The sequence below is a fragment of the Paroedura picta genome, chromosome 10, assembly GCF_049243985.1.
Source record: "Paroedura picta isolate Pp20150507F chromosome 10, Ppicta_v3.0, whole genome shotgun sequence".
NCBI lineage: Eukaryota > Metazoa > Chordata > Lepidosauria > Squamata > Gekkonidae > Paroedura > Paroedura picta.
Window position 1 is genome coordinate 50681504 of NC_135378.1, and position 124713 is coordinate 50806216.

General features: G+C 41.2%; 1 protein-coding gene and 1 long non-coding RNA gene across 3 annotated transcripts; one reads left to right on the forward strand and one right to left on the reverse strand.

Moving 5' to 3' along the window:
• Positions 1-28929: 28929 nt before the first annotated feature.
• Positions 28930-36197, reverse strand: LOC143819717 (uncharacterized). Its single transcript, XR_013225058.1, has 3 exons — positions 36122-36197; positions 35724-35891; positions 28930-28974 (listed from the first exon to the last, which is right to left on the reverse strand). It is a non-coding gene; the product is annotated as an uncharacterized LOC143819717 (long non-coding RNA).
• Positions 36198-63914: 27717 nt separating this feature from the next.
• GATB (glutamyl-tRNA amidotransferase subunit B) lies at positions 63915-120516 on the forward strand. 2 transcript variants are annotated; one of them, XM_077300100.1, is made up of 13 exons: positions 63916-64100; positions 65699-65849; positions 85170-85283; positions 88613-88805; positions 90576-90698; positions 96534-96647; positions 97235-97319; positions 99592-99636; positions 101177-101366; positions 107141-107274; positions 108082-108160; positions 115731-115862; positions 117970-120516. In XM_077300100.1, the coding sequence occupies exons 1-13, from the start codon at positions 63949-63951 to the stop codon at positions 118117-118119; spliced, it is 1662 nt and encodes a 553-aa protein (XP_077156215.1). In that variant the 5' UTR covers positions 63916-63948; the 3' UTR covers positions 118120-120516. The 2 variants fall into 2 exon arrangements, with proteins under 2 accessions (XP_077156216.1, XP_077156215.1); XM_077300101.1 differs by lacking the exon at positions 90576-90698 and having other exon boundaries at positions 63915-64100.
• Positions 120517-124713: the final 4197 nt, after the last annotated feature.

Genomic DNA, 124713 nt, shown 5'->3' on the forward strand with positions numbered 1-124713 from the left:
TGGGAGGAGAAATTTGCTTTCACTTTGCTCAAAGACAAGCAGCCTACGGAGAGGGCAAGTCATGCAGAGAAGGCAGGCTTGGAGATGGCGAGCCACGCCTTCTCCTGCCACTAGGAACTGCCTGCGGGGGCTACCCTCCCTCCAACAAATGCCAACCCTCACCCCTGCTCGAAGAAAACATGCCACCTCCTCTCCAACTCTCCCTGCTTGGGTCACTGGGGGTGGGGGGCATTGCTCTCTCTCTCTCTCCCTCTCTCCATTTCTCTCTTTCCATGTCATTCTCTTCCTGCCTTTCTCCTCCTCTCTTTCTCCCCATATTTCACTCTCTCTCCTGTCTTCCTCCCATTCTTGCTTCCTTTTTATCTTAACTACTTTCCTTTCTCTCACTCATTTCTCTGACCTCCCCCAATGCTAGCGCCCGTTGTATTTCAGACTACAACGGGCTATTAATCTAGTGTTACTATAATTTGAAGACTGATCCTGATGTCGTTCATGTAGAACAACATTTTTTAGTACAGTAGGACCTTTAAAACCAACAAAGTTTTCTTCATGGTGTAAGCTTTTGTGTGCATGCACATTTACTCAGAAGTTATGTGCATGCAAACAAAAGCTTATACACTGAAGCTTACACTTTGAATAAAACTTTGTTGGTCTTAGGTGCCCCTGGACTCTAACTTTGCTCTGCTACTTTAAACCAACATGGCTACCCTACGGAATCATCCTTCAGGTAATTACTCATAAAGAAGTCCCACTGGAATCATCTCAGTATGATTATCAGAGCATTAATGTTGATTATTTAGTCATCAAGTATCATTACTGGCACCTGTATATTTCAATCCAGTTGAATTCTAATGTCCTGTAATCATTTTATGTACCAACTCCTTTTGACTCTGCTGGCCTAATAGCACTGATCTGTAATTGCTCATCTGAATTATTACAAGGCACACGGCTGCCCTTGAAAATATCCTAGAAACTTCGGCTTATGAACAATGCAGTAATCTATGGCAGCCTCAAAATACATTCACAGCCGCCATCTTGGTGCAGTGGTTAGGGCGCTAGAGGAAGATCTAGAAGATTCAGGTTCACATCCCCACTATGCCATGAAGGACTGGGTCAGTCACTCTCTCAGGATAACTATCTCACAGAATTGTTATGAGGGTAAAATAGAAGAAGAGTTGTTTTTTATACCCCGCTTATCACTACTAAAAGGAGTCTCAGAGTGGTTTACAATTGCCTTCATTCCTTCTTCATACAAAAGACACCCTTTGAAGTAGGTGGGGCCGAGAGAGCTCTGAGAGGACTGGTCAGTGAGAACAGCTCTACCAGGACTGTGATGAGTCCAAAGTCACCCAGCTGGCTGCGTGTGGAGGAGTGGGGAATCAAACCCAGCTCATCAAATTAGAAGCTGCCACTCTTAACCCCTACACCAAGCTGGCTCTCTGGCTAGAGGAAGGGAGACCAATGCCTGCTGCCTTAAGATGCTTGCAGAGGGGAGGAGGGGTTAAAAAAAACACAGAAGACAGATTATATACTAGTGTGAGAAGAGCTTTTCTGTTTGCCAGCATGTTTTTAAGCTAAATTAAATGTGCTGAGTTTTAGCCTACAACCCATCACAGTCTTGGATTCACTGCTTGTCCCTGTATATGCCTGACAGCCAACTTTGATTGGCAGATAAAATGCTCTGATTTACTTCAGTTTGCCATCAAATTTGGGTGGCCTCTGTGAGGATCATATATTTTATAGTGATGGAACCCAGATTGTGGACTAGTTTGCCAGAGAAGTTCAACATGTTCCTTCTTTTTTAACTTTCTGGTGAGCTCATAAATTTGTTCTTTTTTGGGGGGAGGGCTTTTGTCTGGATATCTGAACATAAAGGAAGGAAGTTGTTCTGTTTCTAGTCAGTTTCTCTTTCTGAAATCTCCTTGAGTGTTTTTGAGTGGGGGTTAATCTTGCTTCTGCATGTGGTTGTTTCCTTGACCTGTATTAAATATCATGTTCTTGTTGAGCTATTTTTATTGTTAGCCAATTTGAAGAGACTTGGAGAACTGGGATATGAGTTTTTAAACAGATAGATTAGATGACTGTGTTGGTCACCCAGACAGATAACTTCCATAGCCAGTTGGATCAGGGTGGTTCTGCCATGCTAGTTCTGTTAGATTTGTCGGCTGCGTTTGACATGGTCGATCATGAACTGCTGGGATACGGGGCACAGCCTTGAGCTGGATACACTCCTTTCTACTTTCTCCTAAACCGGACCCAGAGGGTGGCAGTGAGGGCAGAGCTATTGAGTCCATTTAGGCTTCCTTGTGGAGCCCCTGAGGGCTCAGTTCTCTCCCCCACATTATTTAACATCTTCATGCACCTTCTGACCCAGCTGGTGCAGAGTAATGGCATGGGTTGTCATCAGTATGCAGATGATACCCAGCTGTATCTCCTGATGGATAGCCGCCCAGACTCCCCCCCAGAACCATTTGCCAGATGTTTGAAAGCCGTGGCTGGGTGGCTTGAGCAGAGTTGCCTGAAACTCAACCCCTCCAAGATGGAGATCCTATGGCTAGATGGTAGGGGGTGGCTCAGGAAGCGCATTTACCAACCTTGGCAGGGACACAACTGGTCATCACGTCCCCGGCCAGGAATTTGGGAGTGACCTTTGATGCTTCATTAACTCTGGAGGCTCAGATCAGCCTGGCATTTTTCCATCTTCATCAGGCCTAGCTACTAGTACCCTACCTGTCTCCTGAACATCTGGCAACAGTGATCCATGCGACGGTCACCTCCAGAATAGATTTCTGTAACTCGCTCTATGCAGGCCTGCCCTTGAGATTGGTCCAGAGGTTACAGCTGGTGCAAAATGCAGCTACTAAGGTCCTCACAGGGACATCTTGGAGGGGCCACATCCAGCCTGTGCTGAGGCAGCTGCATTGGCTACCGGTTGCTGCTCGGATTTGGTTCAAGGACCTTTAAGGCCCTGCGCGGTCTGGGACCCACATACTTGAGGGACCACCTCTCGACCTATGCCCACCACAGGGTTTTACGCTCTGCAGGTTCAGATACTTTGGTCATATCCGGCCCCCGAGAAGCATGTCTGGCCTCCACCAGGGTCAGGGCCTTTTCGGTCCTGGCCCCTACCTGGTGGAATGAGCTCCTGGAAGAACTGCAGGCCATGCGGGAGCTTTCGACATTCTGCAGGGCCTGTAAGACAGAGCTCTTCCACCAGGTTGAGGCCAGCACACTAGGGAAGAGCTGGACACCCCCCACGGGTTACTCTTAGGTGGGTTTATGGTCAATTACCCCATGCCTCCCCTTGGTGGATAGTGGACGAGTTTAGTGATATTTGGTCCACCGCTTCTGGACATCTTGGGAATTGTTGTAGTTTTGGTTTTAGGAGTATTTTATTGGGGTATTGTATATGTTGCAACTCGCCACAAGCCATTGGGAGTGATAGGCTACAAATCTAAATATAATAATAATAAAGTGAGAAAGAACAATGAGTAAATGTAGCAGGGATGTTTAACATACAGAAAACTAGAACATGAAAAAAATGTTTTTGTAAGAGGAGACATCATATCAAAATTGCAAGATGTCAGAGTTCCACTGTATATGGCATTGGTCATATGGCACCTGGAGTCCTGTGTGCAGTTCTGGAAGCCACACATCAGAAGGGACATGGACAAAATTGAGAGAGTGCAGAAGAGAGCAATGAGGATGGTCCGGTACCTGGGGACCAATCCCTGTGAGAAAAGGCTAAGTTAATTGGGAATATTCAGCCTGGAGAAGAGGAGGTTGAAGAGGTCATGATTGCTCTTACGTATTGAAAGGTTGTCACTTAGAGGAGGGCGGGGAATGGTTACGGTTGACAATAAATGATGGGGCCCGCAGTAATAGATTTAAACTACGTGGAGAACAGTATCGGCGGGGAGGGGAATCACAGAGTGAAACATACTCGCTAAGGAGATGGTGAGTGCTCCCTCACTGGCAGTTGTGAAGCAGCAGCTGAAGATATACGTATCCTGGATGCTTTTGGCTGATCCTGCATTGAGCTGGGAGTTAGACTAGATGGCCTGTGTGGACCCTTCCAACTCTCTGATTCTATGGTTCTACTATATGAATATATGCATACTTCAGTTCAATTCACAGTGGACCTGCTTAGGATTGCATTGAATGTTTTGGTTAACTTTATGTAAAAGGAGTTCTTATTGGTGGTGGAAAGTGCATTCAAAATTTGTGACCGTCATAGTAAGTAAGAGATGAATTGCCTGCCTTTGCATAGCAACCCTGGACTACCTTGATGGACTCCTATCCTAGTACGATACGATAACATTTAATGTATGTAGCCAAAGGCCGTTACAAAACAATTAAAACAATATGGCACAAATATAAATAAATAAAACAATATTTCTCCAATATTGTGTACCTAAAAATGTAAACATGGACTACTAAGTTACAATAAAAAGGGATAAAATGGTGCAAAGGTGGAGGCTCCTGTAAAAAATGCATTAACGCAAATCTTCCTGGATCCTATCCTAGTACTAACTAGGGCCAGCTCTGCTCAACTTCCAAAATCTGACACGATTGGGCTAGCCTGGGCCAGCCAGGCCTGGTTATATTCTCACCAGCCATGACTAAACCCAAGGCAAATAAATTCTGACCTACTGGAGAGGGGGTATCAGTAAAGTACTCTGTTGAATCTTATTGCTAGCCATCTACTAAGGATGCATTCATGCAAACAGGAACAGCAGATTATAATGTGGACTGCTATCAGAAACAAAACACACATGTTCATTTTAAAATATAATAAATAAATAAATAAATAAAAGCTACATTGTACCTGATCACAAGAGATATTATCTTTCAACTAGAGACCATAGTGCTTTCTCTTCATGCCATTTGTAGAACTTGATATTTAGAAAGTTTTATAATCTTATGGGACTCTCCTCCCTGTGTTAGTATAGTTACATTGGCTGTCATCTACCTGAGAAACAGTATGCAAAATTAAGACCTTTTGCAGGCATTGAGAAAACAAGTGCTTGTTCAATCACTGTAACAAGGAGGGGGGAAATCACACATCAAACAAATCAAATTACCAAGCTTTCAGGTCTGCCAGCCAGAAGCGAAGGATATTATAATGACAATTATGTCTGTCCTTATTCTGTTATAGTAGGATTATGATTTTTCTCTGTCTCTGCATGGATCCAGTTGGATTGACACTTCAATATGCTGCTAGATGAAAAATTTGCTTTGGCACTTGTCACTACATCTTAAGCCTGAAAACAAGTGTAGTTCCTAATCAGAACAGACAAAAAGTAGTGTACCATCTGATGAAAATTGTAGTTTCCAACAGGCTCCACATAGGCCCATTCTAATAACTGAAGTGTCAGGTCCTTGTTGGCAGGGAGAGCTGATAGGAAACATTGCTCTGCAGCCCCCATGCAAGCAGTTAATTATGACTTCACTGGAAAACAGTTCATGAAATTATTACAGTTACAATACAATTAACTCTCCTGTGCTCTGTTTCAAATTTATCTACAACAATGGGCCATCTCTGGACACCACAGGATTCTCTCAGCATCATCCAGTTTTACATTCTACTGTGGAAAGGGACTAGACACTCAATTGTGTGTGTCAACTGATTATATTTTAAAACTGAGGGATGGTAAACTCTACCCCCCCCTTTGTTGGTATGGTACAGAAGTAGATTCATGTATTAAAAAATTACATCTCTTTATTTTACAGCAACTGACTGAAACATCTGCATCCTCTATGAACCTATAATTGGTAACATGAATGGAGTAATTCTGAAATTGTAGCACAGTATACCCAATGCAAAGGCAGTAGAAAGCTACTATACCAGCAACTTCTGCATAAAGATTTTGTCCTATGTGGTCAGCTGAAAGTCACTGCTTTTAGCAGAAGCTAACATAGAATATAGTGATGATTTGAAGCATTATTTATGGAACTCTTCATCTTTAAGCTTAGGCCAAATGAGGTGGAGGTAGGTGCAGCTAATCCAGGAAGGGGGCGGAGCTAAGATTGGCTTTCTGTCCCCACTTTTGAGCCATTTAACAGGCTTGTTTTTCCAGCTAGGTCAAAGTGCTCAGGGGTGGGATGGAGGCAAGAACATCAGCAAGTGGTGCAGATATGCAACATGTGGACACAAGGGTGACTTTTCCCACCTCTATGTGGCAGTGGCTACCATTGTTATATGGCTGCTACTAGACATAAGTCGGCAGGAAACTAGTTCCCACAGTTGCAGATGCCTGTTGTAGAGGGAGGAAGGGAAGATAAGCCATTTTGAGATTATTTAGGGTAGAGAAAAGTGGGGTATAAACCCGACTCCTGTTCTTCTTGAGAATTACTGCATCTTAAATCAACATATCCACATAATGTATGAGCCAAGTGATTTTCTTTTTCAAAAGCACTCTTAGCCACCATTAATTATTAGTTTTTCAAGCAGAAGAGCTGGATCCAATAGCGTATCCAAGCTTTAAAAAGCCTACCACAGAAAGAGGTTACCCAATCAAGGAGAGTATCACAATTGCTTCCAATATATCAGCTTCACCAGCCATCATCTCCATCTTACCTAAATATATCTAATCTGTCTTCTCAGCCACTTGACCAGGCACCAGCTGGACCAGAGACAGAAGAATCTTAGGGGCCATTGCGCACCTGAGAAATAAAGTGAAATGCTTACCTTATGCAGACACCATATTTTTGCCATTTTACATGACATCACCAACATCCATTGTCCAAGCAGCAAACCAGTAGTTACATCCTCCTTTTCAAAGCACTAACTGGGGAATCATATAAAGTGGATTCCCCAAACTATGCCATGCTAGCCAGAGGATAGCAACCAGCAAGCTACACACCAAGGAAATGTGTGGAGATGAAGAAGCACTATCTCTGCCTCCAGTGCCCGCCCTTGCACGCACCTGCCTCTCCCTTCTCCTGGGGATGGGGTGTTTTGGGTTTTTTTAAGTAAACTGCCTGGAGCAATTAATAGGTGTTAAATTGTGCAGGCAAAGCAACCCCTCCCCCAGTTAAAACACAAAGCATGCCTCTCTAAAGCTCCCCACCAAAAAAATCAGGAACAAGATTAATTTTTAAAAGCTTCAAGGATCATGATTCCAAATGAGGTCACATTTTTAAAAGCATTATGCATCCATGATTAGATGCATAGGTGTCTCAAGGGAGAAGTTTTACTTTAAAAAATTAACTGGCATTGCAGGCCTTGAAACGTGGAGAAAGGTGATTGGCTGCCTGGCTTGATTGACAGGCGGAAGAGAGTCATGTGTAAGACACATTGCTCTTTTCCACCATTTCAAGCAGGTGTGCAGAGTGTTAAGAAGCGTGAGAAAGCGGCAGAGGAAAGCAAGAGAGCCAGAAAGTGAGGAATGGCCGGAGACACATTATTTTTTAGCATTACACCATTGCACCAGCGTAATGCTATTTTGTTCAATGTGTGGAACTGCCCTAAGAGTTACTGAAGGAAATATATAGCTGGATGTATTTAGGATATTATTGCCACCTTAGCCACTGATTGCTATGACGCAACGAGCAAGCCTAAACTCATCCATTTATAAATAAATGACATTTTTTTCAATAGAACTTATAGGAAAGTGTCTTCAGGATTGTAGCTTCAAGCTAGCCTATGAGGAAAAAGCAATGGTAATGCTGCTTAAAGCCTCAGAATATCTCCTTAGTGGACCTTGTTAGGAAATGCTTGAGGTATGGCTGGCTAGCCTGGGGGGTACTTCCAAAGATGTTGGCTCAGACCCTTAGCTGGGTGAGGGCACTAGAGAGTGCCACAGAGGGAGGGGATCCTAGGACCGAATGATGATGCCAAAGCAGGGCCATAAGAATTTCACCTGATGTTGGATGGGACAGGATCTTAAGAGTGTCACGTGATCAGAGATGAGGCTAGATCATGCAGAGATAATATGAACAACGGTTCCCAGACCATCTGAGAGGAGTGATGAACTGGTACTGTCCTTTATTGAGATAAACAAAGGGAAAAAAGTGTTTTAAACACTTTTTAAATTAAATTCTGGGAAAGGCAGAACAGAAGCTCCAGGTAGTTATGAGCCTCTGGGATTTTAAATGCCACCAACATAATTTCCATGGATCTCCATGGTGCAGTTTGCTATCTACACTGAAAGTAAATAAACCCCAGTGATTCTGCAGCACTTCTAGCTTAATGACTGTTTGTGTTTGAAGTCTCCACATTACCATGGACTGGAAACTTTTTACTGAGCCATCGGAGGACAGTGGCCCTGACACCCACCATTTTAGAACAAGTCCAAGCTATAATTTCATAACGTTCCATTTGCCTATGTTATTATTATGCTCACTTCATCCCTACTATGAAATTATGCTGAACTGTCTTCTGCCAATCCCCCCCAATATTTCAGTTGATACATTTCTGATTAGAAATATAGATGTATTTATATGTACTTCAAAATAAATAATTGACTCCGTAGTCCAGAGATCTGTGTGATTTTTTTATAAAAAGAAAACAATTAGAATTTTTTTTTAAAAAAACCTCTTCTATATATTTTCCTTCTGTTGCCTCACAAAGCTATCCCTACAATAGATCGTTCTCTGTAGAAAATCAAAAGATTAAATGAGAAGGCCACCCATAAAGCTGTGAGAAGAAACAGGCTTCTCTGGAGAGAGTTCAGAGACATCAACTAGAGAGCACTGTGGTAAAACCAAATGCATTCTTTTCATTTTAAGCTTTACTACTACTCGACAATACATTTTATATATTATGTTTAATTAGTCCCAGTGTTACTAAAAGGTCAGAGCGGTTGGATTTTAATGAACCAGTATTGTGAGGGGCATAAATTCCTCAGAAGCCCCTTATGTTCCTTGAAACCATAGGAAAGCAAAGCATTTTCGAGCAATCTCAGGCAGCTGCTGTGGCATTGTACACACAAGGACCATTTATGCACTGGAGGTTTCATGCCAGGCTGGAGTTTTAGTCATGGCAGGTTGCACCACCTTTTTCTGCACCCATCTGGTCTGGTGTACCTTATCCGCCCCTGTTTTGTACTCCTGCATGAGAGCTAAAGCAGTGAAGTTTCCAGTGCATAAATGGTCAGTGGGAAGCAGTTTCTGAAGTAATCATATTAGGTTTTGTAAGCACCCTTGAATATCCTGCTGGTGCAGTAATGGTTGCAACCATCTTAAACATTTATTTGCTAGCACTGCAATTCAAGGGGTTGGGACATTGTTTTAACAAATTGAACATAATAGACTTCCTTCAGTGTTCATGTCATCATTTCCAACTATCAGAATTTGCATTTTAAGTGAATTAGCAAATGTACTCTAGGACAGTGGTCCCCAACCTTTTTATCACTGGGGACCGGTCAACACCTGACAATTTTACAGAGGCCTGGGGGGGGTAGTCTTTTGCCGAGGGACGCCACCACCTGAGCCCTGCTCCACTTGCTTTCCCAACGGTACCCCTGACTTCCCACTGCCCGCTGGGGGGTGCTGGCAGCAGCAGCTGCGCAATGCCACGCCAAAGGGGAGCCCCAGCCATGGCGGCTGCCAGAGAGCACCAAAAGTAAGCCAGCAGCAGAGCGGCAGGGCAGCCCCTGAGGCAGCAGCCGGGAAGGAGGACGAAGAGGAGCTGCGGCCCGGTACCGACTGATCTACGGAACGATACCGGTCTCCAGACCGGGGGTTGGCGACCGCTGCTCTAGGAAATATGATTATAGTGTCTCTGCCATGATATAAAAATCAGTTGTAAAGTTGCCTGGACTTGTCTGTAGCATCTACCCAAGTGGCAAGCAGAATTGTACTGCTCTTCTCCCCAGGGCCAGCATATTCAGATGTGAGGCAGCTGCTGGGGCCCAAGGATTCTGACAAGGCCCGCTGTTGCCACTCCTTCCCATTCTTGCTGCCCACATGCCCTTTCCCTGACTGCTCACTTGCTAGTGTTCTGCCAGTCATCAGCTGCCCACCACTGCTAAGGAAGGACATGTGAGTGACACATTGTGATGGCAGTCCTGGAAGCCATACCAGCAGCATGAACTACCAGAAGGATAAAAAACCTAACTCTTCTTCTTCTTCTTCTTCTGCCTATTGATGGCAGAGATAGGAGGGGTACAAACCAGTTAATTACTTCAAATTCAGCTTGAATTTAGTTGATTCATGCATCCCCAAGCACAGGTTCATAGGAGAGGCCCCCTCCCCCCCCCAAATTTCCCAGAATTTTTGTCTGGTTGGGTTCAGAATTTGGGTTATTTAAACCTAGCAGCTGTGCAGGGTTGTCCTCCCTCATTTAAATGGCCCATTTCATTCCCCATAAGTTGACCTGCCTGGGACCACCAAGGCTCTCCAGGGTCCAAAACTCTGCTACTGACCACTCCTGCTGTCACCAGTGGGGCAAGGGACTGAAACCAGGCCCATTCAGTTCACTTCACAGGGCGTCTGCCACTGAGCCCTGCTCTCCCTCCCTCTCAGAGCTTCTGAAAAGGCTCCTTGTCAACCTCTGTCCTTAATCTTTTTGACTAGCACTCAAAGTTTAGCAATAAACTCATTTCACTAGACTTATTACGCTTGTAAGAAATTACATGATGGGTAAAGTAAGCAATAGTAGAGCTTGTATATTGATGAAGGGGGGAGAATCACTAATTATCTGATAAGACACCTAACTGAGAGTAAATACAGCTTGAAGAAACTATCCAATTGCTAAAGACACACCCAGCATGAAATTGACCAATAAGGAGGGACCAACCACACCACACCAGGAATAAAGGGTATGTTGGCACCACAATACAATGTCCAGTTTTCCTCATGGATATGCACAATATATACTTTGTGATTCCAAAGAGAAAAGGTGCAGAATGCAGCACAGCATTTGAAGTAAAGCCTTACCAAGTCGGCTTCAGTGAAAATCAAAAGTAAGCTGTGCATGCATAATAGGCCAAGGAATAAAGGGAGACCCAGAGGGAATATTTTTTCCAGAGGCCAATGGTAGCTTGCAATGACTTGTATAAATCTCTTAACGAAAATGGGATATGCAGCTTTTTAAACATTGTCCAGCATTTGAATAACAAGCGTAAGGACAGAATTTCTAAAAAACAAACAAATGTAAGAAAATGGATTCCTGCTCTTCTTTTCTATTCCTGACAGCTGTTTAGTGTTGCTTTGTTGTTGTTTTCAGCCTTAGCTCTGTTTGTCATGTACATTTGCTGCTTCACTGGCAGAAGTGCTGTGGCCAAGGGATAGATAGGCAAATAAACAAATAAGGGGGAGGGGGAAGTTTATGAACCGTTCGTCTTCTGAAATGCCAGCTTTGGTTTGCCTGGAGCCAGATTGCAAATACACATTTCACATGCTCTTAGCCTGAAAAGGAAGAATAATAAGAACTGAGAAAACAAGAAACAAAAGACATACACAAATACACAAAATTAAGATCCTGTGCTTTCAAATTCAGAAACAGAGTAAGAAAGGAAAACTTATTTAAACCAGTTATTCCCAGACACACATGCACACACATGCCTCCCAGCACTCAGACTGACTTAGATTTTAAAACATAATGAAACATATGGCTAACATCTTTTTCAAATGCAATAATTACATTACAGCGTGGAATAGTAAACCATTCACAAAGCATTCAGCATCCCATCAACACATCTAAGAACCTACCCAAATGTTTGGGAGTGGGTGGGTTGTTAGCATAGTTTAACTCTAATGGCCAGGAAAGATATGCATTGTTGTACTGCATCTTGGCAACCATTGCATTATAACCATCAAGGCCTTCCTTGCTATTCTTGTAAAAGCAATACTTGAGAAGCTACCTCTTACTGAGTCAACACATTGGACTATCAAGGTTAGTAGTGCCTGCACTGACAAATAGTAGGTCTCTTTGGTCTCAGTCAAAGGTCATATCACCTGCTACCTGATCCTGGGGATGCCAGGGATTGATCCTAGGGCTTTCTGGATGCAAAGCAGATGTTTTACCAATAATCCTAAATCTAGATACTGACCTCAACAAATGTAGGGCTTATATGGTAGGGAACATTGCTGATAAGAGAGGTTCCAGGCCACAGAAGACTTAAATTTTCAAACCAGGATGTAGAGTTGGGCCAGGATTAATTGGGCCAGGATTAATATACTACTGCAACCCTCTATTTATCTGGAGGAAGAATGCAGAATTCTACATAAAGAGAAGTAGTTTTCAAGGTCCCCTCAATAGAAAGTCAATTGCAGAACTAAATCCTTGATGCTACAAAGATGTGGGTGTGTAGCAAGATCCTTCAGAAACGGTTGCAAATAAAATACATCAATAATATTGTTCCTGATAAAAGAAAACCTGGCCAGCACAATCTCTTGTTTTACCAGGGTTGAAGCAGTGCCTCGGTGTGTATTTAGGCAATAAATCTGATCCAATTGGATATCAGTTCCTGGGCAACTGTTCATATATCTGTCATTCCTGCAGCACCAGGCACTCCCAGGAACATCACTTTCATTCTGCCTGCCTTAAGCATCAGCTTTTTAATGTATTTTTATTTACAAAATTTGTATTCTGCCTTTCTGTACTTAGAAGGTGGCTAGCAATTTAAAGCATGCATAACAAAGCCACATTTTAAAAACACTAAAGTCACACACTCCTAAAAAGACACACATTTAAACAATTAAAACCAGAGTTAAAATACATGCAAAACCTAAGAGCAGCAATTAAACAATTGGTTAGGGTGGAGGGATCATTGAAGGAATACAAAATGAAACAAACAAAAAAGGCTTCACCCACTAGCTGACAACAACAGAATGAGATAGATGTATCTCCCTGGAGAGACAGTTCCAGAGCTTTGAGACCATGATCAAGAAAGTCCCCTCTCAGGTTGACACCCACCTAATCTCAGAAGATGAAACAGGACCTCCTAAAACTGGTGTAGAGGTCAGACAATCATCAGGGAGTAGGTAGTCCTCCAGTTAGGACTGCCAGCTTCCTAATGGGGACTCAAGTGGAATTAGAATTGAACTCCAGGGGACAGATATCAGTTCCCCTGGAGAAACCGCTGCTTCAGAGGTAGACTCTGGCATTGTACCCCACAGGTGTCCTGCTCCTTCCCAAACTTCTCCCTCCCTGGTTTCCTCCCCCCAACATCTACAGGTACTACCCAACCCCGAAATAGTTACCTTCAGGTGTGTTTGTTCTCTAACCATGTAGAGCACCCTGAATTGAGTCAAGAAACAAACTGGGAGGCTGTGCTGCTGAGCCAAGACTAGAACAATATGCTCCTTATCACCCACTTCAGTCAACATCCTGGCTGCAGCATGCTATACCAACTGGAGTTTCCTATTTTTTTTTTACTCTTTGCTTGACCCCTGTTTCCAGATACTGGGTAAGAACTGAGGTGGCTGATTCCAGCTGCTTGATTTCAAGAGGCTTACATGTCATCCAGCACTCCTTTCCGGAATTCTACATGATCCTTTTCAGTACTTTTTGAGATTAAATAATGTAGGTGATAACATTGACCATTGTGATTTCCCACATTGTAACTTTTAAGAAGCACAGCAGATCTTCCCAGTTACTATTTCCAGTGCCATAATAGTGTGCATTGGGGGAGGGAATGAAACATTCAAGGACAACTCACCTTACCATTGACTGCGGATGCAAGAAGATTTCAACCGCTGATTGGGAAGGAAAATATTTGGTACTTTAATAGATAAAATGCAAGGATGATCAGTCAACTGGATGACAAATTGATTTAATGTTCTGTGGCATTCTAGACTGACACCTGGAATGTTGACTTTGGCTGATGTACAAACAAACTAGTTTAACTGGAATGTCTGCATACATTGGGGAGTTCAGGCCAGCTGCTCTTGAGCTGTATTGCAGTTTCCCTTGGTGGCCATTGTAGAGGATCTCATTTTTACACACATTTCTTCTTTTTTAACATTTCCAAAGTCCAGTTCACATGTCCCATATTTTGCCATATTTCAGGAGATTTATTTCTTTTAAAATGTATACCTGCCTTCTCCATAGATTTGAAACAGCTTACAAATACCAAGCATTAAAAATGTAATGATCATAATCATAAGGGCCCTCTTCACATTTATCAGCTTTCCACAGGGCCAGCAAGATGGAGCTCTTCCGCCAGGCATATGGTTGAGGCCAGGGTGAGGTCCCGGAGTTACTATCAGTGGATCCCCAAAAATCAGCTAGGTATGTCCCTCACTCCTAACGAAAGAGGCCATGACTACAACTGGACAGGGGAGGGGAGATGGGGAGTTGACTCTGACGAATTTATGTATAGCCATCTTTTAATGTAATGGGGTTTTATGGGACAGGTTACTTTTACTTTTTATTGGAAACCGCCACAAGTCTCTGAGAGTGGCGGTATACAAGTTTAAATATAAATAAATATAATACTAATAGTATAAATGTAAATTGGTGTGAAGTGACTAGTCATGGGAATAGCTTCAACAACATCAGATATACAACCAACATGTGTGTGAGGTTAGTCAGGGGTTTGCATCTAGTGGAGGAATTGAGATGAACAGAAGGGCAGATAAGTTTTGTCAATTCCCCTCTCACCTTGCATCCCTCCATCAGGCACATACCTAGAGTGTGGCAAGCAGGGCACATGCCCTGGCTGTCCCATGGGGGAGAAGTCCTGGGCCATTCCCAGCCTCCAAAACCTGTGCTTAGCGAGCAATCCTGGCAAGCCCTCTTCATCTCACCAGGCAATCTCACCACTGCTGGAACTAAACCCCCACTTGACTTGGCATGCCAGAGAATGTTGGTGTATCCCTGTAAGTCCTGGAGCAAATGCTGACTAACATGGGCTGATTCAACTCATCCTGGATAAGGCAGCTTATTGTGTTGCTTTGCACGTTTTTGTTTTTTGTTTTTTTGCAAGCAAAAGGCAGTGGCTTCGGTTCCTGGCCTCCCTCCGCTAAAACAAAGGATCAGTTGAAACCCAATGAAAATTATAGGAATTATTTCATTTGTGTATGAAAGGAGGCTACCCTGCCCGACAGGTCACAAAGCTCTACCACCTGCACTAGGCAAACCCACCCACCCACCTGCCCCAGGCTCCAAATAGGCTAGATATGCCATTGGGTGGATGGGGAATATTTTCCATCCACAGAAATCTCGAGCAGACCTAACTTAAATGCAGCAATTTAGAATATGGTGTACTGCACTGTTCCATATGGTCCTATCCATACTCTTAGATCTTCTACTTAAGTGGTTCTCAACCCAGGGGTCGTGACCCCCCAAGGGGTTGTTTGGCCTTTCCCAGGGGGTTGCGGTGGCACCATGGGACTGGCCTCCTCCATGCCACCTCAGAGCTGACCGAGGAGGCCAGTGCTATGCTGCCGCCGCCTCTCCAACTGCTCCCGCCACCTCTCCTGTGCACACCGTCGTGTCTGTGCATGTGAGTGCACACACATACCCACATGCAAGCGCACACATGAGCACGCATGCTGCCACCCCTGCTGTAGGGTTGCAAGGTGGTGGCGATTGAGAACCGCTGTTCTACTTGGTTCTGTTTAGCATACCTTTACAAATGAAAGCAAGGAGAGTGATTGCTTAGACTAGAGCAAGGTTTCCCCAGCATTTGCACCCAGAATATGGTCTACTCTCCTTCAAAATTTTCCTTTGGCCCCTTTGCTTCCCCTCTTCATTTGGCTGCTTAGGCCAATTTTGCCTCACAAGTAATTTGGGATCTGCCCTTCTGCTACTGCTCTAATCAACAGATTGTTTCAGTAATGATTCCAGTGTTTTCTAGACCTTTCGATACTACTGCTGCTTGCTGGTTTTAGGTGTTATTTTATATAACTAGTTTTATGATTTATTGTTTTAATGCTTTTGAATAAGCCCCTTCATGTGCCAATATATTTTGGCAGAAACATGGAATATGCCTCTTAAATGAATAAATTAAATGTCAGCATCCTTAATAATATGTTTACCTCTCCTATTTATATGTATGCACAAAGCAAAACATGGCAACACAAAAGAAAACTTGATCCCCTGAAAATGAATATCTCAGTACCAAGCTGTATTTTTATATTAAGTTCAAAAGTTCTGCAGTCCACCATGCATCAGTAAACAAAGTATGACAAATGTTCATTCAAAAGTAATCTCAAATTAAATTCCAATCAGATAAAGGTCATTTGTCTTCCCTGTGACTCATATCCTGGAATGAAAGGAATATAATATACATTATCTTTGTCATGAACCTTTCTCATTTCTCATTGGGGAATGCACATCAGATTACTGAACACTGGGACATGACAGGAAGAAAGTTTGGCAAATGCATCACCCCAATCTGCTATCAGAGCTAGCTTTATATAAAATTGAAATTTTAATTAAGCCACTTCTGCCACAGAAACCTAAACAAAAGAAAACACAAACCTAATCTAACTTCTGGTTCTTTTCCTTTTCACCCCCTCCAGATCCATGGTATTAATTTGTCATGTTTCATATTTTGTCTGAAATGATTGTGGTAATACTATTGTGCTTTTTTTAACCTCATTTATTTGAGAGAATAGCTAAGACGTGCACTACAGAAAATACAGACATTAAAATGTCTGCTGCTTAAATTTTCACATCACACGAATACTGTACATTTTGTACAAACCGATTTTTTGAGCTTCCTTACAACTACCTCGACAAATTAGGGAGTGCATCATGAATGTGGGGTCACAGTTACATAATTATCAGTATATCTAATAACAAGCTGATTGTTCCCTGGGTGTATGAAATCAGCAAAACCAAGCCACCCAGAGACCAAGGGAGACTTTCCATCTATATGACTATGTAAATTAACCAAGAGAAAGGGAGGGTGCTCAAATGGTTTTATGAGGACTGAATATTATGCTAGAGGGGAAGAACACTGAGGATAGCTGAATATCAGTTAAGGAACAAGAGAAATCAGCCCAGGAAGCTTAGCAAACCATGGTAAGGGAAATGGGGGGGGGGGGGTGAAATGCAGTCCCTCTAATAGAAAACTTACTGAGTACTCTTTTTACCTCCCTAGCTCTGCCCCCTACTCTGCCCCCTACTCCCCTCCACACTGTTTATTGTCCCCTATAGCCTCTCTGAGCTATTCTTCATCTTTGGTCTGCCTTGCTTAGGGTCATATGGGATTGTCTTATCTCCTTCACCAGCCCAGCCCCTATCCTTAGACAATGGCCAGGACAAGCAGGTAGCCATCCAGGTAGTCTCTCATGTTGCCATGGCAGGTATGAAAGGCTCCTCCAGAGGCCCATCCTCCTGCCCAGGGCCCTCAAACTCATCTCCATCTGCTAGATAAAATTCCTCTTGGGGCTACTTCTCCTCTGGTTCCTGACATCATCTTTCCGCAATAGCAAACTTCTGGGATACAATTTAAACTGCCTTATAAAAATCATTAAAAGCAGCAACACTCCATACCAGAAACAGTGTCCTTAATAATCCAGTTGCTGACACTGAACCCGTTTCAGAAAGCTTAGTCAGCAATCCAAAAAGACCAACCAAATTTTGTTGCTATATGTTGATGCTCCTTTCCATTGCCTGCAGATCTCTCATTCTTTTCACTAGTCTAGCTAACTAACAAAACTGTACACTTTCTAAAAATGGATATCATCACACTAGGCTTCCCCCCCCCCCCACCCTTTCCTAAACAACACTAAACTGGTGCTACAGAAAGTTAAAAAGGAGTTATTCATTTGCTTTAATCATTTATACCCCACCTGTCTCCCCATGAGGGCTCAAAGCAGCTTAAATCTTAGTCTTCTCCTGTGAGGTAAGTTAGGCTTAGAGTTAGGTGTGACTGGCCCAAGGTCACCCAGCAAACTTCATGAGAAGAGTGGCAATTCAAATTCAAATCCAGGACTTCCAAATCCTAGTCTAACTAATTGCTACAGTACATTGGCTTTTATTGTTGTTATATTAGTAAAAACAGTAACAGATAAATAGCAGGAGCTGCTAGTGAGGAAACCAGAAGTTCTGTTAAACTCTATTCACATTTGAAATCAGTATATGATGCTTTGTGTTGAAAAGGACTATGTTGATGTCAGTTTAGCCAGATCAGGCCCCAGACGAACTATACATTCCCCAGCTCAAACTGTGCCATTGGACCTTTGATAGTTCCTAGAAAATGAATGGCTGCAAGAGTACAGGGGAAAGGTAAAGGCTCCAGATAATTGAGATAAAATAAACAATGACTATTGAGGTAAACAGATACTGGAATATTTAGCTAATATACAACTAACACTGTGATCCTATGCAGAGTTATCCACTCTACAGCCATCCATTTCAATGAGCTTACATGGGAGTAACTCTGATAGGGTTGTACTGGATGCCAACAGATGGCTAGGGCAGTTTTGAGTAAAACAGTGTTAAATAATTGGCTTGGAAAATCATATCAGATGGATCAAACATATCGTACCATGATTAGCAGGGAAATCGATCATTGAATGAAGAAGCTAAAACTCATGTCACACAAAAATAGCTACGAAGATTTACTATCTAAATCACAAACTCTCAAATCAAGATAATGTGGCCAGCTAGATCTATATTCTGTGTGCTCATTTGTGTATATAGACTAGATATTAGACTGCAGAAGACGACTATACAATCCAGATTAAAAATCACCCAGCAAATGAAGAATGTGAGCGGTTTAATCATTAACCATTTTTCTTATGTGCCTAAGAACAGTATGAAAGCAGAGATACCTTACCAGAGTTACAAATCCTATTCTAACAGTGAGTTGGCTTTGTGGTGCCCTTCTTTTTGGAGTTGCATACTTGACTCACACAACATGATTTACTAATCTTATTCTTAATCGCTTTATTAAGTCATGTTCCGTTATTTCTCAGCAAATTCCTTTCTTCAGCAGACCTTTCTGTATAGAATAATGCAGCTGGTTTATTAGCCCTGATGGAGAATTCCTGTCATTTTCAACATTGTAAACTGTATTTTAACACATTGGCAGCATCTACAAGTAGAGCATGTCCTTACTTTTGAACTTGAGCTGACCATATGTAGTGCTCTGGAAATGCTCTTGGGAGAACTTAGTGACTTGCCTCACTTGCACAAGTCTCACTATCTTCCTTTCCATGGACATGCCCAAGGTACTAGGGGGACATAACATATCTCTGAAAGGAATTGAACAGACAACTAGAATGCTTGGCACGACACCAGTAGCAGAAAAATGCATTCACCTCCATTCAAATGTCATTCTGTTAGTTCTACTCATTGAGAATAAATATATATATGAAGACCTCAAAGACTGTTTAAAAACAACTAGCTTATTCTTCCAAATGCTCTAGGGGCTTACAGGATTCTGCCTCCTTAACATATGTCTGTGAGAATTTCATTCAGAGTATGTGTGTGCATAGTGGGGGAGTACAATTCTAAGCACTGTTCAACCCTTATAAGCCCATTGACTACAAAGGACTTTGAAAGGGGCAACTGCCTAGGATGTTATTTTTGGTCTTAAAAATCAGACACAAGTTCATAAACATTATTATACTACTGTGTAAGATTTATCCCTGGATAGTGGAAATAGACATTGCATGGCATACTTATGGCCAGATAATAAATAAATAATAAATATTTATTTTTGTAATTTGCTTTTTCTGGAAACCTAGGGAGAGTGACAACATAAACCAAACTATCGGCTGGAATATAATAACACAGTTGGAATATAAATGAGTAAAACATGTTATATTTCAGTAGCTCCAAACTAGGCAGTGTTATGCAGTGGTAAAAAAGGCAAATGCCATTTTGGGCTGTATCAACAGGGGCATCACATCAAAATCACAAGATGTCATAGTCCCATTGTATACGGCATTGATCAGACCATACCTGGCATGCTGTGTACGTAGATAAAATTGAAAGGGTACAGAGGAGAGTGACAAGGATGATCTGGGGCCAAGGGACCAAGCCCTTTGAAGATAGGTTGAGGGTCTTCGGAATGTTCAGCCTGGAGAAAAGGAGGTTGAGAGGGGACATGATAGCCCTCTTTAAGTATTTGAAAGGTTGTTACTTAGAGGAGTGCAGGATGCTGTTTCCATTGGCTGCAGAGGAGAGGACACGCAGTAATGGGTTTAAACTACAAGTACAATGATATAGGCTAGATATCAGGAAGAAAAAATTCACAGTCAGAGTAATTCAGCAGTGGAATAGGCTGCCTAAGGAGGTGGTGAGCTCCCCCTCACTGGCAGTCTTCAAGCAAAGGTTGGATACAGACTTTTCTTGGATGCTTTAGGATGCTTTGGGCTGATCCTGCGTTGACCAGGGGGTTGGACTAGATGGCCTGTATGGCCCCTTCCAACTCTATGATTCTGTGATTCTGTGAGTTTAAACTGGGCAGGGTCAAATTCATGGAGGACAGATATACTCTCTATTTCAGCAGTGAGACCAGGACTTCTTGATGGTCCATCCGGGCCTCGAGCACATATCTAGTGGAACAGTTCTGCCTTGCAGGCCATGTGGAACTGGATATGCCCAGAGAAAGATGTTTTTAGGCCCCTAGACTAGCAAGCAGTTGATTATGAAGACTGCTATTTGCTGGTCAAAGGACTGTAAATAAACTGAACTGAACTGAACTGAACTGAACTGAAGACTGCTATCAATACTACTATCTGCCAGGCTTGATGGTTCTGCTCTTTCTCTCCATATAGGAATTTTACCACCCTACAATCCCAAAATACTTGCCTAACCTTACAATTCAAAAATACAGGCAAGTAATGATGCTTATGAGATTAAATGAGTTGCCATCTTCAATCTCTGAAGGCTGTATACCAGGTACATTGTTTTCAGCTAGATTTCAGCTGTGGATTAGGAGTCAAAGTATCTGTGAAGTATGTTTTATTTGAATGTCCATGGTATAAGGAAGTTAAAGGGAAATGGATCGAGCCATTTATGCCCCCCAAAAAACACCAGTCCCTCCCAGACATTTTATTTTCTAAAATTTTAATGCTTCCTAGGACAGCAAATAAAACCCCATTTACACTTACAATCCTTGTTCAGGCCATGAGAGGTTAGGCAACTCATGACAAGACACCTTTTCTAACATAGTATGGTCTGCTTTCTCTGGCTTGAATCCTTCCTTTCTTCTTTTTATTCTTAGCTAGGTAGATCAATACTACTCATGGACTATAGGTCAAAGGAGTAGAGGAACAAAAACACAAGGGAGAAAACATAAGGGAGAAAGTTAAAAGATCCAGGGCTAAAGGAAGTAAACGGATTCATTACTAAGTCTGGAAAGCTTGTGTTTATAATAAAGTATTTTACAGTCAGCTTGGAATTTTTCATGCATTTTTAAAGTATTTAATCATTAATTATGCAATATCTGGCTGGATTCACATACTATAAGACATTATATTACAATTGACTAAAATGTGGTTGAAAAGTCAAAGTCAGACTTGGAGGGGAGAACTTTAGGTGAGAAGAATCTGGCCTTCTGAAATGTTAAAGAATCCTAACAGAACTGAAAATTGACAGATTTGAAAATCCCTATTGCTGAGAAAGGTCTATAGGCTTCAAGCACAATATTGTGGGTTCTGTAGCTCTGGAGATGTGGGGGAGGGAGGTATCTTATAGACCGTTTATGCACTGGAGGTTTCATGACAGGCTGCAGGCTGGAGTTTTAGTCATGGCAGGTTGCCCCACCTCTTCCTGCACCCACATAGGGGAGCATTTGGCCTGGTGCACCTCATCCGGCCCAGATTTGTGCTCCAGCATGGGAGCTAGGGCAGTGAAGTTCCCAGTGCATAAACGGTCATACTGGTGCAAAAGTCAACATGTTGAGAATGTTGGTTTTAATCTCAAAGAAAAGCAAGTTTCTAGCACATATAACTGCATGGAGACAACAACTGATGGAATATCTAAGCCAGATCAATGAATGGATAAGATTTCCAGTAGTAAGAGGACCTAAGATACTGTATCTCACAGATCAAAAATAGCTGAATAAATTATGCAAATCAAATATTTTAAAATGTGCATAACATATATCTTGGAGAAATCAGGTTAACTTGATACAAAATCTGGAACACTTTGTTCCAGATTTTTTTCTGAACACAGAATACATGCAGCTCTAACTACAGTTGATACAATAGAGAACATGATTCTGTAAGGTGCTACCGTGTCCTATGAAGCCATCATCACTTTGGTGGTGGTGGTGAAAAGTATCATCAAGTTGCAGCCCACAGGACAACCTCATATGATTTTCAAGGCAAGAGACATCAGAGGTCATTTGTCATTGCCTGCTTGTGCCTCACAATCCTGGATTTCCTTAGTTGGGTCTCCCATCTGGATAATAACTAGGGCTAACTCTGCTTAACTTCTGAAGTCTGACAAGATTGGGCTAGTCTGAGCCAGCCAGGTCAGGACTTCAGTATTTTAGGGTCTTTTCAGTGTTTTATCCAAGACTTGGGAAATAATATCAACACTTACAAAGAAAAATTCCTTACTCTGAGGGCAAGTTCTGTGATTTTGCACATTTAATGTTATGGCTTATAAACAATTCAGCTAGCAGGATGTCCCAGCAGGGGATGGAGTAGCTATCTAATATTGAAGGAACTATTTTTTTAGAAATAGAATGAGACACAAGGCACAGAATAAAACATACAAAGATGTTATGCCATCATGTAGCATATGCATGAAATTTTATATATATATTTTATATATATATATATATATATATATATATATATTTTAAAGAAATACATGAAAATGAGTTATCCCTTATGTGAAAAATTAAACTGATTAATGGTATAGTGAAAGCGGGAAGGTGAGATTACAAGAATAATATTGAAATAAAAGAGTTGTGTTACTGATAGTATCATAGCATCCTAAGTAGATCACCTCAGAATTCCAACAAGGTCTATTAATTGGGGCTGACTCTCATAACATTGTTACAATTGCACCATAAATATCTTTGGTTATCTGAATTCACCAGTGGAGATCTGCCCCAGAACCATTAATACTCCTTTCATTCTACCTCAGTAATCATATTTTTCACCAGGAGTTACCATTTGTAAGTACTTAATGCTTTTTTCTGCTTATGCTGGAGCAGTTACATGAACCATTACCTAACATTATCTTTATTTTAAATTGTCAGTTCTTTTTTCTTTCTTTTCATTCTTTTCTATTTTTTTAGCTAGCCTTCTGAGAAAGATGGCAGGAAGAAAGGAGGAAGAGTCATGGTCTCTATCAGAAAATAAAATCTTCCTGTTAAAAACGAGCTGAAAGAAATGTGAGCAAGAAAGGGGAAAAAAGAAGATGCGAATCTTGATAAATCATCTTTGTTCAAAGGTCATTCTAGTCTGCTGTTATTTTAAAAAAAAACCACCAAAACGTGCACAGCAAGAGTGAAGATAGTATTGTCAGTAGCCCCTTGCTCTTCTTTGAGTTTACGAAGTCCTCAAAACTGATTAAATAATATATAGCAATATATAACATTGTTTGTCCCAGAAGAGGCAAGGGAAAAAACAACCAGGAGTTTCAAAACAAGAGATGGATACATTTATGAAGGGCATAATGAAGGAAAACATATGTAAGTCACTTGTGAAAAGCCAAATGGCAAGGCATGCAAATGTAAAATAAAAAAATATATTTGAATTTAGTCAAGATACACATGCCCAAGTCCAGGTTACATCTTGCTTGCCAATAATAAGCAGAAAGCTAATCATTCAATGAGATGTTTGGATGTATCTGTTTTTCATAACTATGCCTCTTTCTTGAACAATTATAGTGTTCATCCACAGCAACCTCTCTCCCTTCCCCCACTGCCACCATTATCAGGCCCTGTCTCTAGTTAAAAGGCATATATATATATATTTTTTTAATCTAAATCTATTTGAATTGAGGCTTTCTACTTGGGTGTCCCTGGAGAGGTTATCAAGATTACCGATGCATTAGTTCATGCTGGAAAGTCAACCTGCCAAATTACTATTGTAATCACTATTTTTTGAAACTGCTGTTATTATACCATTTGTATCTTTGTGATATAAGAAACCTGAGGATTGTACACATTTCATATATAGAGAGAGTGAATGTAGGTATTACAGAGAACAGGATTGCACTCAGTGGCCCTATCCCTTATCAACATGCAGCCAGTAAAACTTCTGAAAGAAATGAGATTCATATTCACAATTTGTATGTATGTGGGTTCAGTCTGTGTACACAGTTTGTACATATGCTGAATCTGAATGCATATAGTAAGAGCAGCAGAAGGTAGATTCCATTGCCTTACCAGCAGTTAGTTAACACTGAACATATGGGTTGTGGTTACTCTATCCACAGAAGCAATGCCTGTTCTGTGGATTGGTTTGTTATCTTGATCAAGGAATAAGAGCCTCTTCACAAAATTAATACTGACATAATGATACCATCCAGATTTTTAAAAGGTTTGTTTATAAATTTCAATTAATGTGCAGGGACTGCCTGAAATACCTTTTCATGGTCAACATAGTAAACTGAAATAATTCTTACTTTACTGTTGTTCAGCACAACTTCCTCTCACACCATTAAGGTAGTAAGAAGAGCCCATGCTGCCGCTGTTTCCCATACCAGCATCCCCCTGTTTCCCCCTGTTTCCACAGAGCTGAAGCTGGCATGGGGAACAGCCATGGATCCTTCCACACAGTTTGAATCTTCTCAGATGTTTGTGCCTGCATAGGGAAGAATGAAATGGCTATGGATTTTCTATAACCAACCGAAGAAACTTCTCTTTAACATGTAGAGGAACCAACTACATGATTAGAATGCCAGAGAAAGTTTCCTCACATATATAAAGCATGATTCAAGTGGGGAGCCACATTGGTTTGAAGCAACAGAACAATAACACCTTGTAAGATCAACAAAATTTTATTCTACGTAGAAGCTTATACCCAGAATTAAACTTTGATGGTTTTAACGGTGCCACCAGACTAAAAATAATATTACAAGCTATTCTACACAGTCCATAAAATATATCACCCTGAAGTTTCATTTTTCAAAAAGACAGTGCATGCTGGTAGAATGTATCTGATTGATCCTCGATTAGCCATTGAATGAGCTGTGACTGTGAACAGTTGATGTTAATTGAATGGCCTCTTCTAGTTGCACTTTGGCAAAGGACACTTCAATGACCTCATAACGAACTTGGATTTTTTTTCAGGGTGTGTGCCAGGCTGCCAAAACTATGTCGATGTCTGGCATTCTTCAGCTGCTACTGCACATACATGGCATGCCATTCAAATTTGCTGAAATTTGCACTTAGTAGTTGAACTATGTGGGAAATTAACAGTTAGGAAGAGCAATGCAGAAATAGACTAGAGACTGAAACATGTCCATAGCCCCAGTTGGGCTGTCTGACACCGCCAAGGAAGCTAACAGTGACCACAAATTGATAGTACTGACAGACAGATGATCATGAAGGGAACTAAGTTAACACAGCAGAAATATGTGCTCCAGAGACTGCTTGACATACATAATGGCCAGGGTTAGAATGTCCGTTCTGGAGAAGAAAGACTGGAAACTCCATTTGTGTAACGGTACAGGAGTTATATTTAGAATGCCTTTGTCCTATTCATCCTCTCAATTAAGTATGGGACACACATAGATCCACGCAAACATCCACGCATGTCATGTCCTATTTTTGATTTAATTAAGCATATGTCAGTTAATTAGTAACCTGGCTGAACTTTGAGTGTTGGGAACTTTTCCTATTCCAGTTCCTCAACCTCTTTCTAAGATGTCATTCTTCACATTCAAACAAGTAATGTCCTGTACAAATATCTGAGGTGGATAAAGTTCCATAAGGAATGCATCACATACACTTTTCCAATGGTCTTATTAAGGCTCCAGATAGGAAAGTTCTGCATGTGAATTCTCCTCAGACTTACCTCAGCAAGGGGATTTCAAATGCTGAAGTATAATTTTACCACCTGTTCTGTTGTTCTGGTATGGTGCCAGCATGTTCTTGCCCTTTTAGAGTATCCTAATCTGATATAATCTCATGAAATGGGACCCCAAGTCCATGAAGGTAATAGTGCTATAAACGTGAGAAAATATAAAAAGCAGAGCCCAGAAATAGAACCTTTACTATGGAACTGAGTCATTTCAGTGTACCTATCTCCTCATATGGGCATCATGCTGGAAAAAATGGAAATTATAAAATGGGATAGCAGCTACCAAGAGGCACCTCTATGCTTATTCACATTCTAACTTTAATTGGTCTGTTAATAACTGGCCATTCAAGCCCCTCTAAAAATTTCTCAATCCAAAAACTGAAACACTTCAGACAGGTAAAAGATCTCCCCATTTGGGGCAAAATATTCAACTGGACAATTGGTGCCAGGGCAAGTCAAATCTGGTGGGGGGATGCTTACCAGGGGTCATTGCAATCTTGCTAGACACAGCTTTGGAACAGAAGCCCCTTGACAGGTAAACTTCAACAGCAGTGTGAAAAGGACATTGTGGCCTTACTGATCACCCAGGACATCTTGGTGGTTTTCAACACTCAACCTCCTGGGCTGGTTGACTTAAAATGTGTTTTAGGATTATCATATTCTGAAATTTCAAGCTTCTTTGACAGACCAATTCCAGATGTTAAACTGCTGGTCCCTCCTCCCTGTGGCACTAGTGCTTTGAGGTCCTGCCAAGTTCTGCCTTATCTCTTGTGCTGTTTAATAAGCACATGAAACATAAAACCACTGTAAGAGACTGTCTGAAAAGTTTCAGTGAAGCTATACTAATGATGCACAACTCTCCTCTTCTTCCTCATAGCCCTCAGTTGGTGATTTTGGTTGATTATAGGACCAGTTCAGCAATGGGATTGGGTTGAATGCCCCTAGCCAGCTTGACTTGGAAATACTGCTTTAGGATGCTTTGGGCTGATCCTGCGTTGAGCAGGGGGTTGGACTAGATGGCCTGTATGGCCCCTTCCAACTCTATGATTCTATGATTCTATTGTTAAATCAAGATCTCTGGGTGGATTTTCAAATTTCATCTGTTGAATGCAACATAGTTAACCAACTGTGGTTGGTGTACAAGCTGTGGCTCTTTCTTGAGGAGCAGATTTTCCTGTGATTATTGTTTCACTGATCACATCCATATTATAGTATTGTAACGAGCTCTGCATAAAGATAGCTCTGCAGATGGTTAGGATGCTCCCAATGGTACAGCATGTGCCTGTTAAGCTATGAACTAGCATAAGAGATAGAGGATATATTAGACTAAAAATAACTACATTGTCTGCAAATCTGTTTCTACTTTTCAAGCCTGAAACCATGTTATCTAAGGAACAGTCTACCTGTCTGTTTTTGATAGCAGCCTACCTGTCAGTTATATATCATAGATCTTTTTCCTTAGTGTGTCCTTTATCCTTGAGAAAAAGTGAGAGAGCCAGCTTGATGTAGTGGTGTGGACTTCTAATCTGGCGAGCCATGTTTGATTCCCTGCTCCCCCACATGGAACCAGCTAGGTGACCTTGGGCTTGCCACGGCACTGATAAGGCTGTTCCGACTGAGGAGTAATATCAGAGTTCTCTCGGCCTCACCTACCTCACAAGATGTCTGTTGTGGGGAGAGGAAAGGGAAGGCAATTGTAAACTGCTTCGAGACTCCTTCGAGGAGAGAAAAGCAGCATACAAGAACCAACTCTTCTTCTTCTTCTCCAATAAGTATAGAGTCTTTTTTTGTGTGTGTGTGGGGCCTTATTTGTGGGATACATTATTTGAACTATCTGCCTGGTACCAAATCTGTTAACCTTCCAGAATCATTAAAGCTTTTCTTTTTGCTCATGCAGTCGCTGGTTGTTAACATTTATTTAGTTGGCCAGTTTTTTTCTCTTCAGTTTTATTGTTACTTTAAAAAAAATCATAATCTGCAAAAAAGGTAGTTTTATTGCTGCTAAATCATTATTATATCAAGAACAATTGTATTCAACTGTAACTTTTAGTATGCTGTTTTTGTAAATGGGCGAGATCCAACCAGCTTTTTGATGCCACTGAGGTGAATGAGGAATCCTTTGGGAACTCAGAGTAGATTGAAGGATTCTGGATTTGGCATTAAGCAAAGCGAATAGGTGATGAGGAGGCCAAGTAAACTGCACTCTGAATAAAGCAAAATATGCAGTACTTTGTAGAGGCCAGCACTGCAGCATTGACTGCAGCCTGTAGCCTCCTGCAAAATCACTGGATGTTCAGTCTGAAGACTGCTGGAAGCCTCCACTTGAGAAATACTCCCATCTTTCCCCTATGGTTTCACTCCCATGCACCAATATGTTCAGCCTTGGCTATATTGCTCTCTTTGTACTACAAAAAGCCTGGATAGATTGCTGAAGTCATTTTTAAAAAATATAATCTGTTACTAATGGCAGGATACGAAAGTAATCAGTGAATGTTGCAGAGAGAAATACGCCCACACAGCAAGTCAAAGGAAAATGGCTTGGAGAAACGAGAGCTGAGAATGTCAGTGAAAGGCAAGAGGAAAGGAAGGCTTGTACAGTTTGTAGTTAATGATACTGTGCATTTGCCATAATTATACAAAACACACAGGGCACAAGCATCATTTCCCTGGACTCAATGAAAATTGATAAAACAGATCTATAGTGTGTGCGCATACACACAATTTCTATTTTATTTCTAAAATGCAATCGACATTATGGTAACGGACTTGACACAGAGGACATGAACTGCCTCCCCAGGACTCTAGGCACAGTATCCCATCCCCCCCCCTGCCCCGTGTGTGAACCCTTGACACAGCTCTTATACAAAGTAATGTTATTTGAAAATCAAATTATTTCTATAGGATCAGGATGCACATTCCAAGGTTATTTCATAAACTTAAACAGATTTGTTTTAAAATTTATTCTCACTTCAGTGATCAAGAATTTTAAAAATCTACAAAAACTGCATCCAGGTAATCATTCAGTATTCCTCTTCTTCACTGCATACATTTATGAAAACAGTGACTACAACAATTCCATGTGGAGCCAAAGAAAGGAGCAGACATAATTTCCTCCATAGCCATTCCCTATAATAAAATATAATATAAGAATGTTTTACCAATATTTAAAGCAATTAATTATTATAACCCTTGAAAAGTCATCTTACCAACTCAAAGTTGTAGAATAAACTCTATTGATATATATGTTATGAAATATTGGGAAATTGCTAGGATAAGTTTCACAATCATAGGAGGTATGCTTCTTATGCAAACTGGGTTTGTTAATTTATGTACCATGATGAAATTTACACTGACTGTAACTTTACTGTAATTTTCTGCACATAGGAAACAACCACTGATGAAAATTCAACACTGAAAACAGCACAATTCCAGAGTCCGTTTTGGTTACTTCATTAATCATTAAAATAGAGACAAGACACCTTTTGATGTTGGATTCAATTTCTTATTAAGGAATATTGTATAAATATTATGCTGTATACATAATTTGATAGCCTGGGACAGGTTCTTTCTTTTTTTTTTTTGTTATTCTTATTTACCAGCATTAGAAATATAAAAGACTAGCAAGAAAGCCCATTGCAAGCAGGAATGCAATGGGCGCTAGGACCCAGGGGACACTGGAAGGTGCCGATCTCTCTCTCTGTGTCTCTCTCTTCCCCTTCCCCTCTCGCAGCAGAAGTCATAGCAGGTAATTAGGGCTAGTTCCTAGGAGGGAAGGAGGGCTGGTGTGCAGTTTGGGGCAGCTCTCTCTTTCTGTCTCTTTCTTCCTTCGTTGCAGCAGGGGCGGCTCTCTCCGTGTCTGTCAGCAGCTTGGGGCAGCTCTCTCTGTGTCTCTCTCTGCCTCCCTCGCAGCAGGAGCGATAGGAGGGAATGAGGGCTCGTGTTCAGTCTGGCAGGGCTCTGTGTCTCTCTCTCTCTCTCTGGCACGTCTGAGAGGAATATGGTTAGAGTCCAGGAATGGAGAGCGGGAGCTATAAGGGCAGGGCCAATCAGGGTGCAGCCAGCATTAGTTCCTCTATATATTTGTGAAACAGCCTGGGGGGTGGAACATGTCCAGCTGTCCAAGTTGGAATAGGACCGATCAGGGTGCAGCCAGAGTTGCTGGCTGTACCCTGATTGGTCTTGTTCCAACTTGGACAGCCGGACACGTTCCAACCCCAGGCTGTTTCATAAATATATAGAGGAACCATGAATAAGGATTTGAGCACAGAGGAAAGTTTGCCACTTTTTCTTTGATCCTTGCTGAGTCTGTTGTGTTCACTTATACCAGACGTTTTCAAACTTTTGACCATGAAGGGACCCTTAAAATATTTTTCAGGCTTCAAGAAAGCCTGGAAGTGGTGCCAGTACGTTGCTGGATCCAGCCAATCAATCAATCATGGGCTCCAGTGACAACTAGTGATGTCAACAGCCATCTGAACTTCTGGGAAAGGCCATATAATCCCTGGGGTGCTCTCACATAACCTCAGGGTTTCCTAGAACCCTGCTTGGGAATCCATGACTTAAACAGTGTACGATTTTTATTTTCTCATTAAATTTCTTTACTTTTTATTTTATTTATTTATTATATTTATATACCACCCTCCCCGAGGGCTCAGGGCGGTTTACAGAAAACAGGAAAGGATACAATTAACCTATGGTAACAGGTAACAGTAACAGTAATAACATTATAACAATAATAACTTAACAAGATCATAATAATAACATTATAAAATAGAAATTGTGAGAGCCTCAGCTCAATTCTTACTGGACCCAGTAAAGCCGATTAGTATCAGTCGTAGTGGGGGGGGGGGCTTGGGGGCCAACTGGAAACGGCGGCTTGGTCGACCTCAACCAAATGCCTGTCGGAGGAGCTCCCTTTTGCAGGCCCTGTGGAACTGTCTAGGTTTTGTCAGGGCCCTGTTCTCCTCTGGGAGCTCATTCCACCAGGTGGGGTTCAGAATGGAGAAAGCTCTGGCCCTGGTTGAGGTAAAGCAGGCTTCCTTGGGGCCAGGGACCACCAGGAGGTTGGATGTAGTAGAGCGCAAGGCTCTTTCAGGAGTGTAGGTGGAGAGGCGGTCCCTCAGGTTTTAATGCAACTAATCTGATCTCTGTGACCCACATTAAAGCCCTGTTTATCCATGCATACCCAGAGCAAGAGGAGGAGAGGACAGATATTAACCCTAATCCCCTGAAATACATAGGCATATTAGTCCCCACTGCAGCAAGTTTAAAAGAGGTAGACTCAAACTTTGAGTTAATCAGCAAAGTGGAAGAAGATGTCTGAACACTAACCCTCAGGCAGGATCCCTAAAAGAAAATTTTAACCATTAGTGGCTCTAATATTTCCCCAGAGCCAGTATGGGAGGAGTGGGGTCTGGGACATGTCTGGGTGTCCAGACACCGCTTCCAGCTGCATGGGCTAGTCCAGGCATGGGCCAATCCAGGCATGCCCAGCAATCCAGGCATGCCCAGATTTGGCCAGCCCCTAGAGTGCCTGCCCCCAGAAGCCAGCCGCAAGGCACGCTCACAGCCTCTCAGCCAGATGCTCCCTGGCCACAGAGGAGACTGGTCCCATGGTACCCTGCCTGGCCTCCCACCAGTTCACACAGCAGCCTGGCAGCCTGCCAGGACCATCGCCCACGCTGCCATTGCTGCAGCCAGGTAGAGCGATGGCGCGGCTCCCACCGCTAACGCCTGGTGCAACAGGCTTTCAGCCTAGTCTTACTATAATACAATGTAAATGTTAATCAACAAAGACAGAGCTCTGTGAGACCCTCTAACAACTGCACTAAATCATCAAAAGCATCAGGTTATATTGCTCTGAAATCAATTTCAGACACCTTCTCTGCAAATAACATGTTTGATAGCGCTGAAAGCTATTGAGAATAGCTCTCCAACTCTCTCTTCTGGGAAAATGAGACCATTTTAGTTCCAAATTCAGATCAGAAGCCAGATAATGTGTCTACCATTAGCACCCTCACCCAAACAAACCTGGTGCTGCCACTCAAACCTGCAGCCACTCAGTCACTCGCCTAGCTGCAAAACTGGGGCATTTGCAAATGCTGATAATGGTTAATATAATTTGGGTTCACAGATGGCTTCTTCAAGAAGGGCCCACAACTGTCTCTTCCAATGTTATTGGAATCATGCCCTTGTTTAAGAAATACCCCTGGAAACAAATGGGAATTTCTGCTTGCGGTGTTATAAGCTGGGGTGTGCACAGGATGCTACAGTCCCTCCAAACAATTTGTCAACTTCCTCAGGCTGCAAAACCTGAAATTCATCCAAGCAAGCATAACTAAGCTATGTTTCAAATTATATTCTGTCGTTGTCCTGCAGAAATATTGGCATCCAAATTGGATTGGATGCAAGTCATTTTATCCATCAAGTGTTCTGCAAATAAATCACAGTTAGCCTCTAAGCTATCTATATTATTATGGAGGTTTTGATGGAGAAGAATCTTCACAAATTTGGAACAGCTCTGCTCAGTGGCTTTGTTGGGGCAGAGAACTAACAATGCTCCACGGCCATTATCATTATACATCAAGCTGTGTTTGTTTGCACTTTCTCCCAGGTTTCCTCCACCTGCATTCAAGAAATCTTTTTATTTATTTCAGATATATCCAACATTTACCCCTAGTAGAGACCCAAACCTATTCACATCATTTTCTACTGCTCTTATCTTCACAACACCCCTGTGAGGTAGGTTAGGCTAAGAGGTTGCAACTGGCCCAAGATCACCTATCAAACTTCCATGGCAGAGGGTCTGATCCTCTAACCCAGGGGTAGTCACTGGCAGGGGCTCCTGGGAATTGTAGTCCATGGACATCTGGGGGTCTGCAGTTTGACTATCCCTGCTCTAACCACTACACCATACTAGTTCTCAGCCAATCACTCAGCAATCCAAGGAACAAAACAGGCTCTCCTAAGTGAAAGAAGGCAGGAGTAGTTGTTTCAAGCACCTAGGTCATGTCCAAATTTAAAAGCTGGTTCAGGACATCATTGAGGAAGTGAACCATATCTACAGGAAATTTCCCAATGAACATCAAAAATCCACACTAAATGGCTCTGAAACTCTGTAAAATATCTTAGAAATAAAATGTCTACTAAATTCAAGTTAACTGAGTTATAAGGTAATTATCAGACATTTAATCTGTACAAGAGACTACATTGAAATATATATGATCTGTCTCAGTTGTTATGAAGTCCTGACCACACCAAATTGTATATTCAGTCCCCCGTCCCACACAGATTAAAAATCTTGGGGTCTCAACACCAGATCCATCTTCAGCAGTTCACACAGGGAGGGAACTTGAGGAAGAGTGCTTACATTCGAAAGCTCACACCTTGAATAAATCTTTGTTGGTCTTAAAGATGCCACTGGACTCTGATTTTGTTTTATTGTGCTGAGTTTATGGCTATTTGATGTTCTCCCACATTCGTTGGATTCCCATGGGAGGGGAGAGCAGGGTTTGGGATATATGTGAAGGCAGGGTTTGGGATATATGTGATATATCTTTGGCCTCAGTTTCAACAATGTTTTGATAAGAGTACATTCTTGCTCGATAAATGAAATCTTTTGCTCCATATCAAGAGTTTGCTTTTCTGAGTAATTGAAGATCCTCACAGTGGCAACATATTTCAGGGCAGTATTCAATTGCTGGTTATGTTGTCTATTATTATTATATGCTTTTACTATTATAAGGGAAAGGTAATATTTCCGTTTTCTGCCTCAGGTACCATCTAGGGCTAGTTCTGCCAGGAAAAATACAATTCTTTCCCAAGATAGTATATCCACTTATGCAGCAATTGGTGCGTGGAATAACCTTAGATAATCTAGTTTATATCATAATGAAGAACTCACATTGCCAATATTTGAGCCATGGAGTAACTGTTCCTATTGTAATCCAGAAGGAAATATTTTTAGAAAACAAATACAAGAGGCTCCCAGGAATTTAAAATTTACTTCACTTTTTCACTTAAATTAAATTTGGCATATTACTCCTAGCAAAGTATTGTCACTGAGCAACCCAGACATTGTAAGAAGGTAAAAATATGCTACTTTAAAAATAGATGAAAGGCAACATAAAGAAAAATACATGTTTTCCATGAGGACCATTTCAAATATCTTTAATAAACATGCTTTAATGGAGTAATTCAGCCTTGGATCATCATATACAATGACTGTATGGGAGCATACTCTGATGTGTGTATGCCTTCTGAGAATCCCTGATTTCCCACATAATTATACGTTTAGTAAATCAATGCCCATTTGTTGCAGGTGATCTACATGGATGTTGCATGCTAATTTCCACTTGGAAGTGCCTTTCATGCAGAAAACCTGTGTCATTTGAAGGATTTGCAGGGAAAAGGCAATAGCAAGTCAAGTCTGTTGATATGGTCTGCTGCTAAGTATACTGCCAATTGCACACAGCCCTTATCAGATTGAAGGCAGCACTATTGCTAGAAGATTTATGTGTGTCTTAGCTGGAATGAAAGAACTCTCTGGGGATCAACAAGGTATTTTAAACATTGTGAATGTGTATATCCTATGATGTTTCTTTAAACCCATCCACAATAAAAGTCTACACACAGCTCTGGAACCCACAACCCATTAGCACAAACACATCTAAAAATCACCTTGGAAACGGTAAAGATATTTGAATACAATTTGAAAATATCCATAAGAAGAAGGAATAGAGAATGTAGGTCGCTGAAGGGGGGAAAAGTGCACATAATGCCACTAAAAGCAGCAAGAAGCACATTTAATTTTAAAGGAGGAAAACAGATCTAGTCCAACAGAGCTTCAAGAAATAAAGAAAATGAAATTAACCACTGAATCATCATATATTTCTAAGCTATAGCCAATCAATTTTGCTTTAATTTGCAATGAGGAGTCATAGATAGATTTGGCATCATTAAATAGTTCTGAAGTTGTACTTTCTGTTCTATAACCAGAAAAATAAATGGTGCATTTATGTATGCAGATGGCAAAGTAACCGTTTGTGAAGATACGTTTGTTTTTTGCTCCTCTCAGCATTTTTTCAAAATCATACAATTTTACGAAACCCTTTTTGTTATCTCCTTAACATGTTATTCTCCATATGAAAGGCTACAGGAAGAAAATAGCAGCAGATTTATAAAGATAACCATATGTAACATTTTGCATAGCACCTCCATTCAAAGCTCTTTACACAATTGTCCCACTGTGATTCTTACAACAATCCTGAATCACGGATCAGCTTTACTCTTTCCTATCGAAAACAAAAGTTGGGGGGAGGGTTGGAGAGACTAAATGAGAATGACTTGAATCAGGGGCTTCCTGATCTATAATTCTTCTTTCTTTGCTACTCTACTATGCCAGCTCTCCCCATCTTTTGAGCCATGTTTTAAGGCATGGTTAAAAATCATGGCAGTGCTTGGGCATGTCATTCCCATATCTGAAGTGTAATCTGTACACACAGCATTCCTCAAAGAAACACATGGTAACAATCTGGAGTGATTCAGCACAACCATCTGAAAAGGTTATGTGTAGTTGTGTTATCTATTGATGAATATATGAAACACATTTTATAGGTTGTTCATAAACACAGAGTTGCTTAGCCATTTCTTAAGAGACTGTCCATAAAAATGTTCTTCTATAGAAATCAGGGGCAGATATTCTAAAGACCTTGCTTTTTTTCATCCCATGAAAATATAGAGAGGTGTTGCCTACATGTGGCTTACTAACAGACACTCTGGAAAAGATCTAAGGCACAGCTATACTTTCAATCTCAGTGAGTGGTGAGGTCTTTTCATGTTGATTGGCTGTCCCAGACACCAACCATTCTGCTTACCATTGTTCATCTCAGCAGCCTTTGTTCTACATCTCCTTCATGGTTCATCAGACACCAGCACTGTTCAGAAGGATTATGAACATGGAAGACTTCGGAGAAGCTCAGCAGATGGTTGGAATCGCACTGTGAATGGAGTTGATCCTTTCCCCTTACCCTGTTAAGGGCTTCCTAGAAAGAGTAAAAGAGAGACATGGACAGTACTGAGTTATAAACATCAGTGGCAACAAACTCCGGGGAGCTCAAGCACTCCTGAGTAGTAGCCTGAGATTCAGAAGTATGTGATATGAATTAAGAGAATAACATCACCAAGGTATTCTTCCTATTTCTGTAATCCCCTCTCCCATTTGGTGTTTCCAACATAGTGGGAATCACTTTTTTTTTTTGGTCCCAAACCTTACCTCTTTGTTGCAGGGAGATGTGTTTGAACTGTCTGAAGTTAATGTTTGGACAGCTTCATAGACCTCAGATCCTACAGGGCAAAAGACAACAGTAACAATGGTTGGAATGGAGCAGCTGGCAGTTACCCAGAAACGTAATTATGCTTCCTGTATTTGAATGTAGGATTGCATTGGCCTGACATCTTGTTGACATCTCAGTAATAGTTTGCTATCATATCAGAGTAGCATTTCTTCACTGTCCATACTTGACCCTGTGTGTAGGCTGCAGCTTACTGCTGGGAGAACATGTTGCTGAGAGGAAGACATTTGCTTAAATCAAAAATTGAGACAAGGGATCCTTGTGGAATGCCTTATCTTTGCAATCCTAGCAACATTTAATGAAGTATTTGATAATTACTTGATATATTCAACCCCCAAAGACCAAGAATGCCTTTCTATTTAATGTTAATATTTTTTCATCCAGGTACAGTCACATTATTTTCACCTAAACAATGTTTAGTTCCCTCGGAAAAAGAGATAGAACAGAAGCTTTTTACCTGCTGGAAGTAGTATTCTTTGAAAGTTAGTTTAAATCCCCTTGACATCACTCTTCTTTGAAGAGAAAATAATGGCAAATCCTAGGATAATGGGAGCCTACTGCTTCTCCCTTTTGTGCTTTATCCTAGAATGTCACTGTTGGCATGGTAAAGGTACCCCATCAAAAAGAGAGAGAGAGACGTAAATCTACTACTTCAAGGTTCTCTTCACATGTATCATTTACCATATTGCTCACAGGGAACTGAAATCCCAGGGTCACTAGGGAAATAGTACCCTACACAGCACCAAAGCTGCTCAGTTGCTGTTTCAGAGTACTTCTGAACAGCATGCATGTACAATTACTTAGGGTCACTAATACAAACACATATTTTGGTTAACACACCTATGCAAATTGTTCATATAGAGTCTTTTTTGGATTGGAAGAACTGAAGGCATATTTATGTTTATAGAACACTGAATTACCTTTCAACCTGGCTTAAACAAACCATGTGATATTTTGTTTCAAAGTCTGCCTTTGGTATGTAACAATGAAGAATATTCTATATATATACATTTGAATTATTATTATTATTATTATTATTATTATTATTATTAGATTTATTTCCTGCCACTCCCTGAGTAGGCTCGTGGCAGGTAACAGTTGTCTTAAAAAACCCAGTTAAAACCCCATTAAAAGACATTAAAAATCATAACATGACATGGCGGCAGCCAATCACAATCTACTCCCACTTATCAAGGCTATAGAGAATGGGGGGAGATGATGTATACTTCAGACCCCCCTGGGAGGCAACGCTCTACCTCGCAGACCCCATCCTCAACCATAAGCCTGGTGAAAGAGCTCCGTTTTACAGGCCCTGCGGAAAGCTGACAAATCCTGCAGGGCCCGTAGCTCACCCAGGAGCTCATTCCACCAGGTGGTGGCCAGGACTGAAAAAGCCCTGGCCCTGGTTGAGACTAGGCGTGCTTCTCTAGGGCCAGGAACACATACACATTTAAATTGAGTCTAATAGCCCCTTGAAGACCAACACAGATTTATTCAAGGCATGAGCTCACACGTTGAATAAATCTTCGTTGTTCTTAGAGGTGCTACTGGACACAGTTTTTGTTGTGCTACTTCGGACCAGCACAGCTACCCACTTTAATCACATACATATTTGTGAGCAATGCCAAGAGAATACTGAAACCAGAAAACAGCAGCAGGCAGCAATGTAGGACCATTATCAGAAGTACAAGGAAACTGGTGGCCAAGGGGACAACATTGACAGGACCCTTCCTTTAGAACAGCCAATAATATTAAGCTGCAATAAAAAAATGTATTGGAAAGGGCCATCAGATCACAGTTGACTTATAATGACTCAGTGGAGTTTCCAAGGTAAGAGATGTTCAATGGTGATTTTCCATTGCATACCTCTGCATCACAACCCTGGTATTCCTTGGAGTTCTCCCATCCAAATACCAACCAGGCCCAACCCTGCTCAATTTCCAAGATCTGATGAGACTGGGCTAGCCCGGTCTATCTAGTGGTCAGGGTAGCAAACTGTTACTGAAGTCTAAATTATGATGGAGAACAGATGTCTACAGATGCAAGGTCAGCAAGAAGAGGAATAGAGCCAGGGTGATATTGTGTGGATAGTAGCCTGAGATTCAGAAGTAGGAGCTGCAAGATCACTGTAATGAATGACAGAGAAGGGTAAATAAGTAAAGAGGGAGAGAGAGGACAATAAATAGAATGCTAGTGGATGGCCCTTCTGGGTTACCAAATGTTGGATGTCCAAGAGAGCGGAAGGTAATGTAACCCTAACCCCGGCTTTCTCAACAGGTGTTTTCATGTAACCCTGGAGTTCTTGACAGCTCTGGAAGGGTTTCCTGCATGGGAGGGAGTTAATTAAATTTATATAGGTTTTACATTTGTTAAACATTTATTGAGTGTTATGTCAACCTGCCCCCCCCTCCTAAAATGGCTAGTGATGGGCCTGCAGGAGATAGAAAGAGGAGGGTTCCCATGTAGGCATGTACACAGCTATGCTTCCCAACCATATTCTACATGATCAAGCCACTTCTGGAGTCTCTCAAAGCTTGAAGAATGTTTCAGTGGTTTCTCAATGGTAAAAAGGTTGAGAAAGGCCATCCTAACCTTTTGTCTGTCTCCCAACAGTCCCATTTTCTTTGTTTGTTCACTATCAAAAGATTTTGAGGTGGATACCAAGGTAGAAATAAAAGTGGAAGAAATCACTATGTATTTTAGCCTCTTTCCCAACATTTTAATTTGCAGGAAAAGATTTCTAAAAACAACTGTCTGCTGTACTCTTGGCATTTATCGCCTTTTATACCAAATACCAGTCCAGGAAAATTGCTAAGTTTTTGAGCTCCCCAGAAGCTTGTGGCTAGTAGCTCTCAGAAACAGAATGCCAAATTAGATGGGCCCTTACTCTGATCTAGACACTTATATTCTTAACCAAACTCCCCTGAAGATCAAAAGTGATTTAGTTGAGCTCTTCACATATGCAGCTGGCACTAGAAGCTCATTTACCTCCTCCTGTGATGTTTTCCCTGCAAAACTGACACATATAACAGGCACTGTGCCTCAAAGTGATTTCAGGCAGCTGAAAGGGGTTAGTAGAAGGAGGAGGAGTAGGTTCTTATATGCTGCTTTTCTCTACCAGAATGAATCTCAAAGCAGCTTATAACCACCTTTCCTTTCCTCTCCCCGCAACAGACACCCTGGGGGGTGGGTGAAGCTGAGAGAGCCCTGATATTACTGTTTGGTCAGAACAGCTTTATCAGTGTTGTGGCAAGCCCAAGGTCACCCAGCTGGCTGCATGTGGAGGAGGAGCGGTGAATCAAACCCAGCTCACCAGATTAGAAGTCTGCACTCCTAATCAACACCAAGCTGGCTGGTTAAAAAACTAATGAGCTGCATATTGTTGAATCCGGATTCTCTAGTACAGTCTTATTGCTGACCAGAGATTAAGCAGCAAGCAAGCAGATAGCACTGTAGGAATTAGGACAAAGTGGACAAAGCATGAGTTAACTCTGAAAAGAAGTGAATTCAGTGGGGTCTTCTTTACTACTCAGTTTCTGGTGCAAAGTCGACTGGCAGTTCTCTTGTTATTACAACTGCCACACTATACATCAACTGGCTGGTTTCAGTTATGTTTATTATTATGGGAAATATTTTAATTGCTGCATTGGTATTTTCAATTAATTGGACGAGGTATTTCTTTGTTGTTCTCACCTCAGGTAATCATTGTCTCTCTTCTTTGCTGTTAATATAATCTTAGATTTTTTGTCTTTCGATTCTTCCAGTACAGATGTGAGTTGATGATATATTGTTAATATTTAGCTCTTAATTAGTAGACTTTCAAGAGCAACTTCATTTCTATGTCCTATTTCTTGCTTGGTTTCATTTATTTCTTATTCTTCATGTTGTTCCTTTGTGTGGCTGTTGCTCCTTATTTCATTAAGCTCTATTGCTGTGAAAAAGCTGTTTGGTATGATAAAATGGTGCTGCTCCACTAGTCACTGTTCAGTGATGATACTCAGGATACTTTTCTTTCCATATTCCAGACATTCATTTCAAATATCCACACTGTTCAGGCCTTGATTCAAAATAATATTGTATGTTGATTCTGTTTTGTTTTCGAAACCATTTTTTCCAATGTTGCTGGTTTTTCAGAAGCTGATCGGGTCCCTGTTCTGATTGCTTTAAAGAAGATCCTGTTTCCAGTAGCACATTAGGCCTCTGCCCAGTTGCCCAACAGAAGAGTCTCTGTCCTGTAGTCCTGGGGTAGTCAACCTGTGGTCCTCCAGATGTTCATGGACTACAATTCCCATGAGCCCCTGCCAGCAAATGCTGGCAGGGGCTCATGGGAATTGTAGTCCATGGACATCTGGAGGACCACAGGTTGACTACTCCTGCTGTAGTCAGTATCCCATACTTGCTTCAGGAGCATCCCTTAACTATATTATTTCAAACAGATTACTTCTAACAGTAAATGCTAGTTTTATGATTGCTGCAGAAATATGTTTCACTTTTTACCATATAAGTACAATAGCGAATATAGCCAGTTTTCCCACTCTTTAAAATAGGTTACTATGTATAGCAGTGGACAATGGAATCAGTGGATGGTACAAAGATTTTTTTTTCTCCTTCTTTTTTACAACATGGCTGTTAAAAGGAAGAGAAACTGCAGCACATCATTCGAAATACCAGAGGACTGTTGTAGGAGTGTAGCTGCTGCACCGTGGCTTAACCCTTCACCATTCCAAAGTTATTTATTTTTTTCACTTCAGTAATAATTTCACTCACAATGTTGCCTGCAGGACCTATTAAGGATGATGATAATGAGATCTGATGTTTTTAAATTGGACCTATATAAACTAGGGTATGTTCATCAATACAATGCATTACTTAGACTGGGGGGAAATAAAAATAAAACAGGGTATCTGTTTTAAAATAGCATGTAACGCTTCTTAGTGTTGAACTGAGCTAATTATAATAGAAGTCAGTACCTGAAAGTACCTGAAAGATATGTGAAAATGAATCCTATAATCTTATACATACCCTAAAATCTTAACTTTAAAAAGCCTTTAAAAAACTAAGGTCAGGAAAGGCTTTTAAAGCAAAATATAGTAATCCCCATATTGTTATGACCTTTATACAGGCACCCCTAGCAAGCACATAAACATTTCATAGACATTCATCTGATATTAGGAAAGCTGGTGTATAAATTTAATGTTAGCCCATCCCTTATACTTCTGATTTGTATCATGTTAGTGGAGGAAGAGAATCATGCTAGTGGAGGGACTCCTCATTAATTCTGCAGATGACACCAAATTGGGAGGAGTAGCGAACACAGAATATCTGGAGTTGAACAAGATCTGGATATGCTGGAAAAGTGGGCAAATGAGAACAAGATGCAATTCAATAAGTGCAGAGTTCTACATCTGGGTCACAAAATGAAAAGCAAGCCTACTGGATGAGAGATACACTTCTGGACAGTACTGTTGTGAATGAGATCTTGGGATACCTGTGGACTATAGTGATGCAGCAGTGTAATGCAGTGGTAAAGAAGGCAAGTGGAGTCTTGGACTGTAGCAATATAGGCATCACATCACAATCACAAGATGTCATAGTCCCAACTGTATGCCATATTGGTCAGACCCCACCTGGAGTACTGTGTGAAGTTCTGGCAGCCTCACGTCCAAAAGGACACGGACAAAATTGAGAAGCTACAGAGGAATACACACAGCCTTTGGGACAGGCTGTGCAGGATTTTCAGGTCTCTGGATGTTGTTGTTATGTGCGAAGTCGTGTCCGACCCATCGCGACCCCATGTCTCTGGATACCAACTGCAATAAGCATAATGGTTAGGTTTGAGTTTATGGCACCATGCCATGATATCGTAATGCACAAAAAGCCAGCCACAGGGACAGTGTGAGCTATGTTAGACTTATCAGCTATGGACACTGTATGGTTTGGATGTGCTGGGAAATCAAGTGTTAAAAATTATATTGTTTTGAAGTCTCACTTCATACTAATAAATGGAGTTAACTGCCCAAGGGTTTTCCTTTTAAGTTGTAAGAAGCCTATAACCTCCTATGGTTACTGAGAATTAGCTGTTCTTCCAGGCCCCAAATATGCTTATGTTTTAGATTTTTACCTTGCCACTACCAGCAAAGCTGGCTCATGATGGTTTACAACAAGCTTAAAATAATATACAGTATTAAAACCATAACATTTTAAAACACCCTAATACAATCCAATAGGAGCATCATTTACAGATTTTAATAACAATTAGCCATTCTGTGCTGCTGGCTCAGTGGTTTTTTTCCTAGCCAGCAGAAGGGCATCTTCACTCAAAAGAGGGGCTTGCATGATATTGATGTCCTCATCCCGGTCTCAACCAAATGCCTGGCTCTTCCATAAGGGCCCTCAGTTCTTCCAGAAGCTCATTCCACTAGGTAGGTGCTAGGACCGAAAAGACCCTGGCCCTGGTCGAGGCCAGGTGAACTTCCCTTGGGCCAGGGACAACAAACCTATTGGTATTTGAAGAGGGAGCATAGGCAAACAGGGGGGCATAGGCAGACAGGCAGTCTCTCTGATAAGCTGGCCCCAGACCACAAATGGCCTTAAAGGTTAAAACCAATTCCTTGAACTGGATCTGAAATTCAACTGGTAACCAGCGCAGCTGCCTCAGCACTGGCTGGATATGGGCTCTCCAGCGTGTTCTAATGAGAACCCTAGAAGCCACATTTTGCACCAGTTGCAATTTCCAGGTCAGAGACAAGGGCAGGCCCACATAGAGCGAGTTACAGACGTCTATTCTGGAGGTGACTGTTGCATGGACCACTGTGGCTAAGTGTTCTGGGGCCAGATAGGAAGCTAGTAGCCGAAGGTGGCAAAAATGGGGAAATGCTGTTTGTGTTACTCTAGTCACCTGCACTTCCATTGAAAGGGAAGCATCGACGATCATGGCCAGATTCCTGGAGGATTGAGCAGCCTGAAGCCACACGCACCATCCAGGCTGGACAAAGATGTTTCCAAATCTGGTTCCTTACATAGCCACAGGACCTCCATCCTGGAAGGGTTGCATTTTAGGCAACTCTGCTTGAGCCAAACTGTCATCACTTTCAAACATCTGGCAAATGTTTCAGTGGGGAGGCAGAGTCAGGTCAGCTGTCTATCAGGAGATAGAGCTGTTTGTCATACGGATGGCAACTCAGGCCATACCTCTAGACCAGCTGGGCCAAAGGGTGCATGAAGATATTAAACAATGTTGGGCAGAGTATTGCATCCTGTGGAACTCCAAAGGGGAGTTGGTAACTCTGTGATTGTTTCTCCCCCCACTGCAAACCTCTGTCTGTGGTTCTGGAAGAAGGAGATAAGCCAGTGTAAGGCTGTCCCTTGAATTCCAGCCCCACCTGGGCCCCAATTATACAGATAGCTTTAACTTAGATATCATTAAACTAATTTCCAATGCAAATTCCTGAGTATATTGTGTTTTAATGTATATAATTCAAGTATTTCTTCCTTGCCTGAACTTCTGCTCACATTCCCGATCCTCATGGTGAATTCCCCTTAAACAAATACAAATAGAGAAGAGGTGAAAATTCTACATTGTGATCCCTTAAATACCCCCTGGAATTATTTTACTCACGTCCCAATGATTACCCCGTTCATTACATGGACAACAAATCCAGCCTCGGATATTTATATATGCTAACGATTATTTAACTAACAAATTGCTGATTAATTAGTTAAATGCTTGCACTGTGCTTTGAAGCTGCGAAGTGCCATCAAAGTGCTAAATATTATTATTGTATATAAGGAATGTGTGACTAAACTGTGAAAGCTGGGACTGAAGGGGAGGGGGGGGAAACATGATGGAAAGGAGGGTGCAATCTTTCCCTTTGGTGGCAACTAATGCCTTTGCTGGGCTGCAGCTGTGTTAGCAGGGTCACAGCTCCACAATCCAGCAGGGTGTGACCTGAACTTTAAAGGAACCAGCTGTTGCCTAGTTGGCACCAGATTCTATAGCAGGTGGAGATGGAATTCCTTATCCAGCGACTTCATTCCTTGGGCCTGCCTGAGGTTGAATTGAACACATTTCATATGGGCGCGATTCCATTGACTTTGCCGGAGGCTCTCCTAAATTACACAAACTTCACTCAAGCCAAAACCTGTAGGTTAAATCCTAAGATGCTTCAGGGCATCAAACCACTTTCCACTCTCAGGGGTGCCAAAGGGCAGGCAGAGGTTCAACATCACTCAAAGCAGCCCAAGGGCTGTTCTAAATTTTGTCTTCCTGTCATGACTGTTAAAATGATAGCCCACACTCGGCGCTGCGTATTGTGTGATAGGATTATAGATGTATAACAATGATGCGCTGCCCCCCAAAAAACCACAGAGCTTTCCGATATACATGTTCCTCTCAATTGTATTCATGTATATAGAGACTTCGGATGATCGTGTGCCATTGAATCAGAATGAAGCAAAGGGCCATCGTCAGTCCCAGCCTCTCTGTGTGATGAAGCGGTGAATAACACATTAAAAGGTTATTGCTCCGTGCTTGGGCAAGAAGATGACAATCCTACAGGACATGGCTAGAGTGTGACAACTATTTTAGCTTTTGATGGTGCTTTAACTTTAACTGGATGGTGCTTAAAATATTACCTTAAATGCACATGATAAATCAGACTTGTTTGGGTTTGATTTGCAGCATTTACATTATGGAAATGATGCTGTATACGGTGGGAATTTGGACTGCACACTATATCTGAGAGAGCTGTTAATTTTCCAAGTTGCAGATGAATATAGATTACATGACATTTATATGGAGATCTAATTTTTCTTCTTGCATTATGTCTCCTTTAAATGGCTAATGGTTTGGCTGCCTGAAAGAAACTAGAGTAAGACATTATTTGTTCAGCTTGGTGCAGACTGTCAAGGAAGATGACATGGCCTTCCATGGTTTTTTTCCAGGGTGGATTTGTTTTTGTTTATTCTGAAAATGATTTTTTTTTCAGGCTATTTGGAAACAATGAAGTCAAAAGCAGTAATATTTCAGTGTGACCTACAAATATTTTCCTTCCCAACATCCTCTGAAGTCAACTCATCCAGTAGAGCAGTGGTCCCCAACCTTTTTATCACCGGGGACCGGTCAACGCTTGACAATTTTACTGTGGCCCGGGGGGGGGGGTAGTCTTTTGCCGAAGGACATCATCACTGCTGCCTGAGCCCCTGCTCCACTTGCTTTCCTACCCATTACTTACCGCTGCCTGCTGGGGGAGTGCTGCCAGTAGCAGCTGCACAGTGACACGTTGAGGGGAAGCCCTAGCCATGGCGGCCGCTGGAGAACACCAAAGATGAGCCAGCAGCAGAGTGGCAGGGCAGCCCCCGAGGCACCAGAAGGGGAGGAGGATGAGGAGGAGCTACAGCACGGTACTGACTGATCTATGAACTGGTACCGGTCTCTGGACCAGAGGTTGGGGACCACTGCAGTAGAGCATTTTTACTATGAATACTAGCATTCTATTGTCACTGCATAGAATTCTATCTTCAAAAAAGCTAATCATGAAGTAAAGTCCTAAAAATTCTTAAAGACTTGGCATTAATTTCATCATAGGGACAAACACTTTCCAAAGGTTATATACAGTTCCATTTTCCACAACTAAATGGTTTTTATTCATGTTTGAAATCTGTTCCCTTTATGGTCTATGTGGAATTGAAGCATGAAAACATTCGAACACAGAGAAGGATCTCAAACCATTCCAGCAAATTTCAAGGATAAGGCTCATTCAGTTGTCGGTGTTTAGTTGAAAGCACTTAGTGAGAGGTGTCAAGGTTCTTGCTTTTGTGTATTTTGCAATTCAAACCTGGACATTTTTCTGTCTTATCCAGATGCATGTGGGCTGCTTATGGTTTCTCTGCACAAAAGTGATTTTTTTTTCTTCAAATTTTGTTAGTAAGTGAACCAGAGTTTTGTGATTTTGCCTTCCTGCAACACATTATGGGACATTTAATGGTTAGCGCATTAACAGTCAACTCCAACACACTCACAGCTGCCAAACCAGCAAGGAAGAGAAATACAACATCAATAATTTAGCCAGGTATTGGGAGAGGGGAGAAGGCTGCAGGACAGCTCAAGATTCCCCTGAAGTCTCATAAGGCTGCCAGTTCTTGCAAGACTTCAGGGGAACTGACTGAGCATGTGCAGCTGGCTGTATTAGCTTCTTAAGGCAGGGGTAGTCAACCTGTGGTCCTCCAGATGTCCATGGACTACAATTCCCATGAGCCCCTGACAGAATTTGCTGGCAGGGTCTCATGGTAGTCCATCTGGAGTACCACAGGCTGACTACCCCTGTCTTAAGGGGGTGGTGGCCAGCTTATCCGTCTGGCTGTGCAAGAGAGCCCCAGTGAAGAGGAGGATGAGGAACCCTTCCCCTTTCGAATTCTGGGGGTCTTCAAGCCCAAACAGGACATAAAATGGCACAATGGAGATCCCAAACCAGTGTATCTCTTACCCCAATGTCTAATCACTACTTCATATGCTATAAGGGGGTGCCCAAAATGCAGACATTGTCGACAACCATGAGTTTCCTTGGCCAGTTCTCAACATACCTACTGAATCTCCAATATTCTAGTGAATGTCCACAGTGATCATTTTGCTATTATCCATGTTCATAGATCTATTTCTGTATTTTCAGACATTCTCAAGATTCATGAAGATATTCTCCTGTGGCTGACAACACCCTTTTCATTTTAGATGTTTTTTTTAGCATGCATATAGCCCATAAAAATGCATCTGTTTTTCATGTTTACTGTTCATGGGTGGAAGGTATTACACCATACTGAGATCAAAGCTCCTGAAAAGTTTGGCTGATTCACATACACAAACAACAATATGGATGGTCATTTCAAATGCAAACATGTGGCAGCCATTAATAAGAAATGGCTCACCTCAAAGTTTTGGCAAATTTTGCTATGCCATTAGAAACAATAAAATACTAAGTTTTCACTGGTGTGTTCAAGAACACTTAGAAAGTATGCCCTCCCTTGCTTACCCAATGGAGTACACTTGGTAGGATTGTATTATAAGGAGTTAAGAGTCTAGTGTCTGTGTGTATGAACTGAGCCCTTGAATAAAGCAGCATATAACAGCATATTTACTTATTGTATATCAGCATGTTTTTTTTCTGTCACTTGGAAGAAAATAAAGGACAGCTACAATCAGTCTTATTTTAATGTGAATTCTCATCCTTAAATCTCTTGTTATGGGTCCCTGATTCCTTGTGCAGAAAATTTTATTTATGTGTCAATCAAAGATGGTGTGGAATTTCTTTCAGCATCACTATCTGGTTAGTCTATATCCAAACATTTAAAAGCTCCCTACCAGTTTTGTATATGCCAAAACCCTAGATCATAACATTGTAATCTTATATAATAAAATGTGCAGAGTACTTCTCACAATGTGTTGGCCCTCTGACTGGCCTTCGAGGGCCACTCAGAGAAGTTGGCACATGGTCAGACTGAGGACCAAACAGAGGCTTTTTCAGCCCTCGGGGGGCCACAAATCCTGCAGAAGCCCACTTTACAAGCAACCTGCAAGCCACCAGCAGCCTACCCCACCACACATTTCTTACCACAAATAGCTGGAGGAGCCAGCAAGAGTGCCTTGGCATGGAGGTAGCAAGCAGCCCCTTCGTGCTCTCTTGGGTCACAGTGCACGGCCTCTGGGTCACACATCAGGCCAGGGCCATGAGAGGCCTCTGTGCCAGCTGCCTGTCTGCTTCCCGATGGGGCAAGGAATGGTTCTGCCATCGCATGTGGGCCATTGCTACCTCCCAGCCTGTTGGGGTAAGACAGTAAGAGCTGCCACGCAGGGGCCAGGGAGAGGCTTCTGCATGGCCTCCCGGTCCTGCGTGGGGTCAGGGTCACAAGAGGCCTCTGACACAGTTGCCCAGCAATCTCCCTGAGACACCAGAAGCTGAGGCCAGAGTGTGGGGACACTGGAGGCTTCTGTGCAGGCTCCCAGTCCTGCACGGCACTGGGACCATATGAAGCATCCTCGCTGGCTGCCCAACCACCTCCTTGCAAGTTGAGGGGTGCTGCTGCCAGGGCACCATCTCCCCCAAAGCCCTCACCTCCAATCTGCAGAGTTAGGAGTTAGGAGGGAGATACTGTGACTGTCGCCATGTGGTGGCAGTACCTGCCTTCCTGCACCAAGAGCTGGTAGGAGGGGGGCGCCACATGCTTCCTGTCCACTTTTAAAGCAGGCCTCACAACTAGTAATTGTATAGTCCATGAAATTCAGATTTGCTCCTTCTTTTTTGTTACACTGCAGCGTGTATAAGGAATTCAATATGAGAAGCAGACACCACACCAACTGCTGACATACTTTTGTGCAGTTAACTTGCTATATTTTTCATGTTGATGCCATATTTCAAGTCAGTGATATCATTTACTGCTGGTAGAGACAAGGTGATTGTGAGGTCCAGAACAGCAGCAAGAATCAGTTTGAAGCAACAAATGGTTCCAAATCTAAGATGGGCCACCCTGCTTTGCTATATCAATGACTTCTGGTGGTGGTGGCAGACTATGTGATCCTTTGTCACATTTATGGGAAAATAGAGGTCGGTATCCTCAGAATGATCAGGGCATAGCTGGATCACACTGCTTCATTGACCACATAGATCAAAATATCTTTCCTGGGACAGAAATTCCAACCAATATAATACCATCCATATGATGCTTTCAAGCATTGAAAGCAACTCACAGACATTATCTATTATAATCTTTATAACAGCCCTGTAAAATAAGACAGTGTTATTGATTCATGAATTCTCAGAAAACTGCACCTGGATTTGATAGAAATTAGGTAAGCAGCGAGGAGGAGGACAAGGGGGGGGGAGACAATAGCCTTGAGAACACTCAAAAGTACTATTACTTCCACACTTGTGCTGCAATTGTTTTAAAAGTTTTTGGTTTTTAACAAACATAGAAAACAATACACACACTAGAACTTAATGGGTTGCCTGCCAGCTAGGGTTGCCGTCCCCCAGGCAACACCTGTAAATCTCCCACTGTTAACAACTGACTTCCATTCATTTCCCCTGGAGAAAATGGCTTCTTTGGAAGGTGAACTCTATGGCATTATGCCCTGATGAGGTCCCTCCTTCCCCAGGCTCCACCCCCAAAATCCTGAGCTAGCAACCCTACCGCCAGCAAGGGCATTTAAAATTAGTGGACTCTGAACAGTAAATTCCAGACCGAATGGCTAGAATGACTGAACAGTGAATAGCTGAAGAAACAGAGCAGATCTGTCACCAGTATTCTACATTAAACAAATATTGTAAAGGTTTGTATATAGTGCTTATCCACATGGGCAGCATTCATTACAAAATGTTTTAAACACCTGGGTCCGAAGCAATTTGATGAATTTAATTTCGATATCTTCAAGATACTGGAGCAACAACAAAATAAGAGGTTCAGTGCCTCTTTGTGATTGCTTTGACATTACCTTGCATTTCTCAAGTACTAGGAGGAAAACCTTTTCTTGTGCACAGACACCCAAATAACACAATCACTGAACCTAACAATGTCCACTACACCATCTCAGGCTTATTCACATGCCTATCTTCTAGCATTGTATATGCCATTAAATGCCAACAATGCATTGGTGTTCTATGTAGGACAAATAGGTCAAACCCTATACCAAAGGATAAATGGACACAAATCTGACATCAAATCGCAAGACTGAGAAATCTGTAAGAGAACACTTCAACCTACTAAAATAGTCAATTGCTGACCTCAAAGTAGCCAATCAAATCAGGTTTATTTATATGGTCACAGATCAGTTCTAAGTAGCTATTTTATTGCAAAGAAACTTCAGTAACAAACTAGAAAGGGAAATTGCTGAGTTGCATTATTATCATAACAATGGAATATCCAGGAATTAATAGGGATATTGTCTTCTTATCTCATTATATATGCTAACCTCATTCAGTCTTTACATCTGTTCTCACCAATCCCCTAAAAGGGCCATACATTCTCTTTATTTTAATGTAGTTTAAGTTTGTTATCCCTGTTTGGTCCTTGAATCTGTTAAACATCTTCATTGTACTGTATGCTAATTTACTGCTCACCCTCTACCTTTATGTAAGAACTGGTAACTTCCATTTCATGTTGTTTGATGATGTTTGTGTGCATTCAAAAGCTTATACCTTGAATAATACTTTGTATTAAGGGTGCCACTGCACTCAAACTGTGTTCTGCTGCCAACAAGGCTACCCATATGAATCTATCTTGTATTTATCAGTCAATCTGTTCCTCTGGAACAGAATGCCCTGTTTGACCTTGTTTTGTAATTTGGTATCGTTTAATTTAGAGCATCCTGGGAATTGTTTGGCTTAGGGTGCTATTTATAACAAGTTGCAAACTGACTGAGAAAGATATATTTGGTACCTTCTTTGTGTGTTCTGTAAGAGAAATGCTTACAGAATATTTTGATCAGTTATTTTTCCCTTAAGCCTTTGAAGATAAATGAAATTAAACAATAGATTGGAAAGAGGGAAGATCCACTTTACACCATACACTTTGAAAACAAGGGGGGAAATTACACCTTGGATTTCTAAGGTACTAAATGTCTTATGATGGTTAAGGGTACGGATGAAACTCTTCAGAGACTTTCTTCTGTCACTTATCAAATTAAATACAACCTTTTTCAGCACAAAAAGACCAAACTCTAAGAGCTCAGGAGCCGAGTGAAATAAGGTTATTGTGATGTTATATGTGATGATAGGGAACCACAATCGGATCCCCCAATGTGTAATTTAAGTTCAAAAAGCAGCTGAGAGGAACCTGATTAGGATCAGAGGAGGGGAAGGCTAATTCTTTCCATTGTCATTTATCTGAATTCTATGTCTCTGTCTCTCTTTCACACACACACACACACATACCCATACTTGCTGTAGGACCGTTCATGTATGCTCAAGCATACTTTAGTTTACACATTAGAGAATTCAGTCATGGATTGTCAACATCAGAAAACCAATCTGGCTGCAAATCCAGGGGCTTTTATCAAATTCGACACAAAATGAATTTGGTGAGGATTCAGCATGGTGCCTCAGCTGAACTGGATCTTAATTGTATAGAAGGATGCAACATAATTTGATACGTTTTACAACCTCCCCACCCCTGACCTTCTTATGTTAGCAGCCAGACCCCTCCTCACATTGAGGGGTAGTTTATAGGCAGCATTTCTTTAACATCACAACAAATATTAATTTGTAGCATACTATTTGGCCAAAATTGACATTGGAATAGCTGTCAGTTGCGTTCCAAACACAAAGGTACACAGTCTGCTCCCAAGCAGATATTAGAACGTGGATGCCAGCCAGAAGTCAATCTCCAGGACATGCTTTGATACTTAGATGAGATTTTGTGGGAAGGAGCTGAGTCAATAATGGGGTCCTCCCACCTCAAAAGAGATGCATACCAGCTGGGACAATAGACTCTCTGAGAATGGTAACTAATCTTGTCAGTTCCTTAATTTCTCCTTCCCTTCACACCTATGGACCTCAATTAGCAATTCCTAACAGCTGCATGATGACAGCCTCCTGTCCAGTACACAAGGGATCATCAAGAATTAATTTTTATTTATATTTGAATCAAGATGTTTACTGTACTATATTGCTTTATGAGAGTTAAAATTTAAAGCACCCTGAGCCAAAAGGGAGGGCGGGATATAAATATAATATAAAGAAATAAATAAAATAAAGAAATATTAACACCTTGAGTTCTACTCAGGTAGAGCAATCACTGCTATTGCCTACCTCCTGGGAACCCATTGAGGCTCATTCCAGAAACAATGTCCACACCTGGACACATGTCACACGTAAGAAATTTCATCAGTATGTTGTTTTAGGGACTAGTCTGAGGTATAGGGTATTTTACCCTATAAGATAGAACACCCATCACCAATCTGTGTGTGCATGCTTGTTCTGGGACTCTTTGCACATCCCCACTTGCATGTGGGCCTACCTTTATCTTGTGTGTGTGTGTTCTTGGATCGGATACCTATTCTGCCTACTTCTGTGTAGGTGCTCGTCTTCCTCCACTGAGCACTAGCTATCTTGCTGAATCCATGAACTTCCCTCTTCATGTCATTGCCTCTTTCACCCCAAATACTTGCCCTCTTCCCCTCATTTTACTTAGACTTCTTGAATGAATGTTTTACATGCTTTTTGTGTGCTTATACAGCTTTAATTCTTTCTAATAAAGACCTTTTCCAGTTTACACCTGACAGGTTTGTTCAAAATTTCTTAAGGGAATATCCTTGTATACATAGGCGATGATCCTGTAGTTACTGCCTCTCGCTAAGTAGCTAATTTCCCCAGTTAAATTCAGGAGACCTCCAATCTGGGTAACCCTTGAGCATTTCAACTGGTTCAAAATGCAGCTGCATAGATCCTCTATGGGACCCAGTGGAGGGCAATATATGACTTGTGCTCTCTCAGCTATACTGGCTCCAGTTTGAAGACCAATTCAGATTCAAAGTTTTGGTCATTACTTTCAAAGTCTTAAAAAGTCTGGGACCATCGTGGAACCGCTTCTCCTAGTACATTCTCCAAGATGTCTTAAGAGCCAGTAAACAAAACTTGCTCAGAACTAGGAGCTGCCCAAGGTCACCCAGCCGGCTTCATGTGAAGGAGGAGTGGGGAATCAAACCCATTTCTCCAGATTAGACTCTACCACTCTAAACCACACACACAACTACAGCCTTTCCAGGAAACTTACCTGAAATACTGCCATATGGAATGTTCTTCATTCTGTTCACTGGGCTGATCTTTCTTCTTTACCCTCAGCAGACTTCTATTGTTTTATCTAAATTAAACTCATTTTTTGCATCAGCACATATCCAACCATCTGTGCACACAAACAGGATTTTTTAAAAAAATATGCACAGTCCAGGCCACATTTGTACTACAACCATACTTTCGTCGGAGCTGTCTGAAAGTTCAGTTACTAGACTTGAAAGTTGCTAGTAGCCTGGAATCTTATCTTTATTCTCCTTCATGCATTTTAGTTGCACTAAAGCTCAACAAAAACAATTGAAACATTCTATCAGACCAGACCTTTAATTCACATCTCTTGTCGCTTCAGAAGATTAAAAGCAATCTGCAGTGCAGGAGCACAGCAAAAGCAGCCTCAAGCCGCATGGCACTAAAAGCTCTGGAGTATCATTTTCTTTTATAATGTAACCTCATTAAATGGCTTGTAACCTATAAATAATACTGCATTTCACCAAAATCTTGCTATGGAAAACAGCACCCTGCTGGAATTTAACACTTGAGACTATTTTAAAATGTGTTTGATTAAAAACTTAATTTTAGACTAACATTATAATGGCCTTGCTATGAGCTTTACGTTGCTTAACACCGTTCTCAATCAGTGCCTCTCACTGCCTTTCTTCATATGATTGTCAACTTCAACTGTAAAATGTTGCTGATTATTAACATTGTGGCATTCCTGACAACCTCTGAAGTTTATTTTGGTGCTCAGACTATTCTTTCTCCCTCCTTTAAGCAGTCTTTTCTTTTTTGAGGGGGGTAGAAGAAAGCTGGACTCTTGAAACTGCAATTAATTCACAAAAAGGAAGATCAAGTCAACACAAGGGATTGTGACATGGAGCCACCTCTGCTTCGGATGCACCCTAGGCTGTATACTTCTTCAAAGCATATGGCACATTCACTTTGAAACAATGAAAGAGCTATGTTCACATAGTGCTTAGCATATCTCCTTGTACTCAGGAGTCACAGGAATTATGTTCTGGATTGGGGGCCTTATTACAAGAAACCAGATGCTAGAGAAACCTGATCGCTTTGACCTTCTACGCATAGTCATGGATAGTTTGAAGCAAGGGTTGTAACAAGAGGTGATCATCTTAACTTTGGAAATATTAGATCTCAGCTACAGAGTTGGTTCAGACGTAATGTCTTATGTCAATAGCATGACTTTTGGAATAATTCTTGTGGATGGATGGTGCATGAACATAATCACACACACAACTCTAAAATGGATTTAATAGGCCTGGACAGTTAGAGGTGGGAAGTGTAGTGCACTCAATAGCACAGATACATACACCTCAAATCTGCAGCACCATTTATCTGTAAGGATGGCAACTCAAAATCAACTAATTAAAACCCAAACCAAATACCTCCTATTCTATGGTACAATTAATCTGATCACAAACCATAACGAGCCTTAGAAATGACCAAGAATTACTGTGGTACCTCGCTGTCAGCTATTCACAGGCAAGGGCAGCAATGAGACAGTATTTCTAAGTGCGAGCCTAAGAAAACACTGTATGCTCTTCTAAGTCCATGGACTTCAATGGGCTCTGAAGGACGAAACTGTTTTTAGTCACTGCACTATTAAAGAAGAGTCTTTTTAAAATGTATTTAGCCTCCTTTCGAATGTTAATTAAAACAAAATAGATACCCTACTTCAAATAGCAAAGCCAGGCCCTCTTCCTTCCCTGTGTAGCCCCAAAGCAAACTGAGGCGGCCCAAGTCTGCAGTTTACATTTCCCAGATGGAATGAGGGGCATGATCACAAGCACCGCTCCTTGCCCTCTCAGTGCTCACCCTATCCCGGCATGCACACATTTCATCACAGAGGTTTGCCATTTTTGTTCTTCAAATCGACAGTGTCTATGATAGCCTTCATACAAACATCTGCCTAATTGGTAAGGAACATTTGTTGACACCTTCTGAATTATTTTGTTGATGTTGTTATTACCTTTCTGTCGTTTAGTTGCCCATGGAACTCACGGCAGCATGCATGTTTCCCAGGCAGTTTCTCATTCAGATATTCAAGGAACCTAAGCCACTTTGAACTTAAGCAGGTTTGACTTCAGACCATCTGTGCCCAGGGAATGTTTGGGTAAGGCTGATACCATAAAGACAGTGCAGTCAGCAGGTATTTTGTCTTCTCTGGTGTGTGATTGACTTGCCTTACTTACCTTCTCCTCTTCAGATAACATTTTTGAAGTATTCTACTCTTTTTGACCTGGAATGCATAGCTTGATAAGTTGTGGAATGTGTTTGAATCAGAGGCTTATATCATGGATATTGCTTTTAACAAGTGAAGGTAAATTAGTCATGTCCCGTTCTCTGATTTGATAGAAAAGTCATTTGTATTGAAAGCACGTTAGTCTGCTAGTGGTTTAATTTGGTGTGTTGTTTTTGCTACCAATTAAAAATCAAAGAATGGGCATGACATTTTTCATCATAACAAATATCCCAATGTGAATCAGTGTTTATTAAGAGACCCAAAAGTTTTGAGGCAGCCCTGTCTTTTCCTAGTTTCCAAATACCGTTCTCCATTATTCCAATTAAAAAAATAACACTGCTGTTTTAATAGGCTTGGAATTGACTGACCCACAGCTATACTTTTCCTTTACAATCTGAAAGAGGTCCCAGACTATCCTTTATTCCACATGCTGAAATACAACACTCTAAGCAGCCTGGAAGTTATCCAGGAAACACCCAGGCTGAATACCCTACACTTGGGCTGCACAGATAGCTCTACCAGTCCACAAAAGGGATAAGCATGTGTGCTAAACATAGCTTACAAGAAAGGAGAAATTGGAGGCCTCTACTACCATAAAGTGAAAACCAGGACTATCTTCTTTCATACCAGTGGGAATGTATAGTTTCTGCTGATACATTCCGTTGTACTTTTGTCCTACCTCAGATCCCAATATGCCTCTTAGGCATTTATGAAATCTTATACGAAGGAGCTCAAATTCACAATAACTGACACCTTGGGTTTTACCAACTAGGTATGTCCACAGTTTTTAAATTTTTCCTCCATGACATTCCTTGTACAATATTGGAAACAACCTGCTGTTCCAAGGAAGAACTCCAGTTATGCCAATCTTTGTTGCCTGAAACTTATTGCTAATCCTGTTTCACTGATGTCCTCATGTGGCCCCCACCTTAATCTTAACATCATGCCCATGTATCAAAATCCAATTGTATTAGCTAGTCATGAAATAGAAATTAACAGGTATTTTCTATAGCAGAAGCTGGTTTTAACTCAGTTTTTATTTAGATATTTAGTACCCTGGGAAGTGTTCTTTAATGCTGACAGATTTATGTGTGCCCAGTTCTTAAATAATAGAGCTTTCTAATCTTGGAAGAATTTATTCTCTCGCATACATCCACATGTATTTTGGTACTAGAAAGCCCTCTGAGGGAGCAGTCAGTATACCCACCAGGATAGAAATTTATTATAAGGCTTGTATTCCTCGTTCCACACACTCTTCTAAGACTTAAAGACATTTCTTTTTGGTATTTAGTGCGTAAGTGAAACACAGAACACAAATTAATTTTAAGGAATTTTAAGTTTATCTCTCGCCTTATAAGTGAATGTTTATACAATAATGCTTTCATAACGATGTGTACAGAATCAGTGAACTATTTAGTTCCAAATTAGTCATGTGCTAGCCTTACAGTTTAGTCACAAGTTGAAAAAAGTATAAGCAGCAACCTGCAAACACTAATGGGGAGGGAACTCATTTACCTCCCCCAGATGTCTCTTCCCACATTATTTCCTCTTTCCTTCCCCTGACACCCCAGCATCATCTCCCATCAATCTACTTATATTTATTTATATTTATCTGTGTCCTTCTGCAGTCTTCAGCTTTCCCAACATCCCTTTTGCCCCAGACTAGCTCTGAATCCTTTCTCCTTTTCTTTGCTTCCACTTACCTATCTAGTCTATTTTTCATTTCACTAGTAGCTCCCACTACTAGTAGCTCCCCCTGCCCATTTTTCTGCCCACCTACCTCTCTCCTCCTTCACTGCTCCCTTCTCTCCACATCTCAATGGGCAGTAACCATGACATAGAAGTCTCAGTAATAGTGGATGTTTGCCTAGCACCTCAAAATGGCCACAGAGATCTAACAACATACTCTTGGGAGATCTTGGTACCTTTACCTGATCTCGGCTTTTCCCAGGTCTACAGAAAAATGCGTCCTGCCTATCCTTGGCACCACTTAGTGTATTATTTTTGTTCTGCATTTTATGTCAAGGTTCACCATTGGAGATATTAAATTAGGAAGCTGTCAAATACATTTCAGAAATATATTTCCACCAATCATGCTTTTTAAAATCTAAAACAGATCTGCTGAAGCCACATACATGTGATTTTCTGGAAAAGGTACAAGGAATTTAAAGAAGGCATACAAATCTTGAACTTAGTGAGGTGTATGGGGAATTTCTCACTTTTCTTCCGGACACCTCCTTGACCAGGTTGTTCCAACAAAACCCTAATTAGTCCTCAGTCAAAAACTCACTAGTCCTTAATGAAATCAAAACTTGTTTAATCTGATCTTCCACCACTATTTTTCCAGAAACCTTTACATGGGTAAAAATGTTTCCATGTGCAAATCCACAGATGTTTATTCATAAAAGATCCACACCCAAGATATTAGATTCCTGCTGACTCCATCTCAAAGATATACCCTGAAAAAGCCCTGTGGATTGTCAGGATGTCTGCATTTCTGTAATTATTCCAAAATATATCCTGGAAAAGAAAGTCTACATCAGCATAGGTCTTCAGTCAGTGTAGATACACAGTATATAATTAATGCAATCACACATTCAAACCACATATACACTGACTCACCTGTTATGGTTTACTAAGGACCTAAATGACATCTCCCTGCAGATCTTTCTAACCACAGCTTAGCTTGTTACATACTACTTGACTGACACTTCCAAGGTTGCAGTTACTGTGGGTCAACCCTCAAACCTAGAAAAGCCTCTAGTCTTCTTCTTGTAGGTATCACCTAAAAACAGCTGTATGTTGGTACAGTGGTTAGCAACCCTGGCTGTCTTCTGGGAAACCAGGGTTCAGTTTCTGATGGGTAGCCAAGTATGCAATTTACATACTCAGGTTCAGGAGTATATAGAACAGATCTTGTGCAAGCTAGACACATCAAAGTCACAGGGGACCTCTCTGGATGCTCCTCTACATGACCTCCAAGTTACGATGTTTGGAAATTTGGTAAAAATTTAAACTGAGTGAAGACAGTGTCTGGAAACGTATAAATTCACAAATCTCCATGAAAAGTTAAATGTTTGTGGAAAGTTTTTGCCAGTTGACCTGCTACAAACTTCAGTGAACCATGAACCAGCCAAACTATGTCACAAACTTTAGTTCATGAGCTGGTTCATGCCCATCCTGAATCATCTTGCCACACGCAGGATTACCTATTCCATTTAAAGAAATTCCTAGAGATTTAGGAATAATGCCTATGAAGGGTGGAGTTGGGGGATGAGAGGAAGCCCAACAGGTATAATACCATAGAGTCTACCCTCTAAAGCTGCCATTTGTACCGTTGGGTTCAGTTTTAATTCTGGGAAAATTCCAGTCCCTGCCTTGATATTACTAACTATATATCCAAGTGGCATTTGGTCATTAATAGAGATAGGACTCTATGGTAAACTGACATTGTTGTCTGATATACAGGTTAAAATGGGTTTAAATTAGGATTTGGAACCAGATGCTGGCTTAGTACTGTATAAACAGGGAGGTAAAAAAATAGTTGCTATTTATGTAGGTAAATGCAATAGATGTTGAGAGAACAGGTAAATGGCATAAATGAATAGTACAAACAGATTTGAGGTGGCACTTCAATGTGCATTAGGCGTTGTTTGTCATCTCTGTAGGATGTCTGCTTTGAAAAGCTGATGAGTCACGGGCACTTGGAGACAATAGCAGTGATTTCAAGCCTATAGAACCGAGTGGAGGGTACAAGGCTGTAGTCATTATTTAGCAAGCCAGAGCTGCAAAAGAAACTGAAGCAATGGGAAATAACACAATCTTGTTTTTTTGTTTAGGAAAAAAGACAAGATTCAACAACATTACTGTATTCGTTTTTGTTTTGGGGGTTGCAAATAACTAAAGAGTCGATTAAATTAAAGCAGTGCGCAACAAAATATGAATTTATAGAAAGCAAGGAAGGTGAGAATGGGAAAGCATTCTTCCCACTAAAAGTGCTATATAAATGATGAATACATGATTATCGTCCTCCATAATGAGTGATGCTTCTTACCAAACTGGCAGCTAAATGCTGCAGTTATTTGTTTACATTTAACGGTTCCATCCAGGCATCCATGGACGATTGTTTGTTTTCTGAAATTCTCTTCACATTCTGCTCAGGATGAACCAAGCTATTCTTACAGCAATAAAAGGAGGGGAAGCAATCCCTCAGTGACACTTCTGGGAGAAATAAGGGCCATTTTGGATCTTATATCATATGTTGTTGCAGAGCCTTGAAAGGTTTATTAGACTTTCTGAAGTTTTTGTTTTTGTTTTATTGTGAGCAAAGCTCTGTGTCCTCACATAGCAGGGACATCTATACAGGTATTAGGTCTCATTGCATCCAGTTTATCACAGGACTGAGTGTCAGTGTAAAACTCTGTTATTCCGGTTACAAATTCCTATTCCAATGTCTCTGAGAATTATTCTGAATATACATATATATATTCAGAACAATTCAGTTTGGCTCGCAATCTGTTTGTGAGTTGTGCACAGAGATTTGATTTGTTGGCAGTCAGTTAAACTGTTTGTTGACCTGTTTGCAGCATTCAACAGGTGGTTTCACTGTATTACCATGCAGTACAGTGCAATTGCCTTTCTGTGAGTGCAGATTCTCATACTGCCCAACTGAGGTTTGCTACTTCCCCATCTTTGCTGTATAACTGTTCTCTTCAGCAGGTACTTGTTTAAATGCACAGTTATGTCACCAGCAAATCATATCTATCAGTCACCAATAAATGCTGTGCTTCAATACATTTCTAACTACTGGTGTTTGGTTAAGAATTCCTTAGTGACACTAATGGCTGCCAATCAGTTTAAATCAGTAGTGTACATGTGCATGTGTGGTTTAGGGATAATCCAGTTCAGACCACTCATCCTTATTCATTGTTGTTCCTCTATATATTTATGAAACAGCCTAGGGGGTGGGACGTGTCCGGCTGCCCAAGTTGGAATAGGGCCAATCAGGGTGCAGCCAGCTTTGCCCTGATTGGCCATGCTCCTGCAGCTCCCGCCCTCCGTCTCTGGACTTTAACCTCTTTGCTCTCAGATGCCTCAGTGCCTGGAGCCAGCAGCAGGTAAGGGGAGAGGCCCTGGGCAAAGGATCGTGGTGGAGGGCCTCTTGGCCTGCTAGGCTGGGCCTGCTGATGAGGGCCTCCCGGCCTGCTGACTAGCTGACTGCTAAGGTGCTCTGTTGGCCCTGCTAACGAGCTGGCTGCGAGCTGCCACCCAAGGCCACCTTAAGCTGCCAGGCTAGGGGCCCGGGGAGGGGACCCTTTTAAGGCCCGTTCTTAGGAATGGGCTTTGAAGCTTGTAAATAATATAAATCAATCATCAATAGATAATGAAATCCTACCCTTTGGGTTTGGCTAAATAGTCATTAGTAATGCTAATGGATGCTGATCAGTTTGAATCAGCAGAATCCCTCTGCATGTGCGGTTTTGCAGAAACCTGATGCAGACCAGTTTGGCAGGCATTTGCACCTGCTCTGCACTAATCAAACAGACCAGTTGTCAGGTCACATCTGATTGTTGCCTGCAAACATGGTAAGTTCAACCACTGAATGTGTTCACAGCGAAATTCTTAGCCTACTGATAACATTCCTTTTCCATTTTATCCTCATAACAACCCTGAGGTATGTCAACACCCAACCATTGTGTGGGCCTTGCACACATGGCTGAGAAATATACTATAAGCAAACATATATGTTGCCTTCTTTGATCTAAAATCTGTATTCAATAAGGTCCTTCAGGACAGACTCTCGGAGAAGCTATTCAGGACAGCTACACTAGTTATATTGCTTTTAAAAATTAGTTGTTATTATAAGATTTAGATTACAGTTCATTGTATATGCTCCCACAGAGGACATGGGGGCGCAAGGTAAGGTTGTGTCCTTGGTCCTGCCTTGTTTAATCTCTACATTAACGATTTAGTCCTAGATTGAATATGCTGATTTTGCAGCATAGAGATTCATCTGATTCCAGTCATGCTATATGAAGACAACATGGGTTTGATATCAGTAACCAGAGTGGAACTGTGTCAATCAACTGAGATCTTCATTCAATATTGTGCTGATGAGCACCTGGTAATTAATATCAAGAAATCCAAGCTTTTTCTTTTTGCTTAATCTTGTATGGAAGACTGGTGTAGGGAAGTTTGGTTAGTAGTGACCTTGTGGTGCAAGAACAGTGTGGTATTCAGGAGGGGAAGTGGCACATATGTTTGTCAGGCCAATTCACAGACTCCAATCCAAAGTGTCTTCAGAGAGAGGAATACTTTATGTAAATAGGAGGAGGTTTTTGCCCTCTTTGGGATGGACTCTTTGGGATGGAAACTCTCTCGAACTTTCAAACTCAAGGAAGATTTTTATACTTTTAGTTTACTTAACACCTGCCCTGTCCCTGTCCCAGGGTCAATCCCTGGTAGGACTCACATTCTCTTCTCCCATAAGCCCAAAACACACAGCTTCATAAAATCACATGTATATTTAAATGAGCTCTAAGTCTGCCCAGGAGCAGTGATTCTGCTGTGCTAATAAGCCTAGCCATACTTCTGTGCAAGCCTTATTAGCTGTCTCTTCACCTTTGCCCTATATTCTGATAGTTCTGCAGCATCTTTAGTGTCTGACTTGTGGTTTCAGCCAATAATTGGTCATCTATTCTCAAAACTATCCTGTTTGCTACTTCTCTCATCCATCTTATTATCAAGCAGAACTGCTTGTGGTGTGCTGCTAAACAAGAAATTCAGCTCTGACCCTTCATGTTCACCCATATACTTGGATATTTCTACTTTAATCAATACCAGTTACCAAATTATTTCTATAGTAATATGGTACCATATTATCAGAGATCTTTTTCCTTGCAAGAATGAAATCGCTCCCACTTGCTGGCTTATATGGATGATTAATATTTGTGATAGGTCTTCCGTAGAAACTATTGAACATTTCTTCTTTTACGGTATAATGTATTCAAACCTGAGAGGAAAATATCTGGATCATCTGATTAAGAAGCCTACTCATTCTTCTATCATGACTCTGTTAGTTGATCTGGATTTTAATATAACATTAGATGTATGCAAATATATACCAGTTACAATTAGACATCATTTGTTTTTAATGAATATTGAACAGCAATATTTTTTTGCTATATTGCTGTGTTAGTATGGTTGAATAGCCTATTGGGCTTAAGATCTAGATGAAAAAACAACCTTTTTGTTAAGACTAGCCAAAACAGAGTGCAAATTTTCAAGATCACCAAAATTCTTGATCAAGCTGTTCATTTTAAAATGAGGTGTATAGAAAAGCTGAGGTCTCGGGCCATGATCTCAATGCCGATCACTTGTTGTTTAATGTTGAGCAGGCATCCATGTTTAAGAAAGTCCTGGAGTCAGATGTCTTGCCAGATAGGACATAACAGATATTTGAAAAGCCTTATGAGATGAAATGCAGATAGGGATGTGTGGGATTCATATTTCACCCCCCATATAATTAACATCCAGGATTTCCTGAAAGAAAACTTTTAGACAGCTATTGACACTTAGTTTCATTTCCAGGATAGGATAATCCATAGCTATTCATGTCCAGATCCAAGGATAATGTATCTTTGAATATCAGATCTAAGAGAGTAGAGAAGCACTAAAGTCTTATTTATTTAGGACACCTCTAACCCATTTTCTATGGAGTGTCTATTACTGAGAGTCGGATCCTATTATGTACTTTTTGCATTTTTTTAACACATCAAGTTAATACTTGAGGCTTTGCCTCTGCTCAGTTTCACATTTCTGGTCGGTTCCAGACTTCTACAATTCAAACTCTTATTTCATAGTTTATTGGGTGACCCATCCTGTTGTTGATTTGCCTTATTCTGTGTAATCCATCTCACGTCTCAGGGCAAAAGGCATATGGTAAATAATGTAAACAAATAAAATAGTGCGCAGTAGACCCAAATCAGCTTAGAATGTAGAGAAAGAAAAACCCACAAGAAAGACAATCACGCTTCACTACTTGCCATCAATAAAGTAATTCACAAGCCTGAGCAGCTGGCTACAGCTCTGTTCTTGATGAGTTCAGCCTCTTCCCTAGCAGTCAGCATTCACTACCCCCTCCCTTTCTGGCGAGAGAGGGGCAGCCCAGATCACAACAGACCGATCCTTGATGCTTGTCATATTTGAGTCCACTGGCACCATTCTGGATATAAGCTTTCGTGTGCAGGAACACTTCTTGCCATGCCTGTAAACTTGCGGGGCGGGGAGGGAGACGGACACTATGTTGGGTGCTGTTGGTAACCAAGTGCAGAATTAAGACGACCCTGTGGTCTCATTCCACAAAGCAGAAGATAATCTGTGGAAAGCAGGCTACCCCGCAGCCGGGGACTCCTCGCGTGCCTTTCATTTCCCATCATAGCCCCACTCGCTTGCCGCCAGAGGGAGCGTGAACCGTCGGCGTAGTCCCTTGCCACTCCCGCGTCTAAATTCATTCCCTCCTATTACTACTGCTATCCCGGTACTCAATGGATTTAAGAGCGGCTATTGTAGCCGTGCATGACGGGAAATGCAGTTTTCTTAGTCACCCAGCCTTTCTCTTTCTCCGTGCGCCTATGTGCTTTCGGTACTACATTTCCCAGGAGACACTGCCTGAAATAGCGGATCATCTGATCGCTCCCCAGGTCCCGGCAATATGGCGGCTCCCACGGTAGGCTGTGGCCGCAGTTGGTTCCGGGCTCGGAAGTTCAGCTTTGGGAACGTGGCCGAGTTTCGCTGCCGGAAAAGTTTGGTGCTTGCGAGTCAACTCTTCAGTAGCTCGAGCAAGACTGTAGCGAAACAGAATCGGTATGATGGGATAACCGGGGTTCATGCACTGCTGGTTAGAGTTGTGTGGTTCAAAGTCTAGTACTTATTTTGCGTTTGCCTCTGCTTCTACGCTTTATTTCCGCTTCTTTCATCTCCGTTTCCTAAGGTTACCGGGGGGAGGTAGGGGGTCTGTTAAATATTTAGGATCTCTATCCATTATCTGCAAGTATACGTTGAAGGTCGCGATGAGAATGCATAAATATTCCAGTTAGCTTGTTTTCATATAGAAATGGAAGTAAAGTAAGTGTGAGAATACAGGGAGTAGATATTAGCGGGATTCAAGTGGAAAGATGTTTTTATGTACCAGCTGGTGACTCAGGGAACTGTGTAGCTCGATAGCTGCTTTACAGAGGGCATTTCCCCGGGTGCTGTTTAAAGAAAAAATGGTCAGTGTTAGGGCTGAAAACGTGCAAATGTTTCTGTGTTTAATCTGTGTGTTTTTCTTCATCTTATGATTATAGGAAATGCCCTGTTTGCAACAGACAGTTTCACTAAAATCAGCAGGGCAGTTATAAATAAACAGGGCTTATCATTATATAGTGAAAGGCAGACATGATGCTGTTTTTACATTGATTTTTTTCATGCATCACTAAAGGCAAAAAAAGCAGTTTTGCACTTTAAATAGGTTATAAAGGCATGTTCACCCTTTTAATTTGTGCAAGCATTTCCAGGGTTTGAGACATATAATACTGTTATAATAAAACATGCCCCCATTGGTATGTTTTGAATTTTTTGTCTTTGAAAGTAACACTACATTTGATCTATTTGCTGAGAGCTTTTTTGTCACTTGTATTTCAGAACTTGATCCAAGTACTTGTGACATTGCTGTGGCATAACTTGACTTTACTAGTGAAATATTGTATTGCTGTCTTCCTTTTTGCAAGCCAAAGTAATTATTTACCGAATCTGTCAAGCAGTTCATACAGTAAAGGTGACTCTGTTCTCTTGCCCATATTTGAGTTATAGATGTGAGAGTTTTCAGCGGATAGGGAGATGCTTCTTCATGTTCCATCTGCTCAGATAACTAGCACTTGAGTTTAAAAATCATTTCTCTATTTTCAGACTTCAGATGTTTATGCTAATACATTGCTAACTGTGCTCTGGAGAGGCACCTCTCCCTGCTTGAAAGTGACCATCTGACAGGATATGCATAATTGAATATACCACCTGCCTGTTGGAAATTTTTTCAACTTAGAAGAAAAGCAATTAATATTTATATTTATTTTCAATTTAATAATTACTATTGGGTACCAAATTGGGCACCAGTCCAATAAATCTTTACTCACTAGGTAAAACTTTAACTTATGAAACATTCAGTTTAAATTCATTTAAGACCTTCAGGATGTGAGTTTTTTCTTGCCTTTATGTGGTGTACTCTTTTTTTGGTGTGCTGCTGTTTGACATTTTTGCTGTGTTACACTATACTTCTCAGCACTCATCATTGGTGGACTTGCAGTGTGCTACAACATGCTGTCAAATGGCAAGATTTCTGCCATTTATATTTTTAAGCTGATCAAGAAATTCAAAGTATCTTTCTACAGTCAGTGAAAACAATCTTACCGTTTTTTGTTTTAAAGTGATGTTCCCTGGGCAGCTGTGGTGGGCCTGGAAATTCACGCACAGATCTCCTCCAACTCAAAGCTCTTCTCTGGTTCACAAGTCCAGTTTGCATCACCACCGAATTCTTTAGTCTCTTTCTTTGATGCTTCTCTACCGGGAACTCTACCAGTAAGTTACAACTCAATCTTTGTTATAATCTTGAATTAGAAAATGGTCCCACTCCTGCGTTCTTTCCCATTCATGAATTTCCTTTGGGGGAAATTACATAAGACCTCTACTCACATTACACAACTTTTTTAATACTACCAGTTGCAGGGACAAACTTTACATGCCCACATTTTCTGCACATGTAGACTCTGTGCTTCTGAGCACATGTGTGGTTGGCTGCTATACTCATGTCTCCTCCATCTCTGGGGCCATTGATTGCATGTCGGAGACTGAAAAGAGATCTCACATGGGCAATAAAGTTATAGAAATATCACTCCATATTATACTTAACAAAGTTATTTTAAAGTAGAAGCCCAGCAGCATGAATGGATCCTTCTGCTTTTCTTGCCACAACAGGAAACAGATCAATTCCCTTCACTCGTATGGCAGTCTGATTTTAATCAGGCTCCAATTTTTCTCTGCTGACTTCCATAGTTTAAAGAGGTTAAGATGTCATCCCCCCCAAGGTGTTTGAAAGGTTTTTTAGACAACTACAAGATTATGTTGATTTGAATGTATTCGTGTGTCAATATGTTTATGACAAGGTTGAAATGGAAAAATTGGATTGAAAAAATTAGAAAAAGTTATAAAAACAAATTAAAATGCATGTAATATGCAGATCCATAAACTACAGTCCTTGTCTCTTTGTAAAATATCCTCTTGAATAATTCCATTTTACTACCACCTTGTTCTCTTTAATAAAAACAGCCTCCTCATTTTTAGCTCTGCATTATACTATCACTACAGGGGGGCATGAAATTCACGGGTGGGGGAGGGCGGAATCCCATGTCTTTACCATTGCTTAGCAACCAAAACAAGAATTTGTGTTGGCTCTAAACATCAACATGAAATAAATTTCATGCAGAGAAACTTGTGTAAAATGTTTTTCTTTTATTCTGATAAAACTTGTAAAAGTCAGAGTTTCTGGAGTGGGTCTTTCTTTTTAGTTCTTCAAACAAGTTCTAAAACATGCAATGTAACAATTACAAACAGATAGGTAAAAACAAATACAAACAAATGGAATGCCAAAAACAAGAAAGCAATACCCTCCAATTACCTAATGTTATGAGTTGTTCCACATAAGTAGTCTTTACCAATATATGTGACTATAGGAATCTTACTGCCGCAGCATGTACCTGTGCTCCAGTCATTAATTTAACTGATCTAACAAACCTATTTTGGAGTATCTCTCAGGGATATTGGCAAAGAAAACTTAAAAGTGCACCATCCTAAATCTTAGTCATATAGCAAACTCAACAATTCATTCTTATCATACATGGTCACATCAGTTACATTATGTTCACAGAGCACTGCATGCAATTCAGATTTACAAAAAAAATATGAATTATTATTTTCTTAGTATGTACATATTGGCTCTGATATCTCCTACTCCAAGCAACCTAAACAAAACATGATAAATCAAAAGATGTCTTAAGACCATGGGGAACCAGCATTCAAAGCCTGAAAATCATGGCTGCCTCTTGTAATAAAACTCTTTATGTCCACATTAATAAATTTGTTGGGTTGCAATACTTCAAGAACCAGAAATCTGAAGTCATCCTCTGTATGGCCTACATATAGAAAATGTAAGGCTAACGGTGGATCTAGTTGTTTTTTATTTTAGACCTGTGTTTGCAGGTTCTGGTCTTCACAGCCCTCTGACTAATCCCTAAATCAATTTTATTACATGCACAGATAATTCCTTCCAAATCCGTTATGTTGAGCACGTACTGAAATGTTCTAATTGGAGTCTATAATTTACTAGTCTTTCAGAAACATTATTCACCAAACAGAACTTACATATAATGCACATACCACATTTGAAATAACCTCTAGGTTGTGTATTGGTAGCCAGTAGTTTCAGTGAATCAGCTTTTATCAGAATGTTCCTCAAGGAAACAATTTGACAAAAACCTATTATAGTCGATCCAAACAACTACGTATGTTGTGCAGTAAATGCCAATGTGTACATATGATCTTACGTATCTCAGTTGCCAATGGTGTAAATTGCAAAGAAAATGTAAATTGATGGGTTCCTCTGTTATTTGTTTTCTTCCTAAATAATTCTGCCCTGGAGAAAGATGGAGAAATGCCCTCTCGGCATTTCAGATGACATATTCAGGATATCCTCTTTGTATTAGTTGGTCACCTAATTTGTTTGCTTCTTTGTTGTAACCTGGATTATTGTAGCAAATTCATTTCAACCATAAAAGTTGTCTGTAAAGTAAATTAAATCTAAATGAAATGGGTGAAAAGAATTGACATGTAAAGGAGTTTTTGTCTATCGTTTTTTTGTAATTGATTAACTTCAAAGATCTAGTCTCATCAAAGTATCCAAATATATCTCTTGGATCCCCCAGTTAAAATATTCATTCTTCAAAATGCCATCTTTGTAGATGCCCTCTCTGTGCCTGAGTGTATTCTGATGTCTCATGGAATGTAGCTCCAAGAGATATATTTGGATCCTTTTCATTAGTGTGGGAGCCTGTCCATTCATATTATTTACCACCTTATAGTCCCCATTATATCACGAGTACATTAAATATTAGACCACTGAAGAAGACCCCAAGGGGGGGGGGTTATACTTATAACTATTCTGCCGCTGTTCAACCTTTTACTGATAGCAGCTCATGAAGAAGAGATGCTGTCGAGGGTAGTAGGAACTTTGTGTTAGGAGAACAAGGGGCATCACCGCTGGCTTCCAAATTGCAGTTTAATCCTGGGATGGAGGGAAGAAAACAACATAGGTTTTGGTTTGAAGTGCACCTATAAAATATGGTCAGACATGATAATAGGTTTCTAAGTTGGGTTGGGGAGCATGTACGATTGATGATCTCCCCTCTTTTCCCAAGCTTGTTCCCGTATTGACAAACTGTGGCTTATTGTGTGAATCTTGCCTGAGCAAGTATGAATGCTCTAATGAGGATAGCCCAGGCAAGTCCGATTTCATCAGATCTCAGAAGCTAAGTAGGAACAGCCCTGGCTAGCATTTAGATTGTAGACCGCCAAAGTAGCCCAGGGTTGCAGTGCAGGGGAGGACAATGTCAGCCACCTCTGAATGTCCTTTGCTTTGAACAAGCGTAAATAAAAAAACCTTTGAAAGTCTGTATAAAGCCTTTTCCTGGTTTCATTGTTCATATTGGACTGTTTAGTTCATTCTGGGAAACTTGTGGGCTGGCAAATAAAGCAGTAACCATCTGTGGTGCCCAACAAAGTTTCTGGATGCAATTCTTGATGTCTGAATAAGGAAAGAGATAACAGCTGCTAGCCATCCAAGTAGCCAGCTCCAGGAGAGAAGAAGAGTAGAGTGCTGTGGAGCAAGAGATAGTGAGCTGGTTTTGATGCATGAGGGGCAGATAGGGATGATTGCAACAGGCTCTATCTTAAAATCCCCATAGAGTGCATGGTTGGCTGCTTCACACAGTAATAGTGTTTCCCCCAGTAAGTTAGTAATGTGTCAAGGGCAAATGTATTTCTAAATACACACTGAATACATGCAGGGGACCTCTGCTGGGCTACATCAAAAGATGATTGCTACATGCTTGCAGACAGTGGCCGCCTTCATGCTTGATATGTTCCTTGTACAAAAGGCCAGTCTTGCCACACCAAACATGATCGTCATATAAGTAGCGAAGGGAGGATTGCATGCTATATAGTTTTGAACAAATTACTTGAGCTATGGGCTGTCTGGGAAGAGGCTTCATATGCCCTTTCCCCATTCAAAGGATGAGCAAACAAACACAAGAGAGGAAGGGAAAACTCACCAGTGTTTAATGGAGCAGAAGCAGTGGGGTGAAAGCTGCTCTAAGAATCCATAATTGTTCACTGTAACTCTTTGTTTAACTGGAAAAACACAGCAAGTGCTCTCTTGCTCCAGGAGAGACTCTGTATTTTCAAGTGAACCATGGCGCTGAAGTGAGCAATTATTGATTCTTAGAGAGACGGTAGCTTTTGCTGAAGCCCTACAGGCATCGTGCTGGGTGAGAGCATGAGAGCGAATGAGGCAGGTGGAGTACTTGGCTTTTCAGGGCTCTTTGGATCAACCCAGGCCCAGGAAAAATGACGTCCTGCAGCCCTGTCTCTTGGCCGGCTTGGTCACTATGTCTCAACCAACCTCTCCTTCAAGGATGCTACGGGGATTGCTTAGAGGATAGGCAGGATACAGTGCGACTAGTTTTTAAATAAAGAACACACCTTTTGATTTGGTTTTACAGCAGAGCAGTCTGGCAGACCACTCTGATTTGTTCTAAACTTTGACACTGACAATTTAGGAGGTACTCTCTTTTCCCCCTAAGAATCTTCTGCAAAATTAATAGGAAATGAGAGCCCCTGAGTTGCCAAAAACTGCAAGCAGCTCTCTCAGTCACATGGTACAAAATATGGAGTTGCAGCATACTGAGCAAGCTTTTGAGTTCAGCAGAATATAAAACCAGGAGCCATAGACAGGCAGTTGCAATTAACTGCTGCCTTTGTGTTTTCTAAATAGTGCTCCTTAACTTCAGAGTGCCTTGCTGCAACCTGAGATGCCTTTTTGGCATCCAGCACAGACCTGGATAGCCCAGACTAGGATGATCTTGTCAGAAGTCAGAAATTAAACAAGCATTTGGATGGGAAACCTCCAAGGAATACCTGGGTTGTGACATGGAGACAAACCACTTTTAAATATCTCTTGCTTTGAACACCCTACAGGTCACCATAAGTCAGCTGTGATTGAACTGCACTTTCCACCACCACATAATCTGCGCGCGGAAATCTGCTTGGAATTTTCTCCGTTTCCTCTTTAGACCACCGCAAATTATGTACTTGAGCTTTTCAGGATAGCTAATGTCATTATTTTCTGTTGGCTCCCCCTTCCCCTTTTTGGCTTAACATCTAGCCTAAAGAACGGTTCCAATGAACTTAAAAGCTTGCGTCTTCCCTTGTGACTTTCAAGTTTACCCTGCCAAAGGGATTCTATAATGTTTGCTACTCAATATGTAGGTTTTTAAATATCTTGCTGAATTCTTGTAGTGTTCTGTACATTTTAAGGGGAAAATAGTCGCTTTTAGAGTTTTCCTTTAGTGTTTCCCTGTGAGAAATCTGGAGCGTAAGCTGAAACAGGCTTCTTTTGAGATAAGAGCCCCTGATTAGTAGTCAGCCTGATGACTAACCTAATGAAAAATTTGTCATCTGTTCTTGTTCACCTCCAACAAAGGTTTTTATCAGCATAAGGAGGGGAAAAATGTTTTTCCTGGCAGTGTTTGGGAGATAAAAGTTGAAAGTGAATATATTAAAATATTAGTACTTGAGTGTCAGAAGGTGATGTAGACTTCTGGTCAGCTGTAGATACGGGATTCTATTCTTTAGCCTTAGTATTACCTTTATTAGCTGCGACTGGTATTTCTTCTTAGCAATGCATATATTGGATTTTTTGTTTTAAGAGGGCATTTTTGCATGCATGAGCATCTTTGGAGTTTCACGTTAGTTGTGTACTTCTAAAATGTGATTTATTTTCTGTTACTTTAGAGCTGAAATTCTCCCTGCTTTAAAGATAACAGATGAAAGGAGTACTTTAGAAGTTAAATAATAGGAGCTTGTATAAATCTCATTCTTTTAAAGTCAAGACTATTGATATCTATGTGAGGATTTCTAAATTTTGCCTCTAAGCTGTGGAAATACTACTTGAACCTCTACATTTTTCAGGAAGCCCATACAAAAGGTGGCAAGAGGGGTAGCATCAACTGTAATATACAACTAGAAGTGAGTTAAAACACTCCTCATCCAGGGATAGAGAGCCTGCCCCTAACTGCTTGGTTGCTGAAACCAGAGATAAATATTTTTCCAATTCTGTAATTAATATTCATGTTAATGCTCACAAATCTTCAACTAGGATCTTGTATACCCTTAAATTGAGATATTTGCTAGTTTGGTTAGGGAAATAGGAAGGTGTTTCCCATCACCTGTCCATTGTTGATAATATTGGAATATTTATTGTGATTGAAAGACTCTGGCCTATAAAATTCATCTGATAAAGAACATTTAACAGTGGTTTCTGTGGAGGAGAAATCCTGATTTTCATACGAGGTTTCTAAAAGATTCCTCAATGGCTTCAATAACTTATATCTGCTGAGGACATCCATTGTACCACCATAGCTTTGACTCACCTAATACAACCTCTCTTTGAACCTTTGGCTGCTTGTTCTCTGGAGTATCTCTCTTTCAAAGTTTTCTGCCTATGTGCCATTATATCTGCAAGGCGGTAGGGGAAATTACACCACTTAGAGCTGATTACCTATTTATAGAGTTTCATGACCATAGGCCTAGCAATGCCTAGCATTCATTTTTAACCTAAGGTAGGTTTCAGATTTCATCTTATTTAGACTCAATTCCCACCATTTTCCTGTACCAGTTGTCTGAGGCAGAAAAGAAGCTGCACGCATTAGATATGAAATGTGCCTTGCTATTTTAAAAGAACAAGCGAGTTCAGTAAGAGTTCAAGAAACAATTATTTGTAGGTTTTGCTGGAACGTCAAAGGGAAAGGCTGCATCAGCCCAGAAAATATCTAGATGGATTGCCTTTACTGTCAAGAACAGGCATCCATCCACTGTCCATTACTCATACAGGTACACTTGACAGGGTCTCAGTTAGTGTCTGGCTCCAACATCTTTGGTTGGGCGGGGCTCCTCCTGCTCTGTTATTGGACTAGCTAGAAAATCTTCTGGTGGCTGACCTGTATGCCTGCACAGTTCCCATGTGTCCCACCAGTGACAACTCAATGAACAACAGGTACAGGTAAATGCAACACTGTTTTCTTGGTAAATATGTGATTTCTGGACTTAGGACTTGCTCCAAGTATGTATGTCATGCTTTCTCAGCCTGTTTCATGAAACCATGGGGTTTCTTGATGGCCCTGGAAGGGCTTTCCTGAATAGGTGGCAGTTAAGTATTAAGCATTATCAGATGATATGACGATATACAGTCATGTAAATCTACCCATCCCTCCCAAAATGACCAATGCTGGGCCTGTAGGGAATGGGAAGTAAAGGGGCACTGGGTGGGTGTGTACACAGTTATGTTTGCTAACCATATTCTGCAAAAACGTGCCACTTCTGCAGTTTCTCAAAACGGTAAAAAGGTTGAGGAAGGCTGGTGTATATGATGCTGCAAGAGGCTTATGAAAATTAGAAGGCAAGCAACTAGAGAGTTCTCCTCTTTCTCAGTTGACTAAGAAATGTATTTAAATATACATTAAGTAATAAAAATTTTAAATTGTAAATATTTATCAGTATATGTACAACATTCAGTTGGTATATGGGTAGGCTCAAGCCATGCTGATAACTTGTGATGCTGCTAAATACAGTTAGGCTGAACCTATGTATGTTTACTCAAAGTAATTTTCACTGAGTTCTGTGGAGTTTACTCCCATGTAACTTTGCACAGAACTGAAGCCTTAAATAGATGAGGAGAGTCTATTTTACTGGAAATCAGGGGGGAATGCTATATTAGGATAATGGAAGTTTTCTTGCTGATAATGCAAGGATTAAATGAAATAGCAGAAGCAAAGGAATGGAGGGATACAGTTTTAATTCTGTAGAGAATTCTCTTAGTGGGCAAGAAGTGATAAAAAGTTCTGAAAGAGATTTACACTTCCCAAGACCCATCAGCTCATGACTGCTTTGGTTCTCCAGGTAGTCATGTTTTTATGTTCTGTCATTATCCTTTCTATCCAATTCTATTCCTTCTTTGTCTCAGCATGTTGACCCTTCTGGGGCTAAGCTCTTCCTTCACAATTGTGTATTATTTAAAAGACTTCAACATGTTCAAAGCTCAGTAATGTTTGCAGCTGAATCATGGCACTAAAAGTAGGGCTTCCTTCCTGCAAGAAATTCCTATATTAAAAATATGCAAAAATGCAACCTCTGGGAACATTTTGAGAGGGGGCAGGCAAGGAACAGAATGCTGAGACAAGCCAAACTTGTTATACTCCTGAAATTGAGGACTGGATAGCTGGAGAAAGCCAGAGCTGTGATTTGGCTGTCTCATTCACACTCAGTTGCATCTCTTGGCTACCCTATTAGAAAATACTGGACATTTATGTCTGATTTTTCTAACTTGTTTTCCTGGAAAGAAAGGACAAATACTGGCGTGTCTGGGTCAGATCCGGTTGGCAACTCTACTCATAGATGAAAACTAAAATATTTTCATAGGAATTGTTTCAGTGCTTATGAAATCTTCATTTTATGCCATCACATAATTGTAGCAGATTTTCTCCTTTCTAACTCATTCATTTTTTGATTTACTTCATCTTTACCCCAACAGGGATCCAAGACAGCTTGCTTGTTCTCCCCCCTTCCATTTTATCCTCACAACAATCCTATGAGGCAGGTTAGGCTGAGAGAGTGACTAGCTCAACATTCCCCATCATTGATTTCCTGGCTGAGTGGGGATTTGAAACTGGGTCTCTGAGATCCTAATCTGCTACTCCAACCACTACACCATTCTTCCCTTTCTTGTTCCTCTCTGGGAATAGTAAATAATGCTACTGAGGTATAATTCAAACTTTAATGGCTTTTTTATTTTAAAATATTCTCAAGGGAGGGGAGATTTATCAGGCCATCTTTGTCACTCCTATCAAATTATTGAACTATCCTCAGGGCTTTGAAGCCACTGAACTTTGTGGGCCAAAGAAATGACTTTGGAATTGCTTCTTCTGTAGAACAGGGGGCAGAGCAGAATGTAAAACCAGAGTGTCTTGGGATGTAAGGGGAAGAGTTAGAGAGATGAGATAATTTTCCAAAGGGTTCCATCAGGGATGTAGACAGATTGGTTAATTGTCATTGCCTGACTCAAGTATGCCAAAGACTAAAATTGGCCTAAGAATCAGAAAAATATGGGCTAGCTTAGATTTTCAGTGGCCTACATCTGTGGACAACTACAGCTTTGTAGAAAAGATGCTTGAATTGAGACTCTCAATTGCAAGAAAGTAAGACTGTGCTACCTAATGCAAGTATTAATTGTAAGCTAGCTGTTATTATTTTCTGTGTTGCCTGAGTTTTGTGCCAATAAAGAAAGCTGAAGAAACAAGATCTAAGGAAAACCACTGAAAGTGGGTAGCAGGTTTTTTTAAAAACTATTTTTCTGTCACAGTTCTATCTCCACTATGCCCAAACAGTAAACCACAATCTTTTGGTTGTTCCAACCTCTTCCATTTTCTTGGTAGAAATTTTTATATTCCAGCCTCTTTGAATTTGATGTTCCTGTGCTAAGTAATCAGTCACATCCTTTAGGAAATTACTATGTTGAATTTAACCAGTATCAATCTATTTTCATTGTAGAAAATCGATATAAAAATTCATCTTGACTAAAGTGGATACCAAATGAGCTGAAAAATGAGACCTCAGCAAGTCCCTCTTGCATGCCAACAGTTGTTATAGCTGAGGGGTGGAAAAGTCAAACAAAGGAAGTGTACAGCTTAATTATTTCGAACCTGAAGTTCCATATCAATAGTTAATTAATTTAGAAGATTAATCTATTAGCTAGGGAATGATGACTGAACCATGAAGAGCCAGGAAGAAGAGGAAAAAGTATTCCATTTAACATTAAAGGATTTTTGTGTCCATGAAAGGAGTTTTTGTAGCCTTGATTATCATTTACCTTGATATCTAAATATTTCTGTGATCTGAGTTTTTCATTGATAGAATAAAAATATAGTATATTATTAATTTTTCTAAAACCCTTATGTGATTATATATGGTAACTTGTATGAGTTGGCTGGGGGCTAAATCTGATGGGTTTATTTATCACTAAAAGTGATCCTACACTTCCATTGATATAAAGCAAAGCAGACCCTTTGAAAATGAGCATCAAGAACATTTCTTTTCCAATTTCTGCTGGTAATGCAGGACTGCCTTTATTGAATTTCTCTTTATCACAAATGCCGATATTTGAAGGCTTTATTATGCAAGAGCTGTTTTCTAACAACACCGTTGTGGTAGATTAGTGAATCAATGAACTTGTAATAGCTACTAGACATCTATATTAGATTTAAGTTTCAGTGTTCTGTAGTTAACCTCTACAGTTGCATAGATTTCAAAATCCAAGTCATCTAGTTTGGGACCAAAACCCCCTCTCCATCTTCCCATCTCACAGGAAACTATATTATCAGGTTCAAATGTCTTATGCTGTCTTTCTCATTGACTCCTATGTGTGCGGTGATTAAGAGAATTCTCAATCTTGTCTTGGTCACATGAAGTACCACTAATGGTATGCAGTCTCTCTACCCTTAGACAGCAATGGTTTTAAAATGGCCTTACGTTGTCCTTCTTGAAACATGTTTTGCTTGCTTTTTTGGTGGTTAATGTAAATTATTTTTAACATAGCTATAGATGTATCTGAAGATCTTTAAGCATGATACTTTTCTTTTTTCTTTTTTGACATGGAACAATTTTTTTTTATTTAACCTGAATCTTTTAGGGATTTGAAAGCTGGTTTCCAGCAATACTACAATTTATTATTGCAAATATTTCTACACTGTTCACCAATGCAGCTTGCAATTATTTTAAAACAATATTTGTTAGCATTAGCCACCATGAGCCAGTCCATGGGAGGCAGGATAGAAGCTGAATTATAAATAAATAAAATATAAAGCTTAAAACCAAGTAACGATGACCACAAAAAAGAACAAAACAAACAAAAAACAGCAGGACAACCCTAAAATAACAACCAGAACATTAAAACAGAAAATTCTAAAACTTGTAAAGATGGCCCCCAGGTAATGGTATTAAGACATTAAGTGCCACTGGGAATAGTACCACATACCTGTTCCAATGTTGAATGTTGATTATAAAGGAGAACATGGGGAAATACAGTGATCAATCTGAGTCTCCATATCTAAATCATTTTTGCTGTATTCACAGGACTGATTGAGTGTATGCAGTCAGTTAACTTAGAATACAGTTAAGGTACATATAATTTACTGATCACTGGTAACAGAATTATTGGCCAGTAATTATTTGAATCTGCTTGTTTGCCTTTTTTAAATATAGGAACAATAAGAGCAGGTTTCCATTGCTCTGAGATTTTACGTCTCAAGTTGATTCAAGTAACTAGAGGTTCAAATGAAGTGATCTACCATTGTGGGTTGCTCTTGAATATTTCAGCTGATATTGGGTATGTCCCTGGAACTTTGCCCAATTTCAAGCATCTTATCAAGAGTGGTACTCTTTGGATGACACCGATGGCCATTTAGCTGTGCTGTGTCCTCCTCTATAGAGCAGTAGTAAGGTGGTAGTTGAAAAACAGTAACGAAGCCACTTTAAGATGGGGGGAAAGATGGGGAAAGGGAAAAAATGAAATAAATGTGGTGTTCTTTTTCTATAACACCCCAGAATCAGCTACCTGTTTGGTAACTATATTATAAAAATAAATTTTCCATATGTCAACTGAGATACTGGTGTTTAGTAGGACACATATATTGAGACAATCTGATACAAGTTCACCAAGGACTCTGGTATCATTGTTCTTAAAGGCCTCAATCAGTTTCTTCCAACTTTTTACTTGGAATTTGTTTTTGTTTTTTGGTTTGATTCCCCACTCCTCCATATGATGCCTGTTGTGTGTCCTTGGACCAGTCACATTTCTCTCAGAACTCTTGCAACCTCACTCATCTCACAAGGTGTCTGGAAGATAAGTCACTTTGAGACTCCTTAAGATAGAGAAAAGCAGGGTGTAAAAACCTACTCCTCTTCTTCTATACTAAGTTGTGGTTGGGCTTGGATGATTTTGGAATCCGTGAAGGCACCCACACACTGGAAAGAGATTTGTGTCTGGGGGCAGAGAGAGCAGAAAACCTTTTAAGTTTTTGTACTAAAAGAGCTATAAAACTGTTTCTATTGCAGTCTTTTAAGACATGGTTTCAGACATGGAGAAAAACAGGGGACTCTTTAAAATATGACTTCTGCTTCCGAGGAGACTCGGGTGATTCCCTTTAGACTGCTCATCTTTAAGGAAACAGTTTCTAATGTTACCGATAATGAAAAATGATGAAAATGAGACTGCACTTTCCCGATCCACAATTGGAGGCTGCAGAATAGTCGAAATAGAAACATGAATACATACAGAGAATAGCTGTTAGTGAAATATCCTAAAATTGATCAAGGGTTTTATATTCCCATGACTTCTGTTTTCTGAGTTCTTCAGTTTTATTCAGAGTTCCTCCTCTGCTGCTGTCAGCCTTGCTGTCTAATAGAGACACTGACATTAAATGCCTCATTGGCAATACTTTTCACTTCTCCCAGTGTATTTACAGAGTCAGTTGTTTTTTCTTCAGGGTGAGGATTTCAGTTAATCTTCTTTGTAGCCTTTAATTAGAGCGGTTATCTCTTCAGTATCTCTCTTTGGTATTGGGATAGCTGCAGCTTTTTGATTGTATCAGAAGACAACGCCATCTTGGTTGAGCTCCTGTTGCAGCTGTGCTTTGTAATGCTTGAACTCTCCTCAGGCAAGGGAACTGAGTTAGTCAGGTCTTCACCTTTTAAGCAAGGTTCCGAAACTCTCTGTTAGAGAGAGCTCTGTTTTATTTTCATTCATTGAGGAACCTCTTCCCTCTTTTTTTCTTGGGCTTTGAGAGATCACAGAAGAGTGTTCACTTCAAACTTCTATGCTATTGGTTGCTAAGCAACCCCCTCTAAATTTATTTATATAAGGGATTATGATCCCATAAAATATTAGCCTAGGAAAGTCCTTGAAAATTTTTAGCCATCAAAAAGAGAGATCCTATAACTCAGTGGTCCCCAACCTTTTTATCACCGGGGACCGGTCAACGCTTGACAGTTTTATTGAGGCCCGGGGGGGGTAGTCTTTTGGTGAGGGACATCACCGCCGCCTGAGCCCCTACTCAACTTGCTTTCCTGCCAGTGATCCTGACTTCCCGCCGCCTGCTGGGGGTTGCTGCCAGCAGCAACTGTGCAGTGCAATGCCGAGGGGGAGCCCCAGCTATGGCAGCCACCAGAGAGCACCAAAGGCGAGCCAGCAGCAGAGTGGCAGGGCAGCCCCCAAGACAGCAGCCAGGGAGGAGGACGAGGAGGAGCCGCGGCCCTTTGCCAACTGATTCACGGACCGGTACCGGTCCCCGGACCGGGGGTTGGGAACCACTGCTATGACTCAACAACGGTGACTTGGGGAAAGCTGCATCCAGTAGCTAACAGTACTTTGCTTGACTTCATAGTCTGAGGAAGAGTGCTTGCACTCAAAAGCTCATGCCTTGAATAAATCTTTGTTGATCTTAAAGGTGCCACTGGACTCTGATTTTGTTTTGTTGTTTACTTTACTCAGTTCATCAAGTAAAATAAAAATTGATTTCCAGTGTCATTACTATAGATAATTTACATTTTTCCTCTGGTCTCAGCCTTTTAAAGGATCAGTGTTATTAGACATACAATCTGGGTGTCACAAGACTTGTAGAGGGCAGTGATCCCACTGCTCATTTGTCCACTGTGGCTCAGGTCCCCACCGCTCTTCCCACAGGAATCATAAGAATTAGAAGGGACTACCCAGGCCATCTAGTCCAACTCCCTGCTCGATGCAGAGTCAGCCTAAAATATCTGTTATAGGTTTCTGTCCAGCTGCTGCTTAAAGACTGACAGTGAGAGGAAGCTCCCTGCCTCCCTAGGCAGACTATTCCACTGCTGAACTACTCTGACTGCAATTTTCTCCCTCTGTACTGTTCTACACATAGTTTAAACTCATTACTGTGGGTCCTATCCTATGCTGTCAAGAGGAACCATTCCCTGCCCATTTTCAAGTAACAATTCAGATACTTAAAGACAGCAGTTATATCCCCTCTCAACCTCTTCTTCAGGCTGAACGTTCCCAAGTTCCTCAGCCTCTCCTCATAGGACCTGGTCCTCGTCACTCTCCTCTGTACTCTCAATTTTGTCCACATCCTTTTTGAAGTGAGGCCTTCAGAGCTTCACACAGTACTCCAAGTGCAATCTGATCAATGCGGTATGTAGCAGGACTATGACAACTTGCTATTTCGATGTATTGCCTCTGTTGATACAGCCCATGACTTCATTCACATTTTTTACTGTCACATCACATTGTCTGTTCAAATTTAGCATATAGTCCATAAGTACCCAAGATCACATTCATATAAACCACTACCCAGAAGTGTATCTTCCATCATTATGAATGCTTCTTATTTTTGTGACCCTGATGTTGAACTCTGCACTTATCCTTATTGAATTGGATCTTTTTCTAATTTGCCCACTTTTCCAGCATGTTTAGATCTTAGATCTTTATTGCAGTAGGATGTGATTTCAAGTATTTAGCCTTGGGCACTATTTGGCTGTCCTTGATTTTAGCATTGACTTTCACTACCCTTTTTTGCTTATTAGTTAGCTTTATTCGGGTTGCTATGTAGTAAAGTTCGAATTGCCAGTGAAGACTGAAATTTCATGAAGGGTTTGGGACATCTGAATGGTTAAAAATGGAAAATGTGGATAGAAATGAGCATCCTGAAGCAGTAATAATTGGTGGGGAAGGAAATGTTTTGAAGATAAAGGTAATTACTGAAAGTGGAACCACTTGCTATATAAGATACTATTATTTTGAGCAAAAATAAATTAATCCTTCAACATTATCTGCAGTCTCTCATTCTGGTCTATGAGTCAGGACTAATTGGTTCAGTTTTGCTGCTGGTCAACATTTCTGGCAGGATTCTCTGCATTTTGGGGTTAAGCTCTAATTGCTTTCTTAGTCTACTTAATAAACAACACTGTGGTAGCCATAGTAGCTACATTAAGTATTTAATGGCATCCTAGTTAGGTGGCTGAAATATTTCCAATTGCAGCTGATTGGCTTTCATTGGCAGGGTGCAATTTAAATTGATTGACCCTCATTGGCAGAGTGCCAATTAGAACTAATTGGTCCTTATTGTCAAACTGCAATTTGAACTAATTGGCTCTCATTGGCAGAGTGCAATTTGAACTGATTTGTCTCTCATTGGCAGAGTGTTCTCCCTCTTGGTGGCACACTGCCACGGAGGGCCAATCAGGTGAATAGTCAGTTTGGATTTTATAAGATTTACTGATTAGCTTATTTCTTAAAGAATCAATCTATGTTCCCAATTCCTAGGTAGATCAATAGTTTGTGTTGTATTGGGGTCTTCTGCTTGCTGGATTTAGACCACACATGGATTTAGGATGTATGTAGGCATCTCAAGCTGATCAAATGTTAATGGTGTAGTCCTGGGAATTCTGGTACTGTTCTTTTTGTAGAAGCCTGGAGGTAGAGAAAGAAATGTTTGGAATTGAGACATCTCACAGAACTGCAGTAATTTCAGTTTTGTTTTGTTGCTACCTCTTATCCCTCAGTGTGTCATAATTCCTTCCCAATTCTAAATTACTGAGAACAGCAACCCTTTGGAGTACATTTCAGGTAGCCATGAACCCTTACAGCTGAGCTAATTAAATTCTAGCTAAATCAAATGTTAAAACATCCTGAACAAATTTTTTTTGGGGGGGAACCCCTAAATCTTAATAATTTAAATCAACTTTTGCACAGTGATTCCTAGCAATTTCAAACATTCAGTCTGATTTTTCCCCATTCCAAATCCTAAGGGCTCTGTAAAGTAAAACGTCTGCATCAATAAATTGACATCTGCTAGCGTGAGAGTGAAAACAGAGGCTGAGTTTTGACACAGGATTTCACTTATTTGTTAAGAGGTGTGTGAGAGAAAGATCATCTTTATGCAGTTTAGTCATGGGGAAACAAGTTATTTTTTCTAAAACAGCTGTGTAAAGTTCCTGATATGAGGAGATACATACAAAAGTGCTGTTGCATGATAGCATGTTGTAACAAATCCTACTGAGGGTACAGCCTGGTGCATGGCAACATCTCTGAAGGGCTGCCATTGACTGCGGGTGAAGGGCCCAGCTGGACACCCCCAACCCCTCTTTACCTTTCTCCCAAAATCCAATCTGGGGTTGATATAGCTTTTCAATCCTCACCAAGGTTTGGTTTTGACCATAGGAGGGCAACTTGGACTTCTATCATCCTGCATCCAGGTTCCCCAGCTTGTCTAAATAGGACACGCCAAATAATATACAGCTGAAGCAGCTCCCTTAGTCCCTCCTCCCAAAGTTGCTCACCATTCAGAATTAGCAACATTGGATTTTATTCATAAGAGAAAGCTTCAGCAGTGCAGGGTAGTTTTTACAGATCTTAGAAATCTAAGCACATTGGTGTAAGGCAGCCTTTCTGAACTTGTTTATAATTTTCAGGCTTTGAGAAACCCCAGAAATGGCACGATCATGAACAATATGGTTGGGAAGCATAGCTGTGTACCCTCGGGGCCCCTCCCCTTCCCACCCCTTCCAGGCCCATCATTGGCTCTTTTCGGAGGGGGGGTCAAACAGATTTTTAAAATATATAAAAATTAATTAACTCCCACCCCTTTGAGAAACCCTTACAGGGCTGTCAAGCAACCCCAGGGTTTTATGGAACCCTGGTTGAGAAAGCCTAGTGTTAGGATTCAGCCCAAACATTACACAGTTACAGCAATACAGTTAAAGTTGAGAAGCCCTTATCTAGCCATAGTGACTATGCTGGTACTCCATTTTCTTGAGAAATGGGAAGTCAAACACTTGGCTCTTCTATTCAGGCTTCTCTCTACCAATTGTTGTTTTGTGGGGGTAGGGAAGTAATTCAACTTCCCCACGCCTGCTACCAGAATTGCCATAGCTAGAAGAGTTAGTTTTTATATCCCACTTTATACTACCCAAAGGATTCTCAATGTAGCTTGCAATTATGTTCCCTTCCTCTCCCCACAACATATACCTGCTGAGGTTTGTGGGGCTGAGAGCTCTGACAGAACTACTCTGCAAGAACAGCTCTAACAGAGCTGTGACGGTCATCCAGCTGTCTGCATGTGGAAGAGTTGGGAAATCAAACCGTTCTGTAGATTAGAGGCCATCACTCTTAGATTAGATTAGAGGCCACCACATTAAACTGGCACCAAGACCTTACACCTTCACCTAGTCAATAGGGTGGGGCTATTTCCTGGCAATGCACAGGCAGCCTTAAGTCCAGAAAGCCTAAGTAGAATGCTAATCCATGACCAAAGGCCACAGACTGAGTTGCATCTAGCAGTGAGTGGCTGACGGATTGTGCCATAACTAGATAACTTTGTGCCATAACTTTAGTGAAGTACTAATTTGGGACATGGTAGAATCTGGTAATTCTGGTAATTACCTTCAAGGCCATACGCGGTCAGGACCCAGTGTACCTGAGGGACCGCCTCCCTGCCTATGCCCCCCAAAGAGCTCTACGCTCTACTGCCTCCAATCAGCTAAGGATCCCTGGCCCTAAAGAAGTCCATCTGGTCTCGACCAGGGCCAGAGCATTCTCTGTTCTGGCCCCTACCTGGTGGAACGAGCTCCCAGAGGAGATCAGGGCCCTGACGGAGCTTAAACAGTTCCGCAGGGCCTGCAAAAAGGAGCTCCTCCACCAGGCATTTGGCCGAGACCAGACGTAATCTACAGCGACCAAGGGCGCCTGCTCCCCCCCCCCTCAGAATTCAATCAATAAGCCACCCCCCTCAGAATCCCATCAACAAGCCTGGACCTGTTTGTATTACGATTGTTTACTGTTATACTGTGTTGTGTTTGGTTGCAATTGTTGGTTATCGATGTACATGTTCTACAGTGTTTTATGTATGGTTCTCTGTTATAATGTAAACCGCCCTGAGCCTCCAGGGAGGGCGGTATAGAAGTATGATAAATAAATAAATAAATAAATAAAAAATCAGAATTTCGAAGAGACTGGTAGCTGTTGTTCAATTAAATAGCAGCATTGTCGGCCAGATGCTGTGGTTTTCTTGTAACCCTTTCTTGGTGCTGATCATTTCCAGTGAAACCAGATAAAGGTAAAGGTAAAGGTATCCCCTGTGCAAGCACCGGGTCATGTCTGATCCTTGGGGTGACGCCCTCTAGCATTTTCATGGCAGACTCAATACGGGGTGGGTTTGCCAGTGCCTTCCCCAGTCATTACCGTTTACCCCCCAGCAAGTAAGCTGGGTACTCATTTTACCGAACTTGGGAGGATGGAAGGCTGAGTCAACCTTGAGCCGGCTGCTGGGATTGAACTCCCAGCCTCATGGGCAGACAGCTTCAGACAGCATTTCTGCTGCCTTACCACTCTGCGCCACAAGAGGCTCATAGTCAAACCAGATAGCACTTGCCATTTATATTATTCCCCATAAAACGCTTTTATTATCCATATCACCCTTTTCTTAGTTGGAATGCAAATCCTCTGTGGTGGTGGTGTTTTTTTCTGGAGCTGGGATGTTTCATTATATTGAAAGTCCCTATAATTCGGTAGTGGGAAGAAACTAAACTGCTTGTGAGGGATATTAAATATCTACTGAGATAATGAATTGAAAGATTCAGAATACTCACAGTAAGTGTTAGCAATATTGTAATAAGTGACATTACCATGACAAAATACTAAACTTCTTAGGAAATTGCTATGAAACAGTAACTTGTCATAACATGAATGTCCCAGTGGGATCCCCTGGCTTGTGTGTTCCTTCGTGCTGTTGTCACATGCACCTAGACTATGGGTAGTCAAACTGCAGCCCTCCAGATGTCCATGGACTGCAATTCCCATGAGACCCTGCCAGCAAACACTGGCAGGGGTTCATGGGAATTGCAGTCCATGGACATCTGGAGGTCCGCAGTTTGACTACCCCTGACCTAGACAATAAAATACGACTTCCACTTAATACCTAGTTTGCCATTTCTCCTAGAAGACAGCTTGCAGTTTCTTTCTTTCCTCCCAAACCACAAAACAGACTTTGCATACTCTTGCCTTCTTCCCCCACATTCAACCAACTAAGCCCTTCCATACTCATAGCAAAGAATCCTCCAGGATTGCCCGCCTAATGACACACCCTGACAAAGGTGCCAGGCATGAGACGGCAAGATATGTCGTGTGTATAAAACATGTGTTGTATCATGAACTCGCCATCTCCCACATGCACAGCCCTTCCTACAAATGCAGTTGCATGCAGTTTCTCATCTACTTAGCCAAGCCCGAACGGCATAGGAATATCTCCCCCCACCTTTTTCTTTTAACGTAAAACTTCAGCTTTTTAGTGGCTGCTTGTATTCTGCCCACGCACAAGAGATAATTCCTCTTGGAGGCAGCACCGAATACACACGGTTTCAAAAAGAGGTTGTGGGCGAGGTACTTGTTTCCTACTGCGTCTCTGAGTGAAGTGGTGTGTAATGTTTCTTCAGGTTCTCAACAGGAGATGCGTTGAAGCAGCAGTGACAACTGGCCTTGCTCTGAACTGCACCATAAACAAGAAGTCCTTGTTTGACAGGAAACACTATTTCTATGCAGATCTGCCTGTGAGTATGTATGGAGCTTTGTCCCCCAGCAGATCGGAAGAGGGATGCATCTGGAAACGGATGGGGGAACAGGCTGGGAGAAGAGATGCTTTTTTGTTCTCCGCCACTGTTTTGCCCCTTCTGGCTGGATGCAGCTCTGTGTCCTGATGAATTGGCAGCTGTAGCCCTGCTCTTGCTGATTGAAGGTGATTGTTCTGAAGGCTGACTCCACTGCTCTGCCTCATGTTTCCGATGGCTTTTGGGTAATTGAATTGGGAGAAGGCGCTGCCAGGGACAGACTTTTCCCATTCCCACTAATTGTCTGTTGGGGTTCAGACAGTCTGATATTGATTATTTCATTTTAAGCGAATGTATTACAAACACACATTATGGTCCTAAAGACATCGCGGGCCTTTGTTCTCCTCTTTTATTTTCAAGATCTGAAATGAAGTGCACCTATTTTTAAATCCCACTGATCGCTAAAGCAAAAATAAGAAACTTGGAATCGGGTTGGTGGTATCTGTAGGCATTGCAAATTGTTTTTAGATTAGTGCCAAGCTTGCCGGGAATCGATTTTGGGCTTCATTGAGTTTGATAAAGTGAAGCTAGTATGTTCAAATCTCTTACACGGGATTTATCATTTTAATATTTTAAAAGGAGTCCTCATCTTGGCTTAAAGCCAGAATGCTGGCGACCTTTGAGGGTTTTTGCCTTCATCCTGGAAAAGCCCACTGTTAAGAGGGTGGAATGCAATGTCATGGAACTCAGCAGGCTGTGCTTCAACCTGACTAGCAGACTATTATTACTGCTACAACGTTTGTATCCCATCCTAAGGGCACAGAGAAGTGTTTTAGCCTTATAGAAACCCTGCAAGGTTGATTAGGTTGCAAGAGAAAGTGGGTTGCTCTAGGCTGCTTAGTGATTCTGTTCCCAAGTGGGAATTTGAAACTGAACAAGTGGTTCTGCATTTTCTTGAAACATGCAAAAGTTCTATTATTTCTGTGCAGTGCCAAACGAAGGGCTGGTTGCAGATTTTGATTTATTAAAATTGTTTTATTCTGCTTTCATTTCACTTTGAAAGCAGGAGAAATATCAAGTCATTTACTTCTTGACTTGGAAGTGTCTGAACCTCCAAGGAATTAATTTCATTTGGGATTTCCAATAATTTAGTCACTGAACCTATTAAACATGTTACTGTTCAGCCCCAAGATTGTGAATGAATAATAAAGGAATGTGCTGTCATGTCCTTTTTTTAAAGGATGTGCAAATCCTTTTTGCTGCCATGCATGATGGTGAGCAGTAAATATAGTTTGCATGTTTTATTAGAGGTTGACTATGTATCAAGAAGAAACCACAACCTTATCTCATAACACTAAGGAGGGGAGGCAGTGCTTGGTTGGTTGCTGGGGAAAGTCAAATGTGGCAGATGTTTACCCTTTCCACCTCAACAAAGGGGGGATTATAGGTGACTGGTTTGTTATCATAGAAAGCCCCTATGTGTTTCACCATACAGGCTTTGTCAGGGAAATTAGAGAATTTATCTAGTGTCAGACATGTCCACAATGATTAAATTCTTTGACCACGGACTTGGCATTTTTGCATCCCAAAGCTTACCTTCTGAGCCAACAGAGCAAAGTCCCAAGCATCAGGTACTTGGTCAGAGTTGGTTTATTAGAATAAGGTGCCTAGAAGTCCCAATTTTGGCAAGACCATCCTGATGAACAATTTGTCCCATGTCCTGCTGCATGTAAAAAAGGCCCGATTTTTGGCTTGCAGGGTTCTCGATGGAAGCGCTGGCGAAAGAGGGCCAGCCCCGCTGGGGCAGAGGAGGCAGAGGAGAAGGACAGCCACAGGGACACCTCGCCTCTCCTTACCTCACCTGCCCATTCCACCTTTATAAAGAGGCCGCTGCCAGCTCAGAGCCATGCAACTCGGAGCCGCCCACCTCCCAACCTGCGGCTTTTCTTTCTGTCTTTTGGTCGGTCTGTCAGCCGTTGGGTCGTCTCGGGGCCACGAAAGTCCAGTCTGGGTGACTCTCAGTTGGGCTGGGTCCTGGGCTCTGCCCTGGCCTCCCCAGCCCTGCCCAGACAGAAGCTGGCAAGTGGAGCTGGCCCCCGCCCCCCCCGGCAGCATCTTTCTCCTCCTCACCCAGCACCTCTTGCTTGCCCGGATGGCCCTTCGGGAGCTCCCCCCCCGCACGCCCACTGGAGGTGGCGGCTGGCTGGCTGAGTGAGACGGGGCGCACGGTCCCGCTTTACCAATGTTAAAATCTGGTCACCTTATATTAGAAGGAACATACAGAAACAGGCATCAATGGAAGTCCATCACAGAACTGGGAGAAATTGACAAAGACAGTGAGACAAAGGGCTGTCAAGAGTATATATAGTTTTGGGCCCCCTCCTCTAATGCTGTGAAGGAGAATGGGGTTCCCAGGAAAAAGTGTTTTAACTCTGAAGTGTGAGAATTGGTGCCAGCCAGGCTGGACAATCAACTAGGCGCTACAGGGGACGTTTGCCATTTCTAAGGGGAACACATAGATACGGATCGGATCGCCTTTCACCAGCGATGCTGGGATTAAACACAAAGGAACCAGGAAGGGAGAGTGGAGTGGAGGAACCCAGCTCCAGCCCAGGAAAACTATTACAGATTGACAAGGAACATGACATTTGCCTTTTATTCTGCTGGCACATGGATGGGTCTTGCCCAGTTTTTCTTTACCTTGTCCACCTGTAAATTCTCTGTGGATATGCTGCCACTTCCCCAGGCTGTTTTTAGGCTTCTTTCCCCAAAAAACTAGGAGTAAAAACAGTCAGAAGAACAATTTCCAGGACAGACATTTGCGGAAAACAACTGGCAGGTGCGCAAGGGGTTAAGCATCCATCCCACCTTCTGATTCTGCCTTGCATACCCCCAATATTTGTGCATGCATTCCTGAGCTTTGGAACTGCTATTGTTGCTCTCCACAGCATTGTAAAGGGCCCTATAATTAACTGCATAGTTTATGCTGATGATTTTAATAGCATTTATTTTCTATATAAATGTACTTCTTTAGTATTTGGAAAATGGGTTAGTTGTTAACGTTAATAAATAGGGCTTTAGCTGGAAAATGAGATTCCTCTTGCTTATTGTCCTTCATTAAGGTCCTTTTTTTTAAAGTTGTTTTCTTGTGATTAATAGTGCCAAAATGGGGTAAAGTCAGGTAAAAGATTACACCTGTCCTCTAGTTTGTGTTCTGTTCTATTTGTCATTAGTATTGGTTAAGAGGGAAAAGGACCTCTTTAGCATACGAACGTGATAAATGTTTGCTTCAAGAACTTGAGCTCTGTTGACTGTTACAATTCCAAATGCAGGCTGGCTACCAGATCACTCAACAAAGGCTTCCCATTGCTGTGAATGGGAGTCTGTCATACACCCTGTGGAATAACCAAAATGAACTGGTAAGCAAGACTGTGAGAATCAAGCAGATACAGTTGGAGCAAGACAGTGGAAAGAGCCTTCACGATGACGTAAGGCACCAGACACTTATTGACTTGAACAGAGCAGGTAAATGTGGCATGCTTTTTGTTTTTATTCTGTATTTATTTTTTTTAAGCAGGAATTCTAAGGCAAGTAGCTGAAGATGTATTGCTAGTATTGTTTCTCAGCTCTTATTTTTTTTATTAAGACAACTTCAATGGCTGGGCTGGTTGAAAATTCAGGAGAGAAATATGTGCCTTTTTGGGCAGCAAACATGAGGCTGGGAATTCTGGGTGACATTTCTCATTGAGCAGTTTGCAGGGAAGAAGTAGTGCCCTGGTTGGGCCTGTATGCATGAACTGAACTGATCCCTTTTTGAACCACTCCATAGCATGGGTGAAATATGGTCATGTTGTTGTACAATACAGTCTCGACAGTATTCCCCGATCTATGTGTGCATATGTCCTATCAAGGAAGGAAAAGTTACTTAGGGAATGGTTAAGGTAGAAGACACAAATACATCCTAATTCAGGTTTTTATTCTTAATGCGTCAGTTTCTCTATAAATGCTACTACCTCTTCTGCATTTTTGGAAGTAGAAGAAACCTTCCCAGGGTTAGGGTGATACTTGTCTAGCCCTGAGAAATTTCCCAATATACTCTTCCACAATTCACTGGCATGTTTCATTCACTGTCTCCTGTTTACTCCTTTCTGTCCTGGGTCATACAAATGAATGGTTTGGCATATGAGATTTCTCTAGCCCTTACATTCAGCTGTCAAAGTAACTTGTCCAATTTACAAGGTTCTTAAGATATGCAGAGATAGCAGGCACTGGCATGTTCCAGCCATGCATTTCCTCTGAGGAAACAAGAAGGGAGGGAGGTCATTTCCCCCAATCTCCCGCTCCTGCTGTGGGACCCCACTTTTTCCTATATGCTGTTCCTGAACCCCTGACCCCAGAAACCAAATTTCTGGATGCTTAGTGCACTGCAGCATGAGAGGGAAGTAGTAAACCTCCACAAAACCTATGAATGGTGAGCTACAATGTCATCATCTCTAGGTCTGACTCTCATGTAAACTGGGAAACATCTTGTTTATCTCTGACCCTGTTAGACAGGAACAGTACGCAAAGCAAAAGAAGTAGATATAGATGTAAGCTTCCCTTACTGTCATTTTGTAATTTGCTTCACTTCCCATGGCAGTAAGGGGTAGTTGTGCTGAACATCCGGGGTCAGAATTCCAAAGGAGCCTGCAGGCTTTGGGTTGGGGGCTCCTGACCTGTGCTAACCAGGATTCATCTTGTTGCCCAAATCTTTAGATTATAGGTTGTAAACATATAGAAATAGGATATAAATTTACATACAGACTGCACACCTGACAAGTACAATGGTTTCAGGTAGACTTTCAAGGGTATTTTGACTCCATGACAATCAACAGATAAAAAGGAGCATCATACAGAAATCCATATTTATGTAGGCACAGTTTGTCCATAGCCTGCACCTGTATACATTATAGTATTTCTGTCCCCAGAAATGTATCTGCTGAGTCTTTGGCCAGTGTTCTGGGAGGCCAGTCTCTATGTGGGAGACCATTAGGAGTAGGTTTTCCATGTGGGAAACCATCAGGAGTACGTTTTCCATGTGGGAAGGAGTAAGTTTTCCGTGTGGGAAACCATCGGGAGTATATTTTCCCTAGGTAATGGAGGGATGACTTGTTCTGCACTGTTTTGACAGATTCAATCATAAATGGCTCCGAGTTTTTGTACACAAAGCCAGAGCACTTTTGTATGTTTAAGGAGCTGAATTTTTATGCTGTGATCAAAAGCTGCTGTTATTTCTGTCTTGTCTGTCTCTGGTAGGAGTTGGCCTCATGGAGGTTGTCATGGAGCCTGATATGTGCTGTGGGAAAGAAGCAGCCGCTGCAGTGAGAGAGCTTCAGCTTATCCTTCAGGCTCTTGGGAGCAGCCAAGCAAAGATGGCAGGTAGAGGACGAGGAGGGTGTGTTTATCTCTCCTCCACTGTGTTTCTTTCACAGCAGCCGCTTACTCTGCCTTGCAGCTGCTTATCATTCAGCATTGTTGCGACGCTGGTGGCCTTTTTTCCTCCCCTCAATCTTCTCAGTTTGAATAAGGTCACTTGCACTTCAGGTGTCCTAGAGAGACCTAGCTGCAGCATTTTAAGCTCTGAACCATTTATACAGCAAGCCCTTGTTAAACTTTACATAATCTCCACTGTAAGAGGAGTAACCGGTGGCTTCTGTGCTGGGTTTTCTTCCTGTTTTTTGTCTGTTTATCTTCCTCAAATGTAGCTGTGAGGCAGATCCTGTGGAGCAGCTTCCCAAAACCTTAATATGTGCTGTGAGGAAAGAGGTGAACAAGCTTCAGTTTTTCTTTCAAGCTCTTGGGAGCAAATGTGACAGCCAGAAGCTGCAACGAGTTATAGCCAGACTTGGCTTCTAATTTCACTTCAGTGTAGCAGCCTGCAGTCGTGGGATGGCTGCAAAAAGGTCAGGAGGAATTGACCGGCTGATTTAGGCTGAAGTTTCAAGTGAATGTTTCTTCAGTATCATACTGTTTGGTGTTTTAATAGTAGTAGTATATATTAGTTGCCGATTAATCTGCATATAAATAACTTCAGAATAATGGAGAATTGTTATTGTGTTTCCCACAAGTTGCTGTCATTGGAGTATAGTGTCCAGGACCAGTATCTGCTTTCCTCTTCAGTGTCCCTATATGTGCATCCTATCTGTGTCCCTTTTCCCTTTCCATGTGGTTCCATTCAGTCACACAGTTTCCAAAAACTAGTAGTAATGGAGAAAGTACTCTCTGTCTCTTAACTCTAGAGACCAGCATGCTATTGGCTCCCCCCTTCCCTTCATTAGCCATAAGCAAAAAAGATACTATTCCTTGAAAAGAGCATCAGTTTTATATATGAAGACTTTGATGTCATTCAGACACAATAGAAAAACCTGCTATATTTTTGTGATGAGTATGAATGTCGTTTTGTCAAGCTCATGAATTCCCTTCTACCCTCTTCCCTTGTATCGTTTCAAAGACTTTCTGAATTAGGAATTCCGTAATAAATCTCAATGTGTATCATCCAAATGTAGCTTATCCCCCTTTTTTGCTCCTCAGTGAGAACCACAAGTGGCTTTCATAAAGGCAACTCAAATAGGGAAGCAGAAAATGTACATTAAACTGAACCAAAACGCTGAATAAAGATAATAGAAGTTATGATAGATTATACCCCAGGCTGATCTTGGATCCTTACAGCTGGTTCATCCAAGATCAGAGTCTGCAAGCCAAAGGCTCTCTGGCTGACACAAAAGGCTCTTGCTTCTAGCCACAAGCAGGGAAGCAGAAGTTCAAGCCCATTCTTTTTAGTGGGCAGAAACTCTCTCCCAAATCCTCTTCTCTTTTTTTGTAGCAATTAGGATTCTAAATCAGAATTAAACCCTTTTAGTGGATGCTTGTGTAAAGAGGATAGAAGGTCCATTCAAGGTATAGTTGTCAGCTCTGGACTGGGAAATACCTGGATATTTTTCTGGTGGAGCCTGGAGAGGGGAGCAACTTCAATGGGGTATAATGCCATAGTATCCATCTCCCAAAACAGACATTTTCTCCTGGTGGACTGATCTCTGTCATTTAGAGATTTAGAGATCAGTTGCAATCCTGGAAAGTCTTCAGCCGCTACTTGAAGGCTTGCAACAGTAATTCGAAGCCCGTAATAAGGTTTGTATTCAGCAGATCCTGGTTTATTTGAGATGCTAAAAAGTCGAAATAGAACTGGGGGGGGGGGACTTCTCAGTTTTCTTGAGGTGGCCCTCAGTCTGATTTCTGTATTAAAATTGCTGTGCTTATAATCACAAAGATTCTTCAGGTGCCTTTAGTGGTACTGGTATTTTTTTTTAAACTTGAAACTGGATGGCCTCTTCAGAAAACCTTTCTTAACCTGAGGACTTTTATTGCCATTATCCTTTTCAAGCCTTCTTTATGTACATTATTTTTCATTTTTTACACCTCCCCCAAGTAGAAGTATATACTGCCTTGCCATGAAAGTGTGCTATAGCATGGGAGCTCACAACACTTTCCCTCTTGGCTGATTTCTAGCTGTGACATTGTCATGAGATGTACATCATTTGTAGCTCTGCTTACTAGCAATAATTTCCCCACAGAACATCAGATTTTAGTTATATTTAGTTATATTTTTGTTATATTTTTCACTGCTTATTCAGGGGCCATTTCATCTCTATTTTTGTATAATCTGAGCTATTATCATTGGGGATGAGTTTGTCCCTTTTGTGTCTCATTTCTCTTCCTACCTGAGTGTGAGGCAGCAGGCTAAATTTTACACCTATCCTTTCAGTAGCAACCACCTGCAGTGCACCAAGATCAGGAATATGACTTCATTGCCTGAGAACCTGTGCTAGCAGGAAGAACTTGCTGTCCCATTGTCATGACTTGGCCTTGGGTTGTGAGACACTCTAGCAGAAGAGTTAGCAGGTGGATGCTACCTGCAAGAACAGGATCCAAAGCCAACTATAAATGGATGCGAAGGGCAAATAGAGATTCAGCTGCAGAGGTAATGTAAGAACTTGCAGTTGATTGATTCATGCTTTATCTGAAAGCAGTGTAATGATAGATAAAAGGTTGAATTGGTGCTCAAAGTGAGTCATAGGTCAAAAGTTCAGGTACTATAGCTACAACTCCACACAGGCAATAAACCTGGGCAAACACAATAACAAGGTATCACACAGCTCCAGCAGCGCTTTTCGACAATATAAGTGAACTGGGTTTCCAATGTAAGGCAGAATTTGCTAAGGCTAATAAACAATTCAGAATTAGAAAATGTGCCGTGCAATCCTGTTTTTGTTTAGTGCTGAATTTGTGTCTCTTGTCACATAATAATTTATTGCAAAGAAGGTATGCATGTAGATGGTTTAAAACAGTACGTTTTCAATCTTTTGACACTGAGGGAATACAAGGGTTATCCCTGTACTTTGCAGAGAATTCTGGGTTATATGCTAGTTTGTGCAAGGCTTACATGGGATACTGCTCAGGTGTGTTGAGCCTGACCACTTGAGGTAAATGTGTGCTGGAACCACAGCCAGTAACCTGTAGCTACTTGGCATTTAAGGATAACTCTGTTCAGAGAGTTTGTCATCCACCACAGATCTCATTGAGGAATTCCATGTTTTCCTAGACCATGATTTGGCAATTTTAAGTTTAGATACTGGGTGATCGTGTGTGATGACAAAACCATGGCTTTTGCCATTTGTTGTTTTCTCTCTGGGTGTTTTTTCTGTATAACTGATTGCCTTAGGTGTGAATTGTGACTGGTTTAAGGTACTGTAGTGTGCACCAAGAATCCCAGCTGTGATGCGTTGATGTGTGGGAATGTGTTATCTCTCTCCCTGACCTTGGGGCAGGAGGTGCCAGTTGTGTCTTCCTGGCCCTGCTATGTAGGTGGTATCTCGAGAGTTTTGCACCCAAATGGGCAGGTGGGGGACCCTGGGGGGTGAAGACAGAATAATGGTTTCTGGGTGTTTAGACTTAGGGAGGATTTAGAGAAGTTAGCATTGTTGTATCTTCAATAAACAGATTTACTTCAACAAAGTTTGCTTATTGGGAGCAATTGGCTGGACTCTCACATGTATCACTGTAGCTATAATCACTGCATTTGCTTAAAAGGTTATTTAGCTTATCTTCCATTTACATGAATCACCAAGGAGCCCAAGATAACTTCTGATAGTCTGTCTTTCATAGGGTTCTTGTTAATCTCGATCTGTGGTGAATCTGTCCACTATATCTTCAGGGTAAATGAGCTGAGTCAAATAGAATGTTCCTTGAATATAACAGGCTCAAGCTTCTCCTGTTGATCAACCATTCTTGCAAATGATACCCCTCTGAGGAGGCCTTTAAGTGCATCTGTTAACTCTTTTTTCTAATAATAATAGTGTCTGCTATATATCATTTTTAAAAAGCACTTGCATAATATCTATGTTCCCTGCAAACCAGGTTGGGGATTGTCCACAAGTATCAGACCTTTTCCCTCTGCTATAGGTCAGCTTGGACCAAGGAGCAAATGTTGCACATGTGTGGGGCAGGTAGAGGTAGTTGGAAGAGTCCTTCTTCTTTAACCTGAACCATAATCACTTCTTATGTCCTTGAGTGTCCACTTCAGACATTACAGAACAGCAAAGTTGGGTTTGCCACCAGTTGTGCACTTAGCAGAGTCAGTCCAAGCTCTTGAACAAATGTAGTATATAAGAGAGATGTGCATATTTCTGACATTCACATGTTATGTATTTGCACATGATCAGGTTCTGTGACCATGCTGGTTGTAGGAAAATCAAATCCTTGCCTTCAGAATGAATAATCTGTTGAGGAGCATACAGGACATCTTGTGTACCTGTGCTTTGTGATGGTGATCACCATTCTTCTTTATATGGCAGTAAAATATTCACACCATTAGAAAGTGCCCTTGAGAAAACTTAGCAGTGACTGGACGCTCAAGTTTTATCCTTTTACAAATTTAATACCTGTGCTGTTTACTGTGTTGTGTAAATATCAAATATTTGCCTCGCTTTTCAGTCCATTAAAGTAAGTGCAGATAAGACTAAAAGTGTGACAATGTGATGGTGGGGGGATATCTGTGTTATTTAATGATGATGTGTTGTTTTTATATTGGGTTTTCAGTTTGACTGAATGCCTCTTAAATGTGTGTTTAGGAAGCTTGTGGAAAAGCAAAGAATGATATCACAGGCAGGACTTTGGGGCTAATTTTGCCCCTTAGAGCCAGTTTGCCCTCGATCTCAATTTGTACAGGGCTATATGAATTACCCTTTGGCAGTTGGGAAGGATTTGAAATTGTATTTGTGGCAAAGATTACAATTCTTTAAGGGAAGGCAAAAGCAGGTTTCTGTCACCTGTCCTTGAGCTGGGAATTTTCAAGGACACTTCAGTAAATCTGTCTTGAATTGTTATTGGTTTTATGACAGAGCAGTGTAAAGCCAGCAAATGATAGCTTCCTATCACTCAGAACCCAAACAAAAAACATTTTCTGTTTTATTTTTGCTCTAGCCATTGAGATGGTTAGTCACAGCCATTCCCTGTGCTTGGCTGTACAGGGGCATCCCACTACCTATATGGCTTATTTACAAGTGCAGGAAGCCAAACCTGATGAAAGTGAATGTTGTGGTATGTAGGATTTAACTATATCCTTAGTTGTAGACTGTTCCGCCCATATTGATGTCGTGATTTTTTACTGGGTGGCCTTTGCAAAGGACCTGCAACGGTGCTACAAAAGAGCCTTGTGAAGCATGCCCTACATCATTTATTTATTTATTTATTTATTTAGATTTCTATACTGCCCATTTCTTTGCAGCTCTGGGCAGTTTACAAGCTTACATGTAAACTTTGAACTCTTTATAGGATGTGGCTCTGTTAACCTCCATACAGCTCTGATGGTTTCTGTTGAGTGGTGGCAGGGCTTTTTACTCTTATGGCTGTGGTCTTTGGGATATATGGAGGTTCTATGTTGAGATGGATGTACGCATGTTTATTTCATAGAGCAGAAGCTGTGTTCATTGTGGAACCTCCTGTGGAAGCCTGTCTTATGTGTATCTTTCACCTTGGTCAAAAGCACATCAACCACTAAGTGTTTCATATGGTTTAAAAACTTAATCAGATAAACACTGATAGTCTGCATCTCTCTCCCAGACTTCCTATTGGAAGCGCTGTTCAAACTTCTTATAGATATGTGACTAATCTCTAATGTTGAAACCTTCTCATTCATCTGTTGATGAATCTCTTCAGAGGGCCAACTGAGAGTCGATGCCAACATATCTGTACATCATCCTGGACAGCCATATGGAGTGAGGACTGAAGTAAAGAATATCAACAGTGCCCGCTTTCTTGCCAAGGCAATAGGTATGTTTCTCACCAACTAAAAGATGTGATGGAAAATCTGGGTTTCAGTGCCCAAAACTGCACTTTCTGTGGCTAGGTTTTGCTACAGATAAATCTGCTATCTCGAAGTAGCATGCATCATTTTTGATTTCACAATTATGTATTACTGATAAAATAAAATGTTGAAATATTATGAATATATTTTTATTCAACCTTTTGCCCTGCTGAATCAAACTTACAAACAGTACAGCAAAGGTTTCATAAAAGTATAATGCAAAATAAGGGTTGAGCTGTCATCATGGAATTCAGTAACAGATAACACAGTAGGTTATAAAATGATCAGCCCTAATTCATATGGTAAAAGAATAACTCCTTTGGCTACACTTGGAGGACATTACAAAATTCAAAATCAGGTTCGTGTTCAAAATTTAATACTCCTTAAGCATTGCATGACTATCAGAACAGTTTGCTTTCCTTGTAAATGTCTATTACTAACAGGCTTAATCTGGTTCCATTCAAGTATCAAATGCTTTTTTCAGTTACTTTCAGGCAATGACAAATAGGTATGAATGTAACATAATTCAGATGGATTTGTTTCTTTCTCGAAGATTATGAAATACAAAGACAAATTAATGAGCTGGAGAATGGAGGAACAGTCCTGAATGAAACTAGGGCCTTTGATTACAAGCTTGGGTAAGCTTTTCATTTTACAGTGGAGATGGTTGTGAATACAGTTGCAGCATGTGAACAGAATGTAGTGTTATTAATCAGGAACCCATCCTAAATGTATTTGACACTGTGATCCCAAAGTTATTTGGAAATCGTGTTTTGAGGTTCATTTATGCAGCCGCTGTGCATGTGAAAGCTATTTTTTTAAAAGCAGATGACAAGCGTGTGGCTGCTTCTGCACCTGCAATGCGGTTTTGAAGCATTGACTTGAGGTTGTGCTCTAATCATCCTCTTTCCAGGTTTTCTGCATCCTCAATGAGGTCTTTTCTAGACCTGTTTCACTCCAGCTTTGAAAAGAACATGTTACAAGTCTACCAGCATTCCATATAGAAGGAATTCTGCACATTTTTTTGCTGCAAAGTTTTTGCTGCTTTCCCATGAATTTTTACTGTGATGCCACTGTAAGACATTTTGGTTTTTTAAAGTGGGAATTGCTATAGTCCTAAAACAATCTAACACCATTTACACATTTTACTTTCAGATTTTAGTTCCACTTAAGTTCCAGTTTCCTTCTCTTCCTTTTTTTTAGAAGAAGAGTTGGTGCTTATATGCCACTTTTTCTCTTCCAGAAGGAGTCTTAAAGCAGCTTACAATTGCCTTCCCATCCCTCTCCCCACAACAGACACCCTGTGAGGTAGGAGAGGCTGAGAGAGCCCTGATATTACTGCTCAGCCAGAACAGCTTTATTAGTGTTGTGGTGAGCCCACAGTTACACAGATGGATGCATGTGGGGGATCAGGGAATCAATCCTGGCTCGCCAGATTAGAAATCCACACTCCTAACCACTACACCAAGTTTTTTGTTGTAGACATGGATTTATTTGTTTGTTTCATTTTTTATCCTGGCCTCCCTTACGGCCCAGGGTGGTACAGCATCTGCTTGGCATGCCGAAGGTCCCAGGTTCAGCCTCCAGCATCTGCAGCTAAAAGAAACAAGCAGTGTAGGTAATGTAAAAGCTTGAGACCCTAGAAAGCCACTGCCAGTCTATTAGTATGCCAGTATTGTGCTACAACACTATAACAACCTATTGTCATTTATCTATTTCATCAAGTTTTAATAAAAGTGTTAGAGCAATGTGATCCATGAATGAAGAAAAGCCCCCCTCACCCCAAAAATTGGCTAGTTGTCAGTGTTGCTATGATGACTATGATCCTCAAGAACAAATGCAGAATCACTGTTGACCATGTGTGGTAGAGAAGAGGGGTGAGAGAAAGACAGAAGAAAATGTGAAGATAGCCGATGTTTGGGATCTGTCACCAACAAACATGCTTCTGTATTTGAGGCAATAATGGCTGAAATGTGTGTGCAGTGGATTTTACCTCATGGCAGATTGGTTATGCACATTAATTACCATGTTCTGAACTCTTCTTTTGTCACACTTTGGCATGTTAAAAAGCAACTATCTCATGACTAAAACTTATATTTGCTTTTCCTACAGTCTGTCTCCAACCCAGTTGGTTGTGTGAATCAGCTTCAAATTAAACTTGCTCTTTCTACTGGGTTGTATATAGGGCAGTGTATTCTTTCCTGAGAGTAACCTGGATATCTGTCGCCTCTAAAAAACTAGGTTTGATTCCACACTCCTCCACATGCAGCCAGCTTGGGTAACCTTTGGCCAATCACAGAACAATCTCTCAGAACTCTCACCTACCTCACAAAGTTTCTGTTGTGGGTAAGCAGTTGTAAGCCACTTTTGAGACTCCTTTGGGTGGTAAAAAGCAGGGTACAAAGAAACAGGTCCTCCTCCTCCTCTGCCACGATGATTGATACTATTATCTGTATTAATCCATTGGGCTGGAGAAGATTGTATTCAAGCACCATGAGAGGAGAGAAGGGTCTGGATGTATCTGAACGAAATTCCAGTCAATATGGCTCTAACCACTGAGGATATGAGCAGCCATAACTTTTTTATTCCCTTCCTTTCACATCATAAGGCTCCTGAAAGTGTTCCCGTTTCCAAATAACATCTGGGATTTTGTCTCGTACAGTTTGAACCACTCAGCAGTTATTTTTATGACTTTTTCCAGTGCTGTGAAAACTAATAACGGGCAAGGGGAGAAAATGTATGTGCAATGTAAGATATTAGGCCAGCTACAGACTCCCTTCTGTTCATGCAATTTAATAACTTCTTTGATTTGACTAGAATGGTTTAAAATAATTACTATTATGCCAAAGCATTGGTAATGCCATAATTATGTTGCATTCATGCCATTTCTGGTTTCTTGTTTTTGTTTAGGCACACCATCCCAATGAGAGATAAAGAAGGAAAACAGGACTACCGGTAATTACATTCATTTTGTTTCTAAAACAAACATTCAATTTAGCATCTGAAAGCTGGATTGCCTTTTTTAACTCAAAAGGCATTCACGTATTTGGCTAGGCATTGACAGCCATTGGGAACTCAGAATGAAAAGATGGCAAACTCATTTTGCACTCATTTTTCCTGTTCCAGTCAGTGTTATCTCCCAGTCAAGGAGAAGATGAAAAAAAAATAGTTATTTGTTGTTTGCATGGATGTGTGTTGGGAAGAAAGTCACTCCTTTGCCACATTAACTAAACAGGAGAATTATCATTGGTAAATGGAAGCAAAACACAATTTTTGCCATATTTGACACTGGTCAGAGCTCCATGATTCTATCTCTGGCCGCTGTGAAGCAGATCGTTGAAGCAAAGGGTGACAAATAAAATAAACGAAACTTTTGTTAATGGACTGAAATTAATCACCCATTTTTTTCTAACTTGGATTCAGTTACTAGCTACCCATAATCCAACTCTCAGATATGTTCAAAGATACATGGTCATAATTTTCCAGCCTTTGAACTCTCTGAAACTTTTGTATGTCCTCTTTTAGATAAAAGGAGCTGTCCTTTCTGTCTGCCCTTAAGAATGTTCACTATTTTTTCCTCATTCTCTCTCTCTCTCTATAACCTGCAAGTTCAGTGCAATAATAATCTTTTAAGCCCTATTTTTCTAGCAGTTGGGCACTGCATATGAGAAGGCTCTCAAGAAAAATGAATTGGAATGGAACTTACAATGAAATTTTGTTTTTAAAACTGCTTTTATTGACTTAAGGCTGGATTTGAAAGCAGCAGATGTAAACGTAGCTTTTTCAAGGAATTCCTCACAGCTGTTAGCAAAGGAAGACTTCAGTGCTTTTGGTTGGTTAAGTTTGCAAATGTGCTGTTTGTTCACATTAGGCAGGAGTTGCCGCTTTAATTGCCATGTTTTTGTGAGGGCTTGAATTAGCTCCCCCCTTCAGCAGAGCCCTTGTCCTTTGAAGTTGTCACTCAGCGTTATTTACTATGGCACCCCACTGAAGATGGCAACTTGGCTTTTAACACAGCTTGCTTTCTTTCCCATTAAAACCCCTTAGATTAATACGAGGGAGGGTTGCAACCTGCATGAAACATTCTTAGCAGCTGGCTGTCAGTCTTCCTTTTCTCCTTTGCCAGATTATACTCCCAGTTGGTCTGAATCACAGGTCCCATTTGGCACTGAGAAGGATGAGAGGCATCTGCATTTTGTTTGTTTGGGGGGGGGACTGTTTAAAGGGTTTAAATTTATTCCTTCTCTCCATTGCTGGCTGTCTTGACAGCCAGTGGCAGCTCATCAAAAAGAGCTTGAGGCTACGCCTTGGCAGAGGGGCTTATCTGTTGCTACTCAGAGGCCAGTGTTGGGCTTTGTGCTCTGAGCATTTGGCCTGGTTACAGCAAGTCACATAATTATCATGCGAACAGAAACTTCGCCACCTATTGTTGGGATGCAGCAAGTTGGCTTAATTAAACAAATAACTCCAAAGGAGTATCTCTGTTTTCCCCCAGGTTCATGCCAGAACCAAACCTTCCTCCATTGATCCTGTATGATGCTAAATCTTTGCCCGCTCACGCAAGCCTTCTGCAAGTAGTGAATATTGATCAGCTTCAGGAAAAGCTTCCTGACCTCCCCAGTGTGAAGAGAGCGAAACTGGTGGAACGTTATGAGATTCAGCCGCAGCACAGTTTCACCCTATTGGTAGGTCTATTGATTAAACATTCTAGTAAACCAAGGAACTTCAAAGCTTCTGTGCTTCAGAAAGCGCTCTTAAAAATGTCACATTAGCTAGCTGTCAGCTTTCATAGATTTTCTTCTATAGGAAATGTGTCCAGCATATTCTGACAGTTGTACTTCAATACACACACTCCCACGGAAACTTAGAAACTGTACTTCCTCTTCCTTTAAAATCCATCTGTGTTATGTATGTATAGAAGTACAGCAGATTAACTTTGGTCCTAAAACTAGTTCATCCTATTTGCTGTTTTATACTTGGCCACGTTATATATCTACAACAAATAGTGTTTTGCAAGCTAATTGGTTATACCTGTTCTAAGGTACTTAGTCTTAAGAGCCCAGCTATAGGCAGAGAGGCTGAGAAGTTGACAATAACTATGATCACTTGTAAAGTGTTTAGACAATAACTATGATCACTATGATCACTTGTGAAGTGGTTTTTTTGGGGGGAGGAGTCTGTTGTTTTGAGGTAAGCCTCTCTTTTGATCGCTTTGAAGATTTGCTTGCCTTGCCAGCTCAGTTGTGAGTTCTGAGCAGGTTTGCATCAGCATAGTAGCAGTGTACTGTTGATCACAAGTACTAGATTTTTGTGCCCTGGAATATTATGGGATGTCTCTTTTAAAAGCAAATTTTAAAGGTTGTATTTTCTCCCCTTATGCCCGTACAGTGGACTGTATTCCTTCCCCTTTTCCTTTCCTCTAATTCTTTGTCACCCAGGACCCTTCCTTTCCATTTTTGGTCTGTATATCCTAATGGTGCATAGCTCAGTGGTTAAAAATTGTCAATATCATTTCACGTTCCTAGGCTTCAGTCTCCAGAGCATTGCTTAAGAAAGCCTTTCTTATCCAGTGAAAACTCTTGGCCAGTTTTATCTTCCATTGGGGTGATGCCCTTTTAGAGCTATGAAGCTTCAGAGTTCCAAGCCTAGGATTTCTTTGCCAATAATAGGAAGCTGTGGGAAAGCAACACACGAACACATGTGCCCAACCACAGTATATACAAGGTTCAAATACAAGTTAACATTCTGTTAAACGTTCAGCTATGCTGAAAGCAATTTGTCAATCAAATCCTGTAGTATCTCTGGTTGTAATGGCTTCTTTCCATACTATTCTTCAGCTTGTTGTTATATTCTATGTGGCTTCACTGTCTGTAATGTCAAAAAGTGTGACACCGGAGGGATCTCACCACTGCACTGACATTCAAACACTTTTTTAATCGACTCATTGGGCTACTGCTTCAGATTGTGAATCCCTAAGTTTTATGATGCTTGAGCCATTACTTATACAGAGTAGATTCAGGTGGATAGCCATGTTGATCTGAAGCAGCAGAACAAAGTTGGAGTCCAGGAGTCCTTATTCAAGATAGGAGCTTTTGTGTATCTGAAGAAGTGTGTATACACAATAAGCTCATGCTCAGAATAAAACTTTGTTGGTCTTAAAATTGCCACTGGACTCAAACTTTGTTCCTATACATGGTAGTTATTGTAGATATGAATGCTTAACTTCAAGGATTCTCTGGGGTTACTTGTATGTGCATTTGTCATGAGCATAATATATGCCCTTACCTTTAGCATGCAAGATCCATTGGCTTCAGTAGGTCTTAAAATTAAATGAGCCTAGTTTATCTTGCATTGGATTCCTTATTATTTAGTCCTAAACTCAGTCCTTATACCTTTAGCTTTTTCTGTCTTATTATAATTTCTCTTTTTACATCTTTTGCTTTCAAATGTAGCCACTCCAGCCCGTCTCTTACTCTCCATATGTAATTCTGGAAGCATGCACAGTTGTGCTGAAAATAAATCAGATGATATATTCCTGACTACAATAGTATTTGTCAGTCACTTGTATTTGATAGTACTGCAGTTGATATTAGCTGCCCAGAAAGGTTCCTCTCCTCCTTTTGTCCCCTACAGTTCATTTAAACTATTTTCTAAGAGGATCACTCTTTAATATGCTTGGGGGGTTGTGTGTGTTTTGATGCTCTGAAACATCAGCTAATCTGACTTCACCTGGGAAATGCAGTTTCTGTTGATGTTCTAAGTCTGCATAAGGAATACAAGCAGACTGCTAATGGGATGGATGCATAAATCTAATGAACAGTGTTTCAAGTTATACTGCCCAAGTGTGCTCATTAAAGAAACAGAACAGGTACTGGGATTCTTTCAAAATACAAGATCCACACTCCCTGCAAGCTTGTAAGTGAGAGCGCTATGCAGGCGAAATTGCATTAAAACAATGTCATACCTCAACACCTTTGCTCATTCCAGTTGGTGTAGCATTAAATTCTTTGGGGATTTTCTAAAGCAGATGCTGCTAGATGTCTACTAGCTTTCCCTAAGTGCATTGAACACTTGTAGCAGTGCATTTTTCTAAGGAAAACTCATGCACTTATTCATGTTATGTTTCCCAAAAACTTATTGGGGTAAAAATCATATTGCTGCACTTTCACCAGCCTTTTTCTAATAGCACTGAGATATATTGCTTAAGCTTTCGTTATAATAGATTTTTACAAAGTTTGTATTACCATAATCATGACCTTTTTGATCTGCTATCAAGTCGCAGGTGACTTAGGACCAACCCCACAAGTTTTCCAAGGCAACAGACATTCAGAACTAGTTTGCCATAGCCTGCTTCTGCATAGCGACCCTGGTATTCCTTGGTGATCTCCCTTCCAAATATTGGCTAGGGCTTAGTTTCCAAGGTCTTAAGAGATCAGGCTAGTCTAGGCCATCCAGAGCGGGATTATGAATTATGCATACAATATTCCTTCATCAGGAGATGCATATGCAGAGTACAATCTCAATAGTCTGTTCTTTTTTTCTTTTCTTTTCTTTTTTTGCCCTTGGGGAAGAGTTGAGTGACATAGGCTACTTATTGCTACTGGTTCTGAATGGGCTTTATCTGAGGGCAGCCAGTATTTTACTTAATTCATTTAATTTAAACTATAAACTACAAAGGTCATTCCTTGGGCTGTGAGGATCCAAAGTGGCTTACATCAATCTCCTTGCCTTCATTTTATCTTCACAATCCAGAGAGGTAGGTTAGGCTGACAGTGTATGTCTGGTCCAAGGTCATCCGGCAAGCTTCTGTGACAGAAAGAGAAACTTGGATCTGTCAGATCCTTATCCCAACACGCTCACCACAACCGCAGACTGACTTCCAGTCAGAAATATGTGGTATAAGACTCTCAAACAGAAGTCCTCTTCAGAATTGTGCAGCACTGGATTCTGAGCCTTTTCTCCAGGCAAAATGGTTGCTTTTAACATGGTGTCTTGTACTTGCTGTCCATGGTAATGGAATGTTCCTAGCTGGGAGTGACAGAGGTTTTATTAGAAGCTTTCAACCAATTGAATCGGACCTAGGCCTGTTGATTGAGTAACAGTGGTACTGAGTGGCCTAGGGGCTGTCCTGCCTGAGCCCCACTTGTCTATATTTGCTTGAACCGAATGTGCAGCAAAGGCACAGTAGGCAGATCCTGAGCTTTATGATGTTAAATACTTGAACTTTCTTTTACGGTCAGTTTTAATATCTTGTTACTCAATTAGCAACATGTGTGTAGAATCGGAAACTGACTTTCCTGATGAAAACCGACTGAACTGAATGGGACAATGTCTAGGATATTCGTGAGAACTGGCTCAGCCTTGGATAGTAATGAATACCATTCCAGAGTTGCCTTGGGTGAGATTTCTGTCTAAAAGAGAAACATTTCTCCTATGAGTCATAGGATTACTCCAGTGCTCTCTGTTGGGTGACTGTGGGCTTCAGTCTGCCTTGCATTTTTTATCAACTTCCCAGCAGTACGGTTATAAAAACTGTCTGGAAGCAAAAGGAAGCTTGAGATTTTCTTGTATTATAAAAATGGCAAGCCCTAGAAAGTAAGTGTTCCAGTTGTCACTCAGGATTAGTCTGGTTCAGCTTTAAAAACAAGTTTGACAGAAACATGCACATTCCGACTAATGAGTCTTAACAAATTACTTTTAGCAGTTAACTGTGTTGCTCCAAAACCTGCAGTGGCAGCACTGTTATTTGTCCTCCCCTGAAGAAAGGGGGAGAGCAACATACTCTGACTTCATGTGTATGTTTTTTAAAGTTTGCCAGTTCTAACCTAGCTATACAGTTGGATTATTGTGGTTTAAATCTGTTCCTACCATTTTAGAAAGTATCAATCTCAAGATTAGTTATGATAATCTGATAATTAGTAGAGCAGGATTTTGGCACTCTAGGCTACTGCAAACCTTTCAAATGTCTCCTTGTTCTAATTAAATAGAAACACATTAAATGGATGCAAATACATAGCCCACATGAGCTCCTCTGGACTCTGTGTCCTTTCTCTAATGTGAGTATCCTAACACACTTAAGACCTTCATGTTGAGCCATATGGGAAAGTGGTATATAAATTTAATAAATAAATAGTTCTCAGATTTTGCAGGAGAAAGAGCAAATGGGATTTTCAAGAGGGCAGGTGATTGGTGAATGTCCTCTATGTGAGCCTTTGTTAAACCAGGAGTATCTTCTCTACTTATCAATATGAAACCTACCTGCTCACTCCTGCTTTCACCTACAAAATTTCTCTTTATGAATTTCAGTAATGAATCAGAAGTCAGCAAGTTAGCTCTTGAATAACTGGCAGAGAGGCACCTATAATGCATATCTGACATATTTTTGTTATTCCATGGTGGTTGTTTTTAGGTACTGTGATGTTTCTTAAAGTATAGTCAACCAGTGAACTGCTGAGAATTGCCAAAAAGCTAGGAAGATACAACTGTTGTGTATGCAATGAATAGGGGTCCCCAACGTGGTACCTGTGGGTGCTATGCTGCTCACAAACCTTTCCATCCTTTTAGAACATGGGTGGGACCACATAGAGCTCCTGCCCTGCAGGACTTCCAATAGGTCAGTGGAGATCATATTTAATAGATACTGGTATTTTGCATGCAAGAGGATCTGGGAGTGAAAGAGTTAACAGAATTCTCTCAGGTACACTTGGAGGTTGGCCCCACCCTTTCATCGGCCAGATGTTGAACCTCTTTGGCCATTTATTGTCTTCTGTTTAATCTTATAGAGGGCCTTTCTAATTCTCTGTTACCTGGGCTTGGAGCTGTAGCAAGTTAATTGTTTTGAAAATCTGTTCACAATAAGTTAAGTGAACCTACATGAATATGTCACATAATATGTGTTTCAAGACTCAAGACATCGTTATTGCATAACTAAGATGTGTTTCTATTTTTGTAGATATGATTTGTTTCTCTTGTTACCATTACTGTCAGATCATCTGTGTAATTTGTTTGAACAGCATTTCCCCCCTTTACATGGAGAATCGAGGATACTACATAAGGTTTCTGTGCTTTCTTTCTTTCTTTCTTTCTTTCTTTCTTTCTTTCTTTCTTTCTTTCTTTCTTTCTTTCTTTCTTTCTTTCTTTCTTTCTTTCTTTCTTTCCCAACACAATTAGCTAGGCAGATTAAAATAACATTGTTTCAGCAGCAGGTGCCACCACAATACTAATGTTATTCTATCTCACTTCTCTTTACTGGTGTGTTTTTTTTAATTACCCCTCTTTTCCCCTGCACTTGAGTTTCCTCTGTGTGGTTAGCTCTGCCTTCTGCCTGGCTCCCCTTCTTATGGCAGCCATTTTATGGTTGTGCCCACCATCCACTGTCAGAATTCTAAAGGTGCCCACAAACCTCTGCCCAAGATAATCTGTAATTGTGCGTGTTATGTTGCTTATCCATTTGTTACAGAATGAAGATGGCTTGATGGAATTCTTTGAAACTGTGATAACAGCTACACAGATGAATCCCAAAAGAGTTATTGGCTGGATTCTGAAAGATATACTTGGCTATTTGAAACGGCATAACATAATGGTAGAAGAAAGGTGAGACTTTCAAATCTTTGATCAAGTATAACTTTGTACACTCTTTTGTGTTAGTAACTTTTTAAGGCCTTGTTTGAGTGTTGTGCTGTGCTTAAATGTCCATGTACCAGAATTAAGATGTCATAGTAATCCATCAAGTTTAGTTTTGAGTGGTTGTTGTTCCACTGTAGTAGACAAGCCCACCCCCAGCCTTCTTTACTTTCAGTATACTTTTTCATGGAGGGTGGGGATTGGAGGCTAGATGTACATACTTTTATACAAACAGGAGGGAGGAAGCTGAAATAGTAATATTATACATACCATAGTATAGATTCTGTCTACATGGCATTATTCTGAATGCGATGCAAATTCTAGCACACTTTCAGATGAATTTCCTTATCCATACTTGAACAAGTAATCTTTCTTAAATACTGCTGGATTGGGGCACCTATGGTTAATGCTAATGTTCAACATAAAGACCAAACAATTTAGGAGGAAAGAGGGGAAACTGGCACAGTCCAAGACTGGGTTTGCACATATCCACCTTTCCTCTTTTCAGAATGCTCATTTGTGTGCACATCAAAGCAGCAGTGAAATGTTGTGCCAGTCAGCTCATACAACACTTTGTGCTTTTGCAGCCAAAAACAACCCCCACCTGCAAAAAATCAAAAATGATTGAGTAATTCCACAGATATCCTGTTGATACTGAAAAACATGGTTATGGAAATAAAGGGAAAGAGTTTGCACATCTATAATCAAGATAAAACTGTTAGTTAGATTATTAACAGTTTGTGCTGTATTTCTTCTTTCCTAACTTATGTGGTTTAGTCCAATCAGTCCTCTTCTTTTGGCTGAACTTCTGAACCTTCTAGAAAGTGGAACAATTTCCTCTTCAGCCGCCAAACAAGTAAGTGATTCCTTTCCAGAACATTATCTTTCACTTGTGTGTATTATTTTACATTGCAATTCAGTCCCTAATTCATATGATTTAGTCTTTCCACAATTTTCATCTTTTTATGTTCAATGCTATAAAGCTGAGTGGTGTTGTAGGCCGATCTACTGAATCACTATGCAGCAATAAGTCCCACGTGGTTCAGTAGGACTTGTTTTCAAGCAAATATGCACCAGGGTGCAACCTTGGTCTCAATTGTGGCATGTAATCTGAATGACAGTCCCTTGGAAGCAGGTGTTTAATTTGAATGATCTGACAGAAGCAAGCTTTACTGTATCTCTGTGTAAGCTTAGCCTTAAATGTTTTTTTGATGGTGGGGCATGGGTTATACGTGATGACATTGTACAGTAGCAGAACATTTGCATAATTTTATGGTTGGGGGTCACCACAACATGAGGAACTGTATTAAAGGGTCGCAGCATTAGGAAGGTCGAGAACCACTCCTCTAAGTGGCTTACAATCACCTTCCCTTTCCTCTCCCCCCAACAGACACCCTGTGAGGTGGGTGAGGCTGCGAGAGCCCTGATATCACTGCTCGGTCAGAACAGCTTTATCAGTGCTGTGGCAAACCCAGGGTCACCCAGCTGGTTGCATGTGGGAGAGCGCAGAATCAAACCTGGCTTGCAAGATTAGAAGTCCACGCTCCTAACCACTACACTAAGCTGGCTCTCTCCCCAAGTAGGATTTAGCCTCTGCAACAAGCCAGCTGAATGTTTCTTCATTTTATGAACACTGAGTAATACAGGGCACTATGAGAATTTTCTCTTAAATAAAGTAATCCAGCATCTTTTTTCCCCTTCCTTTAATTTTTCCTAATATGCTTTAGGAAGTGACTGGAATTTGGTTCATGATTTACTGTTTCAATATCTTCAAGATAAGAGGGAGAGATTAAAATGGATTTAAAGCCAGGTTGGTGGGATAGAGTGTATACTATTTGGGGCTGTTTGTTCAAAAGTGCAGCTTTCAGACCTAAGAGGTGGTTCTTCAGTTGAGTGATACTAAATTAGATTGTGAATGGCCCTTAAATGTCTGGGTAAGATTTTTGATCATCTGAGATGCTAGGTGAAAAATTGAACATCTGTGTTTACATTGGCTTGATAAAGCAAATATAACCGTGCAATACAGCAGTATCTCTAACTCTCCAACTTCAACTTCAGCCCATCTTTTCAACAATAATTTCTCCCCCTCCCCCCTCCCACCAATTTCTATGCTGGTTTGCCTTTGACCTTTTAGCAAATCTATTGCAGCGTTTTCAGTGTGGTAGTTCATTTGCTATGTTGGTTAGTTTGGAATCAGTAGTTATCTTTAGTAGTATAATCTTTATCCTATCAATGAACAGAAGTGTTCATTGGATGAAAGAGGAGCCGAATAGGGCTTCTTTTCTCATATGACAGTTAGTGAAGAGCCACTTGCTAAGTACTTTGATACTCTGAGATGCAATAGTTTGCCACCAAAGTGGTTTTGATTGCTTGCTTCCCTGGGGCACATTTTGTGTCTGGTATAAATAGGGCAGGTGGTGTTTGCCTTTGGCTCATTGGCAGGCTTTGCTTTGTGCAGTTGTTTCCTTGTACACAGGATGTTTTACTTGTCAGTAAACAAAGTTTGAGTCCAGTGGTGCCTTTAAGATCAACAAAGTTCTGGGTATGAGCTTTCATGTGCATGGCTTTAAAGGTGCCGCTGGACTCACATTTTGTTCTACCAGTAAACAGTTGATATTGATATTTTAAATAAATATGGAAGGGGGGCTATTTCACAATTTTTAGATAATTCCACTAAGTTTAAATGGCCACTTTTTGTAAGAGATGGAGACTTAAACTTAGTGGAATTATGCTTTGGACTTGCCTTGCTTGGTGTAAGTAACAATATGTAAGTTCTGGGAGACCATTATCTAAAGCATGTGGTTTCCCAACACATGTATGTGTTTCACTATACGAACTTATATAGCATTGCAATCTACCTAAAAGTGACTTTTCTCCCTTGGAATACCTTTGTAAGTATTCTGTAAAGTGTGAAGAGGTTCTCAAGTATATTGACATCTGGATCTCTATCAAAAGATTCCCACTGTCTTAAAGAAGGCATCCAAATTTTAATATTTGCATCCATACATACATACTTAATACAGTATAAAATAATGTCTATGTTGTGTGTGTTTATCTGTGATGGAGTTCTGGGTGTCTTTTAATTTGTTCAGATTTAAACTCAGTCTTAGCTTGCATGCATATAGCTACCCTAATACTAACATGATGTCTAAACAAGATGCCAGCTAATAATGGCGTAACATTGGAAGTGTTTATTACAGTATTCCGTTGAGTAATGCTATAAAAAGCAGAGCCCTTGTCATGTTTAGAAGAGGACTTAGGTGGGCTGGATGTCTGAAGAATAACTGTTTCTAACATTTCCCAGCAGTAGGCAAAGAGATTGAATGGCCTAAGGGCACAAATGTATGCTTGCGCGCGCACACGCAACAGCTGATGAATTGCTACATTTGGGAGTGGGGGGTGACTGAACTGCAGCAACAGAGGCAGATCCAGCTGGAAACGATGGAAGGATTTGATGGGTCAGGCAAACAAAAGCATGCATGCATATAGATACTTGACAGACACTGTTGAGAGCTGCTGGAAGCTTCCATTTCAGAAGGCTTCACTTCAAGTTATGTACAAGTCAATCAAGCTCAAATTGATGAAGACTTTATTAGATTTGTGGAATGATGCATGGCACTGAGAATGTGCCAAACAGTAGACCTGGCTGTGTTATGTGATTATAACATAACCAAACATACCAATCAAACCTTTTCTAAAGCTATCTGCACACCAATCAAGGAATCACTCCATGGTCATGGTGCCCCCCATTTAGTGGCTTATTAGCCTATCTCCACACAGCAGGACATTTCAGCCCCTCGTTGGCATCTTCTCCTATGGTTTTCATGGGGGTCTTTATCCAGATCTTTTCCTACAAAATGTTGACTTCAGTTCAGTCTGTTAAGCCAGAAACCTGAGCTAAAGTTTTGTACTGGTCCTAAATCCAAAGCAGTATTTTCAGCAGAAAGTACTATTTTTAAGGGTGGCTTAGGACTGTTCCATAAACCTGATTGAGGTGGTGCAAGCCTTAATGCAGCCACATGGACAACCTTTGTAGCAGAGTCATCTGTTGACATCCTACTTTCTAATAAAATGACTTCCCAGTAGAATTGTACAATGTCAGAACAGAAGCTTGCTTGTCCCACCACCCAAGCAGGAAGTCACCATTGACATATTGGATCTAACACAACTACAAAAATCCTCTGCTGTGGGTTGCACTAGCTCATTTGGAAATCACTGCTTGAAAGGTGATTCATAATTCCATGTGAGATTTAGGCTCAAACCATGTCACTGGCACGTATCAAGAGATTTGTTCTAAAAATGAGATCAGCGAAATATGAAATATGAAAAATGAAAAGAAGACACATGGAAGTATTCCTGTGCTTGTAACGAGAGACACATTCAAGGTAGGGTTTTCTGTGACCTGGAGAAAATGCCCTGTTCTTTAATAGAGAATTAATAGGAATGCATGTAGCATTATTGGTAAATAACTCCCATGCTATGAAAAACTTCAGCTGCCCATATCTAAACAGTAAGCCTCTATTAAAAGGATAGAACACTTTCCCCCAGGTGGTTGGCTATTTTACTATACTGAGGAGATGGACAGGGAGTGGCCATGACTTATCTATGCTTATTTTTAGGAGTCATAAACCTGAACATGAAGCACAATGTCTTTGGTATTTTGTAATGTAAACCAGGAAGCCACTCTAATTATTTTTACCATCCATTTTTATAACCTATGCCTTTTGGCCCTCAACACTAACACAAGCAGGACATGGTGGCTGCACGGTGGCTACGTGGAGCTGGTATGTTAGTACACTCCCATGGCCTCCAGCAAAGGAATGCAGTAGCAAGCTTCATCTGTGGGACTTGGGTCAAAGCTGACGAATTCAAATCACAGCTAGTTGCAGCTAAACAGCATCAATGCGTATATTGCTGCATACTTTGAAGCAGTATACGAACATGCAACCAGGTGATCCAAATTCCCCTTCTACTTTGGCAGAAGATTTATAGCATGGTTAGCCCTGCTATCTCTTTTTAATCTTTTTTTGTGCGTAAAGATTGATAATTGTGGCTGGGAGCATTATGTTAAAGACTCCCATTTTTTAGCATCAATAGATTAGTGCACTGAATTTCCGGCATGACAGTCATTTTGGCACTGGCAGGCTGTTATTGCCCAAACATGCAATTATGTCTTCAGTCCAGGATCGAGCAGAAGCAGCTGTTTTTTTTTTAAGGACTTTCTCTCTTTTTCAGCTTCCACCTCTGAAATCAGAGGAATGGGAATACAGAAAATGACTTCCCATAGAAATTGCTTTTTTATAAATAGCTTCTTCTTTAGGGTTTCTTCCAAGGTATCTGTGCTGTGCAACAAAGCCGGGAATCACAGTAATGCTAACTAATAATTATTCTGGACAGTTAGTTTCATCCATCTGTGCTTTACTGTAACAGATAAATGGACTGGAGCTGCCATAGGATTTTGCATTATAAGCTTCTATGCAGCAGTGGGCAGTGATCTCCCTTTGTTATGTAGCTAAAGTCCCTTTTTTCTCCCTGACAACTAGAAGCCAAATGATAGTTGCCTGGCTAATTATCATTTTTGTCCCAAATGCATTTTGCAATTTCATTTATTTATGTACTAGATTTTTTATCTGTGTCCCCTAATATATGCTACCAACCGTACTATGCAAATCCAGTGTAAGACTCGGTGTTTAACAGAGTGATCAAATCTTCCTTACCTGTAAATATGTACATTGAAAAGGAACAGAATGACACCCATTTATCATTATAACTACCTGTTTTATATATTAAAGACATAGGATTCAGGATGAAATAGTACACATGAAGCAGGAGAATTAATCTTATTTCAATTCTTAACTATCACTTCTAGGAGTCTGAAGATCAGAATGAGAACAGTGGCCTAGCCCAACCATATGGTTTATATGGTTTAAAGTCATGAATCTCATGCTTGCCTGGCTGACTAAAATTTATTTATTTATTTATTTATTATACTTCTATACCGCCCTCCCCAGAGGCTCAGGGCGGTTTACATTATAACAGAGAACCATACATAAAACAGTCTGTAGAACATGTACATTGATAACCAACAATTGCAACCAAACACAACACAGTATAACAGTAAACAATCGTAATACAAACAGGTCCAGGGCTTGTTGATGGGATTTTGCGGGGGGTGGCTTATTGATTGAATTCTGAGGGGGGGGTGGGGGGGAGCAGGGGCCCTTGGTCGCTGTAGATTTACGTCTGGTTTCGGCCAAATGCCTGGTGGAGGAGCTCCTTTTTGCAGGCCCTGCGGAACTGTTTAAGCTCCGTCAGGGCCCTGATCTCCTCTGGGAGCTCGTTCCACCAGGTAGGGGCCAGAACAGAGAATGCTCTGGCCCTGGTCGAGACCAGACGGACTTCTTTAGGGCCAGGGATCCTTAGCTGATTGGAGTCAGTAGAGCGTAGAGCTCTTTGGGGGGCATAGGCGGGGAGGCGGTCCCTCAGGTACACTGTGTATAGCTTTGAAGGTAATTACCAAAATCTTTAGTCTGATCCGGAATTCAACTGGTAACCATTGCAGCTGATGGAGAATAGATCGGATATGGGAGCTCCACGGTGTTGCCGTGAGGATCCTGGCTGCTGCATTTTGAACTAGTTGTAGTTTCCGGGTCAGGGCTAAGGGCAGGCCTGCGTAGAGCGAGTTACAAAAGTCCAGTCTAGAGGTGACCGTCGCATGGATCACTGTGGCTAGGTGTTCCGGGGCCAGGTAGGGCGCTAGTAGTTTGGCTTGGCGGAGATGGTAGAATGCCAGCCGCGCTACCTATGTGATCTGGGCCTCCATTGTGAGGGAGGCGTCCAGAATCACGCCTAGGTTCCTGGCGGACTGAGCCGTAGAGAGCTGCATGCGATCCAGGGTAGGCAGGCGCGCTTCCTCGCATGGGCCCTTCCTACCTAGCCACAGGACCTCCGTCTTTGAAGGATTGAGCTTCAGACGACTCTGCTTGAGCCATCTCGTCACTGCTTCCAGGCAGCTGGCTAATGCTTCTGGGGGAGAGTCAGGGCGGCCATCCATCAGGAGGAAGAGCTGGGTGTCATCTGCATATTGATGGCAACCCAGCCCAAACTTCCGTACCAGTTGTGCGAGAGGGCGCATGAAGATGTTAAATAGGATAGGAGAGAGGACCGCTCCTTGTGGGACTCCACAAGTAAGTTGCCGGCGGTCTGATGTTTTCTCTCCTATTGCAACCCTCTGTCCACGATCCTGAAGGAAGGAGATCAGCCATTGAAGGGCTGTCCCTTGTATTCCAGCATCGATGAGGCGGCGAGCTAGAAGCTCGTGATCGACTGTGTCGAACGCTGCTGAGAGGTCTAATAATATCAGCAGTGCCGACCCGCCTCGATCCAACTGGCGATGGAGGTCGTCCGTCAGGGCGACTAGTGCTGTCTCTACCCCATGGCCAGGCCGGAACCCTGACTGGGATGGGTCTAGGACCGAAGCTTCTTCCAGGTATTCTGTCAGTTGGTTAGCGACTGCCCTTTCTATCAACTTGCCCAGAAACGCTAAGTGCGAGACGGGCCTGTAGTTGTTAGGCTCTTGTGGGTTTAGAGATGTTTTTTTCAACAGTGGACGTACCACAGCCTCTTTCAAACCCTCCGGGAATTCTCCTGTTGTTAGAGATAGGTTGATTATCTCCCAGAGGGGGCCCATTATCTTTATGCCAGCTGTTTTCAAGAGCCAGGATGGGCAAGGATCTAGTGGGCATGTAGTTGGTCTTGTTGTAGAATCCTGTCCACTTCGGTCAGCGTGAGTCGTCTGAAGTTACTCATAGTTTTCTCCAAAGACGGCCAAGGGGCCTCTAGTTCACTTTTTGTATCTAAGGTTGGAGGGAGGTCGTGGCGGAGTGTCGAGATTTTGTCCGCAAAATGACTCGCAAATGCCTCACAGCTGATGTCCAATTGGCTACTGTTTTGTTGCCCTTCAATCAGGGCAGTGAGGGATCGAACTACCTTAAACAATTGAGCTGGGCGTGAGTCTGCAGATGCGATGCTAGCCGAGTAAAAATTGCGTTTTACTGACTTCACCGCCATCTCATAGGCTTTCATCTGCATTCTATAAGATGTTCTCGAGGTTTCCTCCAAACTCGCTCTAGCCGTCTCAGTTCCCATTTCTGATGTGTAACCCCTACCTGGACCTACATGCATATACCTTGCTTATTCTGATAGGTCAAAGTAGAAATCCAGAAATGAGGTTTGTCTGTTTATAAGGGGAACTCTTCGATTAGTGGCTTTGCAAGCATTTTCCTGGCTTCCTTGCCCATACCCTGAGATCTGATTTGACCCAGGACAGGAGTCATTTTATCCTTTTTGTCCTTAATAATTTTGAAATTCACTTCTCAAGACAAATCCTGATTTTTTTTTTATCATCCCTTCCCTTGATGTTATAGGTGTTGGAAATAATGTGGAACGAGAAGGGGAAATCTCCAACTCTGATTGTCAAAGAAAAGAAACTTGAACTGCTTCATCAGAGTGAGCTTGAGCACATCTGCCAAGCTGTGATGGACAGCCATCAGAAAGAGGTGATATTGATAACCTCCAAAAATTGGAACCAAGAGGCTTTGATGCTTGAGGGTGGGCAGTAGTGATAAAAAATTTTGCAGGACATCTGACTTTTGCATTGTCATTTGTTCAGTAGTTCTTTACGACAAAATGAGAAAATTGCAGTGCAAAGTGGCCACCAGGGAAAGTAAATTTTAAACTAACATCTTCCAGCCACATGCTAAATAAATTGAGTATTTCTTGTTGTCCTTGATATAATAAAGCAGCATCTGCAAGTATGAGAGAAAGCATAAAACGTTCAAATATGAAACACCTAGGCTTTTACAGTGTGTTTTTTGGTCCAGAAAAAAATGTAGCAAATTAAAGAAATCTTTCAAATACCTAGCATTAGCTTCATAAGAAAGAAGTGCTTTGTGGGCTCCCTGGAGCACAGAGTGGAGAATGTAGTAATGATTCGCTTAGGTGAAGTGAAATGTTGTCTAGGTATGTAGGTTGCTCGTAAAATGCTAACATCTCCCAAGAACAATGCCGCCCACACCCGCATCTCTACCGTGGGCTTCCAGAGAGCTTTTGAAAAAGAAAATGAGCCTGCACTGGGTCTGCCTGACCTTCATCATGGCTAAATCATTTGCAGTGGCTGATGAAAATAACTCTGTATTTACCAATGAGTATTCAAGCCCAAGTACAGCTAGACAGAACACTGGAACTAATCAAATACATAAGAGCTAAAGGTCCATTACCAGGTTTCCAGAGTAACATCCCATGGAGGGAGGGGGGAAGGCTGTTTTAACATTGATGACAGCTCTCTGTAGTGTATTTTAGTACCAAGAAGACACTAATTCAGGTTCTAAGAGAAGTTCTGTGTCCACTCATCACATATTAATAAAGGGCCAGTAGCCTTTCTGTTGTTATGATTATTATTATTATTATTGAATTTATTACCCGCTGCTCCCAGCCAGCTGTATTGCAGCGGGTTACAACACTGAAACCCCACAATAAAGTATAACCATCCCCAACTAAAACCATTCTAAGTCCAGTGACCAATTAACTGTCTCTCCACACATCTGTTCAACAACACTCCTGTCTGAAGCCTCAGGGGAAAAGATGCAATGGGTGGAGATCCTGACAGGGTGGCATTCTTGCAGCTACATTTTAAAGTGTTTGGAGGGCCACAGCAAAGTGCTCTTGTTCCCCCCCACACACACACACCCACACACCCTTTCAAGTACCAAAACAGCAGCTACGGGAAATGCCATTTTTAAAATGACAGCAGTATCATTGTGACCCATTATGCACGGGGGTTTTAGCGCACATTCGGGGTGGAATGGCGGCGAATAAAATCACGGATAACGCACGGAGCCGGCTGCAAGTGGCTGCAGCTTCGGTGCATGCCGCCGAAAAAGCCGCGTCAGTGAAACGCGGAAGAAAGCGCAGCTTCCGGGTGAGCGGGGCGCAACCAGAAGCGGCGCCCGGATCGGCGCGTGCATAATCGGTTACTCTGGGTTTTGCCACCGTCGCGCCCTGCCCCGTGCATAACCGGTATGCGTCGCGTCTTCCCCCTCCGCGTTTTCCATGTGACCCGAAATCGCCGTTTCGGCAGCCGTGCATAATGGGCCTGAGACAGCCCTGAGGATGCTGTCATATCTAGTTTTCCCCCCCGAGTGTCCTAATTTTGCACCTTTGTTTGTGGATAAAACTTATTATTTTAAAAAATCTAATTTCATAATGCTTTCTCTCTGCATTCCACTTGTATTCAGCTAGAAAAATGGAAAAGCCTAGTTTGGTTTCTCATTTTCCAGGGCTGCTTTTGGTGTGCAAATGAGGAATCTTCAAATAAAGGCAAACTCCTCAGGGTTCTATAGAAATGTGAATGGGTTCATATATTAGGAATCTATAGCAGCAGTAAAATGGGTATCTAGCCACAAGCTTAATTGTAAGTTTGTTGCATTTTACACTTCTTACTTGAAGTGTCATATTTTGTGCTGAAAGTAATAGGATGTTTTTCCTTTGGGATATACATGAATAGTAGGGAATCATGGTTCTGTGATTGACTTTAAGCTATTCTGAGTGTTTGCTTTTGAATGATGATCAGAACTGGATCTAATAGTTTGAACTTTCTCTTTCAAGGTGGAAGCGATTAAAAAGGGAAACACAAAAGCGCTGAATAAGCTGATTGGAGAGGTCCAAAGAGCAACCAATCGAACATCTGATCCAGTCACTGTGAAACAAATATTGGAGAAACAGCTATTATTGCAGCCCACCAAAAAAGCCCCTTAGGTGACATCACCTATGCAACTGTAGCAACCAAATGGCTGAGAGACTTCCCTGCTTGGTTGATCACTGATTGATAGTAACTGCTTTTGGGGAACATGTGTCAAGCCAGAGAATAAGGTGTCCAGTGAAAGAACGAAAGCTGTGATGAGACCAAGTCTTTCCTTGGAAAGCAATGTATGTGCAAAATAATGTAAAATCAGGACAAGAGTTTTCATTTAGTGAAACAACAGATAAAAATCCCATTTGTTTGCATAACCACTGAAAATTAATAATTAAGTGGATAACGGTTGCAGAGAACCACCATAGAACTCCAGTTGAATGTCAGTTTGTGCCACTGTTTCCATCCTTGGGCCTCCATACAGAAGATATTCCACTTGAATGGATTTGATGCTACTGTTTCCTCAGCAACACTTTGTCCAACTCCCAGCATGGTCCCTGCAGCTTTGTACCCCTCATCTTTTCCTCCTCTCAGCCAAGCATACCAGGAATGGCATACAAGCTTTCTTCTGCCTTCTCTGAACTGTGAATTCCATTAGACTACCTGAGAATGGGTGTAATATTTCTTTTCCACTGTTTCTCTCAAAGTGAAAAGAAAACAAAGGATTCCTAATTAGTCAGGAAGTCTCTTTGTAGATTAAATTCTGATTAAATTATTTTACAGTTACTGTAAATTCATCTTTCATAGCTTGCTAGTCACACTGCTCATGCTTAACTCCTTTGGCAAATGAAATGTTCTTTTTGACTCTTGAATGGAAAAAGAGGACATTGCATTCCTCTAGCAGCCATTTCTATTCATTGCTCTTCTGTGAAAATGGAGGCTGTGGTCTCTGTTTTTTCTAAGGAGTAAATAAGGAGCCCTCTTGAAAGCAGTGTGTTTAAATCACGTTCTGAAAAATTGTTGTGCTGAGAGATCAGACTCTTGCAACTTCTACAGTGTAGAACAAAATGCCGCCAAGCAGCTTAAAGCAGATCAGTTGCATTCTCTCTGGAATGTTAAGCCAACTCCTCCCAGAATTACCCTTTATTCAATGCTTCAAGGACTGCTGAGAAATATTTTGCTTTTGGACTGAAGCCAAAAGAAGCTATGATGAGTCTTTCAAGCAAGTCCTCCAGGTTTCTAACAACTTCTAGAGACTCTTGGCCATACTGAAAGAAAGCAAATGCCTGAGGTTTCGAGGCCTTGTAGAGTAGCAAATGGGCAATTGAAAATGTTTGAAATGTTTAATGAAGAAAAGTCCTGCACAAAAATAACTTAAGATTTTATAAACAATATGAAACAATGTTACATTAACTTTTTTCCCTGGAAAAAATGGATTTAGTGATGATCAAACGGCTGACACTTTTGACCTTTTACTTGTATGTTTAAACAAACAGCTAGATACTTTATTTCTAATTGACTTTTGTCTCTATAGGGCCCATTATGCACGGGGGGAATAGCGCACATTTGGGGTGGAATGGCGGCGACTAAAATCACCGATAACGCACGGTGCCGGCTGCAACTGGCTGCAGATTTGGTGCATGCCACTGAAAAATCCGCGTTAGCGAAACGCGGGAGAAAGCGCAGCTTCTGGTTGACCGGGGCACAACCAGAAGTGGCGCCGGGGTCGCCGTGTGCATAATCGGTTACTCTGGGTTTTGCCACCGTTGCGTCCCGTCCCGTGCATAAGCAATTTGCTTCGCTTCTTCCCCCTCCGCGTTTTCCATGTGACCCGAAATCGCCGTTTCGGCGACCGTGCATAATGGGCCTCGCTGAGCATTAAATTGCCCAACATTAGCCATTGATATTCCACTTCTCTCCACTACCTCCATGACAAACCAAAGGAGGTTACCACATGCTCCTTATTTTTTTTATTTAGAAAAGGGTATGCATATATAGTTACTTTTTATATTTACTTTATGTATAGAATTCATGTTTAAGAACATATGTGGAGTATAAATCCTAAACCATACGTCAGAGGACTTGAATAGTTAACTTTGTTCTTCCATTTATTTCCCATAATATATCAATCTGCTGTATATCTATCCCTTGCTGCAAAGCAAGCTTTCTCAACCAGGGTTTCTTGATAGCCTGGAAGGGTTTCCTGAATGGGTGGGAGTTTCCAAAGGCTTCAATAGAGGCTTTCTGCATCTTCATTAACATGCTGAAGCCTTCCACATGCATCACTCATGCAGTTATATGTCAGGTTCTTATTTGGGCCCTATTATGACCATGTTACGGATGAGTAGGACAGATTTTTGCAGTGCATACTCCTTCGGATATTCTCTAATTTGTGGCTTGGGTTTTCTAGTCTACCAGAATTGGGGATGGGGCATTTTGTTCTTTTAACAATTACTTTTAGGCACAATTTTTGGGTCTGGAAATTTGGACACCTGAAATTAAACTTGAAATGTAAAAGGAAATTCTGTACCCCAACAGCTTTTCCAAGTTTTATTTATTTATTTATTATTTGGATTTTATACTGCCCATTCTATACAGCTCATGGAGCATTATGTAATTTTACATGGAACATTATAATAATCTGATATAATAATCTAATCTAATGTTTAACAAGGATGACCTGGCTCTATAATAATCTAATCTATAACAAGGATGACCTGCTTCTTGATTTTCGGCATGAAAGGCAAAACAACCTTTTTGTTTTGCCACACAGGGCTCAGAGAACTCCTTCCATCCGGGCCTGGGGTTAGTACTACTCACTAAGAACTGCCAGCCAGTTCAAAAAGTGGAAGGAGGCATGACTCATCCAGTGCTCAGGCTTTCATCACAACCACTGGTCCTTCTGTGGGCAGCAGTCCACGCAGGCCCCAACAGCTGCAGAATGGCTCCTGGCTGCAAACTGTAGTTGGTCAAACCTCCAAACCAAGATCTCCAGAGATTCATGAATCTCTGCTGGCTGTAGCAAGGACCCCATGTGCCATCCTCTGGCCATCAGGGCCTGGACAGGCTCAACAGAAGAAAGGGCCAATCGCTGTAATGCAGCCCCGGAAAGGGTCTTGCATTTATTCCCTTCTTTATTAACAAAAAGTAAACAGTCATTAGAGAGAATAATCAATAACTTTAAACTTTTTGTTGCTCTTAGAATTTCAGGAGTGTGTAATTCTATTCAGATATACTTAAGATCAGTCAAAATGGCTAATTTGGAGTATACTTTTTGCTTGGGCATAATCATATGCCAGCATTTGCTGGCAGGTGCTCATGAGAATTGTAGTCCATGGACATCTGGAGGACCACAGGTTTGACTACCCCTGCTCTGACAACTGCAACTGCAATTAGGTTTCTAGAGCTGACTTTTTTGGAATTTCTTATCTAGCTGAAACGCTGTAGTAACAAACCAGGAGCTTATCAACAACAGAAAAATACATACCACTGTGGGCAAATATTAAACAATGAAAAGGATTCAAAAGCAAAGTACTTGGTATCGAAACTTTGTCAAGAAAGGTGCTTGCTTGTGCACAAAGGTGGCTTGGAAGGTTATTTTACAAGAGCATAGAACATTCTGTGTTAAGACAGCAGCTTGGAGTCTCATTTCCAGTTGTGTTTTTCACTCCTGCAGAGGTTACTGATCTCATTACATGATCCACTGTGCCTAATCATCTAAGACACTGTGGTGAATATAGTACTACTACCTAGGATACTAGAAACAGAGGCCCCCCAGGTGCAGTTGCTGGGAAAGATAAAGTACTCAGATGGAATGTTCAGCATTGTGAATTCGTAAGATACGGTATGTAACCAGTATGGATAGCTAAGCCCAACAAGCAAATTTTGTTGGGCCATCAATGCATTGCTGGAGGAGGGAAGGTCCCACCATCATTGAAAATGGAGCTGATAACCTCATCAAAAAAGCATGAATGCTCCTTTTATCTCAAAATGACTGGAGTTGTTCTAATACCACACTAAATTATTTTGCCTTTAAAATAAAACATGATCAGTGAAATAAGATTCAGTAGTTTTAGAACTTGGGCGTGTTTCTAGACAACTGTGTGACAGGAAACCTTTTATGAATTTGGTTTGTGTGCTTGACATTCAAAGAGAGCTTACTGTACTGATCCATGCCTTGGTAACATCAAATATTAACTTCTGCCAACTACTGCCTTTGATGCTTGCCTGTAAGAAGCTACAGCTGGTACATAACGTTGATTGCGTGCAAGCTTTTGGGCCCAGTTTAAGGTGCTAGAGATGTTCATAACTGAACCAACAAACCATATAGAATGCTCTTCTTCATTCCAAAAATACTTTTACAGCTGCAGTCAAGCCCTGCTCGGCATTTCTGCAGCAGGTACATACAGTGCTGTGATAATGGGTCCATGTTTTGGAATGATCTGAGCAAGCTCAAAAATTGCATTTCCAGTAGGGAGTGTGGCTTTGGCAGTTCAGATCAACATGATAAACTGAGCTGTAGAATTTCACATAGTTTTGCTGCATCTGAATTTGCAGTTTTAGATTTCATTTTAGTCTACCACATTAATTGCATGGTTATTGAGAAGGCTAGCTCAGTAGCATGGGAATCAATTTTGAATTCTTATTCAGTGCTTTGTCTGAACTGGGTTGGTAGAAGACTTTCTCTTTTGGTCTTAGGAAAAACAGCATAGAAATATATTAAGAGCTTGGAATAGGGCTGTGCATTCAGCTAAACTGAACTGGAAAAAAATATTTAAGCCGATTACAGATTCTTTGATCTGCTTGGCTACTGGTATAGCTGACCTGAATAAAGCTCAAATATTCCCAGTTTTTATTTGGGCATATTCAGTTCTCAGCTACTGCTGTTTCAGCTGATCATCTCAGGTCTGCATATATGGGGGGACATGATTGAGGTTTATAAAATTATGCATGGGGTGAAGAGAGAGCTAGAACTCAAAGGCATCCAATCTAATGGACAATAGATTCAGGACAGACAAAAGGAAATACTTCCTTACACAGCAAATTACTAAAATGTGGAATTAACTGCCAGAGGATTAGTGATGGCTACAGGCAAAGTCTATGAATTGCTGCAAATCATAGTGATTGAAAGGAAACGCCATGTTCAAAGGCAGTTAACTTATGCATCCCAATGCCAGAAGGGGCAAGTCTTAGTCTGCCCCGTTGCTGAACCTCCAGAAAATTATAGGGCCATGGTGTGAGAAAAGATGCTGAACTAGATGGGCAACTCGTCTGATCTAGCAGGGCTCTTCTTAGCTCAAGCAGGAAGCCCCTAAATACCCAGTCCTACAATGGGCCTGATCTAATTCTTACCTGTATAGATCAAGCTAGCTGGATCTCATCAGATCTCAGAAACTAAGCAGAGTCAGCCCTGGTTAGTATTTGGAAAGGTGACAGCAAAGGAAGTCCAGGCAATGGCAAAGAAAAAAGGGAATAAAAGAAAAAAACACCCTGAAGTTGTCTTCCCTATTGGTGGAAAGTGCTATCAAATCACAGCTGACTTATATTGACCCCACTGGGTTTTCAAGGCAACAGACATTCAGAAGTGGTTTGCCATTCCCTGCTTCTGCATCACGACCCTGGTATTCTTTGGAGATCCCCCATCCAAGTACTAGCTAGAGCCAGCCCTGCCTAGCTTCTGAGATCTGATGCTATTGGGCTAGCCTGAGCTCTCAAGGTCAGGGCTTGTCTCTACCATATCTATTGTAATAAGGGATGGCCTTGTGAGTACATGTTCCACGCAGCACAGACCTTCTCTAGGAAGAATCAAACAACATGTGGTAGTGAGGACCAAAGAAGCTCTTTCTGCAGATTTTCATTTCCAGCCTGTTACAGCAGAATAGACATAGTTCTACCACTCTCGTCTAGTCTAGAAGTAATATAAAGCCAAGTTAAAGAAGATTTTTTAAACCAGGGTGCCTGGAATATTTGGGGACAGAAGAGTACAGTTGATTATGCAACACAGTTTCACAGTGTTGGGGGTATTTTTAAACTAGTAAGCCCCCATTCTACAATTGAACCCCATAAAATCATACCCATTGTATTTAATGTCCAGCTTTCAGAAGCACGTTATCTTCTGGCTATTTGATTGGCTGTGCCTGCTAACAAAAGTTTCTGGATTGATCCTATACATTCCAAATATCAATTTGGAGAGGAATTATTACTTCTTCCTGCTGTTGCCTTTTATCTACTCATGCCCAAGCCTTTCCTGAGAGATGGACAATGCAACAATAACAGAAATGGGCTGAATTCTCACCTGTGCTCTTGCAAAGTTTTTAAGCAACAGATCTGAATAAATCAACAGAACAAACTGCTCATTGACAAGATAACACAGAATCACATCCAGATCTACCAAAACTGTTTACCCCGGCAAAAGTTTTGTCCAGTTACTTGCCCACAATAGCTTCCTCCCCATCCCTACAAAAGAGTTGCTTTTCAGGGGAGTGCAGTTCTGCTGTGGGAAGAGGTGGACCACGGTCCTTCCATGAGTTCACTCCCTTTGTAGGGCACATGATCCAACCCCATTTTTAAAATGAGACTGAGTTACAATTCAGTTATAACATCAACTTGAAAGTTATTTGTTTTTACAGTTGGGTCACTCAAGTTTTCTTAAGAGCAGGTGGCAATTTTTGGCAAGTCTCCCTTCTCACTGCACAGGCCCACTGGGTTTTTCCTGAGGG

Coding starts and splice junctions, on each gene's coding strand:
- GATB (XM_077300100.1), top strand. CDS start 63,949: ATGGCGGCTCCCACGGTAGGCTGTGGCCGCAGTTGGTTCCGGGCTCGG. Junction 107,275..108,081: donor AACATAATGGTAGAAGAAAG/GTGAGACTTTCA, acceptor TATGTGGTTTAG/TCCAATCAGTCCTCTTCTTT. Junction 108,161..115,730: donor CCTCTTCAGCCGCCAAACAA/GTAAGTGATTCC, acceptor TTGATGTTATAG/GTGTTGGAAATAATGTGGAA.